At 42.8% G+C, this 112,347-nt stretch overlaps 1 protein-coding gene across 1 annotated transcript; it reads left to right on the forward strand.

The window, feature by feature from the left end:
• Window positions 1-15,199: 15,199 nt before the first annotated feature.
• LOC120066684 (talin-2-like) lies at window positions 15,200-76,322 on the forward strand. Its single transcript, XM_039018129.1, has 55 exons — window positions 15,200-15,335; window positions 16,112-16,209; window positions 16,300-16,429; window positions 18,296-18,454; window positions 18,905-19,047; window positions 27,461-27,588; window positions 27,876-27,939; window positions 28,087-28,191; window positions 29,536-29,691; window positions 30,870-30,971; window positions 31,045-31,121; window positions 33,898-34,084; window positions 34,208-34,321; window positions 34,785-34,893; window positions 35,622-35,830; window positions 36,121-36,219; window positions 36,429-36,596; window positions 36,870-37,164; window positions 38,274-38,440; window positions 39,128-39,256; window positions 41,749-41,862; window positions 42,021-42,269; window positions 44,141-44,269; window positions 44,371-44,473; window positions 45,558-45,766; window positions 48,248-48,367; window positions 48,650-48,847; window positions 49,456-49,595; window positions 50,180-50,273; window positions 51,173-51,262; window positions 51,378-51,500; window positions 51,721-51,864; window positions 52,057-52,218; window positions 52,413-52,553; window positions 53,279-53,460; window positions 54,310-54,445; window positions 54,531-54,632; window positions 54,740-54,910; window positions 55,103-55,249; window positions 56,052-56,153; window positions 56,273-56,392; window positions 58,052-58,198; window positions 66,154-66,320; window positions 66,594-66,777; window positions 67,234-67,359; window positions 68,060-68,176; window positions 68,799-68,984; window positions 69,485-69,592; window positions 69,699-69,804; window positions 71,687-71,811; window positions 73,863-73,988; window positions 74,076-74,138; window positions 74,280-74,462; window positions 74,565-74,690; window positions 75,519-76,322. The coding sequence occupies exons 1-55, from the start codon at window positions 15,200-15,202 to the stop codon at window positions 75,645-75,647; spliced, it is 7,644 nt and encodes a 2,547-aa protein (XP_038874057.1). The 3' UTR covers window positions 75,648-76,322.
• Window positions 76,323-112,347: the final 36,025 nt, after the last annotated feature.

The raw sequence follows: 112,347 nt of genomic DNA on the forward strand, positions 1-112,347 counted from the left end.
GATGGTAGCGCTCACGTTGTCTTCTCCGGAATCCCCTTTCCAATTGTTTGGGGCATCATCAGAGAAAATGACTTTACCCCAGTCCTCAGCAGTCCAATCCCTGTACCTTTTGCAGAATATCAGTCTGTCCCTGATGTTTTTCCTGGAGAGAAGCGGCTTCTTTGCTGCCCTTCTTGACACCAGGCCATCCTCCAAAAGTCTTCGCCTGACTGTGCGTGTAGATGCACTCACACCTGCCTGCTGCCATTCATGAGCAAGCTCTGTACTGGTGGTGCCCCGATCCCACAGCTGAATCAACTTTGGGAGACTGTCCTGGCGCTTGCTGGGCTTTCTTGGGCGCCCTGAAGCCGCCTTCACAACAATTGAACCGCTCTCCTTGAAGTTCTTGATGACCTGATAAAAGGTTGATTAAGGTGCAATCTTACTGGGAGCAATATCCTTGCCTGTGAAGCCCTTTTTGTGCAAATCAATGATGACGGCACGTTTCCTTGGAGGTAACCATGGTTGACAGAGGAAGAACAATGATTCCAAGCACCACCCTCCTTTTGAAGCTTCCAGTCTGTTAATCGAACTCAATCAGCATGACAGAGTGATCTCCAGCCTTGTCTTTGTCAACGATTCACACACCTGTGTTAACGAGAGAATCACTGACATGATGTAAGCTGATCCTTTTGTGGCAGGGCTGAAATGCAGTGGAAATGTTTTTGGGGGATTCAGTTCATTTGCATGGCAAAGAGGGACTTTGCAATTAATTTCAATTCATCTGATCACTCTTCATAACATTCTGGAGTATATGCAAATTGCCATCATACAAACTGAGTCAGCAGACATTGTGAAAATTAATATTTGTGTCATTCTCAAAACTTTTGGCCACAACTGTACATTTCTAAACAATATTTTAATCTCTGTCACATGAAAATGTTCGCTTTTGACAAAGTTTTTTTCTGCTAATTGCATTATGAAACAAACATTTGCACGTAGCATACTGCCTTGTGCGCAGTGCTGCACTTATAATGTGATGAAATAATAGGTTATCAACATTTTAAGTTAAAGGTTCTGTGATCTAGCCAGGCCTACTGGTTGAATGAATTTAGGATCTGTTGTCCCACACCTGTCCCAGAATCTGTTGGGAATAGGATATTTCTTTCTCGACAAGCTGACCAATAGAATAGGTATACTTTTCTACTATGGGGATAGTAGATTGGCATAGGCTACTGATTTTGCTGTTCATTACTGTTGTTGGCTGAGCATAAGTAGCCTAAATGTGGGCATCGGAATTCGGTAAGAAGGACCACATCCTTGCATCCTGACTTGCATGTTCTGTTAAGATAAATCACATTTAGATTATGATAATTCATGTCATTCTGAGCAAGGTGGGTGGACGCCATAATCAGATTATGCACCCAATGCGTATGGGTCCGGTAAATTTCTGAAATGTCCAGTGCCGCATTTTCCTAACCGAAACCCTGCAGTAAAGCTGGCTGACATCATCATGACAGTGGCCTGAGGATGAGGGGGGGATGATCTGTGTCAGTCCTGAACCACTAACTCTGATTCATACAGCCAGCTGTCAGACACATATCCATCCACATCCCTTATCATCCGCCACACCAATGGTATTATTCACCTTTACCTGCGACCTATGTACACTGGTGTTTTCCGTGTGTGTGAGTGAGTATGACCTCATGGTGCATTGTTTGGGCTGAGATAAGGAGAGAGCATGTCAGACGCAAGCTGATCTCATGTCTCCAACCATCCTCACTAGATCAGATCACAAACTTACAGTACACAATTACAGTTGAAGTCGGAAGTTTACATACACCTTAGCCAAATACATTTATACTCCGTTTTTCACAATTCCTGACATTTAATCCTTGTAAAAAATCTCTGTCAGTTAGGATCACCACTTTATTTTAAGAATGTGAAATGTCAGAATAATAGTAGAGAGAATGACTTATTTCAGCTTTTATTTCTTTCATCACATTCCCAGTGGGTCAGAAGTTTACATACACTCAATTCGTATTTGGTAGCATTGCCTTTAAATTGTTTAACTTGGGTCAAATGTTTTGGGTAGCCTTCCACAAGCTTCCCACAATAAGTTGGGTGAATTTTGGCCCATTCCTCCTGACAAGGCTGGTGTAACTGAGTCAGGTTTATAGGCCTCCTTGCTCGCACACGGTTTTTCAGTTCTGGCCACACATTTTGTATAGGATTGAGGTCAGGGCTTTGTGATGGCCACTGCAATACCTTGACTTTGTTATTCGTAAGCCATTTTGCCACAACTTTGGAAGTATGCTCGGGGTCATTGTCCATTTTGAAGACCCATTTGCGACCAAGCTTTAATAACTTCCTGACTGATGTCTTGAGATGTTGCTTCAATATATCCACATAATTTCCCTCCATCATGATGCCATCTTTTTTTGGGAAGTGCACCAGTCCCTCCTGCATCAAATCACTTGCCCAACATGATGCTGCCACCCCTGTGCTTCACGGTTGGGATGGTGTTCTGCAGCTTGCAAGCATCCCTCTTTTTCCACCAAACATAACGATGGTCATTATGGCCAAGCAGTTCTATTTTTGTTTCATCAGACCAGAGGACATTTCTCCAAAAAGTACGATCTTTGTCCCCATGTGCAGTTGCAAACTGTAGTCTGGCTTTTTTTATGGTGGTTTTGGAGCAGTGACTTCTTCCATGCTGAGTGGCCTTTCAGGTTATGTCGATATAGGACTCGTTTTACTGTGGATAGAGATAATTTTGTACCTGTTTCCTCCAGCATCTTCACAGGGTCCTTTGCTGTTGTTCTGGGATCGATTTGCACTTTTCCCACCAAAGTACGTTCATCTCTAGGAGACAGAACGCGTCTCCTTCCTGAGCGGTATGACGGCTACGCAGTCCCAGGGTGTTTATACTTGCATACTATTGTTTGTACAGATGAACGTGGTACCTTCAGGCGTTTGGTTCATCCTTGGGAGCAATTTCCAAACTTGTGGTCCACAATTTATTTTCTGAGGTCTTGGCTGATTTTATTTTGATTTTCCCATGATGTCAAGCAAAGAGGTACTGAGTTTGAAGGTAGGTCTTGAAATACATCCACAGGTACACCTCCAATTGACTCAAATTATGGCAATTAGCCTATCAGACGCTTCTAAAGCTAAGACATCAATTTCTGGAATTTTCCAAGCTGTTTAAAGGCACAGTCAACTTAGTGTATGTAAACTTCTGACCCACTGGAATTGTGATACAGCAAATTCTAAGTGAAATAATCTGTCTGTAAACAATTGTTGTAAAAATGACTTTTTAGTAGATGTTAGGACATCGGTTAGTAGATGTCCTATCCGACTTGGCAAAACTATAGTTTGTTAACAAGAAATTTGTGAAGGGGTTGAAAAACGAGTTTTAATAAATCCAACCAAAGTGTATGTAAACTTCTGACTTCAACTGTAAGTGCAATTTCTCAATCAAGAATTTTGTTAGGACTGTCTGGGAGTGGTCTGAGAGGGGAGGGGAAAACTGAAAACTAGATGTTATTGGCAGAGAGGTTTGGAACTAACTCTTAATGGTCTATTAACTAATTTACCGTCTGGTGATATCACCAGGCAGGCCAAAGCTCCATCCCACCAAAACAGGCAGAAATTTTAGGCAATCTTTTTAAATAGCTCTTACACTAAAAGGGCATTATCATAATTCTCACAGTATTAATCCAACCTCAGTGTGGAAATACAGTATATATATAAAACAAAGAAAAATCTAGTTTTTGATGGCACTGGGCCTTTAACTACGTTGGGTTCCGAATATCAAACGAGACAGGAGTTACTTCACTCTGTCAGATGAATCCACATCCACAGATGGTTTTGGAACCAAAAATACATTTTGGATGGATAGGAGGAGAGCAAATCTGTAGTAGTAAACATACTGTAATCACACGCTTTTCTGTATCACTATTATACATTCATACAAACATGCTGCACATAAGACTCAAGCAATTGCACACAGAAGGCAATGGCAAAATCAAACACAATACCTTCCTAATAGTCTTTGCATATCAAGACAAGATGTCCTTGTTTAACCCACTTCCCTTTTCAAAACACTTAGCCATAGTTTGGCCTATTTGTGTGCTGAACTAAATACAACCACCATGATTAACCATTAATCTGAGGCCTTCACTCTAATTTTGTGATGAAACTAATTGAAACTTCCAATAATAACACATCTTCAGACTGGACTTGTGTCCATGAACAATGAACCATGTTTGGCCTTCTCTACAGAAAATGCATTGCACAAAATCTAATTCAGTACAAGGATTTTACTGAAACTAATTGAAACTTCCAATAATAACACATCTTCAGACTGGCCTTGTGTCCATGAACAATGAACCATGTTTGGCTGATTAGTTCAGCACACAAATAGGCCAAACTATGGCTAAGTGTTTTGAAAAGGGAAGTTTTGTAAGGTCATCAGTAGCGGCTTTGAAAGTACAGCATAAATGGAATAAAATATGGTTTTGGAGGCCCACTGTACTATAAATAAGGCCAACGGTTCAGCCACCAGCAACATTAAACAACCAGGAAATTCACCATTTGACCCCTGCATACAGGAAATATATCTCCAACAGTAACGAGGAGCAGTCTGTGTCTCCACTGACCCTGACTCAGAGAGGATATAGGCTTTCCTCTGTCATTTGAAGGTACAGATACTGACAGAAATGGTCAATCTTGCCCTCGTCGGAGTGGGGAGGGAGAAAGCAGCTCCTTTCACTCAAGCTAAAAATACCCAGCAAAGTAGAACATCCTCCAGCAATGCTTCACACGGATCCTCTGAGATACATGCAATAAATAGACCCCTGTCTCCGTGAGCATTTAAGTGGAAACCACTCAGCCATTTGGTTGAGCTAATATGATGGCTTACCTCTACAAAACCTCCATTGATACTCAAATTGGGTCAAATTGTGAAAAATTGGAATTGTGAAAAACTGAGTTCAAATGTACAATCGTGGCTAAAAGTTGAGAATGATGCAAATATTAATTTGCTGCTTCAGTGTCTTTAGATATTTTTGTCAGCTGTTACTATGGAATACTGAAGTATAATTACAAGCATTTCATAAGTGTCAAAGGCTTTTATTGACAATTACATGAAGTTGATGCACAGAGTCAATATTTGCAGTGTTGACCCTTCTTTTTCAAGACCTCTGAAATCCACCCTGGCATGCTGTCAATTAACTTCTGGGCCACATCCTGACTGATGGCAGCCCATTCTTGCATTATCGATGCTTGGAGTTTGTCAGAATTTGTGGGTTTTTGTTTGTCCACCCGCCTGTTGAGGATTGACCACAAGTTCTCAATGGGATTAAGGTCTGGGGAGTTTCCTGGCCATGGACCCAAAATATCGATGTTTTGTTCCCCGAGCCACTTAGTTATCACTTTTGCCTTATGAAAAGGTGCGCCATCATGCTGGAAATGGCATTGTTCGTCACCAAACTGTTTCTGGATGGTTTGGAGAAGTTGCTCTCCGAGGATGTGTTGGTACCATTCTTTATTCATGGCTGTGTTCTTAGGCAAAATTGTGAGTGAGCCCACTCCCTTGGCTGAGAAGCAACCCCACACATGAATGGTCTCAGGATGCTTTACTGTTGGCATGACACAAGACTGATGGTAGCGCTTACCTTGTCTTCTCCAGGCAATTTTTTTCCCGGACCCAAACAATGCCCCAAACAATCGGAAAGGGGATTCATCAGAAAAAATGACTTTACCCCAGTCCTCAGCAGTCCAATCCCTGAACCTTTTGCAGAATATCAGTCTGTCCCTGATGTTTTTCCGGGAGAGAAGTGGCTTCTTTGCTGCCCTTCTTGACACCAGGCCATCCTCCAAAAGTCTTTGCCTCACTGTGCGTGTAGATGCACTCACACCTGCCTGCTGCCATTCATGAGCAAGCTCTGTACTGGTGGTGCCCCGATCCCGCAGCTGAATCAACTTTGGGAGACTGTCCTGGCACTTGCTGGACTTTCTTGGGCGCCCTGAAGCCGCCTTCACAACAATTGAACCGCTATTCTTGAAGTTCTTGATGATCTGATAAAAGGTTGATTAAGGTGCAATCTTACTGGCAGCAATATCCTTGCCTGTGAAGCCCTTTTTGTGCAAATCAATGATGACGGCACGTGTTTCTTTGGAGGTAACCATGGTTGACAGAGGAAGAACAATGATTCCAAGCACCACCCTCCTTTTGAAGCTTCCAGTCTGTTAATCGAACTCAATCAGCATGACAGAGTGATCTCCAGCATTGTCCTCGTCAACACTCACACCTGTTTTAACGAGAGAATCACTGACATGATCCTTTTGTGGAAGGGCTGAAATGCAGTGGAAATGTTTTTTGGGGATTCAGTTAATTTGCATGGCAAAGAGGGACTTTGCAATTAATTGAAATTCATCTGATCACTTCATAACATTCTGGAGTATATGCAAATTGCCATCATACAAACAGAGGCAGCAGACTTTGTGACACAAATATTAATTTTCATTCTCAAAACTTTTGGCCACGACTGTATTTGGCTAAGGTGTATGTAAACTTCCGACTTCAACTGTAGCTAAAAAGCTATGTTTGTTTCTTTTTGACTATTTTAATTGGGGGAAAAATCACGGTATGGTACTTCATTGTTACCCAGAAATGATATGATGTTGAGATAAAAACGGCTGCATTGGACCTTTAAAGATATGGGTCATAATTTGCTGCTGCATGTTCTGACGATAAATCTGGCCCTTATCTGTGGATGTACTGTATTTATGATGGTGGATTAATGTCTCTCCTACCAGGCTGTTCTTCACACCTACACTCTTTTCCAATTTAGATGTGTTACACTCAAATTGATAACTTGCGTGTCATTCAATTCAGAAGTAGCACATGAGGCTACCGGCCTTGAAATCAGATGAAATGAACACACCTGACCTTGACTTTCTGCCATAGTTAAGTGCAAATGTTTGTGGTAGGTTGTGTCGTAGTCATGGGGCTTGAATATTATTTGCTCTTGAGAGTTGGTGTTGGTATGATATGGATTTAATAGAATCTGGATGTAATGTATATTGAACAAATATATAAACACAACATGTAAAGTGTTGGACCCATGAGCTGAAATAAAAGATCCAAGAAATGTTCCATACGCACAACAAAAAAAAAATTGGTGCACAAATTTGTTTTCATCCCTGTTAGTGAGCATTTCTTCTTTGCCAATATAATCCATCCACCTGACAGATGTGGCATATCAAGAAGCTGATTAAACGGTATGATCATTACACAGGTGCGCCTTGGCTGTGGACAATAAAAGTCCACGCTAAAATGTGCAGTTTTGTCACATAACCCAATGCCACAGATGTCTCAAGTTGAGGGAGCATGCAATCTGTTATGCTGACTAAAGGAATGTCCACCAGAGCTGTTGCCAGAGAACTGATGTAAATTTCTCAACCATAAGCCACCGTCATTGTCGTTTTAGAGAGTTTGGCAGTATGTCCAACTGGCCTCACAACTGCAGACCACGTGTAACCACACCAGCCCAGGACCTTCACATCCGGCTTCTTCACCTGCGGGATCGTCTGAGACCAGCCACCCGAGCAGCTCATGAAACTGGAGTATTTCTGTCGATAATAAATACTTTTTGTGGGGAAAAACTCATTCTGATTGGCTGTGCCTGGCTCCCAGTGGGTGGGCCCGGCTCCCAAGTGGGTGCCCCTGCCGAGGTCATGTGAAATCCATAGATTAGGACCTATTGCATTTTTTCAATTGACTGATTTCCTTATAAAATCGTTGAAATTGTTGCAATTGTTGCATGTTGCCTTTTATATTTTGTTTCAGTATATCAAGTCGCCTGCAGCTTCCAGGGAGTTATTAGTCCCATGTTGTTCAAACCTAATATAGGTAATGCTACAGACCAGAGCGTGAGGGATATCCCATAGTGCTTGTCATGTTTTATGAGATGACCAACAATAGATCTTCTGTTGACGTTTGCACAATCTCTTATAGTGCACCTAAGCATCACTTCACTAAGCATCAGAGATAGCGAGAGAGAGAGATAGACACCCCTCTCTGTGCCTAGAGGTGATCCCAGGAGACATGCCCTGGGCCTGCAGCAGATTGACCTGTCTTTTAATCAGAGGGGAATAAAAAATGGGGGGGCTAATTTAGAGCACGAGTGGAGAGATGAGAGAAAGGAACCCAAGGAAAGCATTCATCAGCATGTTCTCCTCAGTACATGGAACCTTTCATCCTTCAATCTCCAAGCCTTTCAGAGAAATGCTGATGATGGATTTATGCTCAAACCACTTCAGCATGCAAGGAACATATTAGTGTAATTAACAATCATAATGATTAGGCCGGTGTAAAAATAAAATGTAAAAAATTCACTTTTTTAAAATGACTATTCAATGAATTTGAGATTAATGTACAGTTTAGGTATTTGCATGTTCTTAGACAAGACCATTAGTTTGAGGTCTGAGGTTGTTTTAAATCTTATTAGAGCTTGTTAAAATCTTCTCATCTTAACAATGACTAGGCTGGGATACGGAGCTGGTATGCTAATCCACCTTTGATCCTGATATGGCTCTAGTTGTACTATTTACAACTAGTGCTGCTGCCGAGAGGGTTGATTCTTTTAGTAAAGCCAGATAAATGCTTTTAAATCTTGAACCCGTATTGTTTTTGTATTCTTATTTGCTAATAGAGGATGAGCGTTGTAAAGAAATGACATGTTTATGATCCTATTCAAATGGTCTTTGTCTGCCATTTTAACATTCTGTTTGTCTTTTCTCTACCATGACCTAAATTCATTTAGTTGTTAAGGTGATTGGGATGGGTGTTTTTGTTTATCTATTGTCGTGTCTTTGGCTATGCCGGATTAAGTGATATGACATGCTATTCTATAAAATCCTTTCTCCGTAATAACTATTACCTGATTGAGCTAATCATGTAAATGTAATTAACTAGAAAGTCGGGGTACCACAAAATAATATTTATAGAGCTGTTATCTTCCGAATAAACTCTTAAAGACCTAGTAATATTTTACATCAATAGCAGTCAATATTAATCGTCACCTTATTTCAGTCTCATCTGAAAGTTGTAAATTCTTGGTTCTTCACGAACCCTGGCTAACAAGTTGAATCAGCAATACAAAATTGGGTTTAATTATTTATTTACTAAATACCTAACTAATCACACAGAATTATATACACAGAATGAATCATACCTTGATTACAAATTATGTCATAAAGGAAAACGTCCCTAGCGGACGGAACAGATATGACAGCTGGTTACACAAAAGAAAAGGGGGCAGGGTTTGAGTGAAAGAGCGGGAAGACTTGAGGAACCAAGAAAGAAGCCATGCTATCGTAAATACAGTATCTTATGCATTTCTAAATTACCGCCCATTTGGAAAAGGAAAATGCAATAAATATTTACTCTGAGCTGCGCTTCGGTAGGTTGGTGGTAGATGGAAGGCCGTGTTGCCCAACCGAGTCCTTTGTCCTTTGAAGAATGTCTCTGCTGGTAATTGGATACATTGTAGTAACGTCGTTGTGTGGTAGACGGGATACTCTGTTCTTTCCTAATTTACGTTTGCAGCTGCTGTTGCTAACTCGACGTCTAGGAGGTATCACTTCTGTAGTGAATAAGAGTTCAAAGTTCATACCATTCGCAACCAAAGCTCACGCTGATGCTGGCTTAGTTCTGTAGTTGACATGTTAGTCCTTTTCAACGCAGAGGCTGCAGACCTCACATACTTGGAACAGGAAGGTTACATTTTCGTCAAGGGCTTATAGTGGAGGGAGAAAAGGGGTGTGTTTCATAATTTACAACCTATGTCGCTTCACGTGGGCGGGCCACTGAGTCGGGCCTAATTCACTCATGAAAACCCAATTCTCAAATTTTAGAAGCTAAAATCACATTTCATCCCATCACATAATTTCATATTGAAACATTTAAATTGAACAACAATTCCATGTGAATCCGATAACTCTGATGTGTAGACTTTCCACTGTAGAGTTTATGTCAATCTATCATTGATGAGAATGTCTCAGATGACAACCGAACTGACATCATATTCATGAAGTACCACCGCATATGTTCAATTGGTCGGATTACCAGAATATAGTTCATTTCCCCCCACCTTCTGATGTTCCCAGAATCTCTGTTACCCAAGGGGTTTTCAAATTTCACATCAGTAGGGTAGAGAGAGGAAAAAGGGGGGAAGAGGTATTTATGACTGTCATAAACCTACCCCCAGGCCAACGTCATGACACTATGTAGCCTAACCAGGTTGTTGCAAGAATACAGAATTTTGTCTAGATTTTGGTGTTGCTAGAATAAAGAATAGAATTGAGAGGTTTCTGTTTTCTGTTACTGCCTCATTTGATTGTAAACCAAAAATGTTTTATTATGGTGTGTGTACTGAGTGCATCAATAAGGGATCATAGCTTTCGCCTGGTCAGTCTATTTCATGGAAAGAGCAGGTGTAGGTCAGGTTATTTTGGTCTAGTGCTGAGCGATTAACCGAAATGTCTGTTATTTAACTTTTTTTTAAACAACTAATTGACCGACATCGGTTAAATTATTTTAATTCCATTTAGTTCAGGGGTTTTCTATGAGCTTAATGTGCACATTGCGCAGTTTCTCTAGAGATAAATCAGACCAAGAACGAACTGTGCGATTTAGTAGGGTGTTGTAGTTTCCAACATGCCAATATTCTACATAGTTTTAGCACGCTTTCTGCGCTATTAACAAATTGAACTGGTACATTTCTTTATTTACTGTATGCAAGAAAATATTCTGCCTATTTTTATATTTAATTTAGGGCAGACAGGTTCCCTACCTTCTCCCCTTCCACTTGACTTCTCAATTTCTGTGGTAATGCTGCAATCAATTGGTTGTATTGAGCAAACATTCTTATACATTTTCGATAGCTGCATGTGTGACAACTCCACTAGCTTCCCACTGGGCACAGACGTCAATTCAACGTCTATTCCACATTAGTTCAACGTAATTTCATTAAAATGTCATGGAAACAATGTTGAGTCAACCAGTGTGCGCCTAGTGGGTTATTTTATTAGTATATTCATAATCACTGCACATTTGTGCAGCCAGTCTAATTGGTTTTGAACACATTTGAGAGGGTTCATCAGTACTGTATGTTATCATTTGACTTTAAATATCCTCTTTTAAGCCATCAAGCAGCTAGCTAGCTGTAAGTGTGTATAAAAAAACAGCTTGAAGTCATGGCCACAGCTATCTTCTCAATTACCTATAGTCTGACTTTAATTTTGATGTGGCATGAAAAAATATTTCATGCAGTTTACTATTCTGTTATTAGTCTTAAAGCCACCAAATACTTGAACTGCATTGTGGCAGTTTGTTGATGATGTCCCAATTCCACAAAACGTATTGATCAGCTATGATCAAACAAGCTCCAATGAAGTGATCATGTCAGGCCAACATGTCAGGGCTCCCGAGTGGCGCAGCGGTCTAAGGCACTGCATCTCAGTGCTAGAGGTGTCACTGCAGACCCTGGTTCGATCCCGGGCTGTATCACAACTGGCCGTGATCGGGAGTCCCTGTTGATTGTTTAACTATTTGACTGGTGCTGTAATGGTCCACCAGGCTGAGTTGCAGACAGTGCCTGGGTGTCCTCATGAGTTCTCCTCTCTGCTATTGTTATTACAACAAATCATGTGACACATACTGTATCCCTTCCAGATGGCTCCTGGCTCTTATTAAATTGTCCATGTTTACACTGCCCTCCCAGCTGCTCTTAGACACTTTCCTTCTATTTGCAGATCTCTAATGTGTTGAGTACTACACAAACCTAACTTAATACTGGAAGCCCTGTGGATGGAGGAGAGAAAGCCCTGGTAATGGTATAAGAGAGGACAGGGGGCTGGTAATACTATTTTAAGTCCACTTTGAAGCATCATGTTGCAGGGATACAGTAGAAGCCCATTCATTCTGTATGTTGATATATCTATCTCTGGTTGCGATCTGCTGTCTATGCTGTGTCCTCTCTGCTTAGTAATGGTTCGGTGTTGGCCTGAAAGCAGAGCTAATGAGAAGCTTGCTGCTGTTGAGTGTTTGCCAGAGGAGAGAGAGGAGAGGAACTCGGTGAGAAATGGGTTCTCGCTCTGCTGCTGCTACTGCTACCTCCTACTAGCTCTGCTCCATAGTAGTGATTATCCTCCGGGGTTTCCTCATGTGGCTGCTCCTGAGCTGTATCTCTTGCTCTCACTCTCTGTATTGCCTACCAGAGGAATGTTATCATTTTTCATGCATGATGTATTTATTTGATTCTATAAAGCTTTTTTTACGATGGGTGCCATCACCAATGCTTATCGGCGGCAAATGTAGACAGAGCTTTGTGCCTCCTACCCCTGCTAAGTGTATATATACCAAGGTCCCAAAGGAATGTCTGCACAGTTTCTGCTTTCACAAGAAAGTTTTACACTTTTGATTATCCCCACACGGCTATACTCTACTGCACCCTCAGGCCTGTGTGTGGCAAAGTCCATACTTGTGTGTGTGTGTGTGTGTGTGTGTGTGTGTGTGTGTGTGTGTGTGTGTGTGTGTGTGTGTGTGTGTGTGGCCTGGGTTAGCTGAGCCTCATGCGGCCTGTCTAACAAAGAATAACCATACACCTGAGCCACAAAAGTGTTGTAGGACTCCTGTGGCAGGCTGTATGGAGCAGAGCCATTACCTCTACCTCTTTGTGCTGATGGACTATCAGTAGAGAAGAGGCTTGCAGGGGGGCTGCAGGAGTAGGAGATAGTCACTACTATGAAAGACTGCTAGTCAGGGGGGCTGCAGGAGTAGAGGAGAGAGTCAATACTATGAAAGACTGCTAGTCAGAGGGGACATCATTCACAACCACGTCATTGGAAATATTTTTTCTGACAAAGATTTTGAGCAGATTTGCACTTGGATATACTTGTAATTGCAGATTCTTTACCCACTTTCTGACAGATTCAAACATAACCCAGACATCCAATAGCTCAGGCCCGTGTTCTCGTAGTTACCCATCTCATAGCCCTCTCTCTCTCCTCTCTTCAGATTGTCCTAAATATATTTCCTCATCAGGCACATTCCAATAAATCCAAACATTTTCTCAATCTAACCATTTGTGTCCCATGCTTCACCTATGGCCAATGGACTGTGTGGTATAACGCTCACATGAAGTAATATGCATTATAAACCTGGGGAAACTGACAAACACGGTTTGAAAAAATTAGCTGCAATTTATCTTTTAGCTCGGTCTTTTTTATTTTCCGAAATTTGCACTAAGAATGGCATAATCATTTTCTCTGAAATGGCTCACAGAACAATTGTATGGAACACACTTCCAAAGTATGGGGAAGCATTTTGTTATAGCTATATCTGGACTCTAAATGGAGTCAATTTGTTTATTCACAAGCACAGCTTCTATATGACCTTTGTCATTAAGAGGAACACAGAATGTCAACTCATTATCCATAATACAGTGTTGCCTTGTATAACATCTGAAAATGTTCTTGTCATCCGGATTTGACAGTGCACTGGGTAAAGGAAAAAATTCCTTAACTATATTCTGAACAAAAACATAACTGTTTGAGAGATCCATTGTGAACAGTTTTTCCTCCTGGCTAAGGGAGATATAAATCTAATAAATGGTGTCATTAGAGTTTTTTTCTGCATGTTTTCTCAAGTAGGAATAAGAACTACAGTGTATTTCAATCGGTTTGACTCCGATGTCTGCTTGTAGGGGGAGAGGGCAAATAATGATGATACTCTATAATGTCATCATTCTGGTAGAAGATATAACCCTATTTGGTAAAAGACCAAGTCTCTTTAGATTGTCCTAAATATATTATATTGTATATATTATATTGTATATAAATATTGTTATATTTTTTTTATGGCAAGAACAGCTCAAATAAGCAAAGAGAAACGACAGTCCATCATTACTTTAAGACATGAAGGTCAGTCAAGACGGAAAGAACTTTGAAAGATTCTTGAGGTGTAGTTACAAAAACCATCAAGCGCTATGATGAAACTGCCTCTCATGAGGACCGCCACAGGAAAGGAAGACCCAGAGTTACCTCTGCTGCAGAGGATAAGTTCATTAGAGTTACCAGCCTCAGAAATTGCAGCCCAAATAAATGCTTCACAGAGTTCAAGTAACAGACACATCTCAACATCAACTGTTCAGAGGAGACTGAGTGAATCAGGCCTTCATGGTCAAATTGCTGCGAAGAAACCACTACTAAAGGACACCAATAAGAAGAAGAGACTTGCTTTGGCCAAGAAACACAAGCAATGGACATTAGCAATGGACACAATGGACAAAAAATCTGTTGTTTTGTGTAATGAGACAAATGTGAGATTTTTGGTTCCAACCTCCATGTCTTTGTGAGACGCAGAGTAGGTGAACGGATGATCTTTGCATGTGTATTTCCCACCGTGAAGCATGGAGGAGGTGGTGTGATGCGGTGCTTTGCTGGTGACACTGTCTGCGATTTATTCAGAATTCAAGGCATACTTAACCAGCATGGCTACCACAGCATTCTGCAGCAATACACCATCCCATCTGGTTTGGGCTTAGTGGGATTATCATTTGTTTTTCAACAGGACAATGACCCAACACACCTCCAGGCTGTGTAAGTGCTATTTGACCAAAAAGAAGAGTGATGGAGTGCTGCATCAGATGACCTGGCCTCCACAATCACCTGACCTCAACCCAATTGAGATGGTTTGGGATGAGTTGGACTACAGAGGGAAGGAAAAGCAGCCAACACATGCTCAGCATATGTGGGAACTCCTTCAAGACTGTTGGAAAAGCATTCTAGGTGAAGCTGGTTGAGAGAATGCCAAGAGTATGCAAATCTGTCATCAAGGAAAAGGGTGACAACTTTGAAGAATCTCAAATATAATTAGATTTTTTAAATACTTTTTTGGTTACTACATGATTCCATAAGTGTTATTTCATAGTTTTAATGTCTTCACTATTATTCTACAATGTAGAAATTTGTAAAAAGAAAGAAACTCTTGAATAAGTAGGTTTATCCAAACTTTTGACTGGTACTGTATATATCCAGTGTCCATGTTATACACATTTCCTTGGCTAACTCAGAGTTATATCTGAACTGATCTGTTTTGTTTTTTCCAGGTGTGTAGGTTGGCAACGCCAATACACAACCAATCAAGATGGTGGCCCTTTCACTGAAGATCTGTGTCCGCCAGTGCAATGTGGTGAAGACCATGCAGTTTGAGCCCTGCACTCCTGTGTATGATGCCTGTAGGATCATCAGGGAGAGGGTTCCGGAAGCCCAGACTGGCCAAGGTGAGAGATTGGGCAAAGCTACTGTTAATGGGTAATGTCAGAACGTTTCACATGCATAAGGATCACTTTCACTAAGAACAAAATTGAAATACAAAAACTACACAATTACTTCTTTTTTTTTTTTACATCAGTCTGTACTAAATACTCCAGTGTCATTGTAATGCAATTGTCAAACAAGGCATTAGAGTGCCTGATCTCCAGGTCTGTCTGTCTGTCTGTCTGTCTGTCTGTCTGTCTGTCTGTCTGTCTGTCTGTCTGTCTGTCTGTCTGATAAAAACTGTTCAGAGCATTTTAAGCAGGAGATAAAAATCGATGTCACCCACAGCATTGCTTTCTGACTACAGACAGACAGAAAACAGTTTCAAAACAGTCGATGCGCTCTGTCTGAGGAAGCTGATTCAATCTGGGTCTGTGGGCGGTATTCTTCCCTGGGGGAGGTGTTAGCTAGGCATGCTGGAGAGGCTCTATAAGCTGTGAGCTCTCGTTAGGCTTTAGGACAGATTCATATCAGCTAGGCTAGAGGGTCTGATGGCAGACATAATTACCCTTCTTTCCCAACTGAATGTCATAACATGGATTATTCATGTGAATGTCAATGAGATCAGAAGAAGAGGCATCCTATGTATCATAAACAGTAACTACATGAGATGCAGTTAAATAGCATTGTCTTGTCAACATGTGTTCACTTAGTTGGCTTTTGCCATTTAAACAGTCAATCAAGCAACTGTTTCCATTACTAAATGTTACCCTAACACGTTCTCTGCTGTGTGTTTCAGCCTCTGATTACGGCCTGTTTCTCTCTGATGATGATCCCAGAAAAGGAATCTGGCTGGAGTCTGGGAGAACTCTGGATTACTACATGCTCCGGAACGGGGTAAAGCCCAATCATAGAGCCCAGGGCAGAGTCCCATCAAACATTCAATCAAAGGACTGCATATCATTCCCCTCTTTCCTTGTTTCTCAGGATGTCTTGGAGTACAAAAAGAAACAGAGGCCCCAGAAGATCAAGATGCTGGATGGGGCAGTTAAAACTATCATGGTGGATGACTCTAAAACTGTGGGAGAGCTGCTTGTAACCATATGCAGTAGAATAGGTGGGTAACCTCTCCAACTGGAATCTACACAAGTCAAACCATCCACTAGCCTCTCAGAGTAGGAGTGCTGATGTTACAGTTACCAGTTTTGGGACTGGTGCAGCAGATAATAGTTCCTGTAACACAGGATAAATGATGAAACAGGAGAACGTGGCTTCTCTTTCAAAGGTTTTCTCAATTATTTTATTCAACATTCTCTCAAGTGCAAATAGTATTTTTCCGTCTTTTCAGTGTATTTCAATGTTTTTTTATTTTTTTTACGTATATTTCATTTGTCTCCTAATCCCTGACATATTATTTCATAAACATATTAAAAAAATATTAAATTCCAATCCAATTCACATCCTAAAATTCTTTACATTTATACCCCAAACACATTTACTTATCTTAACTTTTATTCACTTGTTTACAGTAGGTTATAATTCTGTAGTTTACTGTTGTCCACTGTAGCCCCATAGGAGACTAAAACATGAAAGCCTTTAAAGACTGGTATAACTCATTAGAAGTTACTTTATACCCATGCTCAAAATACAGTCACCCAGTGTAAGAAGGGCTAATAGAAAGACAAGGCGATTGCAAATGACATTAATGCTAGTTATTGAAAAATGACTGAACATGCTAGCATAGTGTTAACCGAAGCTAGCAACCGACTGACCGGAGCTGCCAAAAGCTATCCGGAGCTAGCTAATAGCTAACTGGAGCTAGCTCTAAGCTAGCAGCTTTTCTGACATTTTACAGTACAACAATTACAAAGTTCTTAAACAGCACAGTTACAACATTAAATTGTCAGGAGTGTCTTTTTCAAAATAAAAATGTTCAGGTGTTAACCATTTGTTTTTTTCTAGATCAAAGGAATGCACAGCCATCATTTCATTTTATACTCGACATGCGTTTTCTGTCTAGTACGAAGTTACACAATTACTATGTTGTTCAAACCCATTACATTCACTTCAACAAGCAAGTTACACTGAATACCACAATATATTTTTGTATTTTTGCACTTTACTGACCTGTAACACGGGATAAATTATGAAACAGGAGAACATGACTTTTCTTTCAAAGGTTTTCTCAATTATGAGAACACACAGGTGCAGGACCGCATACAGTCCCAGTGCGAAGTGAACACGTCTCACTGGCCAACATTAGTATAAATGCATTGCAATGGTGAAACCTTGGACTGACATTTCAGTAAAAGCATTCTTCCCCAATACAGAGAAACAATACATAAACACAAATGTGACCATACATTTTGTGTGCGTCATACTGATCTAGGACCTGTCCATATACTCTTATTCATTAAGATCTAAAAGGCAAAACAGATCCTAGATCAACACTCCTACTCTGAGACCTTTTGTGGATACGGGCCCTGATCCTATTTATAGCTCACAGTTACTGGCTCCGCCATACATTATGGATGCAGATTCCCTAGCTTTTAGAACATTATATTTAGCTATGGTACTGGTATAGTCAAAGTTTTATACAGATATTTTTGATAGGGGAAAAAAGGCTTTTATTACACCATGTTGAAATTATGAGTGGTAATTGTGAAGCCAAAGACTGTGCTGTCCTCTCCTGTCATGTAGGTGTTCCCATAGCCATATACTGTATTTCAATTACGCTGGGCTGCCTGTGCCAAAACTCAATTGGGTGAGGAGAAGAGAGATGTCTGGCAGATCTCTTCATTGGCTGGTGTTTGTTTAGAGGGCTTTCTGCTTGGCTTCTCCTCTTCTGAGTTCCCACTTTAGTTTTCTGGCTGCTCTCCCGTTTCCCCCACTGGTACTTCTGATATGGCACAGCTCAAAGTGCTGGCTCTGTGCTCTAAACTGCTCCCTCTCTGAGAGTTTCCCGGCTGCCTCTCCTCTTCAGGAATCACCAACTACGAGGAGTACTCCCTGATCCAGGAGGCGGTGGAGGAGAAGAAGGAGGACGGTCATGGGACTGGCACCCTGAAGAAGGACAGGACTCTGCTCCGAGACGAGAGGAAGATGGAGAAGCTCAAAGCCAAGCTTCACACAGATGATGACTGTGAGTTTGAAAAGCACTTCCAAAAGAACACTGTTGTTTGTAGTCCAGTATTACATGCTTCCAGTCATCACCTCTACCCCTCTATCATTAAGTCCAATTTCTCACATTAGTAAGTAAGTCCAGTATCATCTCATTTGAACACGTTTTATACCTCAACTCAGTCATAGTACTGTATCAATGTTTAATGAAATTAAGATTGTAATTTCTGTCCCTTGGGGGTAAGATAACATTTGGAAAACATCATTGTATAAATCATCCTCAAACCATCACAAAATCTATCGTTATTCTCAGCAGAAGGTTATGCAAATTACTGCTCTCATGGTTTTAGACAAAAAATATATACATTTTTCCTTTTGGCTACATGTCTTTATGACTGTTTTATTTCACTGTCAGCATGTCCAATCCCAGTAGTAGAAGTGTATGCTACTGTGTATTTTTCTCTGTTGGCAGTGAACTGGCTGGACCACAGCCGGACGTTCAGAGAGCAAGGGGTGGAGGAGAGCGAGATGCTGCTGCTCAGACGCAAGTTCTTCTACTCAGATCAGAATGTGGACTCACGAGACCCTGTCCAGCTCAACCTCCTCTATGTACAGGTCAGACCTCTCTCACTGTGCTCATTCCTGTCCAACATGTAGTAAACTGAGCTCTTCAATTCTTTTCTCCTCTACTTAACAGTTAATCAAATGGCTACCCTGACTATTTGCATTGACCCACTTACTTTATTCTAATTATTTGCACTGACTCTTGCACAGGTCTTGATGTATACTCACTGGACTCTAACCACACACTCATACATACTATCTATCTTAAAATAGATAAAACTATACTAAATATATTCACGTCACCAAATAACTAATTAAAACGCACTGTTTTGCAATGACGACGGTCTACAGTAGCCTCAACATCACTCTCTAGGGTAGCACCATGGTGTAGCCGGAGGACCACTTGTTTCCGTCCTCTGGGTACATTGACTTCAATACAAAACCTAAGAGGCTTGTTGTTCTCACCCACTTCCATAGACTTACAAAGTAATTATGACAACTTCCGGAGGACGTCCTCCAACCTGTCAGAGCTCTTGCAGCATGAACTGACATGTTGTCCACCCAATCATAGCATCAGATAATTAATATAGTACTGAAAGCATATGCTACAGCTAGCTAGCACTGCAGTGCATACAATGTGGTGAGTAGTTGACACAAAGAGAGAGGAAGACAATAGCTTAACAGTTTTGAACAAATTGATTTCTTCAAAAATTAAAAAGCAATAGAGAGCGAGCTATATTGTGTTGTATATTTTTTTTCACTTTTACTTACTTAGCTAGCAAATGCAGCTAGCTAGTTTAGCCTACTCAAACACCCGGCTCAAACAGAGAGTGACTATGTTAGCTAGTTGGCTATGGCTATACAACACTGAAACCCTTCCAAGTCAAGGTTTTATTAATTTATTGCCACCCGGTGTAACTGCTAAACCGCTTGCTGCTTACTGTACTCTGTACTGCATGATTGTAGCAGGTTTACTAACGCATTAGTCAACATAGCTACTAGAACTACAACGTTAATATGGTGACATCAATGTAGGCTGTGTGTAGCGGTTAGCGGTTATGATATGAAAGTTTGGCTTAGAAAGATTTTTTTCGCCTGGTCACAGACAGCTGATGTGTTGTGCACTGAACTCCAAAAGCTAACAGAAAATGTGAGCGAATGAGAGCACGTAGATGCTAGATAGAATTGTACAACGATCAAAGGGATCATGCTAGATTGTAGCATCCTAATGATGGGTGTAGGGAAAATGTTTGTATCACATAGTAGCCTAACCTATCGATGTTACGTTGAGCTGGGTGAATGGAATATGAATGACAGACATCCAATATGCTGTAATAGAATAAGGCCTTGCTCATAATTTTTTTTTAGCATCCTCCCTCATCTTAAATGTCCCCGACCACAACTGATGCAGAGTCACTTTACCCCTACCTAAATGTACATATTACTAACCCGTACCCCTGCACATTGACTCATTGACCGGTACCCCTTGTATATAGCCTCATTATTGTTATTTTAGTGTGTTAATATTTTTAGTTAGCAAATGTTTCTTACTTTTTTCTAACTCTACATTGTTGGTTAAGGGCTTGTAAGTAAGCATTTCACGGTAAGGTCTACATGTAACAAATATCATTTGAATTGATTTACCGTCCTCCCTGACTGGTTCTGTAGTCCTACGGTCAATAAAACACACTTCAGCTCAAATACAGTTGGATATTCTGTCGAAGGCTATGGTGCTGGAACTCCTATAAAGCCTGGCTTGACATACTGTCCTATAGCCTTGCTGGTTCTGTTGGATCAGAGGCCAGCTGACTTATGCGGCCTTGCTGGTACTGCAGTTCTCAGAGGATGAGCTGGGCCTGGTTTACAGTATATGGATCACAGACCGGTTAGCTTGCCGTGCTGCTGTGCTGTGGCGATTGGGTCAGCATGGACTGGTTGTGCACTACAGCGTTGTTGTGCTCTACAGTATGGATGGAGTCTGAGTGAAAGAGAGAGAGGGCTGCTGAGACAGGGAGTCCCCTGGGGGGGTCAGCTGAGCCTGCATTACACAGGGCAGACTTTGCTCACTGCACGCCTCACTGCATCTGCATTAGCTTCCCCTGCCTTGAGTTGAAGAGGGGAGCTCCCCCCTAACACCTGAGCTCACAGAGGAGCATGCTATGCACAGTACTTTGTGCTGTTCTGTGAAGGAAGTGGTACACAGCGTTGTACGAGATCTTCAGTTTCTTGGCAATTTCTCGCATGGAATAGCCTTCATTTCTCAGAACAAGAATAGACTTGCGAGTTTCAGAAGAAAGTTCTTTGTTTCTGGCCATTTTGAGCCTGTAATCGAACCCACAAATGCTGACGCTCCAGACACTCAACTAGTCTAAAGGCCAGTTTTATTGCTTCTTTAATCAGAACAACAGTTTTCAGCTGTGCTAACATAATTGCAAAAGGGCTTTCTAATGATCAATTAGCCTTCTAAAATTATAAACTTGGATTAGCTAACACAACGTGCCATTGGAACACAGGAATGATGGTTGCTGAAAATGGGCCGCTGTACGCCTATGTAGATATTCCATAAAAAAATCTGCCGTTTCCAGCTAAAATAGTCATTTACAACATGAACAATGTCTACACTGTATTTCGGATCAATTTGATGTTATTTTAATGGATTCTTTTTTTTCAAAAACAAGGACATTTCTAAGTGGCACAACTTTTGAACGGTAGTGTACATACACACCCAACAAGCACACACTCAGAGACACAGTACATACCTTGCAAAAGTATTCAGACCCCATGGTTTTTTTCACATTTTGGTTAACAAAGTCTGATTTAAAATGTATATAATTGTCCATTTTTGGTCGACAATCTACACAAAATACTATGTGGAAGATTAGTATAATTTTTTTTAAAGATTAATTGAAATTAAATACCTAAAATATAGTTGTTGCGTAAGTTTTCAGCTCCCTGAGTCAATACATGAAACCCCTTCTGCATCGATTACAGCTGTGAGTCTATAAGAGATTTGCACACCTGGATTGTGCAATATTTGCCCATTATTCTTTACAAATTCTTTCATTTCTGTCAAGATGTTGGGGACCATGGCTAGACAACAATTTTCAACATTTAACATAGATTTTGAAGCAGATTTAAGTCAACTGTAACTTGCCCACTCAGGAACATTCACTGTCTTCTTGGTAAGCAACTCCAGTGTAGATTTTGGCCTTATCCTGCAGGTTATTGTCCTGCTAAAGGGGAATTCCTCTCCCAGTCTCTGGTGTAAACCAGACTGAAGCAGGATTTACTCTAGGATTTTGACTGTGCTTATTAGCTTATTAGAAAAACTCCCCAGTATTTGCCGATGTCAAGCATACCCATACCATGACGCAGCCACCACCATGCTTGAAAACAAGGCAGTTACTCAGTGTTGTGTTGGATTTGCCCCAAACATACAGTAAGGCTTTGCAATTAGGCCAAAAAGTGTATTCCTTTGATGTTTTTTGCAGTATTACTTGAGTGCCTTGTTGCATACAGGATGCATGTTTTAGAATATTAATTTCTCTATATGTGTGTTCTTCTTTTCACTCTGAAATGTAGGTCATTATTGTGAGTCACTACAATGATGTTGATTTATCCTCAGTTTTCTACCATCACAGACATTGAACTTTGTAGCTGTTTTAAAATCACCAATTAACATTTTTTTTATCCAGGGGAAGCTAATTGAGACCAGTGTCTCATTTATAAAGTTTGCTCTGAGGACCAAAAAAAACATGAATACAACAATAACAAAAAAAGATAAAAACTACAAGACAGTTATAAGTACATGACATCAGTATATTACAACTTACAATAACCAATTAAAATAGTTGCACACTTCAATTAACTCTTAACTGCCCTACTTGCACCAGGGACTCCAGGTGTAATTTCTTTTTTAGATATTCCATAACTGTGGTGCTTTACAACTGAAGGTGGATTTACCAAACTTTGTGGAGACAAGCGGGACCTCGAGTTAACCAACCCTGCGAACAGGTTTGGTATCTCATATTTTATATTTCAGCAGGGAACTGAGGTATGTTGGAAGCTTATGGAGTAGAGCTTTCTAAACAAGAAGGGAGTAATGAAGTGATATACAGGATTTTTGTGAGGTCCAGCCAACCTTCTGATACAGGATGCAGTGATGATTATTAAACCTGTCACCTTTTAATAAAGAGAATGACGCTATGGTAGACGGCATCCAAAGGTTTAAGAGTAGTGGCTGCTGCATTCAGGTAAATGGTGTCACCATAATCAAGAACTGGCAGAAAAGTTCTTGCAGTACAATCTGTTCAAGCAGTATAATCTACTTGCTGCTGTTCATGGAGAGGCTAGATCTATTTTTTTATTAAACAAGACCACTTTAATAACTTCAGAAGGATGACTGTATCTTTGATGTATGGGTGGTTTAATATATAATCCCCATCATAATTATTAACTTGACTATGCTTAAAGAGATATTAAATGTCTGATTTGTTGTTGTTACCTGGTCTTTGTAGTTGTATCTGTGCTTGAAATGAAATACTTGACTGAGGGACCTTACAGATGTTGTATGTATGGGGGACAGAGGAAGGTGTAGTCATTAAAAAATCATGTCAACCACTATTATTATCACCTTATTATGCGATTTGTGATGCCAAATTTTACTCATGAACTCATTTAATTTGAATAACAAAGGGGCTGAATACTTATACAATTACTATTTTAGTATTGCATTTTTTATTTATCTACACTGAACATAAATATAAACGCAACATGTAAAGTGTTGTTCCCATGATTCATGAGCTAAACTATAAGATTCCCAAAATGTTCCATATGCACAAAAAGCTTATTTCTCTCAAATATTGTACACACATTTGTTTACATCCCTGTTAGTGAGCATTTCTCCTTTGCCAAAATAATCCATTCACCTGACAGGGTGGCATATCAAGAAGCTGATTAAACGGCATGGTCATTACACAGGTGCACTTTGTGCTGGGGACAATAAAAGGCCACTCTAAAATGTGCAGTTTTGTCACACAACATAATGCCACATATGTCTCAAGTTTTTAGGGAGCATGCAATTGCCATGCTGACTGAAGGAATGTCCAACAGAGCTGTTACCGGATAATTGAATGTTAATTTCTCTACCATAAACCGCCTACAACGTTGTTTTAGAGAATTTGACAGTACGTCCAAACCGGTCTCATAACTGCACACCACGTGTAACTACTCCAGCCCAGGACCTCCACATCCGGCTTCTTCACCTGCGGGTTCGTCTGAGACCAGCCACCTAGACAGCTGATGAAACTGTGGGTTTGCACAACCAAAGAATTTATGCACAAACTGTCAAAAAACGTCTCTGGGAAGCTCATCTGTGTGCTCATTGTCCTCACTAGGGTCTTGAGACCTGACTGCAGTTCGGCATCGTAACCGCCATTCTTCCATGGCCTGCATACTCACCAGACATGTCATTCATTGAGCATGTTTGAGATGCTCTGGTCGACGTGTATGACAGCGCATTTCAGTTCCAAGCCAATATCCAGCAACTTCGCACAGCCATTTGAAGAGGGGTGGGGCAACGTTCCACAGGGCACAATCAACAGCCTGATCAACTCTATGGGATGAAGATGTGTCGCGCTGCATGAGGCAAATGGTGGTCACACCAGATACTGACTGGTTTCGGATCCACGCCCCTATTTTATTTTGTGACCAACAGATGCATGTCTGTATTCCCAGTCATGTGAAATCCATAGATTAGGGCCTAATGAATTTATTTAAATTGACTGATTTCCTTATATGAACTGTAACTCAGTAAAATGTTGCGTTTATATTTTTGTTCAGTAAAAAAAAAATGTTTTTCTTTCACTGACATTACATAGTATTGTGTTATTAAATTGTTGACAAAATATGACAATTAAATCCATTTGAATCTTTGTATTACAATAAAATGTGAAGAAATCCAAGAGGTCTGAATATTTTTGCAAGGCATTGTACATAAATACTATACTGTACATCAATAGTTAACTCCCTCCTTGTAATCCAAGCTGCCTCTGAGCTACAGTCCATAAATACATCTATAGTTAAGTCTCTCTTTCTCCCTATCCTCCCTTTCACTCTTTTATCTCTTCCTCTTGCCCTGACTCCCTTCTCTCATTCTCTGTTTTTGCCTCACGCCCCCTTAATCCCATATAAATCTTGACAAAATCACACACACACCCACACCCGCTGACTCTGGCACACATTGCAGGGCTCCATCATGCACTCCCTTCCTTTACAAACAAGCCCATATCCTTTCTCACAAAAACACAATTACACCCTCTATCTATTCCTCCCTTTTCTCCTCTTCCAGCTTTCCCCCTGTCTTTTTTCCCTCCACTCGGGCACGCAGAGTCTCACACACATGGTGACAGAGTGAGAAGAGTAGCAGCATTCTTAGGCTGGAACACACCCCAGGCCACACATCCACTCTCTGACTCCTTCCTTCCAAGAGACTTTTGCAGTTCTCTCCTCAGCCCCGTCTCAGGCACATGACTGTACTACACATGCTTCCTGTCAATGTCTATATTCTGGTACGATGGAACAGTCCTCATTCACCATGCAGCCATTACCATAGGAATCTGAGTTAGTAGGTTAATATAGTGAGTGTGTAGATTATGATCTCATCCCTGGCATTCCTTCGGGAAAGCCTCCTAGCGATGAGCTCCAATGTTTATTAATGATATGTAGCTTCCATGAGCTCATCCTCCCACCCCTCCACGCAGCGGGGGTCTCTGCCAGATACAGCCCCAGCCTTAATACCCAGACACTCCTCTCCTGACACACATCTCTACTCCACTACTACAGGAAATGCACTATTGAGCCCAATGGCAACAGCCTGTGTGTGTGTGTGTGTGTGTGTGTGTGTGTGTGTGTGTGTGTGTGTGTGTGTGTGTGTGTGTGTGTGTGTGTGTGTGTGTGTGTGTGTGTGTGTGTGTGTGTGTGTGTGTGTGTGTGTGTGTGTGGCACTAAAGTGTTTGAGCTCATTGTTTTTCCAAATTATGGGGTTGTGTCCTGCTTTTGATGATGTGTTCAGTAATCCAGTCTACAGGTGTTCTAAACCTAATATGCCTTGTGTTTTGCTGTGAAACAACTATTCTCGTTATCTTGATATGCCTATTGATTGATTGGCTGGTTAGTCAGGTGATTTACAGTGGTATATATTAAACAATTTTACAATTGTCAGCGTTTGTTTATGGCTGTAGTATTCCGCCCAGGCTAATGGTTGAACTCTTTAGGTTACAGTACAGTGGGCTGATTGACATCAGTGTTACAGCCCCAGGCTGAGTCAGGACATCTGGACTGTTATGAAGCTCCTCCTCCAGTACAGTACAACCCTGCTTCTTCTAAAGGGGCTCACAACTGGTTGTCCTTGAATGGCCTTGTACTGGAGAACAGATGGCCCCACTCATACTGATCAGCACCGCTCTAAAGAGGTGTTTAGTCTGAGATTTAGACAATCTTCAACAGATAGTGCTGTTTAGCTTGCAGTTGATGTAATGAGACATTAAAATGAGCTGGGCTGAGTCTGTGCCGTCTGAGGCTGAAAGCACGGAGAGAGGCTTTCTCACTGTCAGTCAGGCATCTCAGCATTAGAAGCCATTAATCTTGCAAGGGAGAGAGAGATGGAATATATACAGGCCCCTTGAGGAAACACAAGGTACTATAAGTCAGCTAATTTAAAGATGTGCTGGGTTCCTCTCCACACAAAATCAGTGTCACCCTCAACTACCTGAACGGTTTTAGATAGCGTAGAGTAGGCCACGTTTTCAGGTAATGCTTTAATGGATGGATGAGATATTGAAATATAACAGATGTCTTAGATGATTGGTGACAAATTGTACATTCCAAGTAGGTCTTGATTGAAGTGTATTGAAAATATAATTATTGTTGTGGCCAAACGGGCCAGGTTGCTACAGTACATGACTTCTATCAGGCATTATTGAGGCCTGGGTAGTCTTAATGTAGACTTTATTTACGTCCTGTTTATTGTTTTACATACACTTCGTGCATATTGTACTAATAAAAAATTACTCAAGTTGCTCTTTAACAGTTTATTAATGAAAGATTGTGGATCAGTCTGCAATGTTGATGCAATATTCTGAGAAATTGCAATATATATTGACGTCTTTGTGATAATACTGTACGTCACCATTGACTGTGATGATGAATGATTGAGGCTGTTAGAGATTGATATGTTAGCTAATGTCTTGGATTGCTATACAAACTAATCTTGTTTGGTTCCCCTGAGTCCATTAATCTCAGTAAAGTGTTTGTGTGATGTCCCTGCTCTTGGGTTACATGTATTCACTTAGCAGGCATTCTTATCTGAAGCAACTTTTAATCCAGAAACTGCAGCATTACTCTCTAGTTTGAACTCAGTATAAAGTCAAACTTTCTCTCTTCTGTCTCTCTTTCTCTCCTCTAGGCCAGAGATGACATACTGAATGGCTCCCACCCTGTTTCATTTGATAAAGCCTGTGAGTTCGCTGGAATTCAGGCCCAGATCCAATTTGGCCCCCACGTCGAACACAAACACAAGACTGGATTCCTAGAGTAAGCCCTTTTATCAGATGGCATTATCAACAATAACACTATTGTATCCAACACTACCATTCTGTACATTTCAATCTTATTTAGACACAATACTAGCATCTTAGTTTAGGAGAAATCCTTTTTTTTGTCATACCTATTTGAGTGCAGTACTCAACGGCATACGAGAATGATAACACTTGTGAATGTAGGTACTGAGGCAAGAATGACCTTGTGTGAAAACATGTTTTGGAAAGGGAATGTCTGTACATGATGAGTGTAAACTTGTAAAATGTGATTTATCTCCATAGCCTTAAGGAGTTTCTACCCAAAGAGTACATCAAGCAGAGAGGTTCAGAGAAGAAAATATTTGTGGTATGTTCAGTATTATGCAATATGTTGTGGACATATGGATTCATATGTTATGAAAGGAAAATTTAAAGCAGTGCAATTCCCAAATATTCTACTGTTTTAAACTCTGAAAGGTTCATATTGCTGTATCTATTTCCCTCTGATCGTCAGGATCACAAAACCTGTGGAGAAATGACAGAGATTGAGTCCAAAGTAAAGTATGTGAAACTAGCGAGGTCCCTTCCGACATATGGGGTCTCCTTCTTCCTGGTGAAGGTAAGATATAAGGAGAGAGGCTTGTGTTCTCCAACAGACAGTAAAATTAATGATTTACTGTGTAAATACAGTTTACTGCAAGGTTAAGATTAGGTGTGTGAGTGTGTGAGAGAGAAAAATCACAGCCAAAAACATAGAAGCACATTTTGGGAGTTTATTGCAACCTTCCATTTGATATATGTCACTCTTAAACCTGCTCAGTGCTCCCAGAACAAGCATTCCCTAACTGTAAGGCTCTTAGATATGATCAAAGTTTATTGGTTGCGTACACAGTTTAGCAGGTGTTATAGCGGGTGTAGCAAAATGCTCACGTTGCTAGCTGCTAACAATGCAGTAAAATGTCAAACAATTAAAATGTAAGGGACTTTTTTTCTCCAAACATACAAGAAATCAAGGAACTTTGAATGAAAGATATAGAAGGAATTCAGCCTGTCTGGTGGTGGTGAGACTACGGCCATTAAAAGCTCTCTGACATTAGTTCAACCTGTGGTGCTGTGAGTCCCAGACCAGCAGATGTTTTAAAAACCTCACCAACTTACCTTGTATGAAATACAAGCTTACTGATTTAAGATACTCTCTCTAACATGGCAAACCACTTCAGATTCCAAAATCTGACTTCCTGAGTTGAATACACTGTGAACAACTACTTGAATAAGCTAAGACAATGAACACCTGGAATAGTTCTCTATACATAGCTGCCATAATAATCAAGATAATGTTATCTGCCCTTGTATGAAAATCATTGAGTCTGTACAAGCTGCTCTAAAGCTGTTACCTTGTTCCATTATTGGAGCTCTACTTTTTGACCCTGAAATAAAAACAATAGCCTGGAGAAGTGAAAAGGTAGTTTCCTCCTAACCGTTAATTTTGTGTAGTGTTCAGCTTTGCTGGAGTGGAGCCAAGAGTAGGCTCATGATCTGAAGTGAGGCGTAATGGATTGTGTGTGGGCAGAGAAGAGGAGGGCACTAGAGCCAGTCAGAGTCAGTCTGCTGCTGGAAACTCCATCCTGACACACTGATGCCAGGCTGAGGCTGAGGCTCCCCTAGCAACAGAGGCCTAGCCTGGGGAAGGAGGGACTGGGGATGGCCTGTTCAGCAGAACAGCAGGGAGGCCCGGTTAAACAAGCCTGAACTCTGCAGGGTCAAACACCATCCGCCCTCCTCCTCCTCCACTAGGGCTCCTGACTCAGGACAGACAAACGGAACAGTGCATGTGTGCTATCTATGGCAGGCAGCTGTGCTCTGCTGCTGTTTTAATTTCTCAGAATAAAGAGATGCCCCCAGTTTTTCATCTGTGTAGGCGTTTAACACCTATGAAAATATGATCTTATGTCTTGTCTGTTAGGAAAAGATGAAAAGCAAGAATAAGCTGGTCCCACGGTTACTGGGGATAACCAAAGAGTCGGTGATGCGGGTGGAAGAGAAGACTAAAGACGTGGTTCAGGAATGGCCCCTAACCACGGTGAAGAGATGGGCTGCTTCTCCCAAGAGCTTCACCCTGGTATGACCTCGTCTCAGTCCACTCCAATCCAACATTCACAGGAACACATTCTACACTCTTAAGGCTTGCACAGATCGCACCGAATGTGGATTTAGCATTTGTCTGGCGAACGATCAGCGCACTGTGTTTTAGGGACCACCTGCTGTAGAGGTCTGACTGCCGACATTTTTCACGTGATTCTACATGGAAAATTGGTGCGCACTCGGTTTGCAATTTATGTTCAGAGGTGATAAGTACTCTCGGCCAGCAAACGCTAGTGGTGTGTCTGAGCCCTTAACCTCATCTGTCCCTACATCTCATTATAGCAACAGAAATACACTATATATACAAAGGTATGTGGACACCCCTCCAAATTAGTGGATTCGGCTATATCGGCCACACCGTTGCTGACCGGTGTAGTGTAACTGCAAAATAGTATGTGTTGTTGATACTACCCCCAATCCACAGTGTTATTGTTTTCAATAAACAGTTATGTTAGTGTATATATTAGACTGTGTAAACAAGGGATTTTACTAGAAGAATGTGAAGCACTTGGATGTTTTATTTATTTGAGTCCTTTTTCAATTTAGTGTTTTGGTTGTTGTCAACACTGTTGTTTTTTACATTTTATTTCTTCATCTCGTTTTTTTAAACCAGATTGCGTTGAAGATTAATAGGGAGTACAATTTTGAAACATACTCGGAGGTGCATTTGCCAACATTGATTTGATTGTAGTATCACATTCCTGTCTCGCTTAGGAAGCCGTTGAAGTATATGGAGTTAGATATTAAAATGAGTATGTCTCATATTTTATCAGCTCTTTGAAGACTTCAGGATCGTAGTGGAATGGAGTCAAAGTATGTCTGTTCATCAGGAGAAGGAATGCTGAAGGTGTTGCCATCATACTGTTAGTCCATTCAAAGATTCTTTCTAAGCACTACAACATCTTCCTGTGCTTGTGTAGAAGGAAGGGAACTTTGTGAACTTAGAGCACAGCATGGCAAAGAGCTGTGACACATGCTGTACTCCCCATACGACAACACATACACTTCTCAATTTCCTTGATATGAATACTATGAGCCTATATAATGACAGATAGGGATTTATGTGATGACGATATTGCCACGAGAGTAATCTATTCTAGTGGACCTGTACTGTAACTTCATTGTCTCTCCTGACAATCTTGTTGTACCCTGCAGGATTTTGGGGAGTACCAGGAAAGTTACTACTCTGTTCAGACCACAGAGGGGGAACAGATCTCTCAGCTGATTGCAGGATACATCGACATCATTCTCAAAAAGGCAAGTCAAGATAAACCAGAAACACTTCCCAAAAGTATTTTCTTTTGACACCTTTTGTTATCCCCTTCCACAGAAGCAGAGTAAGGATCGTTTTGGTTTGGAAGGAGATGAAGAGTCCACCATGCTGGAGGAATCTGTCTCTCCAAAGAAGTAAGGATCCCTCATACTGCACATACTATACAATACATAGGATGCTGGCCTATTTACATTGAGAATGCTGACCATCCATATTCAGGGACTACAGACAGGTTATTCCTCATGTCAATGTAAACCTTGATTTAATTGTGCATATACTGTAATCACATTTCTGCCTGCCCGGCATTACACCCCTGAGAAAAATAACACGAAATGAGTTAGACTCTGCATCCTGAATTTTCCAATAACATACAGTACTTGTGAGATCATGTGTTCTCTGAAACATGATAACAGAATGCCCTCGGTTGTCCCTCTCTCCTTAAGGAATATTAGCTTTTATGTTTATTTTTTCTGACCTCCATAAGAAAAATACCCCAGGGCAAGACGGATATATTAGTATTCTGCAAACAAAAACGAAATCATCAGGAAGACATTAATAAAAGGGATACTTCTTGAGTTTTATCTACTTCCCCAGAGTCAGATGAACTCGTGGGTACCATTTTTATGTCTGTGTTTTTATGTCTGTGTTGGGTGGGGGGGGGGGGGGGGGGGGGGGTGCATTGGGATTATTTAAGATACTCTTTGAAGAGGTAGGGTTTCAGATGTTTTCAGAAGATGGGCAGGAACTCTGCTGTCCTAGCTTCAGAGGGAAGCTGGTTGCACCATTGGGCTGCCAGGACAGAGAAGAACTTGGACTGGGTTGAGCTAGGGGTGGGAGGACCAAGATACCAGAGGTGGTTGGGGTATGAAGGTAGTTAGAGGTAGTTTCGCAAACCAATGCTAACTAGTGTTAGCGCAATGACTGGAAGTCTATGGACATCTGCTAGTCAGTCATTATGCTAAGACTAATTAGCAATTGCGCAAGCGCTAGTTATCAACTTCCTTCAAACTGCAAGCAGAGACATAAAAATGGTATCCACAAGTTATCTGACTCTGGGGAAGTAAAGGGCCTCATTGCCAAAATCCTGAAGTATCCTTTTAATTTGTCATGTTCATGGAAGCCATTTTGAATTTTTTTATTCTTATCTCCGATGATCACAGCTAGCCTAGTTTTTATCCTTGCTTGGCGTTGCAGCTTGACTCCTACAGTATATAAACTCAGCAAAAAAAGAAACGCCCTCTCACTGTCAACTGCGTTTATTTTCAGCAAACTTAACATGTGTAAATATTTGTTTGAACATAAGATTCAACAACTGAGACATAAACTGAACAAGTTCCAAAGACATGTGACTCGCAGAAATTGAAAATTGTGTCCCTGAACAAAGGGGGGGGGGGTCAAAATGTGAATTAAGTCAGTATCTGGTGTGGCCACCAGCTGCATTAAGTACTACAGTGCATCTCCTCCTCATGGACTGCACCAGATTTGACAGTTCTTGCTGTGAGATGTTATCCCACTCTTCCACCAAGGCACCTGCAAGTTCCCGGACATTTCTGGGGGGAATGGCCCTAGCCCTCACCCTCTGATCCAACAGGTCCCAGACGTGCTCAATGGGATTGAAATCCAGGCTCTCCGCTGGCGATGGCAGAACACTGACATTCCTGTCTTGCAGGAAATCACACACAGAACGAGCAGTATGGCTGGTGGCATTGTCATGCTGGAGGGTCATGTCAGGATGAGCCTGCAGGAAGGGTACCACATGAGGGAGGAGGATGTCTTCCCTGTAACACACAGCGTTGAGATTGCCTACAATGACAACAAGCTCAATCCGATGATGCTGTGACACACCGCCCCAGACCATGACGGACCCTCCACCTCCAAATCGATCCCGCTCCAGAGTACAGGCCTCGGTGTAATGCTCATTCCTTTGACGATAAATGCGAATCCGACCATCACCCCTGGTGAGACAAAACCGCGACTCATTAGAGAAGAGTACTTTTTGCCAGTCCTGTCTGGTCCAACGACGGTGGGTTTGTGCCCATAGGCGACGTTGTTGCCAGTGATGTCTGGTGAGGACCTGCCTTACAACAGGCCTACAAGCCCTCAGTCCAGCCTCTCTCAGCCTATTGCGGACAGTCTGAGCACTGATGGAGGGATTGTGTAACTCGGGCAGTTGTTGTTGCCATCCTGCACCTGTCCCGCAGGTGTGATGTTCGGGCATCTGGGCATCTTTCTTTTGGTGTTTTTCAGAGTCAGTAGAAAGGCCTCTTTAGTGTCCTTAGTTTTCATACCTGTCACCTTAATTAATTGCCTATCGTCTGTAAGCTGTTAGTGTCTTAACGACCGTTCCACAGGTGCATGTTCATTAATTGTTTATGGTTCATTGAACAAGCATGGAAAACAGTGTTTAAACCCTTTACACTGAAGATCTGTGAAGTTATTTGATTTTTACAAATTATCTTTGAAAGACAGGGTCTTAAAAAAGGGACATTTCTTTTTTTGCTGAGTTTATAATACAGATAGACTGTTGTCCTGTCACGCCGAGCCCAGACACCGAGTGTGTCTCATAGCGGATCCTGCTGGGATAGACACTGGGCATCATATCACTCCCTGCTGTTTAGGGGCCAATAGACTCATGTTTTGTTTCTCAGCACGGAACATAATTGCTGCCTCTCAAAATAAGCAGTAATTAACCAATAGTGAATGTGACAATCTGTTTACAGGGGCAGTGGAACAGCTCTTTTCATGTGTTTTAGTCTATCAGTACTAACTCACTGTTATGGCTCTGTTACTACTATCCTATTTTTATGGAGAAAATACTGAGTATTATGTTTCCTTATCAGAAGATGCCCTGTAAAGGTCCTAACATCCATCTCCCTCTCTCTCTCCATCGTTCTCTCTCTCTCCTCTCAGGTCGACCATCCTGCAGCAGCAGTTTAACAGGGTGGGTCGTGTGGAGCATGGCTCGGTGGCACTGCCAGGTATCATCCGCTCCGGGTCCATCGGTGGCCCTGAAAACACCTTCAACATGGGCACCATGCCCTCTGCCCAGCAGCAGATCACCACAGGGCAGATGCACAGAGGACACATGCCCCCGTTGGTGAGCATGCCCGCTGGCACCCATACCAATGTCACACAGTAGGAGCAGTGATGTGCAGAGAACCTTGCTTACACCATCACTAACTACGATCTTTGTCTGTGTAAAATGTGTGTGTGTTGTCAGAGCTTGGCCCAGCAGGCCCTGATGGGGACCATTAACACCAGTATGCAGGCAGTGCAGCAGGCCCAGGCTGATCTGGGGGAGGTAGATAACCTGCCTCCTCTGGGACAGGACATGGTGAGTTCCCTCCTCCATTCACTGGACTAATCCCCCTTCACACACCACAGCCACAAAATTACACCATTCAATACTGCTCAACTTCTCCCACACGTTGAACCTTTTAGTCCACGCAGCCTGGTCAGTGAAGATTAATTTACTCTTTTTTTTTTTGGCGTTTTTGGAAAATATATTTTTGTATCCCATTAAATGTATTCTTTTAAAGTTTGGCATTTTTCCTCTATATGTGCTTAGATAAGCATACTGTAGAGAAGGGCTGAGTTTGTTCGTCTTTTTGAACTCCCATGTTTCACGTGTAAATAGGTGGTGGAAATTGACTCTAAATATGAAAGATGTACTTTAAAGCTGGAAACTGGTTGTGAAGAAGCCCTAGTCCTGATTTAAAAAATATATATATATATATGAGCTGAAAATCCCCCACTGTGATGAAAGCCAATACCCGTCCTTCTCCCTCTCCTGAAAGGCGTCCAGAGTTTGGGTTCAAAACAAAGTGGATGAGTCCAAACATGAAATCCACTCTCAAGTAGATGCCATAACTGCCGGAACAGCATCTGTGGTTAATCTTACTGCAGGTGAGTGCCCAAGAGTTTCCTTACTGATATTTGGAACCATGTACTCATGTAGAGTTTTCTGTTATATTTGCACGAGAATCCTTGTTTATGAAAGGCCTCTAGACTTAGCTCGAACATGCCCTCTTAAAAATAACAGCCGCTTATCTTCAAGGGCAAAACCCACAGGGATAGAATCAAAACACACATTTTCTAAGTCGATCTGGAATGACTAGGGAGGAGGGGTCTGAGTTCCCTTTCGATAATGGAGCATTTCCCATTTGCCCTAATAAATATTTCCATTGATGAATAAATAGTGAGCGTGTTGTCCTGAAGCTTAACTAGCTGACAGCCTCTCCATGCTGTCCTCTCCCTGCCTCCTGTCTGGAGCTGTGCCATGCTGCTCCACACTGCTCCCTGCCAGCCTTTCAATAGGTTTTAATCTATCCCAGCCATCTGTTGAATGGCACTGAGGCTCCCTGTTATCATCCAATAGAAACTTTTACCTCTCCACAAATGACTATCACTTCTCTCTCGCTCTCTCTCTCTCTCTCTCGCTTTCTCTCTGTGTGTGTGTGTGTGTGCGTTTGTCTCCACAATACCATATCCAATGTGTTTTCATTATAATGATAGTGACACTGATGTGTGTGTTATTATGGCACCACTCAGGTTGCTGCTTGTGGTTTGGGCTGAGAGAGTGGCAGAGCAGAATGTATAACAAAGGGTTAACGAGGACTGTCTCTTTTCCCTAGGTGACCCTACAGACACAGACTACACAGCAGTTGGCTGTGCCATCACCACCATCTCCTCCAACCTGACAGAGATGTCTAGGGGGGTGAAGCTGCTGGCAGCGCTGGTGGAGGACCAGGTGGGCAGCGGGCAGAACCTGATGGGAGCTGCCAGGACCCTGACAGGGGCCGTCTCTGACCTGCTCAGGTCTGTGGAGCCTGCAGCTGGAGAGGTACAGACACAAAACGGCACTGTTCTACCAATCACATCTGCTCTATTCTCCGTATTACAATGATTACACAGAGATTGAGACGTACTGCATGTGGACTCCCTTTTAACAAAGACACTAGTGTGTTTCTTTTAGTGTGTTTTCGAAAACAATAATGATGTGTTCTGTAGAAATAATCACTGGGAGCTGGTGATGTGAACTGTATCTGAGAGCAGCGGAGTGCTGTGATTGTGCTGTGGTGCCGCGGTGGGGTCAGTGTTGTGAATGTAGCGATGTCACTCCCTCCCATGCAGCCCAGACAGACGGTGCTGACTGCAGCAGGAAGTATAGGCCAGGCCAGCGGGGACCTGCTGCATCATATGGGGGAGGGCGAGACCGACGAGAGGTTCCAGGTTGGACTAGACTTTCCTCGCTATTTCTATAGTAACTGCTGCAAAACAGGAAAACACACATGTTCCCCCAGTTCCTGTTTAAAGCTTCACACACACTTATGTAACGGTATCAGGCTTTGTTTTCTTTAGCTATTGTAATTGAATGGACAGCAAAAAGTCTGCTCAGCTCTGCTGTGAGTCAGTGAGTGACATTGATGAATGTGTTTCAGGACATTCTAATGAGCCTGGCCAAAGCGGTGGCCAACGCAGCTGCCATGATGGTCCTCAAGGCCAAGAATGTGGCCCAGGTGGCGGAGGACACAGTGTTGCAGAACCGAGTGATTGCAGCTGCTACTCGGTGTGCCCTTTCCACCTCACAGCTGGTGGCCTGCACCAAGGTACTGCCCTGACTGACTGCCACACCCCTGTCCCTGTCTCCTGTAGACATGAAGGACAGCTCAGGGCAAGAACTGAGATAAGAGCTGGCTTACTGAAATTAAATGGCTGTTTGTCCTATCTCTAAATTCCTAGTACAGAGTAGCGTATGCTAAGTTAGTTTTGTCAACAATAACATTATCATTCTTGTACACACCAAAATGAGTCCACTAGCATCTCTGAATGTGTTTAATTTTGAGTGGACAGTCAAGACTGATTGTGGACTGTTCGTCCAGGTGGTGAGCCCCACCATCAGTTCTCCGGTGTGCCAGGAGCAGCTGGTTGAGGCAGGGAAGCTGGTGGACCGCTCGGTGGAGAGCTGCGTCAAGGCCTGCCTGTCTGCAACAGACGACAGTGAGCACCTGAAGCAGGTAGGTGCCGCGGCCAACACGGTGAGCCAGGCACTCAGTGACCTGCTGCAGCACGTACGCCACTATGCCAGCTGTGGTGAGCCCATCGGACGCTACGACCAGGCCACAGACACCATCATGACCGTCACCGAGAGCATCTTCACCTCCATGGGAGACGCAGGTGAGCTCTGGGAGGGGAGGGGAAAGGCGGATGAAGTTGGGAGGGGAGAGACAACTAAAGTGGAATGGGAGGGGAGTGGTTCAGAACTTTTTGGGAGGTGGGGAGAGAACTTTTCACTCTTGATTCATCTTGCAAGTATTTTCACATTCCTGGCTAGTTCTGGGATTCAGCAGTTTGAGTCTCAAACCTTTAGCTAGCTATTATCAAAGGACGCAAGATGTAATAATTATCATTCAAGTAGACAGGACTATCCAGCCTGTTTCTTGTCTTTGATTTTCTTGAGACTTTCACTGGGGTTGTTCCTATGTATTTTGACTGAGTGGGACCTAAGATGTTGTCAGGTTATGGTTTATATTAACTGACCTTCAATACCCTGCTGTTCAAACATTTTCAAAGCCTGAAATGTTTGTTATGGGTTGCCCATGAGTCTGAAGAATTCCCAACCCCAGCCAATCCTCAAGGGGTCGTAGAAAGCATGTCATCGAAAACCACTACAGAGCTTAAAATCTGCTCTCAATCACATTCAGTGCGGCTTTGAAATGTAACTGAAAACATATGACTTTAAAAAGTGTTTTAGGGCTTAAAACTCTGACTTTCATAAAACATCGTAAAATAAAAACTGAAGTAGATCAGCCAAGTATAATTTATTATGAAATATGTCTTTAAAAGTCCCATTTCACTGATAGGGAAAAAAATGTGTCTCTAAGGCTGTAGTCTGTAAAGTACCCTCGATGTCGTGCCTTTGATAGTCTTCTCTCCAGTTATTTCTAGCTGGAGGTGGGTGTTTAGCAATAACAGTTTTTATAGGCTGACTGGGGGAAATACGGTAGCTTCTGTACAGCACTATAGAGGTTTTATAGTGCTTTTATTCTTCTATTTCCTCACAGAATACACATAAAGACAGATGTATTTTTTTATAACCAGTGAGGAAGACAAAAGTAAACTGCTGTGGTACTATCAGTACGATACCAGAAGGGGAAAAGGACATTGTGTAGTATAGTGTGTGAGGTCCAATGAGGGATCAGTTTCTGTGTAGATACTGTAGCACAGTCGGGAGACATTGACCCTGGCTCTGTCTCTCTCCTCTCTCTCTCTCTGACCCTGTGTAGGGGAGATGGTGCGTCAGGCCAGGGTGCTGGCTCAGGCCACTTCTGACCTGGTCAATGCCATGAGGTCAGATGCTGAGGCCGAGGTGGACGTGGACAACTCTAAGAAGCTCCTGGCTGCAGCCAAACTCCTGGCTGATGCCACGGCCAGGATGGTAGATGCTGCTAAGGTACGGGGACAGGGACAACCACAATGCTAGCCTACTTAGAGTTCTACGATAGATTGTTGTATGCCATTAGTGTGTAAACTGTACAGTATGTCATGTTAGTGTATTATCATTAGTGTCATGTCTACAACTATAACTAGAATTCCACTGCTGTCATTTGTTGGAAAGGAGATGTATAGTATTCCTAATGTAGTCTGGGCTGTAGCTTCTCTTTAGAGCTGAAATAATAAAAGTGCAGGACCAATGGTTCTTAATAAGCCCTTGGCGCTGTAGACAAGTATAAATGAGCAGGATATTATCAATGTGAAAATGCCAGGCAAGTGAAACGATGCTTATGCTTTTGCTCTGTGACACATTCATCACAACACTGCTGCCATTACAAAGAGGAAATAGGAATCTTGCACTGGTGGTTTCCTTGGAAACTGTCAGAAAGCAGACAGTGTCTAATGCTGCTCTGCATTTAATGTACGGTCACAGTGTTTGGAAATTGTTCAGAGTGCTACTGAGACATGTGGTGTACAGTCACAGTGTTGGGGAAATGTTCAGAGTGCTACTGAGACTATGAGAGAGGGTTTGATATTCCCTTTGCCACTGCAGAACTACGATTGTAGTTAGTGGTGATTTTGCTTGTTGTGTCTGTGTGTGCCTGCCTGCCTGTCTGCCTGTGTGTGTGTGCGCATGCGTAAACAGGGAGCTGCAGCTTACCCAGAGAATGAGGACCAGCAGCAGAGGCTGAGAGAGGCAGCAGAGGGGTTACGTGTTGCTACTAACGCTGCAGCTCAGAATGCCATCAAGAAGAAGCTGGTCAACAGGCTGGAGGTGGGTTGGGTGGAGAATGAGAGAATATTGTAACCTTTGTGCTAACTTTGAGTCCCTGTCCAGTTGTAGCTTTGTAGCAATCAACGTTTTCGACTTTACACTACTATGTCCTTTCTCACAAACAAACCCCATAAGTCCATCCAACACCATGACGCACCATTAAAGAGGAGTGTGTGTCAGACCCCCCTACATAGATATGTGTGAAGATGCATAGACCCCCCCCCCCCCAAGCCTTAGGAAAGAGCATTGCAAAAGGTTAAATTAATTATAATTAATTTGCACAAATGAGGTGTTGTATTTATTCTCTACATTATTTCTGTACCTGCAGCAGGAGTATGTGAATCCTATTAGCTGTGTGAATTAGTTAATCGTAGTGTAAAGATCTGGGTTTAGCCCCTAGTATTAGTAGGCCCCTAAAGACCAGACCCGCACTGCACTGGAGCTTCCACTGCACACACTAACCGAAGGCTGGAATCAGTTTGATATCTGATGCATCATTCTCTGTAGCCTGTAATGGTAATGGCTTCCACTCCAAAGAGGAATCGGAGATAATAAAAACCATTTAGAATGTAATGTGTTTAGATTAACTGAGCACATACCTTCACCTGCCCTTTCATATGGCTGAAATGTCTCTTACTGATCTCCTAAAGCTTTGTATTAGTTTGTGTTTCAACACATTGCCATGTGTGTTGTCCTTACCAGCATGCTCTGCTTTTAAAATAATACTAAATATGTAGTCTGTTTGTAGTTTATCTGTTTCTGTTTCACCAGAGAGAAATTAAGTCTCTCTCTCTCTTTCTCTCTCATTTCTCTCTTCCTTTCTCTCGCTCCATCTCCCTCTTTCTCTATTTCTCTCTCTTCCTCTCCTTTCCTCTTGAGAGATGAGCCAGACAGGCAGCATTGTGCAATCTGTTTGTTTTCCACAGGACAAAGTTGCATTGTTGTTCAGGTTCTTGTTTCATCCTCCATCCTTCCACCCACTTTTCTCTCACCACTTTCCATTTTGTTGATACTTCAAAGAAAGTAATCTGGGTATGGATTAATGGCAATACAAAAAGTGTTTTGTACAGAGCTTATGTATTGCATTTTGAGAAAATGTTGTCCTCGTCCCAAAATACACTACCGTTCAAAAGTTTGGGGTCACTTAGGAATGTCCTTGTTTTAGAAAGAAAAGCTAATTTTTTGTCCATTAAAATAATATCAAATTGATCAGAAATACAGTATAGACATTGTTAATGTTGTAAATGACTATTGTAGACTATTTTTTTTAATGGAATATCTACATAGGCGTACAGAGGCCCATTATCAGCAACCGTCACTCCTGTGTTCCAATGGCACATTGTGTTAGCTAATCCAAGTTTATCATTTTAGAAGGCTAATTGATCATTAGAAAACCCTTTTGCAATTATGTTAGATATTCCATTAAAAATAAGCCGTTTCCAGCTACAATGGTCTGTAACGTCCATCGTTAGGAGAAAGAGAGGAGGACCAAGGTGCAGCATGGTAAGTATCCATTTTAATAAGGATACTTGAACAAAGAACAAAAACAATAAACCGACAAACGAACGAAGACGAAACAGTCCCGTATGGTGACAACACAAACACAGGAACAGGAACAATCACCCACAACCCACAATACAAAACAGGCTACCTAAATATGGCTCCCAATCAGAGACAAAGACTGACACCTGCCTCTGATTGAGAACCATATCAGGCCAAACACATAGAAATAGACAAACTAGACATACAACATAGAATGCCCACTCACATCACACCCTGACCAAACAAAACATAGAAACATACAAAGCAAACTATGGTCAGGGCGTGACATAGTCATTTACAACATTAACAATGTCTACACTGTATTTCTGATCAATTTGATGTTATTTTAATGGACAAAATTTTTGCTTTTCTTTCAAAAACAAGGACATTTCTAAGTGACCCCAGACTTTCGAAGGGGGGGGGGTGCCTTTCATTCAATTACTTGGATTCCACAAATATCCAACATTTTACCTTTTTGGTCAGTTGTTGATGTCCTCTAAGAAATGATTTAAGAACTCTTTGGCTTAGTTTGTGACCCCTCATTATGTTTGATCTATCTGGGAAGCTCAATCTGATACTGTATACAAAGCAGTATTATAAACCAGGTAGTTTGAGCCCTGGATGCTGATTGACTGAAAGCCATCTTATATGAGACAATATACCACAGGTATGATGCAAAATAACTTGTTTACTGTTCTAATTACATTACTAACCAGTTTATAATAGCAATAAGGCACCTCGGGGGTTTGTGGTATGTGGCAAATATATCATGGCTAAGGGCTGTATCCAGGCACTCCACGTTGCGTCGTGATTAAGAACAGCCCTTAACCGTGGTATATTGGCCACAAACCCCCGAGGTGCCTTAATTATACCACCCTCATCTATGTCTCTGATGTAAAACACATACCTACAACAATCTCTGTCAATATCTCTCTCTGTTTCTGGAACAGATTGCTGCTAAGCAGGCTGCGGCTGCTGCTACTCAGACCATCGCAGCTGCCCAGAACGCTGCTGTGTCCAATAAGAACACTGCCTCTCATCAACAACTAGTACACAGCTGCAAGGTACAGTAATATGGGTAGAGATTGATCCACAGCGAACAGGATCACTGTTAGATCACTCTGGTGAAATACATACAGTATTGAATCGATTACTACATTGGCAGCATTTATATTGCAGGTTTCATTGCATTGTTTTAATCAAATGATATGTCTACTTGAAGGCAGTGGCAGACCACATCCCTCAGCTGGTCCAGGGGATGAGGAGTAGTCAGGCTCAGCCAGAGGAACTCAGTGCCCAACTAGCCCTCATCATGGCCAGCCAGAGCTTCCTACAGCCTGGCAGTAAAATGGTGACGTCTGCAAAGTCAACTGTCCCCACAGTGACGGACCAGGCTGCAGCGATGCAACTTGGCCAATGTGCCAAGAACCTGGCTACCTGCCTAGCTGAGCTACGGACAGCCACCCAAAAGGTAAGTTCTGTACCCAGAGGTGTAGCACACACCCTCACAGCCCCCGCAAGGCGGAGGTTGGGGGCTCCCCCCGCCAAAAAAAGTATACTTTTTATTTTTCATGTTGGGGTTGTTGTCCCCCCGGAGGTTGGGCTCCCCAGATAGTGAACATGTCATTAGCCGTTAATTTTGGGGGGGAATTACAGGAAATTGGCTTTAAAACGGAAACATTTTATCTCAGCCTCATTGCAAAATGTGTCAAATAGCAGGAAATTAGGTCAGTGATTCTTCAAAATCGGAACAATAGTTGTCCGGTTGAGAGAAATACATTTTATAGTTGAAAGAAAATACATTTTGTTGGATTATTTGAGCTTAAAATGTAGAGTACCAGTTTTCGTTATTTTAACTATTTTCTACATTGTAGAATAATAGTGAAGACATCAAAACTATGAAATAGCACATTGTAGTAACCAATCATGTAGTAACCAAAAAAGTGTTAAACAAATCAAAATATATTTTAGATTCTTCAATGTAGCCACCCTTTGCCTTGATGACAGCTTTGCACACTCTTGGCATTCTCTCAACCAGCTTCACCTGGAATGCTTTTCCAACAGTCTTGAAGGAGTTCCCACATATGCTGAGCATGTGTTGGCTGCTTTTCCTTCACTCTGAGGTCCAACTCATCCCAAACCATCTCAATTGGGTTGAGGTTGGGTGATTGTGGAGGCCAGGTCATATTATTGATGTCCTTTAGTAGTGGTTTCTTTGGCTTTTTGGAGGAATCTCAAATATAAAATATATTTTGATTTAACACTTTTTTGGTTACTACATGATTCCATATATGTTATTTCATAGTTTTGATGTATTCACTATTATTCTACAATGTAGAAAATAGTAAAAAATTAAGAAGAATCCTTGAATGAGTTGGTGTGTCCAAACTCTTGACTGGTACTGTGTATTTAGGGGAATTTAAGGGAAAATATTTGTTTGGTGAATTTTCTAAATACTTTCAATATCATTAATTTCCATCTCGGCTCTATGGTTGGAAATGCCCTTGTCCGGAGCAAAGGATCCCAAATTCAAACTCTCCAAAATAGTGTTTAAAATTCTAAAAAATAATGGATATTAACTTTAAAAATCTCATGTAGTTTCTTGAAATAATTCTCTGTGACTTTAAAGAATATTTTTTTCAAAACTGTGATTCCTAAAAGATGTGTCTGGAGATTGGTCAACTCCGTCAGATTTGTCTAAAATCCTAAATTAATCAGGAATGAGCAGTGTCAGCTATACCATCAGGACCCCTTATTCATGTCCTCATTACATGTAGTGCAACAAGACCGCTCATGGTCTGTAAAGTTCTCTACTTTTGAGAGATTTAAACCAGCAATATTGGAATCACCATGGTCACAACCATAAACTGTCAACTCCATCTGCCTGATAGATTAAGATAGAATATGAATAATGGTTCAAATATGTTACATTTAATTAGGTTTTAGAGTCATAACGCAACTGAGGAAAAACTAAATTGCTACTATGTATACCACTTAAATGAAGAATACAAATGCAATTTTTGTTTCTGTAAAACATAAACTCTGTCAATTCTGAAAGATCTGATAGAATGGTTATGTTTTTATTGGGGATTTTCAAATGAATAATTTTTCCATATTTTACAAATGTTTATATTAAACTTTTATTTTTAGAGGCAAAAAGATGTATGTTTTGAGTATCTGTTGTCAACTCCGTCAGTGGCTTGTCAACTCCGTCACTGATGGCTAACCCCCTTAATGAAGATAATGTTTTTTATCCACAGCTACTGATAGTCATGTTTTCATACAGGAAGCACAGCTTCTGGGCTCTGTGTGAGAGAGGTTTGTGTATGTGTGCTTCTGCAGGCCCATGAAGCCTGTGGTCCTCTGGAGATAGACTCTGCTCTCAGTGCTGTCCAAACTCTGAGGAGTGAGCTTCAAGATGCCAGGATGGCTGCGCACAATGGGCAGCTCAAACCACTTCCTGGGGAATCGGTCAGTTCATTATAGAATACATTGATTTGTTCCAGTCATGCAAAGCAAATCTGCAGATGTGTGAAAATGCATGACTTGGTGCTCCTGTGTTGTCCCTACAGCTAGAGAAGTGTGCCCAGGACCTGGGTAGTACCTCCAAGGCTGTTGGCTCCTCTATGGCCCAGCTGCTGACCTGTGCTGCACAGGGCAATGAACACTACACAGGTAGGAAAGCAAACACAGCGTGCACTGAGAAGTATTGAGCAGTACAAGAGGAATGTTCACCTAAACTTTTGACAGACATCATTGAGTGGCTGTGTAGAATGTTTTTTCTGGACTATACTTATTATTTTCTGTCCTTTTAGTTAGATGTTATTATTTGACATTAGGAACCGTTTTCAAATGTCACGATCAGCTACAGGGTCTCAGTAAATCTCTACTCTACCAAGTGGGGTAAGAGAGGTTATAAAGTAGGCAGTAGAAACCCTAACAATCATTCACTTTCCTTCTACCAATAGATATACAAGTGTAATTCAATTCTTGATTTAGTGATGATGTTATCACTATTGCCTAAGAGCAAGCAATAAATCCGATGGGTCCTGCTGCACAGCCTGTCATTTTCTATAGCCTCCATTCTAGCTCCATTTAGTCTCTCAGGAGAATTGATGAAGACAAATTTGAATAGTGTATTCTAACAATGGCTGCTCCCTCCCTCCCAGGCTGTGCTGCTTCACGTTGGGTCCCAGGGTGCTACTCTCTCCTCATTCATCTTATTTTCACTAGATTCAACATTCCATTAGCAATGGGCTCCACTCGGCTGGATAATGAAATTTGATGCAATTTGCTGCATTCCCTCATCTCAGCTTTGTGTGTAATAACTAAAGCCCCAATCTCACATGGTGCCTCGTTCTCCTATCTATCTAATTTGTTTTAACAATAGGGGTGCTTTAGGTTGGGCTCACTGTGCTATTCCTACTGTTCAGTTACACATTACCAACAACTCGTTCTATTCATTTTGAGCACTAAAGCTGCACCTCTGAATGGGTGTATGTCTTGATACAGGACATATTTAGTGAAGTGATAATGAGATTGAAAGGAAGTGATATTCAGCTTGCAGTTTGTCTAGTGAATAAATCATGATGCAGCTATCCAGAGTCAGTAGGTTGTTTAGCTGCATCTTAAATAACAATGATGAGGCACACTGGGATGTTGACACCAGGTTTTCCATCATTATTTCCTGGACTAGCTTTGTTAATCCAACTCCAAGACTTCCACTCACTCTAACACTGTCTGTTTCTGTTGTGTGTAGGAGTGGCTGCCAGGGAGACTGCCCAGGCCTTGAGGACACTGGCCCAGGCAGCCAGAGGTGTCGCTGCCAGCACTAAAGAACCCCAGTCTGCGGCGGCCATGTTGGATTCTGCCCAGTACGTCATGGAGGGCTCTGCCATGCTCATCCATGAGGCCCACCAGGCCCTGGTCTCCCCCGGCGACGCAGAGAGTCAGCAAAGGCTAGCACAGGTGAGGAACTCCTGACATCTAAACTGCTCGCGTGCGTCAACAAGCATCTGCGTAGCCAGGCGCTAAAAGAGAACTTGGTTCTATTTGTGACGCTTGATGTGCTGCAAGTCCCGCCTCTCCCATCTCATTGGTTTTTAGGAGCATATACCCACATGGGTGATTGAAAGATGAACTGAGGTCCATACTCCAGTTCAATTGGTGGTGGTAATGCACCTTAACGTTGGTTGCCAACCACCATATAAAGTCCAAAGAAGAAGAAGCCTGAAGGAGGAGAGATTACTAGAAACTAACTTGGTTTACCCTTTTATCTGTGGATTAATTGTCAGAGTAGAGGACCTTGTGCATTTCAGGTAAAATAACAACCCAATGTTTATATCCCAGGACAAATTATCTAGAAACAAAAAGCTAGCTAGCTAAATTGCCATAAATGCTTAATGCTTTTCGACCTTACCCAAATTAATATAAACTCAATAAAAAAAGAAAGGTCCCTTTTTCAGGACCCTGTCTTTCAAAGATAATTTGTAAAAATCCAAATAACTTCACAGATCTTCATTGTAAAGGGGTTAAACACTGTTTCCCATGCTTATTCAATGAACCATAAACAATTAATGAACATGCACCTGTGGAACGGTCGTTAAGACTCTAACAGCTTACAGACGGTAGGCAATTAAGGTCACAGTTATGAAAACTTAGGACACTAAAGAGGCCATTCTATTGACTCTGGAAAAACACCAAAAGAAAGATGCCCAGGGTCCCTGCTCATCTGCGTGAACGTGCCTTAGGTATGCTGTAAGGAGGCATGAGGACTGCAGACGTGGCCAGGGCAATAAATTGCAATGTCCGTACTGTGAGATGCCTAAGACAGTGCTACAGGGAGACAGGACGGACAGCTGAACATCCTCGCAGTGGCAGACCATGTGTAACGACACATGCACAGGATCGGTACATCTGAACATCACACCTGCGGGACAGGTACAGGATGGCAACAACAACTGCCCGAGTTACACCAGGAACGCACAATCCCTCCATCAGTGCTCAGACTGTCCGCAATAGGCTGAGAGAGACTGGACTGAGGGCTTGTAGGCCTGTTGTAAGGCAGGTCCTCACCAGACATCCCCGGCAACAACGTCGCCTATGGGCACAAACCCACTGTCGTTGGACGAGACAGGACTGGCACAAAGTGCTCTTCACTGACGAGTCGCCGTTTTGTCTCACCAGGGGTGATGGTCGGATTCGCGTTTATCGTTGAAGGAATGAGCATTACACCGAGGCCTGTACTCTGGAGCGGGATCGATTTGGAGGTGGCGGGTTCGTCATGGTCTGGGGCGGTGTGTCACAGCATCATCGGACTGAGCTTGTTGTCATTGTAGGCAATCTCAACACTGTGCGTTACAGGGAAGACATCCTCCTCCCTCATGTGGTACCGTTCCTACAGGCTCATCCTGACATGACCATCCAGCATGACAATGCCACCCAGCCATACTGCTCGTTCTGTGTGTGATTTCCTGCAAGACAGGAATGTCAGTGTTCTGCAATGGCCAGTGAAGAGCCTGGATCTCAATCCCATTGAACACGTCTGGGACCTGTTGGATCGGAGGGTGAGGGCTAGGGCCATTCCCCCCCCAGAAATGTCTGGGAACTTGCAGGTGCCTTGGTGGAAGAGTGGGGTAACATTTCACAGCAAGAACTGGCAAATCTGGTGCAGTCCATGAGGAAGAGATGCACTGCAGTACTTAATGCAGCTGGTGGTCACATCAGATACTGACTGTTACTTTTGATTTTGACCTCCCTTTTGTTCAGGGACAAATTATTCAATTTCTGTTAGTCACATGTCTTTGGAACTTGTTCAGTTTATGTCTCCGTTGTTGAATCTTATGTTCATACAAATATTTACACATGTTTGCTGAAAATAAACGCAGTTGACAGTGAGAGGACGTTTCTTTTTTTGCTGAGTTTAGTTGGTTCCAAGTTTGTTTTGCTAATATTTATTTCAACCTGCGTGTCCTGATCGCGTCTGGTGTGGATGGACAAAATCAACATGCAAGCAATGGCACACGCATGCGCCCAGTCTAGTCAGAGTGTGACAGACTTCCTGTATTGATGTCCTATTCAGACAGTTGTGTTAATGTTCCAAGCACAGTCTTTTCTGTTGGGCTCTTTCCTCTCCTCTACATTCTGGATGATAACCGATTTGTAAACCCTGCTACTTTCCATAACAATTATCTGCTTTAAGGGTTGCTATTTTCTCTAGCTCCAGTAAAACTGCTTATTTGCAGCAGGGCCCTTTGGGAGATAAACATATTGGTTGGCATATGTCTGTGACGGTAGCATAAATTAGTGACATGGATTGTCGTGCTCCGCTTGCAGGCTGATTTGCATTTAAGATGTTTTTCCTTCTCAGAGCTGTGCTCTGTGACTGTGGAGCGTGGTTAGAATGTGTAATGTCAGCCCACTGACAGGCTGATCTGTGATGTGTTGCAGGTGGCCAAGGCAGTGTCCCACTCTCTGAATAACTGTGTGAACTGCCTGCCTGGCCAGAAGGATGTGGACATGGCCCTACGAAGCATCGGAGAGGCCAGCAAGAAGCTGCTGGTGGACACTGTGAGTCCTGCTGCCAGACCGGCGAGGCTGCAGTTTGGAGTGTTGATTTTATTACACATCTGAACATGAGTGCTTATAGAGAGTCAATGCTGTCCTAAACCTAAACACACAGTTGGCATATATTACCTCTAGTCATTAATCATCTACGCAGACATTTCACAACTATCCAAGGAAAAATTGAACATAAACATAACACAAATACCATACCAATTATTATGTAACAAATAATACTGATAATAATGTACGGAATACTATACTTGTGTTTTTCCTGTATGTCTCCAGCTCCCCCCCTGCAGTAAGTCTTTCCAGGACGCTCAGAGTGAGCTGAACCATACTGCTGCAGAGCTCAACCACTCAGCAGGAGACGTGGTCCATTCCTCCCGGGGTACCAGCAGCCAACTGGCCGTGGCTTCTGGGAAATTCAGTGAGGACTTTGATGAGTTCCTGGACGCCGGCGTTGAGATGGCTGGACACACTCAAGTAGGTATCATTTTCTGTAGCAGGTCCCAACAGCCCCATAGAAATATCTGATTCCTCTCCTTTGAAATAGGTCTGGACAAATGTTATGACGCCTGAATAAACTGTTGGTGGACAGGAGCGGTTTAGATTTAATAGGATGAAATGGAAATGCCTCTGAGGTAGTCATGTTGAGTGGCTTCAAATTTTTCTGTCGCTTGAGCACTTAAGCTATTTTGATTCATTTGTTAATTAGGCCTTTTCATCTAATTCACTTAGGCACATGATTGTCCCCGAGAGCGCTAACACAGTCAGACGTAATGAGATCTTTGATGATGTTCTGGTTATTTTGCTCATTAATTTGGATAGATTGTGTGGGAGAGCAGTTGATGTAGCATGACACACAGGCCTTAATCAGGCTTAAATGAGTAGGGGACTGGCTGGCTGAGGTGGGGGACACCGTTCACATGATACCAGTTTCATAGGCCATTCCACCAGAATGTGACAGTTGTTGACAATAAGTACAGTTGCATTTTCCTGGAAAGATGTGTCTTAAATAACATGTTGACCACTCTTCAACATATTTTATTCCAAGAAACAGCTGAGTTGTCTTGTGACTTTGTCGTTTGCAGTCCCAAGAGGACCAAATCACAGTGATTGGCAACCTGAAGAACATCTCCATGGCATCCAGCAAGCTCCTTCTGGCAGCCAAGTCCCTGTCAGTGGATCCTGGAGCAGCTAACGCCAAGAACCTGTTAGCTGCTGCAGCAAGGTGAGGCCACTCTATATGGAGCTGAATGGCATAGTATAAGGATGTCTCTTATCACACACTACTTGAGTATAAGGAGGTCTACATTAGCACAAAGTAAGACTGTAAGGAGTGACTTAGATTAAGTCAATTAAAACAAAAACATATTCATATACTGTATATTCTGACTCGGTTTTCATTCAAATCCACATAAAACAAGTACACTACTATCATAGTTTATATCCATTCTATGAAACATCTCTGCTGTGGTTGTACGGCCCATTTCACATCATGTTGCTAGGCTGAGAAATAGACAGAGATAGTAGGGTAGAATCCCCCCTGGTGGAGAGATGGCAGGCAGCTGGCCCCGCTGGGCTTTGAGCCTGACTGACTTCCCTCTCTTTAATTGTGCAGATGGAAGCCATGGCTGGAGCTTGTCTGTAATCACTAAGCACAGCCTCCACACTCCTGTACAGTGTGAGATTGTCACAGGGAGAGAGGGGCGATGGACTCTGCCATGCATGTGTAAAGTAAAATTGTATGCGTGTGTGTGTATATAGAGAGATGTGAGCGCTGAAAAGCCCTGTGCTGCTGCCCTTGTGTTTCAGAGCGGTGACGGAGAGCATTAATCAGCTCATCACACTGTGTACCCAGCAGGCACCGGGCCAGAAGGAGTGTGACAACGCTCTGAGAGAACTGGAGGTAGCTGTTTTACTGTACACTAAACAACCCTTTTTATGTTCAGGCTAGCTAATATTCATGTTTATTTCAGTCTACACAAAGTAAAGGGTTTTGATGTAGTAACTTTTTGTCCCCCACGATAAAATCGGGGTGGGAACTGTGGATCTGTCTCCATCTGTTAGTACATTCGTACGTTCATACATTAGTCACGTGATATCTCAGACAGCACTAGTCTGATTTTATTGAAATTTAGGAAAATCATATGTCTTACCAAAGAGATCCATAATTAACAACATTACGCTGATTGGCTCAAGGGGGGGCGCTGCATCATTCGTGGGGAATGAGATATTTACTGCTGCCTTGTTTTGTGTTGATTTGAATCCTATAAAGCAATGGTTTACCATTACAATTCATTAATGATGGATGAATTGGATTATATTTAACGGCTGAATGAGATGCATGTTGCTGAGGGTTTCTGTATTGACATTATTTTATGCACAACATTGCTCTGTCTCCATGGGAAATAATGACCAAGTCGTTTACTTCCTCTGTGCCTTGAGCCCCTTCAGCCCATGTCCCCTCCTTTTCACATGCTCTGATAGACAGGTAATAACTATCTCTGTATCCCTCCTGCACAACATTGAATGACAGTCACCATTAATTTCAACCCCTGAAGTACCACTAATTATACTTTTATGTAACTAACAGATCTGTGGGTTATTTTCCTAAGTGACTAAGTAATAATGCTTGGCTACATGACTTCCCTCTATAAGTTAAAGATGACTTCAAAACAGACCTATTAAAAACAGTTGGACTTGTTTTTCATGCAGCACACATTTTAATTCCCCCAAGTTGGATATCAGATTGGTTCAGCAGTTTGTGCTCTCCTTATTGTTGAGCCCCTCTCTCGCTGTGTACAGGCTGTGAGGGGATTGCTGGACAACCCCAGTGAGCCTGTCAGTGAGCTCTCCTACTTTGACTGCATCGAGAGTGTCATGGAGAACTCAAAGGTGAAGCCTTACAAAACAATCACAGGCATCATAGACTTTAAATATCCGCAATATCTAACGTAATAGACAGCTGAAGAGGTAATCTTACAGTTTATTTCCATTTCTTCATGTGTAGGTTCTTGGGGAGTCCATGGCGGGGATTTCCCAACACTGTAAGACGGGCAACGTGCCAGCGTTTGGGAATTGTGTGGGAGTGGCGTCCAAGGCCCTGTGTGGGTTGACGGAGGCGGCTGGACAGGTGAGATCCCAGCCTAGTACTGACTGACTGTCTGGAGCCTACAGCCTCCCTTCCACTCCTCCCTGCTATCAGGTCTGGGTCTGGCAAACAACCAACAGTCTCTATCAGCTCTAGACCTCTGTTCATGTTTAGTTACAGCACCTACATCTACCTCTCTCTAAATCAGAAACGAAGCCATGAGCGTTCCTCTCTCCTCTCTTTCCTTCTCCCCACACTGCAGGCCTCCTACCTAGTGGGTGTGTCCGATCCAAACAGCCAATCTGGTCAAGAGGGCCTGGTGGATCCAATCCAGTTTGCCCGGGCCAACCAGGCTATTCAGATGGCCTGTCAAAACCTGGTGGACCCAGCCAGCAGCCCCTCTCAGGTGAGAAGACCAATGTAGTGAGACATTTATTGAGATAATGAATCTATTATACAAATAGTGACTTAATCAAATGGATTGTTAAATTTGAACATCAACATAACATCAAACTTCTTCTCACCATATGCATCTTTAGAGAAATGTTTATACTGCTTTGTTTGTCATTTGTTTTGTTTGTGTTTGTTTGTTTGTTAGGTTCTGTCCGCAGCAACGATTGTAGCCAAGCATACCTCAGCTCTTTGCAATGCCTGCCGCCTGGCCTCGTCCAAGACATCCAACCCTGTGGCCAGGAGACACTTTGTTCAGTCAGCCAAAGAGGTTGCAAACACCACGGCCAACCTTGTGAAAACTATAAAGGTATGTGTACTCTCTGCCATGGTCCACTCATAAATGGTATTCTTGTACTTTGTGCCTTCAGGAAAAGTAGATTTATTGATGTTCTCTGTTTCACTTAAAATATCTCCGTCATTTATAATGAAGACAGATGGCTATATTGTGTAGCTGAGTTGGAGTGTTGGCTTAGGAGGTCATGTCCAGTTGTTTTCTTCCAGGCCTTGGATGGGGACTTCTCAGAGGAGAACAGAAACAGGTGCCATGTTGCTACAACTCCACTTATCGAGGCTGTAGAGAATCTATCCACATTTTCCTCCAACCCAGAGTTTGCTAGTATCCCTGCACAGATCAGCAATGAGGTTCGTATGAGTGCTTGTTCAGGGGGTGACTTTGTATTGTGCAATATGTAAGCTCTTCAATGACAATGTGTATTTTCACTATCTATATGAAAATTAAAATGCAGTTCTTGCTCAGAGGACAATTTTTTTTATCTCCTAAGAGGTTTCTTCAGTCTACATTGTCACATTGTTTTATTTGTCTGCTTCCTCATATATTCTGTAATATAAAGGAGACGGCAAAGCTACTCCTACAGATTCCATGAATACATTGGTGACTAGGGCATTCAATCCCCTTGAAATAGGACCTCCGATATAGAGCCAGTACAGTGCAGGAAAGCTGGTGGAATTGGTTTGATGCACCATTTCCCTCTAATTTATTTAATGTCAGTAAATGGCTCAAGGAGAAATCGGATGTATTTTATGTTACAATGTAGCAGAAAGAGTCCTCACACAGCCCTAAAAGCGACTTATCTGTTGGAGGGCAGTGTTTAACTGCTCTCTCTCTCAGCACAGCTGCTCTAATCTTCAGCTTGTTAATCTAATTGTCGAGGGAGGCTTTAGCTGCCATCATAAAGACTCTAGGTGTGCCTCTGCATCTCTGTGTAAAGCATAACAATAATAATAGTAAGAGATCAATGACATCTGTGTAGTGTGTTGCTATTGAGCTGTTAGTTAGGTTCTTCTTTAACCTGTGTTGTTTTATCACCTTCACTGTCCTCCCCTCCCTCCCTCTTTCCCATTTCCAGGGCTTTGCAGCCCAGGAGCCCATCATGCGTTCAGCTTTCTCCATGCTGGACAGCTCCACCCTGCTCCTGGAGACTGCCCGCTCTCTCATCATCAACCCCAAAGACCCGCCCACCTGGTCCATCCTGGCTGGGCACTCCCGCACCGTCTCTGACTCCATCAAGAGCCTCATCACCTCCATCAGGTCAGCACAGACCCCTCTGGTTCTGCACTATGGTGCTCTGGATATTATCCTGTTAAGGCCTTGCCGGACAACTCACCCTGAATATAATTCCACTGCTCTATCGGTCGTGCATACATTCAGAATCTGCCATCCTAGAAGTTGTTTGTGTGACTTCAAAGTGAAGGGCGTTGTACAAAACAAATTCATCAGCGATTGGATCGTCTCTAAGAAATCTATCCAATCAGAGTATCAAAGTTGATAACATCGTCATGTAGGCTGGCTCTTGAACCCAACCCATCGGTTTCTGGGACTAATCAAAACGGTCAGAATATGTTTGCGTTCTAGAAATCGTAGGGGAGGGAGGCAAATCCAGACTCATGGTGGAGAAGAAACGTCAGTTTGGCCAGAGTGCTGTGGATGGGTAGCCAGGCAAATTGAGACCCTGGGTGAGGGGGAGTTCAGCTATCTTTGAGTAACTGTCGGTTCGACTGAGCAGTGAGTTGACATGTCATTTATGGTGGTTGGGTTTCCCCCTCCCATGTAATAGGAAGAGGAATGCTCTATGGCACTGATAAAGATGAGTAGGCAGTGTTCCGTGGAGGATCTGCTGGTGCTGCTTAGACAGATTTCTTATACTTAGAAAGACCCTTCTGCTGTGTTGAATAGAAGTGTCTTCCCTCATTATCTCTCACACAGAGTAAATTGCCCCTTAGCTTCAGAACATTTTGCATCTGGTCAACCTCTAGAGACCATGTTTGCAAAAAGTGTACCTAGTATACATGATTTTCCTTCTTTGAGGTGTGATACTGCATTAATAACCTGCTTGTAGAAGTACTGCCTTGTTCCTATTTATCATGATACTGTTGGTAGGGACAAGGCGCCAGGGCAGAGAGAGTGTGACTTCTCCATTGATAACATCAACAAGTGTATCCGGGACATCGAGCAGGCTTCTCTAGCTGCTGTGGGCCAGAGCCTACAGGGATGTAGGGATGACATATCTTTGGAAGTAAGTTTGAACTGTCAAATCATCACTATAATTGCTTTTTGTTCATTTTCATTTTCCCCATCGTAATTCTATGCTGCCCCCTTAGGCTTTGCAGGAGCAGCTGACATCGTCGGTGCAGGAGATTGGACATCTCATCGATCCTATCAGTACTGCAGCCAGGGGTGAAGCTGCCCAGCTGGGACACAAGGTACTAGTCTGGGACCATCCCCCTATAGGGAGAAAGTCCTGTCTCCTAGATCCACTCCTCTTATTCAATCTGTGTCTCATACTGTTACATGATACTGTTTCTCCCAGGTGACGCAGCTGGCCAGCTACTTTGAGCCCCTCATCGTGGCGTCTGTTGGCCTGGCCTCTAAGATCGTCGACCAGCAGCAGCAGATGAACATCCTGGACCAGACTAAGACCCTGTCAGAGTCCGCCCTGCAGATGCTCTACGCAGCCAAGGAGGGAGGTGGAAACCCTAAGGTAATGTTACTGTACAACACAGGGCACAGAGGCCATGCTTGAGCAATGGAGCAAAACTTAATTAGTATAGATTTGTGTGCACCTCGTTCCACAATCTATCGTATTGCTTCTTGTAGTTGCATAGCCATGTGTATTGTTATGATGAAGATCTTTGAGTTTCACGATGCTCTGGTGTGTTTACTGCGTGTCCAGGCGGCCCACACCCACGACGCCATATCAGAGGCTGCCCAGCTGATGAAGGAGGCTGTGGAAGACATCATGGTGACGCTGAACGAGGCGGCCAGTGAGGGCGGCATGGTGGGAGGCATGGTGGAGGCTATCGCTGAGGCCATGGGCAGGGTGAGTGGGGCTGGTGTCCTGTACAGTAGGGTGTGTAGTACTGTATAGTAGTAGTGTGTATGTGTGTACATGTGCGTGTACAGTATATCACAGGAAGTCGGTGGCACCTTAATTGGAAAGAATGGGCTCGTGGTAATGACTGGAGTGGAATAGTGGAATGGTATCAAATACGTCAAACACGTGGTTTCCAGGTGTTTGATGCCATTCCATTTGCTCTGTTCCGTACATTATTATGAGCCGTTCTCCCCTCAGCAGCCTTCACTGGTGTATATGTGCATGTGTACTGTGGCCACAAGCAGTTCAGGAGTAGAGCTCTGCTGAGAACACTCATCTCTTCCTACTGCTTTAAGATGACTCCACCACGGTGGGCGGGCAGAGAAACATCCTCTAACTGACACTCATTAGTGAGATGGATGGGAAGTGTCAGGTCCCGGCCTCAGAGCTGTCGGCTGTCACTCATCCACTGGCTGTCACCCTCCGTCTCCTAAGATCTGTCACAGACTTGATAATAATAAATTATGCCTGCATTCTTGATTGGCTGAATGCTTCTATCAGAAGTTGTTCTCTATATGTTTCTAGCCCTTTGAATTCGATTTCTGTTACTGCATAGAAAATAACACATTGAGCGGCCTTATGTGGATATCTGCATTCTGCAACATATTTATGCAGAGAGTTCATTGAATAAAGAAAAGCTTTATTCAAATGTGTGGTAGATGCTTGGTTGATATTCATATGTGTAGATTATGTACAGTAAGTAGCTAGGTTGAATATATTAAAATGAGTCGTGCTTTTCCCTCTGCAGTTGGATGAGGGCACTACCCCTGAACCAGAAGGATCCTTTGTGGATTACCAGACCACCATGGTGAAATACTCCAAGGCCATCGCCATCACAACTCAGGAGATGGTGAGCACAAACAACTACCCCCTAAATATGCAATGTAGCCTTATAGATGTACCTCTTCATCATTTCTGAAATAACTAAATCACAGTCATGTTATGACCTTGTTTTGACTGTGTCCCCAGATGACTAAGTCAGTGACGTGTCCAGAGGAGCTGGGTGGCCTGGCCTCTCAGGTGACTGTAGACTACAGCCAGTTAGCCCACCAAGGGCGCCTGGCAGCTGCCACCGCAGAACCAGAAGAGGTGAGAGGTCAAGTGGCGCCTGTGGGTGCACTGTCAAAGCAGGATACTGTTAAAATATGGGATCATTAGGGCCTCCCGGGTGGCGCAGTGGTCTAAGGCACTGCCACCAGAGACTCTGGGTTCGAGCCCAGGCTCTGTCGCAGCCGGCCGCGACCAGGAGGCCCATGGGGCGGCGCACAATTGGCCCAGCGTTGTCGGGGTTAGGGAGGGTTTGGCCGGCAGGGATATCCTTGTCTCATCACGCACTAGCGACTCCTGTGGCGTGTCGGGCACAGTGCAAGCTGACCAGGACGCTAGGTGTACGGTGTTTCCTCCAACACATTGGTGCGGCTGGCTTCCGGGTTGGATGCGCGCTGTGTTAAGAAGCAGTGTGGCTTGCTTGGGACGCATGGCTCTCGACCTTCGACTCTCTTGTAGCGATGAGACAAGACAGTAACTACTAACAATTGGATACAACGAAATTGGGGAGAAAAAGGGGGTAAACAAAAAAAAAAGTTAAATATAATTTGTCTGTGGTGCCCCTATGGGCATGCCCAATGGGAGATTCTTAATTGGTTTGCTCAACTCCTCCGTCCTCCTTCCCCTTCCTTGGTCCTCGTCTCCTTTTGAAAAAGGTCAAAGGGAGGGGAGGAAATGTGGAAACAAATGTGCATGTATGAAATGACTCTCCTTCACTCGCATGGCATCGTGCAAATTACGTTTACAGGGGTGGAATCCCAAATTAAATGTGTAAAGTAGTAAAAGGAAATGTAGCTAGACAGTTCATAAATAAAAGGATAAGTAGCTTATTGTTTTTAAATATGTGCATGCTTTTCTTCTACAAGTAAACAACAGCTGATTCAAAGGGGGTGTGGCGGATCTCAAAAATCTTCCACAAAGGCCTCAGGTGATTCTTTTGTGCTTCCCCGGCAGGAGGAGGCTATTGAGGAGACCAGGACTCTCCTTTGTTTGCCTAAAAACAAATTGACACTCTCCTTGACCCCTCAACCACTTACCGGGGTCACAGAGGAGAGAGGATGGAGGAGTCGAGGAGAGGACAGTCTTTTGCCCAAATGAGAATCTCTCTTGTCTTTATACAGCAACTTATCAAAAGAGATTTGATATGCATGAGATTTGCATATGCTTAGAAAATATGCAGAGATGTCACACGGCGGATGGCATTCTTTGTTATGATGCATCTTCCTTGAGGCTGTACTCGATAGTTTGAGATCAAACTCTGGAATATATTTCCAGCTCTCAAACCTCATTCTCTCTGTTGCTGCACCCACATAGCCTCGTCTCTGAGAGGGAGACCGCTATCTATATTATGTGTGAAGAGATAGCCTAATAACCACACACACTTATCAATTCTCTTTACATAACTGGATACTGGAAACCCTTGTTACCATAGCGACATTGTAACCCTCCAAGCCTAAAAGCCTATAGTGATGCTGGTAATGAATTCACACCCACCCATTCATTTCTGTGTCAGGAAATTAAAGGTGTACTACCATCAATCGCTCTCAGGTGCTGGAAATCAGTTTTTACCCAGCAGCCTGATAAGAGGCAGTCAGTCAGTCGAGGACATTATGAGACATAGTCTGCTGTGTGAAGGGAGGCAGGGAGTGAGTGAGATGGCTCTGTAATACTGATGGACTGGCTGTCTGACTGTGCTTGCAGGTGGGCTTCCAGATCAAGACGCGGGTCCAGGAGCTGGGCCATGGATGTATCTACCTGGTTCAGAAGGCTGGCGCCCTGCAAATGAGCCCCACTGACAGCTTCTCCAAGAGGGAGCTCATTGAGTGTGCCCGTGCCGTCACTGAGAAGGTAGGCTGGGAACGGGGCTGATTTAGTGGAATTATTTGCCTGAACCTTGTGGTAAATTGTGCTAACTTTGTAGTCTTTAGGTTTAATTTATTTGCACCAAAGAAAATAAGCGATAAACAACAATACAGATTTAAAAAAAAATATATATATATATACACAGTTGAAGTTTACATACACCTTAGCCAAATATATTTAAACTCAGTTTTTCACAATTCCTGACATTTAATCCTAGTAAAAATGCCCTGTCTTAGGTCAGTTAGGATCACCACTTTATTTTAAGAATGTGAAATGTCAGAATAATAGTAGAGAATGATTTATTTCAGCTTTTATTTCTTTCATCACATTCCCAGTGGGTCAGAAGATTACATACACTCAATTAATATTTGGTAGCATTGCCTTTAAATTGTTTAACTTGGGTCAAACGTTTCCAACAATAAGTTGGGTGAATTTTGGCCCATTCCTCCTGACAGAGCTGGTGTAACTGAGTCAGGTTTGTAGGCCTCCTTGCTCACACGTTTTTTCAGTTCTGCCCAAATATTTTCTATAGGATTGAGGTCAGGGCTTTGTGATGGCCACTCCAATACCTTGACTTTGTTGTCCTGAAGTCATTTTGCTACAACTTTGGAAGTATGCTTGGGGTCATTGTCCATTTGGAAGACCCATTTGCGACCAAGCTTTAACTTCCTGACTGATGTTGCTTCAATATATCCACATAATTTCCCTTCATCATGATGCCATCTATTTTGTGAAGTGCACCAGTCCTTCCTGCAGCAAAACACCCCCACAACATGATGCTCCCACCCCTGTGCCTCATGGTTGGGATGGTGTTCTTCAGCTTGCAAGCATCCCCCTTTTTCCTCCAAACATAATGATGGTCATTATGGCCAAGCAGTTCTTTTTTTGTTTCATCAGACCAGAGGACATTTCTTCAAAAAGTGCGATCTTGGTCCCCATGTGCAGTTGCAAACCGTAGTCTGGCTTTTTATGGTGGTTTTGGAGCAGTGGCTTCTTCCTTGCTGAGCGGCTTTTCAGGTTATTTCGATATAGGACTCGTTTTACTGTGGATATAGATACTTTTGTACCTGTTTCCTCCAGCATCTTCACAAGGTCCTTTGCTGTTGTTCTGGGATTGATTTGCACTTTTCTCACCAAAGTACGTTCGTCTCTAGGAGACAGAATGCGTCTCCTTCCTGAGCGGTATGATGGCTGCGTGGTCCCATGGTGTTTATACTTGCATACTATTGTTTGTACAGATGAATGTGGTACCTTCAGGCATTTGGAAATTGCTCCCAAGGATGAACCAGACTTGTGGAGGTCTAAAAAAATAAATAATAATAAAATATTTAAAAAATCTGAGGTCTTGGCTGATTTCTTTTGATTTTCCCATGATGTCAAGCAAAGATGCACTGAGTTTGAAGGTAGGCTTTGAAATACATCCACAGGTACACCTCCAATTGACTCAAATGATGTCAATTAGCCTGTTAGAAACTTCTTAAGCCGTGACATAATTTTCTGGAATTTTCCAAGCTGTTTAAAGGCACAGTCAACTTAGTGTATGTAAACTTCTGACCCACTGGAATTGTGATACAGTGAATTATATTGTCTGTAAACAATTGTTGGAAAAATTCCTTGTGTCATGCACAAAGTAGATGTCCTAACCGACTTGCCAAAACTATAGTTTGTTAACAAGAAATGTGTGGATTAGTTGAAAAACAAGTTTTAATGACTCCAATCTAAGTGTATGTAAACCTCTGACTTCAACTGTATACATATAAAACGGTGTGCAGGTGTTGTTGGAAGCCCAAGGGCTTGTATAAAAAACCCACCACAAAAAAACGATATACAATACAAAAATAAAAAAGGTTTGTTTAAACAAATGAATTGATCAGCAATCACAAAAAATGTAACAGTATATGTTTTGTTTAGATGTGTGTGTGAGAGTTAGGCTATATGGAGGAGATTACTGACTAGTTTGGTTCATCAGGCTGACCCCTAGTCTTCGCTTGAAGTTATTGAGGGATGATGAGGTTTTAGCAATGTGATGATAAGAATTGTAGAGTATGGTACCTCAGTCAATTCTCTATCAGACACAATGTTAGGTGCGGCAGTGGGGAGGGTGAAGGTTATCACAGTGTCTTATGTTATACAGATGGATTTCAGAATTAACCTGGAAGAATCCATTGAAAGGTAAACTTTCTGGGAGGTATGAGTATTTGTAGATGAAAATGCATAACTGGTGTAAATTAATGAAGAGTTTCTTCAACAGGCCAGGTAATTAGAAGAGGCAAATGTATTTTGTATGATGAGTCATTTGTGTATGTTTCTTTAAAAAAAATGTTTTTACCTTTATTTAACTAGGCAAGTCAGTTAAGAACAAATTCTTATTTACAATGACGGCCAAACCCGGACAATGCTGGGCCAATTGTGCGCTACCCTATGGGACTCCCAATCACAGCCGGATGTGATGCAGCCTGGATTCGAAACAGGAACTGCAGTGACGCCTCTTGCACTGAGATGCACTGCCTTAGACCACTGCACCACTCAGGAGCCTTAGGTAAAAGGCATACAGTATGTACTGGCCCAGACAATATTACAGTAAATGAGATATGGGTAAATTAAGCTATAGTAAATAGTTAGGAAGCAAGCCTGATGTTGTTATCTGAATGCCAAAAAATATATTTCAGTTGGTTTGTTCTGCACCTTGGCTTTTGTTACTGCATTTGAACATTACTAGGTTTCGAGTAAGATTTCTACTTTAAGTGAAAGAGAATGTAATTCCCTTGAATGGTAGTTGCTTACTGTGTTCTGGGTCTGATGCCGGTAGCAGAATTACTAAGGGGTTTTTGTGAAGAAAGAGTCCAGGTGTGAATGTCGTTTTGGTGTCAGGGGAATAGGTGAGAATCGGCTCCAAGGATAATGGATTGTTATAATAGAGCGTTCTCCACTGTGCCTGAAAAACCTTGTCCCCCTGAGCCCTCTGGCTGGGGGAAGAACTGGGGGAGTGAGTAAAGCAGACCTACATTATTAACTGTTATATTTGCTATGTGTTGTATTACGTTAACAACTTGTGCTGTACAGTAGCCGTGAAGATGAATATCAATTCAGTGCTTTAGTTCGTGTTCTCATGGTTACACTTCCTGTACATAGTGAAATTAGGCCAGTTAGTCCTTTCTGTGACCCTACCACTAGCAGAAGATATTGCTGGTTTTCAATGAGTCTGCATTAGAATTTCTCTCCTCCCTCACAGCATGATTTCATTTAAGACTCATTTCAGACATGAATAATTTGTGGCCTCGTGCGTGTGGGGAGCTGAACCTTGAGGTGCCTCATTTGAATGCTTCTCTCATGGCTTTTCGTTTGTGAGGGGCTGCAGAGGTCTGTCTGGATTAGGAAGGATAGAGAGCACTGTGTGATGCAGCGTCCAGAGTCATTAGTTTAATGCATTTGTGCAGCAGTAGGCTCAGGGCTAATACACGGTTCCCCCGCTCTCTCCTGCTGCTAGCTCCCTGCTCAGTCCAGCTCTCTCAGATTGCCTCAGTCAGCCCTCCCATTACCTTGATTCACATCTTGATTTGAATGCAAATGGGAAGCTTTAATCAAATGACGATTTCACCAACACATTATTTGGTGATGGGGGATCATGTACTGTAAGCCTTGGATCCTGAATGGTGGTTGTCATTCACAGATAATATCAGATGATATGCCACAGCTCCTTTATTTTCTCGTAACAACATAATAAGGTCAGAGTGAATGATTTCTTTATGATCATGCTGTGTTTGGATGTTTATTGAGAAAGATCCGGAGATGCTGCTGTTAATTCACACCACTCTCTCACTTCAGTATCTTACCTAGTCATTTTCAGATCAAATTTTTGCTCTTTTTGTAGCTTTGGCAACTATGTGTGTGTTTTTCTATACCTGTTCGCTCGTCTCCCTGTAGGCTTTACAGACGCTTCCCACCACTTGGCTTCAACCCTTCTAATTTAGTGTACCCTTCACGCACAACCCATGTGGAATTCCGGGTCTCTGGCAGCGTTTGAAACTGCCAATCTGTGGTCAAGAACGCCAAGTTCATCTCAGCCTATGCTGAGAGAACACTGCTACTCCAGCAGCTCTTTGTTCATCTGCCTGTTTTCTCTCATAGTCTGAGCGCATCTGATCGTCGCAGTGGTGGCACAGGCCTACTCATTTCTCCTAAGTGGATATTTTCTCTTTTCTCCCTCTCTCACCTGTCCATCTCGTTTCAATTCCATGCTGTCACTGTCACTTGTCCACTCAAGCTTAATATTATTGTCATCTATTGCCCACCAGGTTCCATTGGAGAGTTCCTCAAAGAGCTTGACATCTTGATAAGCTAATTTCCTGACGATGGCTCACCGCTCTTCGTACTTGGCAACTTCAACCTCCCAACGTCTGCCTGCGATGTTCTCACTCTTTCCCAATCCCCTCCAACTCACAAGGCAGGCAATACGCTTGACCTCATCTTTACTAGAGGCTGCTCACCTACTAATCTCACTGCAATCCCCCTCCAGGTCTCTGATCACTACTTTGTTTCCTTTTCTGTCTCCCTATTCTCCAGCCTAACCACTCAGCCCCTACCCAGATGGTCATGCGCCATCGCAATATTCTCTCTCTCCTCTTCTATCCTATCATCTCTCCCTTCTGCTAAATCTATCTCTCTCCTGTCTCCTGATTCTGCCTCTTCGGCCCGACTCCCCTCCCTTTCCGTATCCTATGACTCACACTGTTCCCTTTCCTCCCGGACGGCTCGGCCATCCCCTCCTGCTCCGTGGCGAAATGACTCATTGTGTGCTTACAGAACAGGCCTGCGGGCAGCTGAGCAAAAATGGAGGAAAACTAAACTTCCGAAGAACCTATCATCCTTTCACTCCCTCCTCTCTACCTTCTCTTCCTCTGTATCCACTGCTAAAGCTACTTTCTACCACTCTACATTTCAAGCTTCTTCTTCTAACCCTAGGAAACTCTTTTCCACCTTCTCCTCCCTCCTTAATCCTCCACCCACTCCCTTCTCCCTCTGCGGACGACTTTGTCAACCACTTTGAAAAGAAGGTTGAGGACATCTGCTCCTTATTCATTCAGCCTATTGAGTCCACTGGTCTCACTCACACAGAACTACCCTATGCCTTGACCTCTTTCTGCTCTCTCTAAATTACATCCTGCGACTAGTGAGATCTGGCCACCCGACAACCTGCCCACTTGACCCCATCCCCTCCTCCCTTCTCCAGACCATCTCTGGAGACCTTTTCCCATTCCTTACTTCCCTCATCAACTCATCACTGACCACTGGCTGTGTCCCCTCTGACTTCAAAATAGCCCAAGTCGCGGTTCTAGGTCCTCTCCTCTTCTCTCTATACACCAAGTCACCCGGGATCTGTCATATCCTCACATGGTCTCTCCTATCATTGCTATGCAGATGACACTCAACTACTCCCCCCCCCTTTCTGACATCGAGGTGACGACAAGCATCTCTGCGTGCTTGGCAGATACAGTTGAAGTTGGAAGTTTACATACACTTAGGTTGGAGTCATTAAAAGTTGTTTTTCAACCACTCTACAAATTTCTTGTTAACAAACTATAGCTTTGGCAAGTCGGTTAGGACATCTACTTTGTGCATGACACAAGTAATTTTTCCAACAATTGTTTACAGACAGATTATTTCACTTATAATTCACTATCACAATTCCAGTGGGTCAGAAGTTTACATACACTAAGTTGACTGTGCCTTTAAACAGCTTAGAAAATTCCAGAAAATGATCTTAGAATATGAGTTTAGAAGATTCTGATAGGCTAATTAACATAATTTGAGTCAATTGGAGGTGTACCTGTGGATGTATTTCAAGGCCTACCTTCAAACTCAGTGCCTCTTTGCTTGACATCATGGAAAAATCAAAAGAAACCAGCCAAGACCTGAGAAAATAAATTTCAGACCTTCACAAGTCTGGTCCATCCTTGGGAGCAATTTCCAAACGCCTGAAGGTACCACGTTCATTTGTACAAACAATAGTACACAAGTATAAACACCATGGGACCACACAGCCGTCATACCGCTCAAGAAAGAGACGTGTTCTGTCTGCAAGAGATGAACGTAATTTGGTGCAAAAAGTGCAAATCAATCCCAGAACAACAGCAAAGGACCTTGTGAAGATGCTGGAGGAAACCGGTACAAAAGTATCTATATCCACAGTAAAACAAATCCTATATCGACATAACCTGAAAGGCTGCTCAGCAAGGAAGAAGCCACTGCTCCAAAACCGCCATAAAAAGCCAGACTACGGTTTGCAACTGCACATGGGGACAAGGATCATACTTTTTGGAGAAATGTCCTCTGATCTGATGAAACAAAAATAGAACTGTTTGGCCATAATAACCGTCGTTATGTTTGGAGGAAAAAGGGGGATGCTTTCAAGCCGAAGAACACCATCCCAACCGTCAAGCACAGGGGTGGCAGCATCATGTTGTGGGGGTGCTTTGCTGCAGGAGGGGCTGGTGCACTTCACAAAATAGATGGCATCATGAGAAAGGAAAATGATGTGGATATATTGAAGCAACATCTCAAGACATCAGTCAGGAAGTTAAAGCATAGTGGCAAATGGGTCTTCCAAATGGACAATGACCCCAAGCATACTTCCAAAGTTGTGGCAAAATGGCTTAAGGACAACAAAGTCAAGGTATTGGAGTGGCCATCACAAAGCCCTGACCTCAATCCTATAGAAAATGTGTGGGCAGAACTGAAAAAACATGTGCAAGCAAGGAGGCCTGCAAGCCTGACTCAGTTACACCAGCTGTCAGGAGGAATGGGCCAAAATTCACCCAATTTTTTGTGGGAAGCTTGTGGAAGGCTACCCAAAATGTTTGACCCAAGGTAAACAATTTAAAGGCACAAATACTAATTGAGTGTATGTAAACTTCTGACCCACTGGGAATGTGATGAAAGAAAAAAAGCTGAAATAAATCATTCTCTCTACTATTATTCTGACATTTCACATTCTTAAAATAGTGGTGATCCTAACTGACCTAAGACAGGGAATTTTTACTAGGATTAAATGTCAGGAATTGTGAAAAACTGAGTTCAAATGTATTTGACTAAGGTTTATGTAAACTTCCGACTTCAACTGTATCTCAACTTGGATGTCGGCCAACCAACCCTAGCTCAACCTTGACAAGACAGAGCTGCTCTTCCTCCCGGGGAATGCCTGCCCGCTCAAAGACCTCTCCATCATGGTTGACAATTTCAGTGTCGTCCTCCCAGAGTGCAAAGAACCTAGGCGTGACCCTGAACAACACCCTGTCGTTCTCTGCAAACATCAAAGCAGTGTCTCGCTTCTGCAGGTTCATGATCTACAACATCCGTGGAGTACAACCCTACCTCACACAAGTCCTAATCCAGGCACTTGTCCTCTCATCTGGACTACTGCAACTCGCTGTTGGCTGGGCTCCCCGCTTGTGCCATCAAACCCCTGCAACTTATCCAGAACGCTGCAGCCCGCCTGGTTTTCAACCTTCCCAAGTTCTCCCATATCACCCGGCTCCTCTGAACCCTCCACTGACTTCCAGTCGAAGCTTACATCAAGCACAAGACCATGGTGCTTACCTACGGAACAGCAAGAGGAACTGCCCCTCCCTACTTCAGGCTATGCTCAAACCCTACACCCAACCTGAGTACTCTGTTCTGCCACCTCTGGTCTTTTGGCCCTCCCACCCCTACAGGAGGACAGCAAAGTCCCTGCCCATCTTCCGAAAACATCTGATACCATACCTCTTCAAACAGTATCTTAAATAATCCTCCTCACCTCGACCTTCCCCCCCAAACCCTCCCCTCCCTTTCTAGTTCTGACTCTACTGCCGCTACTTTGAGGAAAAATTGTCTTTCTAAATGACTAAAAAGTAATCGTGTGTATGTTGCTTCCCATGTATGTCTGTTTGTCTGTCATGCAGGTTGCCATGGTGCTGTCTGCACTGCAGGCAGGTAACAAAGGTACTCAGGCCTGCATCACAGCAGCTAGTGCTGTCTCTGGCATCATCGCGGACCTCGACACCACCATCATGTTCGCCTCGGCCGGAACACTCAACCCCGAGAATGAAGAGACCTTCGCTGACCACAGGTGAGACTAGAGCAGGTCACAGTAATGAGGTGAACACTATTCTGTTGAGGAGATTACCTTGGACCAAACTCATTATGTCCACAGAAACCACAAGTCAAGTAGAGGTGAATGAAGGAATGGATGGACTTTGACCTCATACAAGATGTCTTTCTTTTAAGGAAAGGGACTGTCTCTTCCCATGAACTGCATGTGTATGACTATAGAATGTTCAATTCAATAAATCTTTATTTATACCAATAGGTGTTTGACAAGCTGTTGTGTGGTGTCCCTCAGGGAGAGCATTCTGAAGACAGCCAAGGCTCTGGTGGAGGACACTAAGCTGTTGGTGTCTGGGGCAGCGTCCAGTCAGGACAGACTGGCCCAGGCTGCCCAGTCCTCAGTCAAGACCATCACCATGCTCACTGACGTGGTCAAACTTGGAGCCACCAGCATGGGCTCTGACGACCCAGAGACTCAGGTAATACACTGACCACACCCTGTTGGATTGAAATGACAACACATAAATGTAACGCTACAACAATCTTTCATTCTAAATTCATAAATCTGTCGTATTAAATCTGATAAATCTGTCGTATTTCTATATGTCTACATATTTATATTACATACCTCTAAGTAGTCCAATAGCGATTTAACATGTGTGCCCATGTATTCTATAAAGGTCATCCTGATAGACTTGTACTGTTCTGTTAGTCTGTTGTCATTCTGTCTAGCCATTCTGTAATCAGGCCTTTTGACACACAAATTTCTTCCCTGTGTATCTCTCCCCTCCATTCTATCAGAAGTAGCATAACTCCAGGTAGAAGTGATAAGGCCAGGCTCTGTTAAATGCTTTACCTCAGGTAGGCCTGATAAACCTATACTCTGTCCATTGTGTTGTATTAATATGGTCTCTCTCTCCCCTCCCTCCCCTAAGGTGGTCCTCATTAATGCGGTGAGAGACGTGGCCAAGGCTCTAGCTGAGCTCATCAGCGCCACCAAGTGTGCTTCAGGCAAGCCAGCTGACGACCCATCCATGTATCAGCTGAAGAGTGCTGCCAAGGTACTGTAAGACATACACTGCTCTAACATAGAGAATATCACACGGAATGTTACACACTTTGGAGTGTCTATTTGTCTATTCAGCCACCCTTGTTTTACAGAAATGAAGCTTCAGTATAAGGAGATGCAGATAATATCTATACAAGATGCTGTCTCTGTGTCATGGCAGTATGTTCTACAAGAAACACAAATGGTGCTATTTCCAGAAGGATATGACAGTTCCCTTATCACTGTGTGTGTGTGTGTGTGTGTGTGTGTGTGTGTGTGTGTGTGTGTGTGTGTGTGTGTGTGTGTGTGTGTGTGTGTGTGTGTGTGTGTGTGTGTGTGTGTGTGTGTGTGTGTGTGTGTGTGTACCAGTATCACCGAGATGGTTATCAGGGTGTGTGTGTGACTCATGCTTGTCACAGGGGGTGTGTACTCTGAACAATCTGTGACTAGGACTAGAGGCTCCTTATGTCCCACACTCTGTGGAGAGAGAGCCACTGACTAGGGCTTTAACTGAAGCCCAACCAAACTTTGCTTCAAGGTTTTTTCCTCCTGGTCTGAAATGTGTATATTATTGTCCTTCTTTACTGTTGGCGGGCTGTCTACTGAGACCCCATTCTGGTCTCTGGTGCTAGGGGGAGACAACTCTACCTTCTGGCCTGACTCTCTGTGTTCAGTAAGTGTCATCCTCACATCTCTCTCTTTATATCTGACAGGTGATGGTTACCAACGTGACATCCCTGCTGAAGACTGTGAAGGCTGTGGAGGATGAGGCTACTCGCGGGACGAGGGCACTGGAGGCCACCATTGAGTGCATCAAACAGGAGTTGACAGTAAGATGCCCTGAAAGTCTCCCCTTGCCACTCTGTACTAGTGGTATATCATAGAGGAGACACAGGCTGCCAGGCTGGTTAAAGACAGGGTGGTGTGCCGGTGTACTGAATGCTGTACCTAAGTGTTTTTACTCAACCTTAAACTCTCTGATATCTAGTCCACCTTTGCCCCTCCTCCACAAAGCCCTGCAGTCTTCTCATTGCTCTTATCAGGGATTGTGTTGCAGACACAGGGGAAAAGAGAGCCAGAAATGTTAATCAGCTTGTTTTTCTAGTGATTTACTGCTAATCCTTATCAGTGTACCCTCAGGACCACAACAGGCGTTACCTAGGCTGCAGCGACGAAATCCAAATCAAACACAGCCCACTTAGCTCATAATTACAGTGGCATCAATAACACTAGGACATTTGTCCACCTCACTTGTTTTCTTTAACAGTGGTCGTGAGCCCGGGCTGACTGTTGACAGTTCATGACTAACAATGATAAAGGCCAGGAGCATTTTCTGGTCAGGTCATATGGTCAAAAAAACTCCTGTCTGTAGTAATGATGCACCAACCTGTGAATGAAAGTAGGTCAACCAAAGTGGCTGTAGTCACAGTGACTCATGCTGTGTGTGCACAGGTGTTCCAGTCCAAGGATGTCCCCGAAAAGTTGACCACACCGGAAGAGTTCATCCGCATGACAAAGGGCATCACCACGGCAACGGCCAAGGCTGTGGCAGCAGGAAACTCTGCCCAGCAGGAGCACGTCATCGCCACGGCCAACCTGAGCCGCAAAGCCATATCTGATATGCTGACCACCTGCAAGGTGATAATCCACCCCAGCTTTGCCAACTCCGGCCTCACATCCTCTCACTGACACCACATCACTCCCATACTGCCGCTTTGCCAGGGAAAACATGAAAGCAGGGCAGCAGGGGCTGGTTTAAATGGCTGGTGTGACTCACACTGTTCAATGTCACTCAGTCTGGAATGTTAGTCATGAAGACCTTCAGGCGCATCACAAAAGTGGGCTTACAGCAGTGAACTGACCGGGGAAAATAGGAGGAAAAGGCTTATGGCGATCTTAACTAAATGACTTTTGCTGCCCCACCTATCACTGCTGTAGCAATGCAGTAGCGATATTAAGGCTGTAGTTCTATACAGGAGAGCCTAGTGGTCTTCAGCATACCTTTTAGACACCTTTTATATTACTTTGACTTGATAGTCAATATCATTAGGCAGAGAACCTTATTTTCTGCAAATAATATATAAACATCCACTCCATTGTATGTTTTTATGTTGTTGTGTTGTCTTGCTCCCCTCTAGCAAGCGGCCTGTCATCCAGAGGTGAGTGAGGAGGTGAGGAATAAGGCCCTGCGCTACGGGTCAGAGTGCACCACTGGATACATCAACCTGCTGGAGCAAGTATTGCTGGTGAGATGGAGAATACAGTACATCACACAGACAACACCTACCTTCTGTTAGCTTGGCCTGATAACATGTGGCTCCATGATTGTTGTGTGCGTGTCTGTCTGTCCAGGTGCTCCAGAAGCCCACAGCGGACCAGAGGCAGCAGCTGGCGGTACACTCCAAGTGCGTGGCGGGGTGTGTGACAGAGCTCATCCAGACGGCTGAGGCCATGAAGGGTGAGGCTGCCACACACACATTCACCTAGAGAAGCATAGTTAGACCAGACTACAGCATATTGCAGAGACCCAGTATATCATTCTGACAATTTATTCAAACAGTAGCACACAATGTAAATTAGTTTAGGGATGTTTTCTTCCCAGGGCGTATAATGGCTTTGTGTGAGTAGAATATTCACAATAATGAAAATACCAAAACCACCCCATTTATCCACAGGTTATGTAGACAGATAATATAGAAAATTTGCTGTAAAGTGGGCCTAACATCCTGAGTCATTGCAATGTAAATTGTCAACATATTAGTTCAGTAGATTGGCTATCACATGTATGTATACCAGGAATGTGTCCTCCAGAAGCCCTGCTGCCTGCCGTCCATATCTCTGACAGGACTAATATATTGTGTTTGAGTGAGAATTGGATCCCACCGTACAGCCAACGACCCACTGGGGCTATCCATTTCACATGTCTAATGCCTCTTGTTTTCCCTCTCTCTTTCATGCCTCAGATGGAGGTAAGGGAGAGATGGGGGTGTTTGGTTCCTGCCGATCACCGTTCACTCAGGCATATAGGGGAGCTAAAGGGGAGGGGGATTGGAGGGAGGGGTACTGAATAGATTTCCCCAGGGTTCAACATAATCTGGAAAAACATCATTCCATCTGCTTTTCCAAGCTGTTCCCAAACAGTCCCGTTTTATGGCCACTTTAAAACCTATAAAGAGTGACAATGATCCATCGAAAGTACACTTCTTTAAACTCTTATTTAACCTTATTTAACATTGAGGCATTATAATCACTATCAATTGATCAATCAAATGTATTTATAAAGCGCTTTTTACATCAGCAGTTGTCACAAAGTGCTTATACAGAAACCCAACTTAAAACCCCAAAGAGCACGCAATGCAGATGTAGAAGCACAGTGTCTAGGAAAAACGGATCTCCCGGGTGGCGCAGTGGTCTAGGGCACTGCATCGCAGTGCTAGCTGCGCCACCAGAGTCTCTGGGTTCGCGCCCAGGCTCTGTCGCAGCCGGCCACAACCAGGAGGTCCGTGGGGCGACGTACAATTGGCATAGCGTCGTCCGGGTTAGGGAGGGTTTGGCCGGTAGGGATATCCTTGTCTCAGTATGTAAAATGTAATAAAATGTATGCACTCTACTGTAAGTCGCTCTGGATAAGAGCGTCTGCTAAATGACTAAAATGTAAATGTAAATGTAAAAACTCCCTAGAAAGGCATGAACCTACAGTAGGATGAATCCTAGTGAGGAACAAGGCTCTGAGAGGTGGCCAGTCTTCTTCTGGCTGTGCCGGGTGGAGATTATAAGAGTACATGGCCTTTAAGGTCGTATCATTCTTCAAGATGTTCAAACATTCATAGATGACCAGCAGGGTCAAATAATAATCACAGTGCTTATAGAGGGTGCAACAGGTCACCACCACAGGAGTAAATATCAGTTGGCCTTTCATAGCCGAGCATTCAGAGGTCAAGACAGTAGGTTCGGGAGGGGCAGACAGACCCTAGCCCCCCGGCACATACCTAGACTATTACAGCATAGATACTGGAGACTAAGATGAGGGGTCAGGGGACACTGTTGCCCAGTCTATCGACAGAACTCGGCAGAGTGGAAAACTTGCATGGTAGATCTGCTTGACATTGTATGTTCAGAGGTATAATTCTTGTTATCATTGCATGTGTGGAGTTGTGTTTGTGTGTTCTAAATTGGCTGGTTGGTGGCATTTTTATAGAAAGGGCATAAGTGAAGTGGCATTGTCTGAACTGGTGAACTGCCTTGGTGGTGTATGCTTTATTTTATATTTGTGTCTGTGTTAAGAGTTGTAGGATTAGTATAATGTGTTGGGATTATTACCTCTCGGTGGTGTGGTTTAGGGTCAGAATGGGTGGACCCTGAGGACCCCACTGTCATCGCTGAGACTGAGCTGCTGGGAGCGGCAGCCTCCATCGAAGCCGCAGCCAAGAAACTGGAGCAGTTGAAACCCAGAGCCAAGCCCAAGGTAGGCCTGCCAGTCCCCTTCTCAACCACCTCCAACCCCTCCCTCCACACCTCCCAGAACAGACCTCCACCACAGAACACACCTGTCTACTAACCTATCTACTCACTCATCAGGAACGCTACCTGGGCCAAAGATAACAGAAGTTCACATTGACTTTGAAGTACAGTAATCTGTTAGTCTCAGAGCTGTTTTAGAGGTTGTGATATGTTGGCAGGGAATAGGAGTATTGTGTGAACTGTAGCCTACCTCTAAAACGATGCTGACTCAAGACAGCCTACTTGTGTGTTCTGTGAGCTCGCAAAATGTTGATATATTTACACCTGTTAGAAGGTTTTGTTTGGGGAGCAATCTGGTGTTTTTAGAGAGAATCTGTAGAGCCGTGTTGCCAGGAGACAATTACATTACTGAGACCTGAAGCTTATGTTGGAATGAGTTCATTTGTGATGATCTGTCTGAAGCCTATTGAAGGAAAGGTCATCCTCCTTGTTGAACCCATTTCATTTGTTTTATTGCAGCATTCTTTTATTTTTACACTAAAATGAGAGGGGCCTTTCTCAGTCCAAGGTATTCATCCACTTCATGGAGTGATATTGAACAAACCAACGTAACTTCTCTGAGCGCACGCCAGTGTACAGGTACAGCTGTAGATTGGACCTCAGATCCTCCCAATACTCTTCCTTCTCTCCCTGTAGTGCTCTTCGGTCTACTTGTTTTGTTTCTTTGGTTGATCAGATCTGGTCCCTCTCTCCAGCTCTCTGGTGCACAACTAAACATGGCTGGAGAACCTCCTGTTTTCATTAGAAACTTCCTGATGGCCTTCCGGTTCAGGTTTCAGCAGGGCCCAGTGTTTATAAGATGGAGGTGTAGGGTGGTTGGCTTCTTTAGGATGGCAGTATCTGTCTGCCCTCTAGTGATCTGTTAAAAATGGTGCATACTTTCTGCTTCCACAAGGCAGAGAGGTGGGGCAAAGATTTTGAGATCTTTTTTTCCAATGAAAAATGAGTGAAACAATGAAACAATCATTCTTACCAGCTACAGTATACTATGTGTACTACTATATCATGCAAGGTGTAGATTTACTTAGACCTCAAAATATCAAGCCCACAGTACACCGTGTGAAAGGGACACCGTATAAAACATCTAAACCATGATGAGGTACTGTCTTACTGATTATCTACAACCCCTGCTGTTCACCTTCTGCTCCCTCCTTTCATCCTTCCCTCTCTGTGCCCCTTCTCCCCTCCCCAGCATGCTTCACTCTCCCTCCATTCTCTTGAGTTGTAGACCTGGAAGCCTTCTCTGCAGGCCTCTGTCTGATATGTTTGATATATTAGGTTGTTATTCAGTCCAACTATATATCAAACATATTCCTACAGTGTCCCGCCCTGTCTCCAGCCACGTGTCCCTTGTGTGTTGGTTCTGCTGGCATGATCAATGGTCACTGACTGGTGTAGTCTACTGAGACAGGAATGACATTATTTGTAATTCATTATCCTTTTAGAATGGGTGTTTCTCTACTGTATGAATCTTGCGAAATGTTTGGTTTGGATTTTCCAACAGCAAACAGTATTTGAAGATCTGTTGGAAGGATTCCCCATTATGAAATGTGTTGGTGGATGTGATTGGCCAGTTACTCAACATAGCACCATAAAACAACCAATGGAGTTTGTCTTATTGCCACAAGATGTCGCCCTAAGTGCATTTCCATTGTTAAATGTGTGGTTTTGCCATAGAGATAGATAGAGAACTCATAGTTGTATCTGTGGCATTATAGTGTCTGTGACAGCATGGGCATTTCCATTCTGAAATAGTCAATTTTCTTCTTTACTATTGGCTGATCCCTCCTGATGACCTGGTCTGGCCCAGACCTAGTTCACTGATTTAATCTGGTATTGTGATCAGGGTCACCAGGAGGGATCAACCAATGAAGTTGGAAGTCCCACCGAGTTGACTACATTAAAATGGTGGAAGCCCTCAAGGGCGCTGCCCATACTAACACATCCTTTTGGCCACTAGAGGCCACTATCATTCTCTATGGGTTTTGCTTTCAGCAAGCAGATGAGACGCTGGACTTTGAGGAGCAGATCCTGGAGGCAGCTAAATCCATCGCTGCCGCCACCAGTGCGCTGGTGAAGTCTGCTTCTGCAGCCCAGAGAGAGTTGGTGGCACAGGGCAAGGTCAGCTACAACTGTTTTAGAATAATCAGTGTCTGAATGTAACCTCAGCAAAAAACAGTACTGTATTTCTCTCACTCTACTCTCCAGGTAGGATCCATTCTTGCCAATGCTGTGGATGATGGCCAGTGGTCTCAGGGTCTCGTATCTGCTGTGAGTTCCCATCATTGTTTCTTTTTTATGTAGTATTATGACAGAACTTTACTGTGAAACTGTGCATGGGGAATCAGCCTCATATCTACTGAGTTGTCTGTCTGAGGCAGTACCCTGATGTATGGTTGCTGTTCCCTGTAGGCTCGGATGGTGGCGGCAGCTACCAGTAACCTGTGTGAGGCGGCCAATGCCTCTGTGCAGGGCCACGCCAGTGAGGAGAAGCTCATCTCTTCAGCCAAGCAGGTGGCAGCCTCGACAGCTCAGCTCCTAGTGGCCTGTAAGGTCAAAGCTCAACCGGACTCCGAGGCCATGAGGAGACTGCAGGTATAACCCTACTAAACACAACCCACTGGGTTCCACTGCTGTCTCTCTGACTTCACCTCTACACACTATGATGGCATTAACCAAGGGCTTTGTCTCCATAAGGCTGCTGGGAACGCGGTCAAGCGGGCATCAGACAACCTGGTGAAGGCGGCTCAGAAAGCTGCCTTTGATAAAGCTGATGACCACAGTGTGGTGGTCAAGACCAAGTTCGTGGGTGGCATTGCTCAGGTGAGATTTCAGAGTTTAGATTCAAAATGTTACTTTGTGCATTTTCCACCTCTACCTCCTCAACTGTTCCCAGCTTTAACGTTGCTTTCACATCCAAACATTTTCCTCTCTAACGGTTCTGAAATTGAGGTAGGCCACTACAGTATGACTGAATCACACATCGGCTGCATTTAAAATCTGTGGTTGAGCAGGCATCCGCAGCTCCCTCAAGATCAAGTCACGAAGAGTTCTTCTGCCCCAGCAGACTACTTATCCACTCCCTTTTCATCCATGGTCAAATGTAGAGTAATTGAAGAGTGGACGTCTACCCCATAGCCTGTGGTGTGTTTGTGTGTAACACTGAAGTGTGTGTGTGTGTAACACTGACGTGTGTGTGTGGGTGTGCATAACACTGGCTCCTAGCCAGCACCCCTCCAGAGACACTCTCCCAAAGCGGGTCTCTCTCAAGTGGGCCAGTCATAACCCACCCACTGCCATCTCCCAAATCCACAAGAGCTATTTGCTTAAGAAAATAAATAGATACTTACTCCATACTTACATTTAAGACGTTTCACTAGTTACCACAGAAGAGTTATGTTAATTATAGGTTTTCCATAACCCGCTATAAAGAAACCTACTGAGAAATCTGGGAAATTAGCTGTATTCCAAATGTTTTGAAGAAAATATTATTTCCTTTGTATTTGTAAAACTCTTATCAAGTCCATGTACACTAAAGGGACTGGAGGAAATGTTTTGATGATATTATAACCTGTAAGGACGGAGTGTTACAGGACAGATTGGAGGTGAGCAGCCTGAAGCATATACTTGACCATTTCCTTCTCCCCTCAGATCATTGCAGCCCAGGAGGAGATGCTGAGAAAGGAGAGAGAGCTGGAGGAGGCCAGGAAGAAGCTAGCTCAGATCAGACAGCAGCAGTACAAGTTCCTGCCCACTGAGCTGAGGGAGGATCAGAGCTGATTGGTCAAGAGTAAAGTAGATGGACATCTGATTGGAACCTGTTGTTACACAGAGATGTAGCTTACTCCAGCGATTCGCTGTTTCTCTCTCAAACGGGTAGAGTGTATAACGTATTTGGGCCAGGACTGTTTCATGAGTGGAACTAGTGTGTGTGTGTGCGTTTCACAGAGGATGATATTGACATTATGACATAAGGACCAGCTGGCTACAGCTGTGCTGTATTAGCAGGGTTAGGACCTGCAATCTAAAAATTGAGACAGATGCCCTTATTGATTTTATGGTAGGATACATCAATAAGGACATCACAGTTAAATGAACATTACTGGATCCAATAATGGTAAATACTATTAATACTTTTCATGGATACATCTCTAAATCAGTTGAATGTAGTTTAAAACCTGTAAAAGCTAATAAAAAGGGGTAGCTCCCTCTCCAACTGGCACAGCTGACACAGGGATCCATAGCTTCAGTTCCTCACACAACATCTTAGTGTTGATCTACTGTAGGTATTGCAGTACTCTGATGCATCATTTGAATCATTAGCCTGCATGCACCATTATAACTTGACAGGTCTGGTATCTTAATTTGATCACTCTGTTGCAGAGCATTTTCCTACACAGTAAGAAATGCAAATTGTAGTGCATTCAAGGTTTAAAAAGGCTTCTAAATGTTGTAATTTCCACTTAAAATGTCAGACTTGATTTGCCCTAATGAATAATGTATCAACCCCTACAAAAATGCCTTTTAATTATAATCCACATAATAATTAAAATGTCCTGCTGCTACAGGATTATTTTCCTGCTGTGAGAAGCAGGGTCAAATTAAGATATGTACATATCAATAAAGCCACTAACCAATAGTTTAGTTTAGGATTGTACATTTGTAATATGTTAGTATATGAATGTGATCTTTGGAAATGCTGTTGAATAATTAAATGTTTTGATTTTATGTACTATATTTAATGTAATAGAACTTCAGCTTCACACCAAATTCGTAGTGTCAGTGAGTGGGTTTGAGTGGATAGTAAAGCCAACAGCAGACACAAGTTCATCTCTTACAGCATCGTAATACCTTTTAAAGTAATACTTCTCTAAGTAATAATTATCCCTGGTGTGTCAATAGGGAGATCCCTGCCTCGGCTCCCATGTTTGGACATTCGGCTGTCACTCATATTTCAGGAGCAGGGAGCAGTCACGGCAGAGGATTGTTAATGGGTTAAATCTCGAAGTCTATGTGCAATCTTTTTGCCAGACTGGTATTCTCTCCCCCAAGCCCTCTCACACTCTTTTTGGTTTTCCTGCTGCCTGCAGGAGGAGGCTCTGTTTACATTCATTCTCATATTTGTTCTCTCTTTCTTGCCTTTGTATTTTTATTCCAGTCTAATTGACAGTAGCCAGAGTATGGTTGGGAGTTCCACCATACGCACGCAACAGCAAAGCTATGCTCTCTCTGTCCGTTGCATGTTCAGCTGGTGGGGTTTGGTTTATACTTATTACAGATTCCATTGAGTTTAGGAGATGAGCTTGTTCTCGTGTTCATGTTCATGTTCTTATTGTTCCTCTAACCATAGCAACACATTACCACTCATTATACTGTGTCAGACTGGCGAGAGGGCAGCACTGATTGGAATTGGGTATGCAGCTGTGTATGCAGTTGTGTATGGCTTTTTCCCTCTTAAACATGTAGGAACTGTAGGATGTGGTGTAGAATGGCACTGTGATGGCTGGTATAACCTTATGCACTGAGGAGAGAAAGCAATGCCTTCCATGTCCAACCATTCAGGATTACTACTAACACTCCTGTCAAATGTATTAGTGATGAAACCACATACAGTACAGTCCTGACTAGGGCCGGGACGATACCAGTATTGCAATACTCGTTAGTATCGTGTAAAGGAAACAAAACACAAAGCGGATTTAACTTCTTTAGGAAAACAGACCTAATGTTGGAATGAAACATCATTATGTTGTCATCCAGAGTCACATGTATATATTTTCCAAGCTATAGCAGGATTTTAAAGGACCAAAGAGTTTGGTCTGCTTCGTGTTTTTCATTTTTGTAATGGAAAAAAATAGTGCGATGCTGGTATCGTCCTGGTCCGAGCCCTGAGTAGGAAAATAGTTAATTTATGTTATTCCAGTATTGGTGTAGTATAAGGTCATTAGTATTTTGTCCACTCCAACAGCTCAGTCCCTCGTTGTCAGTCTGTGGTCTGCATTGTGTACTAGTGCCTTAATTGAAATCCCGCTGTAACAACATCTAAAGGCTTGTCCTTCTGGATAAGAACATGTATCCCGTCTAACCCAAACTCTCTCTGGGCCATTAACTATCACCTAGTCCTATGCCATAACACAATGTATTGCCTTGGCTGGTTGCCCATCTGCCTGCCGTAAACCATGCTGGTATATAAAGTGCATCCATGTATACGTTTAGGTTTTAGACTATATACAGAAATTAATACACACTACACAGCATTCCATGAGCATGTGGCAAGTTGTTATTGAACTCTTAAAGATGAGAATTTGCTCTGCCTTGAAATTCATTCAACATACACATAATCCTTATAAATAGGACTAAATAACGTCCTTGTTTCATTGTTAAACCACTATAAATTAAGTTTTAATCGATAAATGTAACGACTATCCTGAGATAATGTATATTGTCTAAGCAATTTGTCTATAAGCATTAACTGGAATAGGAAAAACGACTAGCTGTTATGCAAATGTAGGTGTTGTGCTTTCTTTAACAGATTGAATTCATTTCAACACTTTAACTGATGCTGTATGTCTATTTATCTTGTCACAAAAGTATTTTTTGTATTCACTGAAAATAAAGAATTTGAAACAAACATGGCCCAGTTTGTTAGTGGTCATTGTTTAATTTACTGTATGTATCATTCATTCTTGAACAGGAATCCTGAATGAACTTAAAGGAAATTGAATGGCGAAACAAAGCAAAGGTTGTATCAGCTCACCAACATTCTTTCCAGTAGATGTCACTGTTAGTCTTTTCAATGTAGAGCTTGGAGTCACTGGGTGTTTTGAAACCTATTCTGTAGTGGATGGAGTGCAAATTCAGGCAGACCAAATATGGTCATACAGTATGTGCTGTATTCCCCTGGTTCACAGAACAGACCCTGAACCATGCAGAGACTGACTGCCATTTTAGATGTTTGTACTTTCAGTTCACTTGATCAGATTCAAATGGATTACCCATTTCTATAATGTTGTCTGTATAAGTCCTCTGATGTTAAAAGTGATGCCATGCAATTCTGATCAGCTGTTCTACGTCTAGTAGACCTTATGTTGGCAGTGAGCACATTCTCCTCAGGTGACAAATCTTCCAGTAAGTCTGGAGCTCACATGCCAGTCCTCCTCTCAGTGCCCTGCCCTGGGCTCCCCAGGACAGGCTGTATGAAAGACGGTCAGAGCAGAGGAGCCCAGCAGTGCGATAGACATAGTCAGCCTAATGAACACCATATTTGGCTGTTTGACTGTTTTGGTCTCATGCGAGGCCACACAGTGGAGAGGGGAAACTCAAGCCATGTGTCCAGCAGGGAAGGGATTGCCATTTCACCACAACTTAGACCAGAGGATGATGTTTGTTTGGGGAGCTTTGGCTCAGGAATAGGACTATAACAACTCTCAATGGGCTGAATAATGCTGTGTAGAACCCACGATCTCCAGTGGGTCTGTCCTCTTATTGCCATGAACTTCATGATTGCAGTCTGATTAGGAAACCACTTTATCAGACCTGCAATCAAGTTCTGCAAAATGTTTGTTTGGCACACCAGCATGAATAACTTCATGGCTCCAACATGATAACACTAATAGTGATTTTTTGATGTTGTTGATATACAGTGCCTTCAGAAAGTATTCATATCCCTTGAATTACTCCACATTTTGTTGTTACAGCCTGAATTAAAAATGGATTAAATATTATTTTCTTTTCACCCATCTACACACAATTTTTGCTAATTTATTGAAAATGAAATACAGAAATATCTCATTTAAATAAGTATTCACACCCTGAGTCAATAATTTGTAGAGTGTAGTCTGGCCCAGGAGTGTGAAGGTGAATGGAAAGACTGGAGCAACGAACCGCCCTTGCTGTCTCTGCCTGGCCGGTTCCTCTCTCTCCACTGGGATTCTCGGCCTCTAACCCTATTACAGGGGCTGAGTCACTGGCTTACTGGTGCTCTTTCATGCTGTCCCTAGGAGGGGTGCGTCACTTGAGTGGGTTGAGTCACTGACGTGATCTTCCTGTCTGGGTTGGCGCCCCCCCCCTTGGGTTGTGCCGTGGCGGAGATCTTTGTGGGCTATACTCGGCCTTGTCTCAGGATGGCAAGTTGGTGGTTGAAGATATCCCTCTAGTGGTGTGTGAATTTAAGTATGCTCTCTCTAATTCTCTCTTTCTCTCTTTCGGAGGACCTGAGCCCTAGGACCATGCCTCAGGACTACCTGGCATGATGACTCCTTACTGTCCCCAGTCCACCTGGCCGTGCTGCTGCTCCAGTTTCAACTGTTCTGCCTGCGGCTATGGAACCCTGACCTGTTCACCGGACGTGCTACCTGTCCCAGACCTGCTGTTTTCAACTCTCTAGAGACCGCAGGAGCGGTAGAGATACTCTGAATGATCGGCTATGAAAAGCCAACTGACATTTACTCCTGAGGTGCTGCACCCTCGACAACTACTGTGATTATTATTATTTGACCATGCTGGTCATTTATGAACATTTGAACATCTTGGCCATGTTCTGTTATAATCTCCACCCGGCACAGCCAGAAGAGGACTGGCCACCCCTCATAGCCTGGTTCCTCTCTAGGTTTCTTCCTAGGTTTTGGCCTTTCTAGGGAGTTTTTCCTAGCCACCGTGCTTCTACACCTGCATTGCTTGCTGTTTGGGGTTTTAGGCTGGGTTTCTGTACAGCACTTTGAGATATCAGCTGATGTACTAAGGGCTATATAAATAAATTTGATTTGATTTAGAATCACCTTTGGCAGCGATTACAGCTGTCCTTCTGGGTAAGTCTCTAAGAGCTTTCCACACCTGGATTTTGCAACATTTGCCCATTGTTCTTTAAAAAATTCTTCAAGCTCCATTAAATTGGTTGTTGATCATTGCTAGACAACCATTTTCAAGTAGATTTAAGTGAAAACTGTAACTCGGCCACTCCGTAACATTCACTGTCTTCTTGGTAAGCAACTCCAGTGTAAATTTGGCTTGTGTTTCCAGTTATTGTCCTGCTGAAAGGTGAATTCATCTCCCAGTTTCTGGTGGAAAGCAGACAACCAAGTTTTCCTTTACGATTTTGCCTGTGCTTAGCGCCATTCTCTTTTTTTTATCTTGAAAACCCCCCCAGTCCTTAATGATTACAAGCATACCCATAACATAATGCAGCCATCACTATGCTTGTAAATATGGAGAGTGGCACTCAGTAATGTGTTGTATTGGATTTGTATTGGATGACACTTTGTATTCAGGACAAAAAGTTAATTGCTTTGCCACATTTTTTGCATTATTACTTTAGTGCCTTGTTGCAAACAGGATGCATGTTTTGGAATATTTTTATTCTGTACAGGTTTCCTTCTTTTCACTCTCAATTAGGTTAGTAACTGTAATGTTGTTGATCAATCCTCAGTTTTCTCCTATCACAGACATTAAACTCTGTAACTGTTTTAAAGTCACCGTTGGCCACATGATGAAATCCCTGTGTGTCTTTTTTTCTGACCGGTAACAGAGTTAGGAAAGGAGCCTGTATCTTTGTAGTGACTGGGTGTATTGATATGTCACCCAAAGTGTAATTAACAGTGGTGGAAAAAGTAGCCAATTTAAATATACTTCATTAAAAGTAAAGATACCTTAATAGAAAATGACTCAAGTAAAATAAAAAAATCACCCAGTAAACTTCTACTTGAGTAAGTCTAAAATAATTTGTTTTAAAATATACTTAAGTATCAAAAGTAAAAGTATAAATCGTTTCAAATTCCGAATATTAAGCAAACCAGACAGCACCATTTTCTTGTTTTTTAAATTTTAATTTACGGATAGCCAGGGGCACGCTCCAACACTCAGACATAATTTACAAACGAAGCATGTGTGTTAAGTGAGTCCGCCAGATCAGAGGCAGTAGGGATGACCAGGGAGGTTCTCTTGATAAGTGTGTGAATTGGACCATTTTCCTGTCCTGCTAAGCATTAAAACGGTAACAAGTACTTTTGGGTGTCAAGGAAAATGTATAGAGTAAAAAGTATAATATTCTCTTAAGGAATGTAGTGCATTAAAAGTATTCAAAAATATAAATAGTAAAATAAAGTACAGATACCCCCAAAAAACTACTTAAGTAGTACTTTACACCCCTGGTAATTAATAACTTCACCATACTCAAAGGGATATTCATTGACTGCTTCTTTTTTTTTACCCATCTGCCAATAGGTGCCCTTCTTTGGGAAGTATTGGAAAACCTCCCTGGTCTTTGTGATTGAATCTGTGTTTGAAATTCAGTGCTCGACTGAGGGACCATAGAGATAATAAGGTAGAGATAAAGTAGCCATTCAAAAATGATCTTAAACACTATTATTGCACACAGAGTGAGTCCGTGCAACTTATTATGTGACTTGCTAAGCACATTTTTACTCCTGGACTTGTTTAGCCTTGCCTTAACAAAGGGGTTGAATACTTATTCACTCAAGACATTTCAACTTTTCATTTTTTCAATTTGTCAAAAAAATTAAAACGTAATTCCACGTTGACATTATTGTGTGTATTCCAGTGACAAAAAAATCTAAATTTAATAGATGTTAAATTCAGGCTGTAACAACAAAATGTGGATAAAGTTAAGGTGTTGTGAATACTTTCTGAAGACACTTTATTTATTAGGGCTGTCGGATTAATCAGTTAACTCGAGTTACTTTTTGTAATTTTAGTGAACACATTTTTTGTGATTAACTGCATTGTCTGAAAGTGTTTAAAATACACTGAAAACGTCCACAATACATAATCTATACATGTACTGTAAAAACAACAATGCGATGTCAAAACAAGTTGACATTGAGGCTAAAGAAAGAGTTGTTTATCAATTTACCTGATTTTGCAAACTGTTACTTTGGACAAAATCAAGATGTTAATATTCTTGTAATGCTTTTTGTATACAAAATCTTACATTACAGCTCAAATTTAGAAAATTCTGAATTTGCGATTAATCACAGCAAATCCTGCGATTAACGAAATATCACTTGACAGCCCTAATATTTATGAACCACCACCTCCTCCTCTCTCTCACACACTCATTCACTTGCTCATACTCACTCACACGCTCACTTTTCTCTAGTCTTGACTAGGTCCATCCAAAGGTAAGAGTGGAAGCCTAGAGAAAAAGCCATTTGTTGGTGTTATAATATAGAAGTGGAGACCTTGCCCACTCATCTCTGCCAATCCTGCTCACTCGTGTATGGAGGCCAGCTGCACCTGGTAATAGTTTTGACGTCTGATCTCTTACACAAGGGAGTATGTCATTAATATCCAGAGAACCTCTGAAGGGCCCCTGTAGGTGCTTAGAGGCTCGTAGACATCCAGCAATCCCAAGCACCCACACCAGGGAACTGTGACCCTCCAAATGTGTTACATTAACAGTGTGGAGTGTTTTTATTAGAGGGACTGTAGCTTGTGCCGTGCCTAATCCCCACAGCCTGGCAGCAATTTACTCCCTGCTTTGTTCCATGCTCAAGTTCACAGAGAAGGGGCCATGCCAAGCCATGGCTAAACTGGATGAAAATAGGTCAATGTTTCGCTTTCATTTATGCACACAGGTGATATTCATCAATGTGCAAGTAATTAGAGAGGGGCGTAAAGTATGTAGCACTTCATACACCTTGTAAAAGCAAATATCAGAATTTGACTGGACTATTGTCTGAATGCTTTTGTGTTGTTGACCAGATTACATGAGATAGTTCAGTCATGTTTCATTCTGTAAATTAAACTGAACTGACTCAGAAATGGCTGACATTAGTGTAAATGGCTGGTGATAGATGTATCCATAATTATTGTGCTAAGGAATGTCTTGGTAACATGTCTTACTGTCATTGCTGATGATTGACTGGAGATGGTACCAAGGGTTGAGCAGTGCAATCCCACAGCATTCTTCAGAAAGTTTATTTGTCAGGATGTTGCTAATTATATATTTTGAAATGGCTGAATATTAAACATTTATATTGGTCTCTGATGGTATTGCCTATTGAGTTATATTTCAAGACCAAACAGAATTAAGGGATCTATAAAATGAGAGCAGCATGCAGTAAATTCTTGGGATAGAAGAAACACATTGTCTGTGAATGGGCCCTGTCTGGTTTGCAGACTTTTCCTCATGAAAACTAGTCCAACATAAGGCTGAAGTTGGACTGAGTTCAGATAGCTACATGCTTTTTTCTCATTTACAGTATATTCATACTGAAGCAGTAACTGCTCGGAGCCAAATGGATCTGATTCTACTCCTGCTATAGAAACTGGAGAGAGGAAGCGTAGAGTTTGAAAAATGTTTTGCATGTCAGGAAAGGCATCTTTTTGGATTAAGTTATGCTTTTTTTCAACATCTCTGGGGCCCTACAGACAGTGATGTTATATAGACTGTCAAAGTGTAGGCACTGAAGCTCTGAGTATGTGGAGTGAAATCAATTGTTGAATGTGAAACTAAAAAGAAAATCCAAAGCTAACCGAACAGACAAAAGAGCTGAAACCATTCTTAGGTAAAATGCCATGTAGCCAATGTTTAGATATTGGTTATTTTTGTCAGGATGCTCCATTAAACACAGCCCAGAGCCTGGAGCACAAGAATGGTGGTGTAATGGTTTATTTGAACTGGATCCCCAAACCAAGTCGCAGGTTATATGTTATGGCGAAAGCCCCTGACAAGTCATAAAAAAATGATTTCTTTCCTTCGAGCCTGACTAGTCTCCCAGTCCCTGGATGGTGCCAGGTTTACTCCAAGTGGGCTGTCATGTGCTTTTTACTTGCCACTCTACCATAAAGGCCTGATTTGGTGGAGTGCTGCAAAGATGGTTGTCCTTCTGGAAGGTTCTCTCATCTCCACAGAGGAACTCTGGAGCTCTGTCAGAGTGACCATTGGGTTCTTGGTCACCTCCCTGGCCCTTCTCCCCAATTGCTCAGTTTGTCTGGGCTGCCAGCTCTAGGAAGAGTCTTAGTGGTTCCAAATTTCTTCCATTTAAGAATGATGGAGGCCTCTGTGTTCTTGGGGACTTCCAAAGCAGCAGACATTTTTTAGTACCTTTCCTCAGATCTGTGCCTCGACACAACCCTGTCTTGGAGCTCTACGGACAATTCCTTCGACCTCATGGCTTGGTTTTTGCTCTGATATGCACTGTCAACTGTGGGACCTTATGTAGACAGGTGTGTCTTTCCAAATCATGTCCAATCAATTGAATTTACCACAGGTGGACTCCAATCAAGTTGTAGAAATGCTATCTCAAGGATGATCAATGGATACAGAATGCACCTGAGCTCAATTTCGAGTCTAATAGCAAAAGGGTCTGAATGCTTACAGTTGAAGTCGGAAGTTTACATACACTTAGGTTGGAGTCATTAAAACTTGTTTTTCAACCACTCCACAAATTTCTTGTTAACAAACTGTCGGTTGGGACATCTACTTTGTGCATGACACAAGGAATTTTCCCAACAATTGTTTACATATTATTTCACTTATAATTCACTGTATCACAATTCCAGTGTGTCAGAAGTTGACTGTGCCTTTAAACAGCTTGGAAAATTCCAGAAAATGGTGTTATGGCTTTAGAAGCTTTTGATAGGCTAATTGACATAATTTAAGTCAATTGGAGGTGTACCTGTGGATGTATTTCAAGGCCTAACTTCATACTCAGTGCCTCTTTGCTTGACATCATGGGGAAATGAAATCAGCCAAGACCTCAGAAAAAAATTTGTAGACCTCCACAAGTCTGGTTCATCCTTGGGAGCAATTTCCAAATGCCTGAAGGTACAACGTTCATCTGTACAAACAACAGTACGCAAGTATAAACACCATGGAACCACGCAGCTGTCATACTGCTCAGGAAGGAGCCGCGTTCTGTCTTCTAGAGGTGGTGCGAAAAGTGCAAATCAATCCCAGAACAACAGCAAAGGACCTTGTGAAGATGCTGGAAGAAAAGGGTACAAACGTATCTTTATCCACAGTAAAACGAGTCCTATATCGACATGACCTGAAAGGCAAGGAAGAAGCCACAGCTCCAAAACCGCCATAAAAAAAGCCAGACTACGGTTTACAACTGCACATGGGGACCAAGATCGTACAAAAATAGAACTGTTTGGCCATAATGATCATCGTTATGTTTGGACGAAAAAGGGGGATGCTTGCAAGCCAAAGAACACCATCCCAACCTTGAAGCATGGGGGTGGCAGTATCATGTTGTGGGGGTGCTTTGCTGCAGGAGGGACTGGTGCACTTCACAAAAAAGATAGCATCATGAGGGAAGAAAATTATGTGGATATATTGAAGCAACATCTCAAGACATCAGTCAGGAAGTTAAAGCTTGCTCGCAAATGGGTCTTCCAAATGGACAATGACCCAAAGCATACTTCCAAAGTTGAGGCAAAATGGCTTAAGGACAACAAGGTCAAGGTATTGGAGTGGCTATCACAAAGCCCTGACCTAAATCCTATAGAAAATGTGTGGGCAGAACTGAAAAAGCGTGTGCGAGCAAGGAGGCCTACAAACCTGACTCAGTTACACAAGCTCTGTCAGGAGGAATGAGCCAAAATTCACCCAACTTATTGTGAGAAGCTTGTGGAAGGCTACCTGAAACGTTTGGCCCAAGTTAAACGATTTAAAGGCAATGCTACCAAATACTAATTGAGTGTATGTAAACTTCTGACCCACTGGGAATGTGATGAAAGAAATAAAAGCTGAAATAAATAATTCTCTACTATTATTCTGATATTTCACATTCTTAAAATAATGTTGTGATCCTAACTGACCTAAGACAGGGAATTTTTACTTGGATTAAATGTCAGGAATTGTGAAAAACTGAATTTAAATGTAATTGGCTAAGGTGTATGTAAACTTCAGACTTCAACTGTATGTAAATAAGATATTTCTGTTTTAAAAGTTTTATACACTTGCAAACATTTCTAAAAGTATGTTTTCACTTTGTCATTATGGGGTATTGTGTAGATTGATGAGGATTTGTACATTTGTTTAAATGTAATCCGTTTTAGAATAAGGCTGTAACATAACAAAATGTGAAAAAAGTCAAGGGGTCTGAATACTTTCCGAATGCACTGTATGTGTACATGTTTTCCAAACCACACTCCAGAATTTACTGTTAGGTGCCACGCGTCATGGCAGCATCCTGGAAAGACACTTGACCAGCTGGTGTGAGGAAGTAGTCCTTGAGGTTGTTGCGCACGTATATAGCAACTCTGGTTGCCCTGTCTGCCGACATGTTTCTTGGGTCCAGGAAACTAGTGTCCACCTGTCTCCACTCTTCTGGATGCAGGTCCCCAGTGGGTGTGGAGTGGACAACAAACGTGGGGTTGATGACTCTGTTGTCAGTGTTTGTAGTGGAAATTTAATTATAGATGGCCACACAGGCCTTCATAATAGTCTCAGGTTTCTCTGGGGCAACCTCAAGGGCTTCTCCCAGGATCCTCCATCTTGCAGGAAGGATCCCAAAGCAGAGCTCTGAAATTCTTCTGGCTCTTGAGTGGTGGTAGTTGTAGATCTTCTTGGTGTCGTCAAGACCAGAATAAAATAAGTGTTTCCATTAGTATTGAACATGAAAATGAAGGCTATCAAATGTGTCCTGTAACTATGTAGCCTAAGCTTTGGACATAGGCCCCCTGTAACGGATTTCCTCCTCCTCTTCATCCGAAGAGGAGGAGCAAGGATCCGACCAAAATGCAGCGTTGGAATAGGACATAATGAATTTATTTAAACAAGACAAAAACGAACTATACTTGAATAACTAACAAAATAACAAACGACGTAGACAGACCTGGACATGCGAACTTACATACAACGAAGAACTCACGAACAGGAAAATGACTACACAAAAGAACGAACGTACAAACAAACCGAGACAGTCCCGTGTGGCGCGACAAACACAGACACAGGAGACAACCACCCACAACCATCAATGTGAAAACACCTACCTTAATATGGCTCTCAATCAGAGGAAATGAAAACCACCTGCCTCTAATTGAGAACCATATCAGATCACCCTTAAACAAACATAGAAACACATAACATAGACTACCCACCCAAACTCACGCCCTGACCGTCAAACACATACAATATAACAGAAAACCGGTCAGGAACGTGACATAACCCCCCCCCTCAAGGTGCGTACTCCGAACGCACCACCAAAAGTCTAGGGGAGGGTCTGGGTGGGCGTCTGACCACGGTGGTGGCTCAGGCTCTGGGCGAGGTCCCCACCCCACCATAGTCAATCCCAGCTTACGTCTCCCCCTTAGAATGACCACCCTCATATTACACCCACTTAATTTAAATGGTAACCTTAAGATAAGGGGCAGCACCGGGACAAGGGGCAGCACCGGGATAAGGTAGCTCAAGACAGAGAGATAGCTCAGGACAGAGAGGTAGGTCAGGATAGAGAGGTAGCTCAGGATAGAGGGGCAACTCCGGACTGAAGGGCAGCTCCGGACAGAGAGACAGCTCTGGACTGAGGGGCAGTTCTGGATAAATGGCAGCTCTGGGCTGAGGGGCAGCTCATGACTGGCTGACGGCTCTGGACGCTCATGGCTAGCTGACGGCTCTGGACGCTCATGGCTAGCTGACGGCTCTGGACGCTCATGGCTAGCTGACGGCTCTGGACGCTCATGGCTGGCTGACGGCTCTGGACGCACATGGCTGGCTGACGGCTCTGGACGCTCATGGCTGGCTGACGGCTCTGGACGCACATGGCTGGCTGACGGCTCTGGACGCTCATGGCTCGCTGACGGCTCTGGACGCTCATGGCTAGCTGACGGCTCTGGACGCTCATGGCTGGCTGACGGCTCTGGACGCTCATGGCTCGCTGACGGCTCTGGCAGATCCTGTCTGGTTGGCGGCTCTGGCAGATCCTGTCTGGTTGGCGGCTCTGGCAGATCCTGTCTGGTTGGCGGCTCTGGCAGATCCTGTCTGGTTGGCGGCTCTGGCAGATCCTGTCTGGTTGGCGGCTCTGGCAGTTCCTGACTGACAAATGGCTCTAGCGGCTCCTGACTGACTAACGGCTCTGACGGCTCGGGACAGACGGGCGGCTCTAATGGCTCGGGACAGACGGATGGCTCAGACGGCACTGGGCAGACGGATGGCTCAGACGGCGCTGGGGAGACGGATGGCTCAGATGGCGCTGGGGAGACGGATGGCTCAGATGGCGCTGGGGAGACGGATGGCTCCGATGGCGCTGGGGAGACGGATGGCTCAGATGGCACTGGGGAGACGGATGGCTCAGATGGCACTGGGCAGACGGATGGCTCTGGCCGGATGAGGCGCACTGTAGGCCTGGTGCGTGGTGCCGGAACTGGAGGCACCGGGCTAAGGACACGCACCTTCAGGCTAGTGCGGGGAGCAGGGACAGGGCACACTGGACTCTCAAAACGCACTATGGACCTGGTGCGTGGTACCGGCACTGGTGGCACCGGGCTGAGGGCACGCACATCAGGACGAGTACGGGGAGAAGGAACAGTGTGTACAGGGCTCTGGAGACGCACAGGTGGCTTAGTGCGTGGTGCCGGAACTGGAGGCACTGGGCTGGAGACACGCACCATAGGGAGAGTGCGTGGAGGAGGAACAGGGCTCTGGAAACGCACTGGAAGCCTGGTGCGTGGTGTAGGCACTGGTGGTACTGGGCTGGGGCGGGGAGGTGGCGCCGGAAATACCGGACCGTGCAGGCGTACTGGCTCCCTTGAGCATTGAGCCTGCCCAACCTTACCTGGCTGAATGCTCCCCGTCGCCCGACCAGTGCGGGGAGGTGGAATAACCCGCACCGGGCTATGTAGGCGAACCGGGGACACCATGCGTAAGGCTGGTGCCATGTAAGCCGGCCCGAGGAGACGCACTGGTGGCCAGATATGTAGGGCTGGCTTCATGACATCCGGCTCAACGCTCAATCTAGCCCTACCAGTGCGGGGAGGTGGAATAACCCGCACCGGGCTATGAACACGTACAGGAGACACCGTGCGCTCTACTGCGTAACACGGTGTCTGCCCGTACTCCCGCTCTCCACGGTTAGCCTGAGAAGTGGGCGCAGGTCTCCTACCTGCCCTCGGCCCACTACCTCTTAGCCCCCCCCCAAGAAATTTTTGGGGTTTCTTCACGGGCTTCCGTGCTAGCCGCGTACCTTCATATCTTCGGTTCCTCTCTCCGGTCGCCTCTGCTCTCCTCACTGCCTCCAGCTGTTCCCATGGGAGGCGATCCCTTCCAGCCAGGATCTCCTCCCATGTGTAGCAACCCTTGCCGTTTAACACGTCCTCCCATGTCCATTCCTGTTTAGTATTCCACTGCTCGAACTCACGCTGCTTGGTCCTGGTTCGGTGGGTGGTTCTGTAACGGATTTCCTCCTCCTCTTCATCCGAAGAGGAGGAGCAAGGATTCGACCAAAATGCAGCGTTGGAATAGGACATAATGAATTTATTTAAACAAGACAAAAACGAACTATACTTGAATAACTAACAAAATAACAAACGACGTAGACAGACCTGGACATGCGAACTTACATACAACGAAGAACTCACGAACAGGAAAATGACTACACAAAAGAACGAACGTACAAACAAACCGAGACAGTCCCGTGTGGCGCGACAAACACAGACACAGGAGACAACCACCCACAACCATCAATGTGAAAACACCTACCTTAATATGGCTCTCAATCAGAGGAAATGAAAACCACCTGCCTCTAATTGAGAACCATATCAGGTCACCCTTAAACAAACATAGAAACACATAACATAGACTACCCACCCAAACTCACGCCCTGACCGTCAAACACATACAAAATAACAGAAAACCGGTCAGGAACGTGACACCCCCATCCTCTTACTGGGATGCCAGATCACTTTTATGTGAAGTATATAACTACAATGTCTATATGGGTATAATTTTCACATCATATGTATAGTCACATGTTTTTAGCGTATCTTACCTGGATATGGTCGCATCAGGTTTACCATCAGATGGAATGCCTCGTCTCCCACAAAGACATGTGGGCTCGGTGTTTGGGCAAGCACTCTGGCCTTGGTAGCGGCAGCTGGCCTGCTATGAATTGGGAGCAGAACTTGCTTCGTGAGAAGATTCCTGCATCTCCTTCCTGACTATGTGCCCACGTCAATCATGGTGAAGCCCATTTTCCACGGAGGGATAAGCAACAAAATCCCTCTTCAGGACATGCCAGATAGCTTGGCACAATTTCATGACGATGGCACAAATTGTTGAGATTCCTAGCTTATAACTTTGCTGTGTGCTGCCACTCGCCAAAAACCAAAGGGTCACAGACAGCCTTCCTGTAGCAATTACGGGCAAGCTGTGAGTTCTTTCCTGCGAGATGTGCGGGGCAAGCCGCTGAAGAAAGTATTTAAAATGTCTTTCCTAGTCAATGCTTCGCATAGGTTGGACAAGAGATGAGTATTCCCCCATCGTCCCCTCTGTAGTGTTCAGTGGACGAACTCGCCATTTTCTCTGGGGTGTTTTTCTTCTCCTCCTTAGTAGTAAGAGCAGTTCAAGCTCTTGCTGTTCAAACTCTAGCAATTGCAGTTCATAGACAGACATGTTTGCTTCTGTTTCTGTGGCTAAGAAGTAGCGTCGTAAAAGATAGAACACCAGATTAGCCTAACATGTAGCTTGATAGCTAGCTAGTATTTGTAAACAGGCATATAGCACCGGATCCGGAAGTTCAAATGTTGTCGCTAGCTAGTCAAAAAGAGTGCCTCGACCCCTATTGCTTGGTAAGCTACTCTAGCTCCCCAAGCCCCCTAGTGGATAAACACTACACAAGGTGGACTTCCTCTCTGGCTGGAACGCAACGAAAAGAGTCGGCTGCTCAAAAAAAATCCACCCACTAACAGGCCTGCGCGTAGATCTACGCACGTAAACCGTGTAGCCACCTTTAACAGCTCTCAGTCCTCTGCTCTGTGACGTAATGGATGCCTCTCTTCGTCTTAGGCACGGCAGCTCCTTTAGAGGAGGAGTGTAAGAAAGAGACAGCATTTCTGAGTCAGCAGGGCAGTAAGAGCTGAGCTATATTGGGCCAAAGCTATGAAGCTCAAACCTTCAGGGGCTAATTTTGAACACCTCTAGAAACTAAGGAGGTAATGTAAATGTATCTGCTGCAGCTGGTCTCAAATAAATAATAGCGCCTATAACAGCCAACCCATACTGAGCCTAATACCAAACCTGATTTTTTAAACGTTTTTTATTTTAATTACCCTTTATTTAACTAGGCAAGTCAGTTAAGAACAAATTCTTATTTACAATGATTTACAACATCACGACCAGAGAGACAGCACAACACTACATAAAGAGAGACCTAAGACAACAACATAGCATGGCAGCAACACATGACAACACTGCATGACAGCAACATAACATGACAACAACATGGTAGCAACACAACATGGCAGGAGCACAACATGGTAGCAGCACAAAACAGGGTACAAACATTATTGGGCACAGACAACAGCACAAAGGGCAAGAAGGTGGAGACAGCAATACATCACGCAAAGCAGCTACAACTGTCAGTAAGAGATTGAGTGATGATGATTGAGTCTTTGAATGAAGAGATTGAGATAACACTGTCCAGTTTGAGTGTTTGAGTGTTTGTTGCAGCTCATTCCAGTCGCTAGCTACAGCGAACTGAAAAGACGAGCGACCCAGGGATGTGTGTGCTTTGGGGACCTTTAACAGAATGTGACTGGCAGAACGGGTGTTGTATGTGGAGGATGAGGGCTGCAGTAGATATCTCAGATAGGGGGGGAGTGAGGCCTATACAGAGGGGTTTACAGAGATGACCAGTTTACAGAAGAGTATAGAGTGCAGTGATGTGTCCTATAAGGATAATTGGTGGCAAATCTGATGGCTGAATGGCAAAGAACATCTAGCCTCTCGAGAGCACCCTTACCTGCCGATCTATAAATTATATCTCCGTAATCTAGCATGGGTAGGATGGTCATCTGAATCAGGGTTAGTTTGGCAGCTGGGGTGAAAGAGGAGCGATTACGATAGAGGAAACCAAGTCTAGATTTAACTTTAGCCTGCAGCTTTGATATGTGCTGAGAGAAGGACAGTGTACCGTCTAGTCATACTCCCAAGTACTTGTATGAGGTGACTACCTCAAACTCTAAGCCCTAAGAGATAGTAATCACACCTGTGAGGAGAGGGGCATTCTTCTTACCAAACCACATGCCCTTTTTGTTGGAGATGTTCAGAACAAGGTTAAGGGTATAGAAAGCGTGTTGGACACTAACATGAGGTGGGATAGTTCAGCTGGTATCTGATACAGACACATGATGGTGAGCAGTCGAAGAGCTCTGTCTCAAACTGTGCTGCTGCAGACTGAAACCGAGCCGCAGTGTCCCCAGGGATTTAAGCTGTCTCAAATGAAATGTAACACTCATTCCTCCGTCCCTCCCCTTCTGGAAACTTTGCAGTGCACACTAGATGAGAGCCCAAATTGGCTGCACACAAATGTCCTGGCAGGGCTACTTTTTTCTCTCAATTCCATGGCTTCCCCTCCATGTATAAAAGCTGAATAAACAGTTACTCTGGATACTCTCTTGACTGATGCCATTTTTCATGAGGGTTTAAACTGTGTTGAACCAGAGTGATTAAACGATGTGGCTAAACTCTACTCTCTATTACTCTGAGAGCTTGGCTGTCCATTCTTCCGGTGTACTGTTCACCCAGCAGCTCTAGTTGCAGAGACTGACCCAGAGACCTGGCTGGTTGAGGGAGTGGGATCCTGGGATAGCAAGCTTCAAGAGTTTTACGCCCTTTCCCAGTTTCTTTAATGTGACTCGTGATATGAATGTTCCTCTCAGCATCCTCAGGAGATAATGACAATAATTATATGCTGTTATCTCTAACAGTGTGGCCTCAGGGCAGGGATCACTCAGACCACACCACCGCCACTGGATGTCTATTGATTCTCACGTCTATGCATTCAGACAGTTGTTTCATTACTTTTCCCATCTGCTCTACCTGATAGGGAAGTCTAAATGTGACGGGAAAACAGTCACAGCATCTGAACAAACACAGACAGGGTCACAGCCATGCTTTGGTATGAGCAGCAGACAGTTACTATAGAGCTGTGGGTTCCTGCATAATTCCTTACTGTAGGGAGACTGCTGGGTCAGGTTGTAGTATGAACACTCTGTCAGCCTTTCACCAGTCACTCAAAACTACACTGGAATGTATCATTGCCATAGATTTCCACGCAAGCTCCAAATTACTGTTTTACTTTAACTTTAAAAGTAATTTTGGTGTTTGGAGATCATTCACAAAATCTAGTTTAAAACCCCTACTGGTGAATTTAATTTTAGAAATGTTATTTAATAATGAAAAAGGAAATTTCAAATTTTGGGGAGATGATGCACACAGTAATACAAACTGGCCCAGATTTTAATTTGAGAGCTGATCAGATGGGCTATGCCAATCTATGTACAGTATGTACTGGCCATACTGCTCAATGTGACAATAGATTGCCATTATTCCAGGTTAACTATGCAATAATACATTTGTATCATATATGTATGTAATTGTGACAAAGTACAGCATAAAATACTGGCAGAAAAGTGGTTCAGTAAGTATTCCATAACAAACCCTTATTCCTATTCTAAGATTCGCTTCCCCTTTACGTTGCTTTTTCATCTGTCTCTCTCTGTTCCAGTAGTTATTACACAAGGAGGAGAGTATTGGAGAAGAACAGTGGCTCATTTGTAAGTGCATACCGAAGGGTTTTATAGCTCTGTGGAATGGAAAAAAATATCAAGTAGGACTTAGACCTCATAAAAAGGCTCTCCAACCGAGCCCTCCACTTCACACACAGAGGCTACAGCACAAGAGACTCCATATATGGACACGTATGGAAGTGTCTCTGTGTGTGTAGACACGGAAAGTTCTAACCTTGTGACATTAGGGGCTAAATAATTTAGGCAACAAGATGCTAGGCTACAAACTAAAAAATGCTAAACTTGGAGTGTGAAGATATTCGAAAGGGGGTCAACCACTCAGAACGGGAAATTGTCAACACAAGACCACTCAAAGAACAGTGGGTTTTCAGTTCAACTACTTGTAAAGATCTCCCCCATATCAGTAGCTTTCAACATCCTCTGATCCACGGAGGGAGAATTCCTGACCAGGACACGGCCCTGATGATGCTGGTAAGGAATCTCTTATCTGAAACTTGGAGAAATTCAAGCTGCCAGTAAACAGTCATTTACTTTCTCCTCCCCCTTGTTGGCTTCCCCATTGGTATGTGCAAACAAGCACAGTCAAAGTGCAAAATACAATGACCCCCAAGTTCACTTTTTTCCCCTAATTTGAACGGGTCTACATGAATATCTGCCATAAGCAAGCCCAAGTTAGTGTTTTAAAATGTATTAATAGGGCTGATATTGATATTAAAAACTTTTAGGCTTGTAGAACTTCTATTTTGTATTTTGGTTAAATTGTGGTATTAGCTCCCCCTATGACTTAGAAATGAATCATGGTGCCAACCCCTCATTTATTTCCCCCTCTTCATGACAGAGCTGCATCAGATATGCCTGACATTCTTCCCTGTGTGTCTTCCCAGATATGGAGGGGGAACACAAACAAACGCTTTGGGAGGACTCCTGGCTAGCCCACAAATATTCCATCATTATGGCTACCACCCGCAGTGGTCTTTTTGGAGCAGAAAAAAGGACATTCTTCACATCGGTTTCTTTACCTCAAGTTCATGTTTTCTTTACATATACTCCCAGTTAGCACATTTCGTTCCTTGGAAGCTGTGGGAATGTACGTTTTTGGTTTACCACTGACCCTGGGAACAAAGCCATAAGTTTCCTGACCGGTAAAACTGAATGTTCTGAGAACAGAAGTGAACATTTCACCTGTTATGGAAACATACATTTGTAGGTTGCAGGGAGGTTCTGAGAATGTTTTGCTATGGTTCCCTGAAAGTTTCATTAACGTTCTCAGAACACTGCTAGTTTAAGTTAACTGTTTTGAACTCCAAACACAGATAGCACACATGGAAATGAATTTGCTTAAGCATTAATCACACAAGCACATACATTTTTTTGTGACACGGTGTCAGTGAGATTCAAACCTAAACTCAGCAAAAAAATAAACGTCATCTCACTGTCAACTGCGTTTATTTTCAGTAAACGTAACGTGTAAAAATTTGTATGAACATAACAAGATTCAACAACTGAGACATAAACTGAACAAGTTCCACAGACATGTGACTAACAGAAATGGAATAATGTGTTCCTGAACAAAGGGGGGGTGTTGAGAAAAGTGGGGGTGCACAGTGTTGAGATTGCCTGCAATGACCACAAGCTCAGTCCGATGATGCTGTGACACACTGCCCCAGACCATGACGGACCCTCCACCTCCAAATCGATCCCGCTCCAGAGTACAGGCCTCGGTGTAACGCTCATTTCTTCGACGATAAACGCGAATCCGACCATCACCTCTGGTGAGACAAAACCGCGACTCTTCAGTGAAGAGCACTTTGTGCCAGTCCTGTCTGGTCCAGCGACAGTGGGTTTGTGCCCGTAGGCGACGTTGTTGCCGGTGATGTCTGGTGAGGACCTGCCTTACAACAGGCCTACAAGTCCTCAGTCCAGCCTCTCTCACCCTATTGCGGACAGTCTGAGCACTGATGGAGGGATTGTGCGTTCATTGTGTAACTTGGGCAGTTGTTGTTGCCATCCTGTACCTGCCCCGCAGGTGTGATGTTCGGATGTACCGATCCTGTGCAGGTGTTGTTACATGTGGTCTGCCACTTTGAGGACAATCAGCTGTCCGTCCTGTCTCCCTGTAGCGCCATCTTAGGTGTCTCACAGTACGGACATTGCAATTTATTGCCCTGGCCACATCTGCAGTCCTCATGCCTCCTTACAGCATGCCTAAGACACGTTCACGCAGATGAGCAGGGACCCTGGGCATCTTTCTTTTGGTGTTCTTCAGAGTCAGTAGAAAGGTCTCTTTCGTGTCCTAGGTTTTCATAACTGTGACCTTAATTGCCTACCGTTCCACAGGTGCATGTTCATTAATTGTTTATGGTTCATTGAACAAGAATGGGAAACAGTGTTTAAACCCTTTACAATGAAGATCTGTGAAGTTATTTGGATTTTTACGAATTATCTTTGAAAGACAGGCTTTCTTTTTTTTGCTGAGTTTGTGATGTTCTGTTCTCCATCCATGGAATTAGTCCACTGTGCCACCTGGATGGAACTAGCATGCAATGTTTTTTTACTCATACAAAGCTGTTCAGTTTAGCCTATTCAAAGAAACCCCTTTTCAAAGGAAACAAGCAATCATTAAGATCAGGTGTGGCAAATTAGTGGGCTCGGCCAACACACCTGAACAAACTTAACAAGATAGAGCAGAGGCAGGCAACCCTGTTCCTGGACCACACTTGACCAACAGCTAATTTGTCAGTTCAGTGATTGCCTAAATTCAAAACGCCTGGTCTTCCAGGTTGGGCAAATCAAAAACAGGGTTACCTACTCCTGAGGTAAAGGAGAGAGTTTAAAAAAAATTGATGCTGAGAACCTATTGTATATTTTATTTTAAATAACATTCTTAGAACGTTCTCTGAACGTTACTAAAGTTTTCTTGTGGTTTTTATGAAAGGTTTTCTTAACATTCTCAAAACAATTTGAGAACATGACTTTAAATAGAACCATGAGGAAATCTGTAGGAAATGTTATGCTGAAGTACTGAAATTCCCACAGAAGAATGATATTTCTTTACGTTCTCTGAACTATTTCAGAACATTCCCAATGTCAAACCAGTTGAAGAACATTCCTAGAACATTACTGACATTGAAATTAAATGTAACCATGTTTGAACTTTTAGGAAAATTCTGTTAAAGTAATGAAATACCAAAAAATGTTGTCTAGTTCCTTAAGCGCTAGCTGGGCTCTCTGTCTGTTTGAAGTGTATTGGAGGTTAGTTGTAGGCTCATTACTTACTCTAGACAACATATGAGTTTGAATTAAAACAGAAAATAAAAATACATGTTTCTTTATTTCAACTGTGACAGATTGATTTGTACCTCAGCACAGAGTCAGCCCTAAAACAGGATATGAACTTCAACCTTACAAGCTGAAATATGTCAACTGAGTTTTGTACACAGATCAACCTAAGACAAAAAATAATGTTGTTGACTTTGACGTTAGCCTTGATGGTTTGTGCTACTTGGAAATGTTATTCAGTGGCAGACAGGAACTCCAGTGAGGACAAAGAGGGTGCCCCATTCCTGGCCCATACAAGACTCACCCAGGCAAGACACATAGTTTGAGCTGTGAAAGTCCCTCTCTATCAAAATAAACCTCATATAGCAAAAGGTGTAATTCTGTGCAGCTTTATTGGGGCACCTCTAGCTGAAAGGTGACCTCCCCCACCCCTGAGTCTCTAATTTCTTAGTTATGAAAGTGAAAATGTACTGTACCTGGTTGTGAAGGCATTGGCTGTGGCTACATGTCGGTCTATGCTAATTTAGTGTGTGATATCTGTAACTCTGTGGAACATAACGTGCAGAGAGACCCGGTACCCTGTGACACCAGGGCATTAATAGACCATGGCACTTAGGTTACAGGAGGGTAGGTTTACGCCCCGCCCCCCCTCCCCTCCCCAACATACTCTCTCCATATTTGCTGTGCTAAATGTGTGCCCATGCATGGCACTGTGATCCTTAGGGAGCGGCCACAGGGATCCAAGGGGCTCTATATATATCTGGACCATGTCTGTAGAATCCTCAAATAGTATTTTACAAGGAACCTTCTAACACTGCACTCCTCAGAGACACAGACTGACTGGGTGTATAGTGGGTTCTTAACCAAATGTAGAGTACCATCCAGAATAGGCCTTTGCTCTCAGTAACATTCTTGTCTGTTTGACTGACTGACTGACTGACTGGCTTGGGTTCACACGAGGGACCACTTTTTTGTGTGTCAAATGGTAGATGTGATTTTGTCCAGACAGGAGACAGCACAGGTGTACAAAGGGTGACTTACAAAAAAAGCAAGCCCAAACAACAAGCCCCTTACCATTGGTGAAATAATTATGTAATATTCATAGGTAACACTGTACTCATGAAGTCCTTGCCTAGCCTTTTCAGCTACTGGCTCTGACTGGTACAGTATCTTTAACCTCTGGCCCGGAGGACTGCTTCCCAGATGTAAACCAATGCAAGCACGACAAGAGTAAACTTAATTGTTTGTAGGCTTGACAGGCACGTAACTATTTCATTCAATTTTCTTCCTATGCATATATAAAGTTGTGTGGGATATGCTACTTAATGTATCCACAGTATATTTACTTTCCCAAGAGAGGTGTCAATCCGACACACTGTGAAGTTTGGAGTCCACTTCCTGTGAGGCTATGAGGCCGAGTGATTTTATTTTATTATTTTTAAATGTAACCTTTATTTAACTAAGCAAGTCAGTTAAGAACAAATTCTTATTTACAATGACGGCCTAGGAACAGTGAGTTTACTGCCATGTTCAGGGGCAGAACGACAGTTTTTTTTACCTTGTCAGCTCGGGGATTCAATCTAGCAACCTTTTGGTTACTGGCCCAACACTCTAACAACTAGGCTACCTGCCGCACGTGTGACGCAAGAGTATTTTCAGCCATGACAAAGTCCCATAGCTTCTCTCCCATGGGCTCTCACGTTTAGCTAACAAGCTCTTATACAACAGTCCAGTGCAGCTCAGCTCAGCCCCTCCCTATGCAGCCAAGGAGAGTAACTGGACATTTCATACACACAGGGACCCTTACTGTAAGAGATCAGCAGACCTGATAGACCCTGACTACCATCTTCATTATTAACGCTGAAACAGACCTGGCTGTGGTACCAGTCAAACAGACATTATTCTCATGATTCAACCCGTCTGTAATACTCTTCCTATGTCATTTCGGATTTGTGTCTCATTGACTGGTCTGGATCTGATCATGTCCATAATCACAACCTAACAGAGTAGTATAAACTCATCTCTGGAGCAACTGTCATTGTGAATTATCTTACATGCTGCATGACACAATATAAGGCAAGCCAAAGGAATGAGTTCTTCATCAGGTATCACTTGGTTGGAGTAATACAGCCGTAGTACAGACTCCCTAAAGCACTGGTAAAGTGTGAGGATCCCCAGCTGATCCACTGTGATCTCCATGCATGCCAGGCATGCTGCTATGTTGTACTGGGCTCAGACAAAGCCAAGTGTCAACTCTCTCACATAATAGAAATAACACAACCTTAGTTTGACAGAGGGTGACATGATGGGAGCCAGGGGAGAGAGTGGTGGTAAATGACCATGAAAGTTAACTCAATGCACTCTGTCTGAAACTATTTATAGTGCATTTATGATTTAGAAATAACATTTTATGATTTCTATGATTTCAAAATCATCTTTTATAGAAAACACTTTATTATTTCAAATGTTACAATTTGCATGAGGTTGATTATTTTTCTCAATAAAATTGTAGGTTTTGCCTACACAAACATATTAATTTTCAAAAGATGCTCTGATCCCTCACAAAAGCATTGAATTACACAGTAGTTATCAAGAGGTATTTTAATTATTGGATTCCAAGTAAACGCATAATTATACCACTTCAAGATTTTTTTTCAGTGTCAGGGAAATGTTGGGTTCTGTAGCTGTAAAGAGCTTTCAGGACTGAAACCTGGTTGACACACTAAGCCAAACAAAACTCGGACTACTCTCTACATTCTGAAACTTGCAAAATCATATTCAAATTCATGTGTCGATTTGATAAGGGAAACCTTTGTTTTCCAAAACTACAATAAGACCTTTCCTACTCTGACCATTCTAAGAATTACATCTTTCAAATCTATTGTTTTAAGCACCTATAATATCCATATGGAAATATGATTTGGAGGTATATTGTCTAAACTCGAAAAACTTCATAATAGAGCTTATTTTCATTACCAGAATACTGTTGCAAATTCAGCATGCCACCACAAACTTATTTTTGCTGCTCCACACTGAAAATATTATAGGGACAACTGAAGAACAAGCTCATGCAATATTAAAATTAATCTATACAGTACAATTCAACAAAACTTTGCTATGACAGCACTGTCTGGTAAGAATTGGGGTATGTGTTGTATATGTTGCAGCTGTAGTGTACAGTATATCTATGAGCACGAGTTATTTTAATGAATACAAACGATTGTGTCATATTCCCAGCATGGTGAAAAGTTGAAAGGATGAAAGTTGAACTGAACCCTGACCTCTAAACCATATTTGTCTTCCAAGATCGCTATTCTGAGTCAGAGTGAAAAAAAGAAAGTCGTGGACAAATCTGCAGTTAATATTTCCTCTGACAGTTATTATTATGCAAAAAAATTCTGATACAGCATGGGCTGGCTTGGCCCTGCAGGAACATCATAACATCTTAATACTACCTGTCACTCAAAGGCAGCCCATGACACTTTGACCTCCACAATGACTAACTACAGTCGAAGTCGGAAGTTTACATACACCTTAGCCAAATACATTTAAATTCAGTTTTTCACAATTCCTGGCATTTAATCCTAGTAAAAACTCCCTGTTTTAGGTCAGTTAGGATCACCACTTTATTTTAAGAATGTGAAATGTCAGAATAATAGTAGAGAATGATTTATTTCAGCTTTTATTTCTTTCATCACATTCCCAGTGGGTCAGAAGTTTACATACACTCAATTAGTATTTGGTAGCATTGCCTTTAAATTGTTTAACCTGGGTCAAACGGTTCGGGTAGCCTTCCACAAGCTTCCCACAATAAGTTGGGTGAATTTTGGCCCATTCCTCCTGACAGAGCTTGTATAACTGAGTCAGGTGTGTAGGCATCCTTGCTCGCACACGCTTTTTCAGTTCTGCCCAAAAATGTTCTATAGGATTGAGGTCAGGGCTTTGTGATGGCCACTCCAATACCTTGACTTTGTTGCCATAACTTTGGAAGTATGCTTGGGGTGATTGTCCATTTGGAAGACCCATTTGAGACCAAGCTTTAACTTCCTGACTGATGTCTTGAGATGTTGCTTCAATATATCCACATAATTTTCCTCCCTCATGATGCCATCTATTTTGGGAAGTGCACCAGTCCCTCCTGCAGCAAAGCACCCCCACAACATGATGCTGCCACCCCCTGTGCTTCACGGTTGGGATGGTGTTCTTCGGCTTGCAAGCATCCCCCTTTTTCCTCCAAACATAATGATGATCATTATGGCCAAACAGTTCTATTTTTGTTTCATCAGACCAGAGGACATTTCTCCAAAAAGTACGATATTTGTCCCCGTGTGCAGTTGCAAACTGTAGTCTGGTGGTTTTATGGCGGTTTTGGAGCAGTGGCTTCTTCCTTGCTGAGTGGCCTTTCAGGTTATGTCGATATAGGACTTGTTTTACTGTGGATATAGATACTTTTGTACCTGTTTCCTCCAGCATCTTCACAAGGTCCTTTGCTGTTGTTCTGGGATTGATTTGCACTTTTCTCACCAAAGTACGTTCATCTCTAGGAGACAGAATGCCTCTCCTTCCTGAGCGGTATGATGGCTGCGTGGTCCCATTGTGTTTATACTTGCATCCTATTGTTTGTACAGATGAATGTGGTACCTTCAGGCATTTGGAAATTGCTCCCAAGGATGAACCAGACTTGTGAAGGTCTACAATTTATTTTCTGAGGTCTTGGCTGATTTCTTTAGATTTTCCCATGATGTCAAACAAGAGGCACTGAGTTTGAAGGTAGTCCTTGAAATACATCCACAGGTACACCTCCAATTGACTCAAATGATGTCAATTAGCCTATCAGAAGCTTCTAAAGCCATGACACCATTTTCTGGAATTTTCCAAGCTGTTTAAAGGCACAGTCAACTTAGTGTATGTAAACTTCTGACCCACTGGAATTGTGATACAGTGAATTGTAAGTGAAATAATCTGTCTGTAAACAATTGTTGGAAAAATTACTTGTGTCATGCATTAAGTAGATGTCCTAACCGACTTGCCAAAACTATAGTTTGTTAACAAGAAATTTGTGGAGTGGTTGAAAAATGAGTTTTAATGACTCCTACCTAAGTGTATGTAAACTTCCGACTTCAACTGTACACTGTCTGTCTGGAGACTGTGCTTACTCATTAATTACTCTTACAACAATGGGGCTGAGAGTATTGTGTCACATGGGTTTCATAACCACGTCTTTATAACAATTCAGTAATGATGAGATGGGAGACAGGAATCAGTTAAACTATTTATATGATCTCCACATAACTCCCATGATGCTCTGCAGCACAACGAGATGGAATAATTACATTTTTGGGCTTCTGATGTGTTTTGATTGGTCTGAAGCCAAATCCAAACTGGCTTCCCTTCACACTTTTTTTTGTCCGCCAGGACCATTCACAGCTGAGCTCACTCAGTTGAGCTTAACGCCAATTGGCTATTATTTAATAATATTTTTATCAAGCGCATCCTGTTTTGATTGACCATCCTTGAGATGTTTCTACAACTGTTTCTACAACTGTACACGTCAATACACGTCTCCTCCCCACTTTCTTAAATTGTCCCAATTATGAACAACAATTATGAACAACCTTACAAGTCCCTAGCATCTTGGTGTCCGCCTATCTCTCGTAGGGTAACGGCGGTCAACCTGACTCAACACTTTGATTAAATCAGTTAGCCTCGTATATCAATAGCTTTGAAAATACCTTTTACAGTGCATTCAGAAGGAATTCAGACCACTTTATTTTTTCCACATTTTGTTACGTTACAACCTTATTCTAAAATTGACTAAATAGTTTTTACTCATCAATCTACAAACAATAACTCATAATGACAAAACAAAAACAGCTTTTTAGAAATATTTTGCACAGCTATTTTCAGGTCTCTCCAGCGATGTTTGATCGGGTTCAAGTCTGGGCTCTGGCTGGGCCACTCAAGAACATTCATAGACTTGTCCCGAAGCCACTCCTGCATTGTCTTGGCTGTGTGCTTAGTGGTCATTGTCCTGTTGGAAGGTCTGCAGCAGGTTTTCATCAAGGATCTCTCTGTGCTCTGTTTCCGCTAATCTTTCCCTCGATCCTGACTAGTCTCCCAGTCCCTGCTGCTGAAAAACATCCCCACAGCATGATGTTGTCACCACCATGCTTCACCGTAGGGATGGTGCCAGGTTTTCTCCAAACATGACGCTTTGCATTCAGGCCAAAGAGTTCAATCTTGGTTTCATCAAACCAGAGAATCTTTTTTCTCATGGTCTGAGAGTCCTTTAGGTGTCTTTTTGGCAAACTCCTAGAGGGCTGTCATGTGCCTTTTGCTGAGGAGTGTCTTCCGTCTTGCCACTCTACCATAAAGGCCTGATTGGTAGAGTGCTGCAGAAATGGTTGTCCTTCTGGAAGGGTCTCCCATCTCCATAGAGGAACTCTGAATGATGGAAGCCACTGTGTTCTTGGGGGAACTGCAATGCTGCAGAAATGTTTTGGTAGTCTTCCCCAGATCTGTGCCTCGACACAATCCTGTCTCGGAGCTCTACGAACAATTCCTTTTACCTCATAGCTGGTTTTTGCTCTGACATGCACTGTCAACTGTGGGACCTTATATAGACAGGTGTGGGCCTTTCCATATCATGTCCAGTCAATTTAAATTTACCACAGGTGAACTCCAATCCAGTTGTAGAAACATCTCAAGGATGGTCAATGGAAACAGGATGCACTTGATAAAAATATTATTAAATAATAGCCAATTGGCATTAAGCTCAACTGAGTGAGCTCAGCTGTGAATGGTCCTGGCGGACAAAAAAAAGTGTGAAGGGAAGCCAGTTTGGATTTGGCTTCAGACCAATCGAAACACATCAGAAGCCAAAAAATGTAATTATTCCAACTCGTTGTGTTGTCCTCCGGTGGCTAGCTAGCTAGCTAAAATCAGCCCTTTCCTAAATTAGAAATGGATGGAGATAGGGATTTGGACTTGTGGTTTTACTTAATTCTCTGTATTGGCCAATGATTATAAAGGCGATTCTGATCCAACCATACATTCATACATTGTGCCCCTGGCCTGAAAGGAAGGGAAGTTCAACATGTAGCTAGAAGCAGTATGCTAATGTTAACTAGCTGACTTGGCGGATCGTTGCCCATAAAAAGGAAGTTAGGCTAGCGAGCAAGCATTTTAGCCAGGTAGCATAGGACAACAAAAACTAAAAGTGTGTACTGTATGACAGAGTCATAGACCATTTATACAACATGAAAGAGGAGGATGGCATTGGCGTTTCTCTACAAGTAGGGGGAGTCAACATGTTTTTTGTACTTGCACGCACACACAAACACACACCACACACACACAGAAATCAGTGCCATGGACAGCCACATCATAGTTAGCTTACCTTGATAAGACTAAATCGTTTTTGGTGTCTTTTAGTTGTCACTGTATCAGACTAAGCATAGGTGATTAGATAACGTTAGAATGTTGAAGTTGAAATAGTGCTGGAATCTTTGCGACTTGCGGTAACTCTTCTTGGTTCTAAATCAATAGTTATTTAGTAGTCAGAAAATCTCGGAAACATTACCTTGCTTGACCATGCTATAGTTCATGCCACTGTTTGTTATATGCAATATGTTTTGTGGACTTCAATTGACAGATGTTGCTCTCCAGTTTTGTAATCAAATAAACGTGTGGTTGAATTTTCTGAATTTATTGTAAGGGGCTATGAGCTTCTTATTGTCTCAGCCTTAGGCCTATATATCACAGTGTCAACGCATATTTGTTTTATATTTCTTTGTTTATTTAACCTTTATTTAACTAGGCAAGTCCGTTTAGAACAAATTCTTATTTACAATGACGGCCTAGGAACAGTGTGCTAACTGCCTTGTCCAGGGGCAGAACGACAGATTTTTACCTTGTCAGCTCGGGGATGCGATCTAGCAATCTTTCGGTTACTGGTTCAACGATCTAATCACTAGGCTACCTTCCGCATATAAACTAACAGGTTATAGAGCAAACAACACAATTATCACAACACATAGGTTGTAATATTTTGGTTTCCACAGTGAATTTACCCACGCACCGCTGTTCACTCTTTAAGGTTCACTTTTGGAAATCACTTTCCCTAAAATAAATAAGGTCAGCGAGTAGATTGATTGGGCACTTATTTTTGCTGTGGACAGTTTTCTTGTGCTGTGTGAAGGCATCAACTCATGTACTGTTTGAGAAGTTATCACTCACAGGTGTGTGGTGGTGCTTGAATGAACTGCATGACATTTAAGCTTGTAGTCTTCAATGAGTTTCAATAGAGTACCACAGTATGAGTCATAATACCTAGCGGTAAAACACGAAAATGGTTCCAATCGTTTTTCCACCATACATTTTTCCAATAGGGGATTTTAGAAACACTTCAAATAAGGGCTGTGTTTCGTTTAGGCTTACCCTGGCGTGACGTTTTGATAACTGTGTAAATCTCTCTCTGACAAGGTAACTTTTATCAATACATTTGCTTGTATTTATCCCCCAAAAAAGAAATGCTAATTATCTGCTAATGTGGTTATCATACAAAACTACAAATACCTGTCTCAAATTCCACGTCACTCACCAGGTCCATAATGATCTGGATGAGACTGCCGAATCGAGGGAAAGGTAAGAATCTCTGGATTAACTATCTAATGTTAGCTAAATTTAGTCATTAATAAATTAGCTAAATAAATTGGGCAAGTTTTACATTTACACAATACCGGTTATCTAGCTAGCTAGCTCATGGTTTGCTAGTTAGCAGTATTAGCCTGGCTAGATTTGTCTAGCCATTTAAATGCATAAAAGCAAGTTTAGCCTTCTTTGGCTTTTATAAACCAACAGTCTAGCTTACTAGTTAACTATAGCTAGCTAACTCAGATGAAAAAGCTAGGCGTTCTTGATAATGTTTGCTTGAGTCTTTGGGTGAGGGGTGGGTAGCCTATTCAAGAACTACTTGACTTGTAACTACCCTAACTAGCTGTCCTATTTAGGTCTGGCTTTTTGAGAGGTTCAGAGATGGACTGATTAGCAGACCAATCTCTCCCTATCCCAGTTTGCTGTCCGCACTTGCTTCAAGATGTCCACCATGTCCACCACACCTCCACTTCGCAGTATATTCTGAATTCTCTTCTACTGTATTTAGTATATGCCACGCCGACATTGCTCATCCTAATATTTATATATTCCTTAATTCCATTATTTTACTTTTATCGTGTGTGTATTGTTGTGAATTGTTAGATATTACTGCACTGTTGGAGCTACAGTAGAAACACCAGCATATCGCTACACCCGCAATAACATCTGCTAAACATGTGTATGTGACAAATACAATTTGACCAGAAGACTGCAGCCAAGGCAGCACTGGTCCACACCTGCACTGTCTGTCAGATGAGTAGTATTGATTGGTACTATATGAGCCTTTAGGTTACTTTCTATGCAGTGGCAACCCGTCACTCAGGGCATTTTGAGACCCACCTGTTTCGCTAAGATAATTTTTTTATACATGCATGTTTTGCATGTTATTTTGGCATTAATACGTGTCACAAATCAGTTTGCAAACAATGTAAAAATAATAAGAATTTAGTTAATATAGCAGTATACAATCATGGTCTCTTTTTTGCTTTCTTGAGTAAGGCAGCTCCAAAATGTAGGTGTTTCAGCCTAGCTCAGTACTTTCTGTGGTGGTGGTGGTGGGGCAGCCAGCGGAAAACACGTAGCGTAGAGGTTGGTAAAATTCTCTAGTTGTGCCGTGATTGGCTCAGTGTTCTGGCACTCATGGGGAACTATTGGCTCAGTGTTCCGGCATTCATGGGGACACTATGTCACCGCAAAATCTATGAGTAGAGTAGAGCTCCAAAATGAGTAGAGCTCCAAAATTCAAAATTCACTTCTAATGGAGTTACATTAGAAGTGCACATCCAAGAAGGCTAAAGGTCATTGGCCACAGATAAAGTCAAATCACGTTATATCTACCGTTGCTTTTATTGGACTGATCATGTCAACATCATACTTTCAAAATCTTAGCTAGCAAGCTAGCTGTCACGTTCTGACCTTAGTTCTTTTGTTATTTCTTTGTTTTAGTATGGTCAGGGCGTGAGTTGGGTGGGTTATCTATGTTTGTTTTTCTATGTTGATTTTTGCGTTTTGGCCTGGTATGATTCTCAGTGGAGTGGATGTGTGGTCCAAGTCTGGGTTTAAGGGTATCTTTGCCAAGCTTGAAAGGATAAATATTCAACATTGGCCATGCTGTCAATCCAGCCTGACTTCTGCCATATTCAAAACACCTGGAAACTCAAAACTGGGAAATCTCAGACGCCAGTGAGTTCAAGATAACTGGGAACTCGTGAAAGAAATGAGCTCCCACTGGAAAAATACATTTTGAACGGTCATCCAACTCGGAATTCCAAGTCGGGAACTAGATATGTTGACTGTAACTAAGAAAGTAATACTGAGTGTATGTTGTGTAGTAAGCTGTTAGTAGCCCATGTGCCTCACCCTATTAATTTGGTCCCTTTCCCCCTCATAATTTAGCCTACTGTTCTGACTTGGTGGTGCACATGTGGCCTATAGCCTGTTTAAGAGACCTACAATCATCAAATATTGTAAGAGCTTTCATTGTCTGCTTATATGCCCCCTTTATTTATCCTATGGTTCTGACTTGGTGGACAGGAGGAATACTGAAATAATGGCCCATGTTCTGAATTCTGTCGCTGTACATTTCAAAAGTGCTGAACAAATAGCTATGTTGACCACGTCCATCCGAGTTCGCTCAATAATGTCTTAATCGAAATTACGGATTTCCTCTTATCCGCTCGTCGTCCCCTTATGCCATAGTTTGTACATCTTAATTGTCAGTAGAAACTATCACATTTCAGGTAAGACCCAGATGCAGACAGTGTCGAAGTAACAAAAGTTTATTACTAGTACAGGGGCAGGCAAAACGACAGGTCAAGGGCAGGCAGAGGTCAGTAATCCAGATAGGGTGCAAAAGGTCCAGATGGGCAGGCAGTCTCAGGGTCAGAGCAGGCAGGGGTCAATAATCCAGTGTGGTGTGGCAAGGTACAGAATGGCATGCAGGCTCAGATTCAGGACAGGCAGAAAGGTCAAAACCAGGAACAAATAGAAAACAGGAACTAGAACAGCCATGAACAAGGGGAAAAACCGCTGGTTGGTTTCACAAAACAAAACGAAGTTGCAACAGACAAACAGAGAACACAGGTATAAATACACTGGGGATGGTGGGGAAGATTGGCGACACCTGGAGGGGGGTGGACACAAACACAAAGACAGGTGAAACAGATCAGGATGTGACAGAAACCACATTTGTTTAAGCAAGTCAGCCATATCAGCTAGGTTTTTTTAGAAGGCAGTAAATGAGGCTGAATGAACTGTTTTGCTGCCAGACAAGGCTCTGCTGAGGTGTAGCAGTGGTAAGGATTCACTCCATGGTGCTTTTTGGGAGAGCTTTATGTAGGGCCTAACAGTTTGAGGGCACCGTTTGTCATTGTTAGAGTGCAATTAATGTATTGCTCAGTGTTGTGTTGTGGCTTTGCTGGCATGTATTTAAAACAATGTTGGGGGGTTTGCCCCACCAAAATGTACATGCTCAAATCTCCACTGTTTCCATCTATAGGTGATTGTACTGGCCTGTGTGGTACAGTCTTTCATATGTGTTGTAGTTTGTGGAATCGTATTGCTTAGTTATCATTTGTGTCAACTTTAAATGAAGTCTAAGCCACAGATTAACTCCCTCCATTTTGTACTTAACCTTTATAGTCTCTGTTGGTCCCAGTACTGATTGATGTGCTGGTCTAAGTGACCGCACACACTCAAATGGACCTACAGCTGGGGAAAGATTCTTTCATCATTCACACATAGTAGACATAATGTAAACCACCATGTTGTTAACAAAATGCTGTCCTCTATGCTTAAGTTGTATTGTGTATGGCTCAATTTTTGGAAATGCTGTGATCACTCATTGTCTTTGGAACTCCATCTTATCGCTATAAACCCACCTTACCGTCAGTAATTTTCCCTATTCACTTATTCTTCTCCTATTTGATAACATCTAGACTCAGTAACACATTTAAAAGTGTTGTGCTGTAATGTTTTTGCTACCTTTTTTTCACCTATGTAATGCTGTCCTTCTGCTTATTCTGGGTTTCAGACTGAATGCAGTGGTAAATGTGCTGCTCACAATTGACAGCAGCAACATGGACAAGAAGGGTGTTGATATAGCTGCGTTTAGGCATGGCTTCCTTATTTTGAGTCTGTTAAGTGTGTTTCTCATCCTGCTGGAGCTAGTATTTTATATTAAACCTACCTTACGCATCCAGTTGTTTCTCCATTTGTAACACATCCATCAAAAATCACAAAATGCTGTTTTACATTTTATTTGTGTTGGTCTAATTCCTATAATGAAAGATATGGTGCTCTTCGATGTCCCAGGTTTGTGGCATTGATTAATAAATAATTGTATCTTTACTTTCAAGTCAGATGTTTGTTATTTTATGTTTGAAAGGCATATGTATGCATTGTCTACTATATTTGTCTACTATTTTAGATGTATTTAAAACAATTAAATTGTTGGAGTTAAGGTGTTTGTGATTGATGGGTGACTAGGTGCATTCTTTTCAAATAAATATGCTTATTCATTCATGATTATGGATACATTCTGCAACAGTTAATCTGGCTTTGAATCTGCAACAGAACATGTCAGCAAGTTAGTTGATGCCCTGAATTCTGTCACCATGAATTTAAATAGATTTCACCTCTTTCATATAGTTGGCAGGAATTATAGGGATTAAATATAGACCTCAACTGGCTGAAGGAGAAGAGGATCTGCTAAAATAAAGGTAGCCTATGTTGCTAATATCATGTAGGCAAAGAACTAGCCTAGTAATCATGGCACATTGTAAATATCTGACTGCTACTAGGGTAGTATTCTGTACAAGACACAAGACCAAATGCATAAATAAACCAAAACATTTTTGTTAGATAAAATATAGAACAGTCAATTGAAATGTTCAATATATCTTTAGTTTTGGATCAGGGTAGCTACCTGCTAGCTAGCTGACAGAAAAGATGGCGTGCTGGAACTTGTAGTCTTTGTAGTCTTGCATGATGTCTTGTAGTCTTGTAGTCTTTGTAGTCTTGCATGATGTCTATTTAGATGCTAATTACCTTTTTTTAATCTGAGATTAAATAAAGCCAAATATATTGATAAAATTCACCTTGTCTGAGAGACATTTACATGGTTATCAAAACATCACACCAAGGAAAGCCTACATGAAACACAGACCTTGTTTGAAGTGGTTCTAAATTCCCCCATGTGAAAAATAAATGGTGAAAAAAACACAATTTCTGTGTTTGACCGCTAGGTTTTGAGTATTATGATGCGTTCACTGTGGAGCTCTATGTTAGACTGTGACAGAGCAGGCAAAAGTTGAACTGGAATGCAAAAATGCGCTGAAAAGTTACTTACTGGCCCTCAGGGCCAGTGAGTGACGAGATCCACTGGCCCGACACATGTTTTTACTCGCCCCGGTGTACCATCTTTAATGTCGGACCCTGCACGCGAAAGAAAATAAATTAATATGCCAGAAAACAATAGGCTAAGTGGATTTTGACTCATTACCACATTATATGGGATGTGCAAATTCATGCTCTCTCCCTCCATGTAAATAGCTGACTGCAACCACAGCGCACACAACACACCCATGAATGGCAATCAACCTACGTATGTCAGTTGCTGTGATAATAAAAACAGCCCAAACTCAAAGTGAACAGCATACGAAAGACTTGGATTATTTTAGAGGCTTATCTCATAGGGTTTGGCCCGAACACTTGGCATAGTGACTTAGTTGAACTTTACAGACCAAGGCAGGTGCTTGAAGAAGGCAATCCTAAAAATATCCTCATAAGAAGGAGAGACTCAAGAAGGCCTCAGTCTAAGCCTATGTTTCTTTCAGCTTCCTGTCTACATTACAAGAAGTTATATATTTACACACTAATAACAATTAGGGATTACTCAATTGAATTACATTTAATTTTACCAATGTCAACTTTAGCTGTTCGGGTGCTTCACGAATGGCTTGCCTCTACTTTTTGTCAATTGTGGCAAATTATTATCTGTTCAATTGATATGGTTAACCTTCAATGCGATGGATGATATGAGAGATAGTCAAACTGATCAATCCATTGATTTATCAATATTTCTTTAGGTTAATTTCCAAACTTAAACAATTGCTAAAAACCTGTCATGTACTATATGGCCATGCAGGTCCAGTTTATGTAACTCGTTCCCTGTAGATTGTGTTTTACGATTGCTCTTCTTATATCCATCTTGAACAGTCTGAACAGCAGTGACAGTTCTCTAACATTAGAACCAGCAGCGCAACTTTCACTATGGATGGGGGACATGCCCCCCCCACATTCTGAAATTGCATTTTTGTCCCTCACAGTTTTATCA

This window comes from Salvelinus namaycush, chromosome 21 (assembly GCF_016432855.1).
Source record: "Salvelinus namaycush isolate Seneca chromosome 21, SaNama_1.0, whole genome shotgun sequence".
Taxonomy (NCBI): Eukaryota; Metazoa; Chordata; class Actinopteri; order Salmoniformes; family Salmonidae; genus Salvelinus; species Salvelinus namaycush.

Coding starts and splice junctions, on each gene's coding strand:
- LOC120066684 (XM_039018129.1), top strand. CDS start 15,200: ATGGTGGCCCTTTCACTGAAGATCTGTGTCCGCCAGTGCAATGTGGTG. Junction 44,474..45,557: donor GGGCAATGAACACTACACAG/GTAGGAAAGCAA, acceptor TGTTGTGTGTAG/GAGTGGCTGCCAGGGAGACT. Junction 73,989..74,075: donor AGTTGGTGGCACAGGGCAAG/GTCAGCTACAAC, acceptor TCTACTCTCCAG/GTAGGATCCATTCTTGCCAA.